At 39.3% G+C, this 129,028-nt stretch overlaps 2 protein-coding genes and 1 pseudogene across 5 annotated transcripts; 1 reads left to right on the forward strand and 2 right to left on the reverse strand.

Moving 5' to 3' along the window:
* Positions 1–7,726: 7,726 nt before the first annotated feature.
* MIXL1 (Mix paired-like homeobox) lies at positions 7,727–9,384 on the forward strand (the record flags this gene model as incomplete). The annotated part of the gene is made up of 2 exons (XM_081223977.1): positions 7,727–8,134; positions 9,079–9,384. The coding sequence occupies 2 exons, from the start codon at positions 7,727–7,729 to the stop codon at positions 9,382–9,384; spliced, it is 714 nt and encodes a 237-aa protein (XP_081080103.1).
* A 5,115-nt stretch (positions 9,385–14,499) lies between these two features.
* LIN9 (lin-9 DREAM MuvB core complex component) lies at positions 14,500–107,985 on the reverse strand. Of its 3 annotated transcripts, none has more exons than XM_081221382.1 (15): positions 107,776–107,985; positions 100,807–100,839; positions 99,299–99,393; positions 97,681–97,785; positions 87,215–87,348; positions 85,372–85,497; positions 73,463–73,620; positions 42,977–43,110; positions 41,258–41,377; positions 40,300–40,401; positions 36,158–36,238; positions 21,500–21,625; positions 16,733–16,912; positions 16,478–16,575; positions 14,500–15,535 (listed from the first exon to the last, which is right to left on the reverse strand). In XM_081221382.1, the coding sequence occupies exons 1-15, from the start codon at positions 107,852–107,854 to the stop codon at positions 15,511–15,513; spliced, it is 1,596 nt and encodes a 531-aa protein (XP_081077508.1). In that variant the 5' UTR covers positions 107,855–107,985; the 3' UTR covers positions 14,500–15,510. The 3 variants fall into 3 exon arrangements, with proteins under 3 accessions (XP_081077508.1, XP_081077507.1, XP_081077509.1); XM_081221381.1 differs by having other exon boundaries at positions 14,500–15,983; XM_081221383.1 differs by lacking the exon at positions 107,776–107,985 and adding an exon at positions 106,934–107,074 and having other exon boundaries at positions 14,500–15,983.
* Positions 107,986–117,349: 9,364 nt separating this feature from the next.
* On the reverse strand, positions 117,350–117,965 carry LOC308629439 (isopentenyl-diphosphate Delta-isomerase 1-like; annotated as a pseudogene). The gene has a single exon. The product of its transcript is annotated as an isopentenyl-diphosphate Delta-isomerase 1-like (transcript).
* Positions 117,966–129,028: the final 11,063 nt, after the last annotated feature.

The following is a 129,028-nucleotide window of genomic DNA, read 5'->3' on the forward strand; positions in this document are numbered from 1 at the left end:
CTTTGGTTTCTTTTGGTCTTCAGGTTTTCTCTCTCTCTGCACTTTATCTGATGAAGCAGCTGTTGGTTTGTCCTTAAGAGGTTTCCACACTCTGGGTTTTGTAGAGTGTATCCCTGTGGGTGATGTGGGACCTGCTCCTGTACTTCTTTTGAACTGGTAGGGAGCTCTAACGGCTGAACGAAATTCTGTTTCTAAATTTTGGCAAGAATGATTCATAGGTGGCGATGTGCATTTCTACAAGGATGCAGAGTTAGCAGCCATGACGATCACCGCTTAGGTCCACTGTTTCATTAGAAGTTGCAAACGGGGTTATTCTAACTCTATCATTCCTTCTTCATGTATCAGCAAAACACCTCTATAAGGAGAAATTTTTCTTTGTCAAGAGTGTGTTTTCCTTGAGTTTCAGTCATACAGAAAAGGAAGGATAAATACTTCTTTCTTTTTCTTTGTTTACTAGTCTTCAGAAAAAAGGGTTTTTCCAAAGGTGACCAATTTTTGGTTTTTGTGATCATTATGAAATAAAGTTTTTTTAACATACTTGATATGTTTCAACCTATTGCTTTTAGTATTCTTTTTTGACTTTTTGTTTTGTTTTGTTTTTGTTTTCAGGATTTTTTGATTTATTTATTTTTGGCTGTGTTGGGTCTTCGTTGCTGTGCTGGCGATTTTTCTAGTTGCAGTGAGCGGGGGCTACTCTTCATTGCGGTGGGCAGGCTTCTCTTGTTGTGGAGCATGGGCTCTAGGTGTGCAGGCTTCAGTAGCTGTGGCACGCGGGCTCAGTAGTTGTGGCTCACTGGCTTAGTTGCTCCGCGGCATGTGGGATCTTCCCAGACCAGGGCTCGAACCCATGTTCCCTGCATTGGCAGGCGGATTCTTAACCACTGTGCCACCAGGGAAGTCCACTTTCAAGATTCTTATTTATGCTCAAACTGTCCCAATGTTTGGTCAGTAGGAGCCTATTCAGATGGTTTCTTGGGAGGGCTCCCTCAGTAGTGCTTAATAGTTTGTCATTTTCAGATATGACTAAATATTTTAGACTCAAACATTTGCTGTCTCAGGCCTAGAATGAGCCATTTCCCAATGAAGCATTTTTCTCCTTTTAATAGGAAATGGTATGTAGAGACCAAAGTCTCAGTGCTAATGAGTTTAAATAATCCCAGAATAAGCAATCCAAATTAAAAGCCGGGCCCCCTTTGGCACTATGTACAAGTGATAAACCCAAGGCAAAAGCATATTTGGGGCAATAAAAGGGAGTGGGCTGAGTCTGGGTCAATGGCTGGGGTCTCGGAGTGGTGGGTCAGCTGCGTGGGGCGGGCTTCATTCATGCAGAATGGCCACTAGCCCAAGAAGCCAGGTTGCAAAGCCGAAGGCCCAGCAGTAAGGAGATTCTCTTCATGGTACTGCAGCTCGGTGCCTGGAGCACATGAGCACTGTCTGAAAGAAGAGGAGGTCAAGGTTACTTACTGTTCCGTCCAAGGGAGTCCGAGAGCCAGGGCTGTGAAAAGGTAAATGCCCAATTGCTGGAGAGAGTGGATCTGTTTATTTAAAACAACCCTTCCTGGGCTTCCCTGGTGGCGCAGTGGTTGAGAGTCCGCCTGCCAATGCAGGGGACACGGGTTTGTGCCCCGGTCCGGGAAGATCCCACATGCCGCAGAGCGGCTGGGCCCGTGAGCCATGGCCGCTGAGCCTGCGCGTCCAGAGCCTGTGCTCCGCAACGGGAGAGGCCACAACAGTGAGAGGCCCATGAACCGCAAAAAAAACACCAAAAACCCCCCCAAAGAAACCCTTCCTGGTGCACACTAAAATGGATTAGAATCCATTTGAAGGTGCCTTATTATATCCTATATCCACCAAGAATCTGTGCTTGATTGCACTAACTTTAGGCGGTATTTTACTTGCACAGATGTTCTCATCTATTATAGGCTTATAATATATCCAGTAAATGACAATACATTGGAAATACAGACCCAATACATGCTGGGTGGGACACAGAGTCCAGAATTGATCTTAGGTTACTTTGGGTATCTGCTAACATGTAATAAATTATTTGGGGGCAGAAAAGACAGGTATTGGCAGATTCTGTGTTCTCCTGACACCTCTCTCTTTACTTCTCCTGGTTCAGTTTAACTTTGTGCAAGACACATGATACGCGCTAGTTCAATACCATGCCACACCCCACAGAGAGTCAGGGAATTCTGAAGCTAAGTTTCATTACCCGCTTAGAAGAGAACAGAATGATCAAAATGAAATGGAGTTTAGTCAACTAACAATGTTGAAGAAACTCATGGTATCATAAGCAGTGTTCTCATCTCATCACTTTGGAGAAACACCATTCATGAATGCTACAGGAGTACCTCACACACTGCTCGGCCAAATCTATAGGAGACTGTCCAGTAGGAAAATGAGGTAATCATTTTGATGATCCAGAGTTCTGTTTAAACAATAAAAATGAGATTCTAGAATTCAAATCTAGTGTATGATTTTGTATCAACTGAATATCTCTTTGTATCTACATATAAAAAATTATCATGGGGGAGTCCTTGGTGGCCTAGTGGTTAGGATTCCGGGCTCTCACTGCCGTGGCCCAGGTTCAATCCCTGGTTGGGGAACTGAGATCCCGCAAGCTGTGCAGCGTGGCCAAAAAAAAAAAAAAAAAAAAATTATCATGGATCTAGAGATTATCATACTAAGTGAAGTAAGTCAGACAGAGAAAGACAAATATCATATGATGTTGCTTATATGTAGAATCTAAAAAAATGATATAAATGAACTTATTTACAAAACAGAAATAGACCCACAGACACAGAAAACAAACTTATGGTTACCAAAGGGGAAAGAGGGGGGAGGGATAAATTAGGAGTTTGAGATGAACATATATGCACTAATATATATAACATAGTTAACCAACAAGTTCCTTGTAACTATACTCAATATTTTGTAATAACGTATCAGGGAAAAGAATCTGAAAAAGAATATATATATTGATATATACATATATTTATATATATAAAACTGAATCACTTTGCTGTACACCTGAAACTAACACAATGTAAATCAACTATACTTCAATAAAAAATATCCAATCAACTATATATTCAATTAAAAATAAATAAAATCAAAACAAAGAGGAGTATAGACAGACTGGACAATGAAAATACGAAAAATTTCAAAACTTAAGCTACAAAATCTAGCACTTACCAAATAAAAAATATTCAGATGAAAAAAGAAATGATCAAAGAAGAGCGATTTGCTGGATGATGATATAGAGCTTAGCTGTTAAATATGATAGCTACTAGCCATATGTGGCTACTTAAATTTAAATCAATTAAACTGAAATAAAATTTAAAATTCAGTTCCTTGGGGACACCAGCCCCACTTAAAGTGCTCAGTAGGCACATTGCAGAAAGAAATGTCAGACAAATGCCAGGTGTGAGGACCAAATACTCTACTAGTTGTTTTAGTTTTTCTTTTCAAGTGTGTAGACATAAACTTGGAAAATTTATGGTTTCCTTTTTCTGAGGTTGAAATGTTCTTTTAACTTTGTTGCATAGCTATGTGAATCAGGGTCGTGAAAGACATACAGAAGAGTCTTTCCTGCTCAGAGGCTTTTGGGTAAAAATCACTGAAAGAAGAAAAGGAATCATCCTTTTAAAAAACTCAACACACTGGGTTCAAAATCTGTTTCGTGTTTGTTATTTGAATTTATATGACGCTGACTAAACAACAAAAAAAGCTTCTTAACATTTTATCACTTTCCTGGCACATTAATACCTTTTGGGGGTGTTGTCTCTCAATCTCTTGTAACCACTGGTTCTGAAATAAACTTCAGAAACTGAAGAGGCCTGGGCAGAAGAGGAGATGAAATCAAAGCGAGGCCAGGATCAAAGGGGCAAACAGCTCTCGGATCTCAAGGTGAAAGCAGAGCCATCGACTCCCCTCGGCTGCTTTTTCCTGGCTCTCTCTTTAATAAACACCCAGGGCTCCAGAGCCAGGCCTTAGGGCAGCCCAGAGGGGAAGAGAGTACTTAGCACTTGGAGAGGAAAGGCAGGCCTCTGTGATGTTTGGGGGAGTCAGTGACAGGAACCGTGGTGGGAAATGTGGAGGAAGCAGAACAGGATGGTGACCCCAGATGGCTCCATCCTCCCCAGCCTGGGCTGTTACAGAGCCAGTCTTGGCTCCAGAGAATAATGTTTTCTTTATGTGTCGTTTTTCTACTGCGTTTTTACTTGTATTTACCAGCTTTCCCCCCATTATACAGGAAGCATCTCTGAAAACTGTCTTCTATTTCACCTTGCCCTTCCTTTGTGTCTATTTCAATAGGCATTACTGACAGACCAAATATAAATAATGGCCAAAAGCGCTCAGCAAATCAAGTGGTGAGGAACAGAGCCCACGTGTTAGTGAGGGGGAATCTGACCCCTGACCTCAGTGATCCTTGTCTTCGGCTAACCCTGAACTTTGGTTTGCTATTCTGTAGCTGGTAAACTGACCTGCTTTGGTAGAAGAAAGTACTTTACAGAGCTTATGTAAAAGGTACTTAAATTTCACAGATTATCTATTTTGGGAAAGAACTTGCAATAGTTATTTTTTAAGATATTGCCAAGGATCGGGCTCTTTCCATGATGCATTTGGAGAAACGCGTATAGAAGAATGAACAAATATGCATTGTGCATTCGCAGCAGGGTAAATGAGTAAGGAATCTAGAACTTGGATTTAGTGAGAACCACTTTAGGTGTTTGTCAAGCAAAAGAGAAGCAGAAAATAACTTCAGAGTGAACGTACTCCCTAGAGACCCCGTAGAGGCTTACAGATTGCTCACCTTGGTCAAGAGAACTGGGAAAACTGTTGCTACTGTGCAGTAACACCTCTTTTCAGATATATTACATTGCATTCTTTGCTTCAGTTTTAAAAAATTAGTTTTTTTTTTAAATTCAGATTTTACCAGTTTTTCCGCTAATGTTCTTTTTCCTTTTCCAAGGATCCAACTCAGAATACCACATTGCATTTAGTCATCAAAAAACTAGGTTTGAAAAATGAACTTATAATGATAATACAGGCACACAATCAAAAAATAATAAAAATAATAAAGCACACCGAAGGGTATAAAATAAAGTCTCCAACTATAACACTTCACCCCCAATTCCAACCCTGGGTTTCTACTTTCTCCTCAGCGAGGTTATTTTTTTAGGTATATGCAAGCACACACCGTTAAAACTTCATTTTAGAGAAGGAGGAGAGAAGGGGAAAGGCTGAAATCTTATTTCAACATAGAGGATTATAATTCCACACAGACTCTCAGGAAAAGTCATAAGATAACGCTCATTTAGTCAGTTTGGAGGATTATCAAGTTGCAAATGGAGCACTGCAATTTCTTACCACCAGTTTAAAAGACAGAGAAGAGACTGTCTTACATGTTGAGATTCCTTCATCAAGTGGTCACCAGGCACTCCATTCGTGTCTGCAGGTCCATTTTCCTGGCAAAACTGCAAAACAGGCAGGTCTGGGGGCCCCTCACAAGTGAGCAGATTGCTGCAGAGGAACGAGGCTTGGATAAAGGACTTGGGGGGGCGTGACTTCCACACAGGCCGGAGAATGCTGATGACTCTTGACCCCTGGGCAGACTTTCTGGGTTGCTGGGCCATCTGGCTCTTAAACCTCAGCTGGCAACCAGCAGCCAGCAAACCTCTGCTTTCCTTGTGTGGTTGGCCTCCTGATCTCAGAGCGACAGCAGTGGAACTCGGGGTCTGCGTGGATCTGGCTCCATCGCTTCTACCTATGACCGGGAACCCAATGGGCCCAATGTGCCTGGAAGAGAACAACCTCGAGACTGGAGAGGGCCAGGGGGCTTCACCCTCCTCTGAGGCTGGCAGGGGAGCTCAGCAGGGGGCCCGGGGGGTCATGTCTGGAGACCAGCTCGGCACAGTGCCTTTGGAGTCATTTGGGCCTCGTCTAGATTGTGGAGTGTTTCTTGACCTGTAAAACTGGGATAGGAATACCTACTTCATAGGTACATAAGTAAAGCACAGCCCAGCACAGTGACACTACAAAAATGGTTTTTGAATTAATGAAAGAATGAAGGAACATAGTAAAATAAGAGGGTCTGACCTCCCATCCCATACATCCTCTGCCTAAAAACCCCAATGACCTGGCTAAGGAATAAGGGAGGAAGGGAGGAGAAGGGAGAGAGAGAAAGATGGGGTAAGGGGTGGGCGGATGGAGAAGCAGGCTGTGAGAATGGTCAGACTGCCTACAAGAGCCTCAGGGGCTGCGCAAGGGCTCTGGGACACAGTCCCTGACCCTATCCCCTATCCCCACAGGGAGAGAATCAAGCACAGGGCTCCTCTTTGCAGCTGCCCCAAGAATCCTTTTTGCTTTGACACCTGGAAAGTCCATCCAGGACGAAACTATCCAAGCTCTTCCTCAGGCTGTCTTGTAGCATTCTAGAAGGGATAGAGACAGGTGGGGACTGTAGCCTAAGAGACCCTCCCAACTCAGGGCCTTCTCTGAGTCAGTGACAATAAATGGTCCTGGTGAAATCAGGACTCAGGTTCTGGGAGCAAGAAGACCCAGGCCTTAGGGCTCCTCTCCTGAGGACGTGCACTCTGGTGGAGCAGTTCCATACTGGATCATGAGTTTCTATAAAGTGAATTCAGTGGCATCCAATTGAACAGATGTTAATTGGTGTCTTATGCATTGCGCCTTATGCATAGTAGATGTACAAACTAGTACAAACTAGTAGATGTACACTCAGACTTGAATGAGAGAAGTGGTTCCTGTTAAGACTTTACAACCTACGAGCGGAAGCAGATACGTAAACCGTAACCACAGTACAAATCAGGGTAAAACGGGAACCTTAAATGAGGACCAAAGGGCAGAGGCAAGAGAGAGTGGACACGTGGTGGTGCCCCTTTCATCTCCTCCCTTCCAGCTCAGACGCGTCTTGAGCATTGTTGGCTATCTCCAGAAAGGCCAGATCAGGAGTCAATAAATGAGTCTAGAAAGGCACATTCTCAACCCTGCTGTGCCTAGGGTACCCTTATTCCTAGGCCTACAGGGACATTCCAGACAAAAGGTCTCCTCCCCTCCAAGATGAGTTTACTGCTTCTCTTTGAGGTCTCTTTATCTGCACCCCCTTGTTCTGATTCAGGATTTGTTAGGGAGGCTTGCGGAGGACAGGGGCTGGGCTGTTTGACCAACCTGGTACAGGGTCTAGCACATAGCAGGGGGGGGTAAATAAATACCTTTGATGACGACAGACGGGGCAGCGGGCAAAGGCTCACTGACCTGGCCATGCGAGAGAGAGGCGACCCCCGGCCCTCGCCGCCCTGAGCGGGTGACCTGACCCCAGAGGAGGGCGGTTCCGCCCGCACTCCGCCCACCCACTCGAGGGGCCCCTCGCCGCCGCGCTCCCGGGTCAGACCTGCTCTGGGGGATGTGGATTGCGGTGGCGGTGGCGGGGCTGGCGGGGCGGATGAGTGGGGGAGGGGTCGGAGGGGGCCCCGGCCCAAGTTCACGCCTTCCTCCCTCCATCCCACGGGCAGCGGAAGCGATTATTCCCCACCGGCGTCTGGCGGGGCGGGAGGCGGGCTCGCACCCCGAAGAGACACGGGCCTCCCCGCGTCCACCCCTTTGATCGCGCCGCCACACCGGGACCCCTCCCTCGGCCCCGGGGCCGGTATAACTAGAGGCCGTGCCCCTCCCGGCGACGCACTGGGGTCCGACAGCGATGGCCGCAGCTGAGCCCAGCCAGCTCCAGTTCGGGGAGATCGCCGCGCCCCCCGCCTACCGGCCCGCCCACCCCGGCGGGGCGTTCCTGCCGCCCCCGAACCCCGCCGCTGCTCTGCTCCCCGCGCGTCCCTCGGGCCCCGGTCCGGAGCGCGGCGCCCCGGTGGCCTTCGCCGGCTGTCTCGGGAGGGGTCCCGGGCCCACGGCGCCGCCCTCCGCCGCCCTGGGCCCGCCTGCGCCCCCTAAAGGCGCGGCCGTCCCGTCGGCGTCGCAGCGCCGAAAGCGCACGTCGTTCAGACCCGAGCAGCTGCAGCTGCTGGAGCTCGTCTTCCGCCGGACCATGTACCCCGACATCCACCTGCGTGAGCGCCTGGCCGCGCTCACTTTGCTCCCGGAGTCCAGGATCCAGGTGAGCGGCCGCGGCGGGCCGGCACGTTCGCCGGTGCCACTTGCTTGACGTTGGGCAAGTTCCTTCCTTTGAGCTTCGGTGTCCTAGGCTGTAAAACCAGTACTTGTTGCCTACGGTGATTGTGAGGCTTAAATGAAAAAATTCAGCCGCACGCTCAATGACTTCTGCCTCTCATTGCTGAGGATAATAAGGGCCCCTCCGAGGAGGCTAGCTGGTCTCTTGAAATGGTCAGAAAGTAAATCCTCAGCAGGAAGATAATAGGAAGTATTTTCACACTTTTTCCTTATCCAGGAAGAAGGGATGAGGCACAGTTGGTGTTTCCTCCCGCTGGCTCACCAAGTTGCCCCCTGGGCCCCTAGGCCACTTTCTTGGCAGGTATCGGGTCTGCAATGTGGGTTGTAAAGGATGTAACGTCTTGGGGTAAAGCCTGAAGCATATGGAGCTTCTCGTCAGAGTTTGAAAAATCTAGCGCAAGGTGCGTTTGTTGCCTAAAATAATAAGGACAGGTTCCTCGGTATTTGTGGGGAAATAGTGAGCTGAAAAATTTATTCATATAAGTGAATGAAGTCCACTGAGCAAAATGCCTCCTTAAATAATTTGACAAGGGAGTACACGTTCAAAAACGAATTTTCCAAATTCTTTTAAGGGCTATCATCTTTAAGCATAGTAGCACTTTTTCCTAAAATTCTTAAGTGCTGCTATTTCTGTGGCCTCATTTTTCATTGCAGATGTCCCTATATAAAGTATAGCTAGAGCTAGGTATTATTCCAATTTTGCATCTGGGAATGGTGAGGCGCTCTGATTTGTGAAGTGTTCTGTGAAAACCATAAGATTTGGGAGCAGGGAGCCAGGGCATGTTAAACTGGAACTTATTATGAACTATGAAGGTGTAATCGTAGCATGAGGACTCCAACCAAAAGCAGTTTCTCTCTCCCCCCTTCCAGGTGTGGTTCCAGAACAGGCGCGCCAAGTCGCGTCGTCAGAGCGGGAAATCCTTTCAGCCTTCAGCCAGGCCAGAGCTTTTCCTCCATCACTCTGCTTGTGAAACTGAAGCAGAATATTTGAAGCCCCAGCTGCCTCTGGAGGTAGATGTGAACTGCCTGCCGGATCCCAACAAGGTTGGAGGAGACATCTCCGACCCTAGCTCCCAAGCTCAGAATTTTGAAACCTATTCTCCTCTCTCTGAAGACATTGGTTCAAAGCTGGACTCATGGGAGGAACACATCTTCTCTGCCTTTGGTAACTCTTGAGGCGTCTGGGGGAATTCAGGATAAGTTCAGAGGAGCCATGACTGACAGCCAGGGAGACACACATCAGAACACCATCCTTTCTGGCTTCCACGTTAACTCATCCATGTTAACCTTGGTAATGGTTTTGGGTCATCTCTCACCTGTGAAGCTTCTTCCCCTTTTGCCCATGAACTTTTGCCCATGGCCTGTTCTTTCTTTATAGTACACCCCCTTGGAGTTCTGGCATTTTTTACCAGTGCATCTCCAAACCTGCACTTTCATTCTGGTCTGCATACCTGCTCTTTCCTACCAGTCCTGTTGTTATTTTTTCGAACTAGTTTTTCAGAACTCACTATCTTCACAAGAACTCCTTGGTTCGACTCAGTTTCCCCTTGTGCGTAACAGGTGCTGTCTTCATATGGCTCCTCCAAGGCTTATACCCTTAGACTCATGTTAACCCAGCTCTTTCAATCCTCATCCTATCATCAAGATTTACTACTTTTTAAATTTGGCCTGACATCTTTATGCTCATTCGTAGCTCCAGTGATTCTGCATCCAGATTATTCAAGAGCCCCCTGCCTCAAGTTTCTCAGCTTTTAAAAAACTACTCTAGAAATCTGTAGTAGCCTCCAGTTGCTACCAAATTATAAAAACGTTTTGGTTACCCTTCCAGATAACTGACATTGATAGCCTACAGGACCATTATGCACATCTTCTTAGGGTCACCCATCCACAACATATATATGCCTCTGTCTCAAAGCCACTCCTTTCAGTTTTAGAACCAAATGAATAACCTCTGTCTTTCAAAACACTCTAGACCTCCCTCTTTCTGAAGGCTGTAACTTTTTCTAATCCTCATTTTGTACCTGTTACTTCAATCACTGCAGCATTACCCTTAGCACTTGTTATTGTACTTCTGTGCAACTTCAGTTTATTGTTATTAAATGCTTTCCACAAATGTTTCATTGTAATTCTATTTAAATGACTTCTGTCCTTTAGATAGCACTTAGTACAGCGCTTCACTCCATAACTGCTCAGTACATATTTTGTGGTCATGAGAAACATTTCTAAAAGAAAAGTTTCTGCAAATGTAGTTTATAAAGCCAGTAATCATGGTATCAGTAGGCCACTGTGCTGAGAAATTTAACTTGGTTAAAAGTCTATCCAGCTTGTTCAAAGTTTAGTAACATGAGTGTTCTGGTTTCAGGAGATTTCTGTTTCCCAATTTATATGATAATGTATGTAAATTACTAAGTTAGCCCAAGATAAATTATTGCTTCGAGGTTTTGAGGGTTTTCAGACTCCTAAGGACAAAAGGAAACTGTATGTGAGGTAATTATAGGTGAGGTTTCTCTGTAAACTGTGCTTTGGAGGCAGCTCATGAGAAGCCGTGGCTGGGGCCAGGACTCAGGTTTGTCTTTTTTTTTTTTTTTTTTTAAATGGAATTTTTTTTTCTTTTGGCTATGCCACGCGACTTGCAGGATCTTAGTTCCCCAACCAGGGATTGAACCTGGGCCCTTGGCAGTGAAAGTGCGGAGTCCTAACCACTGGACCACCAGGGAATTCCCCAGGACTCAGGTCTTGATGATTCCTAGAAGAGTCAGAGCTATGCTGAATGTCTTAGAGATTATACATGCCACTTACCCTGATTTTCATAGAGGTGTTAAATGGCTTGCACTTTTCAGAGTTGCAAATCCACTATTAAAAACAACCAGGACATAGTTCAGGCTTTAGTAGCAGACTTGCCTTCTGAACCTTAGAAGCTGTCTGAAACCAAAAATGAAATGATAAACATTAGCTCTTACCATTTTCAGTGCTTGTTATGTGCCAAACATCGTGCTCGGGGCCTGCCCCCGGGGTGGCCAGGAAGTCTCTCAATCACAGAGCGCTTCCTTTGCATTTAGACTTGTGACAAGGCCAAATGAGATGATACAAATATTCACAACTGAGAGACATACAATAATTAACTTACAGTCCAGTCCCCTGCTGGGGAGAGACGCCCGCTGGGGGAAGCACGGGGCAGGGACCCCGTCCTCCACAAAGCTTGGGTCTGCAGCCAAGTGGGTGCGCGTCGCCTCCTGTCCGCGTCTGTTTCCCCACTTGTACCAGAAAATACTACAGTACTGCACCATCTCTGGACGGTTGAATCTGAAGATGTGGAACCATAGACAAGGAGGAACTACTACATATAGGAGGGATGACTGTGAAGTTACATGGGGATTTCCCATGGCAGGGAGGGTTGGCCCCTAAACGCCCTCCCCACACCATGTTCAAGGGTCAACTGTGTATCAGTCTTTTCCTTTATTGTTAGCACGTTGTGCGTCCAGTTGAAGACATCTTTCCTGCTCCTGGATTATAAAGGTAATTTTCCTGGGTTGTCGTCCTACAGTGGACTTTCCCGTTTAGGCTTTCAGTCCACCGGGACTTGACTTTTGAATATGGTGTGAGGTGGGGGGCAAGTCTCATTTGTCTGTCTGTCAAACTGTCCCAGCACCAGATTAACTTTTCAGTTACATCAGCAACTGCTTTATTTTAAAAAGTAATAGAAAAAAAAAAAGTAATAGAAACACTCCTACTAAAGTTAGTGAAGTACAAACCACTTCTTTCTTATCTATAGGCAATCTGAAGATTTTTGTTGTTTTTTGTTGTTGTTGCTAGGGAAATAAACCATTATAAAAAACCATTTACACTACTTTATTTCACTTAAACATTCGTGTGTCAGGATATTTTTATTTTATCATAAATGATTACTTAAATCACTGGCATAAACATTCCTGAATTTTGAATCACTTTAATTATAAATACTAAATATAAATTTTAAAAAGCTAGAAAGACAATTTCAACACATTTTACATGAAAAACTTAAAACATTCGGTCTTTATTTTCTTTCCGTTCTTACTTTTCCTGGATGTTCTCAAATAAAAATAAGCAAATGACTTAGAAAAAAACACAAAACTTGCAGTCCACTAAGGATCACATTTAAAGGAGACTTGGTAATTAGCTTATTAACTTTATCATTGCATTTATATTGTGTTATGTTCTGCTTTCCCCAGTGAAGAGTTTAGAAAATCTACAAATATTTAAATATTGCCACAATTTTTAATGTGGGATCCTCTAAGAACAGTGATCTGTACCCCTCTCAAGCTCTTAGGAGACCCTAACTGCTAAATGTATCTATTATAGGCACTATATGTTTATTCCTCACAACTGCCATATAAGGTAGGGACTATTATTGTTTTAAAGATTACGAATTTTAAGTAGTGGCTGACAAACCACAGAGCTAATAAGTGACGGCCAGGACTCAAATCTAGGACTAACTCAGTCCACCATTTATTCACCACCATATAATGCCTGCTATATTGGCCCGGCCTTTTTAGTTAGGACTAGTGATAACGAGACAGGTTTAAAGGCAACTCCTTAAGCAGAATTTGTACACCCAAGTGAGTACTGTCTCATCTTTCAAAGCAATCATCATGGAGGACCATACTTTTACTCCAGTGACACTAATGTTGCTTAGAGCTCTTTTGAGACTCTTATTTGTTCATTTGTTCCACACATATTTGGTGTCTATAAAAGGTACTTTATCAGGGCCTGGAAATAAAATGGTAAGCAAAACCAGCAACGGTCCCTCCCCTCATGGACCAAAGAGGCCAGTATGGAGACAAAAGAAGAAATATAAAATCGCAAATGTGACAAAGTGCTGGAAGGAGGGGTACACGAAGACCTGGAGATGATGTGTTGTGGTCAGAGAAAGCTTCCCTGAGAAAGTGATGCTGAAGGTAAGATCTGTAGGATGATCAGGAGTTACCAAGGTATAAGAAGAGGGAACACAGAGATCACTGAGTGTGCAAAGGCCCTGTGGAGTAAGGAACAGGATGGAGAAATTGTAGGGGAGGCTAGATCATGCCTGGCTGTGTAGGTCTTGTAAGAGAGTTCTGAAATTGTCCCGAGAGCTGTAAGACTTCAGATGGGGATAACATGACCAGTCCTGTGTCTTAAGAGTATTGCTCTGGCTGCATCTGAGGAGAGCTGAGTGGATACTGGGAGATAAGTTAGGAAATGACTGCTGTGTTCCAGGCTAGTGATGATGGCAGCTGGGCTAAGAGTACTGGTGATAGTCTAGATGGAGAGAAGTGCATGAATTCAAGGGAAAAAAAATTTTAATTGGCAAGTTGTTTTGTAGATTCTCAACGGTAGCAAGTGAATCTGATTTTTGGAACAGTAATTCAGAACCAAATCTACGTTAACACCTGATATGCTTGCTTGCTCACTCCACGTGGCTTTGATAGTTTTCTTTAGAGCTCCAAAAACGTGTTAAGCACTGGCAGCATCATTTAAATGAATGTACAGCTGACCCCAAATGACTACTTTGAATTATACAGATTCCTTCCTCCTTACACAAAAGTAAAATTCAAATATATTCTTAGGCACAGTACTTGCCATCAACACATGATGGCACTGAAAGATACGGACAATGCTTAATTAACTATGTGCAAAACCAGGTATAATTTATTTTATTTTATTTTATTTTATTTTATTTTATTTTATTTTTTTGGCGATACGCGGGCTTCTCACTTTTGTGGCCTCTCCCGTTGCGGAGCCCAGGCTCCAGATGCGCAGGCTCAGCGGCCATGGCTCACGGGCCCAGCCGCTCCGCGGCATGTGGGATCTTCCCGGACCGGGGCACGAACCCGTGTCCCCTGCATCGGCAGGCGGACTCTCAACCACTGCGCCACCAGGGAAGCCCTATTTTATTATTTTTTTAACATCTTTATTGGAGTATAATTGCTTTACAATGACGAGGTATAATTTAAGTGTGACAAGTTAGCCTTAAGAAATGTAAAAGAAAAAATGTAAAAAATGCTTACCTAAGTCTAGGCAGAATATATTAAAAAATAAACCCTTCTCTAGGTCTATAGTAAGCCAAGTAACTTACTTGCTTAGTGTTTTCCACAGTGATTACTCAGTGATGGGAAAAATAAAACCCTAATGATATTTTAATTCAAAATGACTGGTAATTAATCTGTACCGTTTTTCCTAAAAATATAATTTAGCAGAAATGGTAATTTTAAAAAACTTTTTACATAGAAGGAATACTTATCAACGTCTATTAATTAAATGAAAATGTAGATCATATTAATTTTCATAGATCAATTTATTTAGAATTACAAATATTAAGAATAAAAGATTTATGCATTTAATTAACATAACAGTTTAGCTAAATATAAACTCTGCACTAAAGTTCTGCAGTGGCACAATACCAACAAAGAATATGGAAGCATTTTTAAACTATACAAAAATTTCAAATGGAAAATAATCTTGTTTCAGTTTTATTATACATTAACATATAAAAAGTCTCATTTTATGAGACATCTAAAAGAATCAAAGCCACTTCTACAGCTATATCTTAAACTCCAAATCTGAAAACAATTTATTTTATTTTGACTTTATAATATTCTATATTAAAACAGAGAAAATTCCAAATACACACTTTTTACAAGATTAACATCTTAGGCAGGGTTTTCCTTAAAAAACCAAAAACCAAAAAAGCCCACAACCAAATACAAACCTTTTTCTCCATTTCCTAGCACTGGCTATTATATTTGTTTTCCTTATAAAATCTTTTTACTTTAAAAATTGTGTAACTGTTGGATTTTAACCAGTAATCTGGTTCATGAGTTGTGCAAATAAACAAAAAATATGAAAATAGTGTGTTATCAGTCTTTTTTCTTTAAAAATAAGTCCCATAACAATAGCACATCTCCCCCTGAATTGATGGGAAGAGACATGCAAAATCCATTTGCTGAATTTAAGCATCTTGCAGTAATGTTTCTTTCCTGCTCCTTCATTTTCTTTCAACAGACAAACAACAAAGGTTTCTTTTATAAATTATGATAAATTAAAATATTTATTATTATAAAATGATCTATAGAACCATGTCACATTGCAAGTATATATCATATATACTTGTAAAGTCCATATTTCCCACCTATATTCCAGTGGCTTCCTAAAAATGAGGACTTCCCATATCTCATGATGTTATCTTTTGAAGACTGAGGCGGTGATCAACTAAATGAACTGGAGTTGTAATTTTCTAGATGGAATTTCCACATTGCCATGCATAATGCACAAAAAGGCCATGTTTCTTCACGTTCTCCACTGCAGTAGTTGTCTACATGGGTTGGGTTGAATTCATGCACGTTAAAAAGATGGTCAACATATTCTTCCATGAAATTATATTATGTTCAGACATTTTCAGTTTAAAAGTACTTGCTAATAAACATATGTAACATAAGCAGTGCTACTGCAGCTGAATAATAAAAGAAAAATAAATATAATGCTGGTCAGCAATGCTGGTTTAAGAAGCAGTACAGTATATTAAAATGCCTTATTTGGAGATTTAAATTTCTCTTCTTTTCCAGCAGTTAGGTTATTTGGTGTTGGAAGCCTATATAAAGGAAGAGAACTTCTCAAAAACAATGTCCTATGCAGTTGGAATAATTAAATCTTCTATTCAGTCTCTGTTGGTGTTATTTGCTGCAAAGGCATGTAAGTTTCCCATCTGGCTCAGGCCACTCTGAATATGTGCAACATGAATTTCTACATTATTCTGAAAGCAACTAAAGAAAGAAGAAACATGGTTAACTACATTATCTCACAAAATGAAGAAAAACAATTTTTAAAAAAGGCAGAGCTGAATTGCAGTTAGGAAATAGCTAAGATAATGACCCCAGGTAAGTAAGAAATCTTCCCTTTACATTAGCCATAATTCTACTTCAGTAGTAATTGAAAGAGTATATTTGAAAGAAGCAAAGAAGCCATGGGAGTACTGGAAAGAGAGGACGAATCTCTCTTTGGGGAAGACTTCTAAGTTGAAATCCATGCTAAACCCAAACCTAAATATTATATGTCTTCTGATTCCTTTGTATAAAAAAACCCATCTGAAAATTCTACTCTGTCAATAGACTGGATATAACCAAAAAACTCGTTTACAATTTATTTAAAGGACAAAAATCATATGAATACTTCATAAATATGTAAAAGTCTTAAAGCCTATACTGGAAATCACTAGGAATTTAATATAAAAATAATTAGAATACATCTAACGAATTACCTGATATTAGAAGCATCTATTGTACTCTTGATATCATTTAATGAATCTGTAAGTGATTTAAATTCAAAGGAATTCAGGTCTCCTCCTTCTGCCAGACACTAAAGGAAAAAATATTTCAAAATTTAATTGAATTATAGTTCAGATACAGACAAACACCCTGCTCTAATATAGTTTCATTTTTTAGCAACAAATTAGTATAGTTTGTTTAGGTGTCAAAATTAAGAAAATATTCTTAATATTTTCTCCGAAATTTACCTTAATTTGTAATAAAATAGCTGTAAGCCTGGAGATTAAGTCTGTCAGATTTTCATTTTCAACACAGGGCTGTCCTGTTGAGGAATTTGCATGCCGAACAATTTCCTGTGCTTCTTCCTCACACCTTCGTCTCATATCTGTCGGCTGATCTGCAGGCTGGAGCCCTTGGTCTGGAGCAAGCTGAATACAGATGATTAAAACATAAGATGTACATTCATAGGGCCATGATAATTTCTGTATGTTTTTGCCCTGTTTTCAGGTTAGGATTTTTATAAATCTAGCATTTATAACAAAAATGATGCTCACTCTTACCTTAGAAGTTTTTTCTCCTCTAACTGTATTTTTTTTCTGATTTGTTTATATTTTTGGTAACTTTTTATTTTGAGATACTTTAAAACTTCTAAAAAAGAATAGAACAAAAACCTCTTGATAACCTTTTACCCAGATTCACTAACTGCTTATGGTTTACTGTTTGACTTAACATTTGATCTTTCTCTGTCTGCATATAATTTTTTTTCTCTTAACTATTTGAGAATAAGTTGCAAACACTGTGCCTCCTTACCCCTAAATACTCCAGTTTGTACTTCCTAAGTCCAAGGATATTCCCTTACATAACCACAGTGCAGTGATCACAATCAGGAATTTAGCACTATTTATAATGCCATTTTCTAACCATCTGTATTCAGATTTCATCAACTGTCCCAACACATAGCTAGTTTTCCCCCTGAAAACATTTGGTTGTCCTGTCTCTCTAGACTTCTTTACTCTGGAACAGTTCCTTGGTCTTTCATGACCTTGATATTTTTGAACAGCACCAGCAAATTATTTTGCATAATATCCCTCAATGTGGGTCTGTCTGTTTCCTTTTGATTAGACTAAGGTTATACACCTTTGGCAGGAACACCACAAAAGTGATGTTGAGTTCTTGTCAGTGCATGGTGATCAGGAGGCGCATGATGTTTATCTGTCCCACTACTGCTGGTGTTATCTTTGGTCACCTTGGTTAAGGTAGCTATGTGCCTCCTAATCATCCCAGAGAGCTTCCTTGATCATTCTTAGAGCAGCACACTGCTCCACCATGGGATGTGCCATAAGTTTACCCAACTCCCTATGTACGGGCATTTAGGATTTTTCTAATATTTTGCGATTATCAGTAACACTGCAGTAAAGAACCTTGTCTTCTAATACTTAAAAGTTTTTTTTAAATTGAAGTATACATAAACATTATAAAAGGATACAAATCCTAAAGTGTATGGGTTAATGAATTTTCACAGATCAAACATGAGAAATCAGCATCGAGATTAAAATGGAACATTACCAGCCCCTCAGAGACCAATTGTCATCTTCCAGTATAATACTCCAAGGGTAACCACCATCCTGACTTCTAGTATCGTATGTTGGCTTTTACTGGCTTTTGACCTTTACATAAATGGAATCATGCATTATATATTCTTTTGTGTCTGACTTTATCTGTTCAATATTTACATATGAACAAATATGTTCACATATTTGTGAGTTCATCCATAGTATTGTGAGTAGTTGAGTTCATTCATTCATTTTTTTTTCTAAGATTGTTTTTTTGATGTGGACTATTTTTTTTAAAGAAGTCTTTATTGAATCTGTTACAGTATTGCTTTTGTTTTATGTTTTGTTTTTTTGGCTGCAAGGCACGTGGGATCTTAGCTCCCTGACCAGGGATCGAACCTGCACCCCCTGCACTGGAAGGTAAAGTCTTAACCACTGGACCGCCAGGGAAGTCCCAGAGTTCATTCATTCTTATTGCTGAGAATTCCATTGTATATTATATGTCAGTTTACTGATTCATTCTCGTATTGATGGGTATTTGGGTAATTTCTAATTTCTGGCTATAATGAACAGTGATGCTATGTATGTTCTAGTGTATATCTTTTGGTAAATACATGTTCACATATATTTGGTATATATTTAGAAGTAGACTTGCTTGTTCTTATTTTAAAATCAATATTGTACTTCCATAAGAACTTTGTGAAAATTAAATCATTTTACTCCATTAGGAAATGAGCCTATCACATATGGCCTTGCGTACATAATGAGATACAAAAAGACTGGTGAGCAATCCACTTCTGTGTGTTTTGTTATAAGTTATCTTGGACTGCTTGGTTTGCACCTCTTGTGGATGGTTGCTAGTCCATGGGGAGAACTCTATTTGCTAGGACACACATATTGCTATGGAGGTAAATGACAATTACCCGGAAAATAAAAATAAATGATAATGGATGGCTAAAGGAATGAGCAAAATATACTCAGAGTTTAGTTACAGGTAATCACAGTTCATTTCCCTCAGTTCTATTCAAGTGGATTGATAACATCACCAGTGGCAGATCTTTGGGACTAAACTATGAGGCTAGCGTCATAAAAAACTGTTTAAGAATCTCATATCACAAATAGAGATGGCTTTAAATAAACCCATGCACTTATGGTCAATTAATTTACAACAAAGAGGCAAGAATATACAATCGAGAAAAGGCAATCTCTTCAATAAATGGTGCTGGGAAAAATGGACAGCTACATGTAAAATAACGAAATTAGAACATTCTCTAATACCATATACAAAAATAAACTCAAAATGGATTAAAGACCTAAATGTAAGACCAGATACTATAAAACTCCTAGAGGAAAGCAGAGGCAGAACACTCTTTGACATAAATTGCAGCAATATTTTTTTGGATCCTCCTAGAGTAATGGAAACAAAAGCAAAATAAACAAATGGGACCTAATTAAACTTAAGAGCTTTTGCACAGCAAAAGAAACTAAATAAAACAAAAAGGCAACCTACTGAATGGGACAAAATATTTGCAAATGATGCAACCAACAAGGGATTAATTTCTGAAATATACAAACAGCTTATACAGCTTAATATCAAAAAGCAAACAACCCAATAAAAACATGGGCAGAAGATCTAAAGAGACATTTCCCCAAAGATGACATTCAGATGGCCAACAGGAACATGAAAAGATGCGCCACATCTCTAATTATTAGAGAAATGCAAATCAAAACTACAATGAGGTATCACCTCACACTGGTCAGAATGGCCATCATCAAAAATTCTATAAATAATAAATGCTGAAGAGGGTGTGGAGAAAGGGGTACCCTCAGACACTGTTGGTGGGAATATAAATTGGTACAGCCAGTACGGAGAATGGTATGGAGGTTCCTTAAAAAACTAAAAATAGAGTTACCATTATGATCCAGCAATCCCACTCCTGGGCATATATCCAGAAAAGATGAAAACTATAATTCAAAAAGATACATGCACCCCAATGTTCACAGCAGCACTATTTACAACAGCCAAGACATGGAAACAACCTAAATGTCCATCAGCAGATGAGTGGATAAAGAAGATGTGGTATAATATAAGAAAAAAACAAAACAGAACAAAACAAGAAGATGTGGTACATACATACAATGGAATATAACTCAGCCATAAAAAAGAATGCAATAATGCCATTTGCAGCAACATGGATGGACCTAGAGATAATCATAAGTGAAGTAAGTCAGACAGATAAAGACAAAGATCATATGATATCACTTAAACATGGAATCTAAAAAAATGATACCAAAAAAAGATTAAAAAATGATATAAATAAACTTATTTACAAAACAGAAATAGACTCACAGACACAGAAAAGGGGACATATAAAGGGTTACCAAAGGGCTTCCCAAGGGGTGGGGGAAGGATAAATTAGGAATTTGGGATTAATAGATATACACTACCATATATAAAACAGATAAACAGTAAGGACCTACTGTATAGCACAGGGAACTATATTCAATATCTTGTAATAACCTATAATGGAAAAGAATCTGAAAAAGAATATATATAATTATATATAATATATATATAAAATTCAGATACATATATATATATATGTATCTGAATTACTTTGCTGTACACCTGAAACACTGTAAATCAACTATACTTGAAAAAAAAATAAGAGTGGCTTTACTGGAAATATACAGCCTCTAAGAAAGCAAATGCAGGAGCACACTAAACTTATCACAATCATCTAATTCTTACCTTTTAGTAAGAAACTCAAATTTTAGGTGAACCTGTTGAACCACCTTCATATATATAATTATATGTGCATGATAACGATAACAATAATGATAATTCACAAATAACTCTATAATCTATGTGACTGAAGTTCAAGAATCTATAGTTCTAATGTAAAGTTTATTTTTTAAATTTTTATTTATTTTTTAAATTGTTTTGGCCATGCCGCATGGCTTGTGGGATCTTAGTTCCCTGACCAGGAATTGAACCTGGGCCCTCAGCAGTGAAAGCACGGAGTCTGAACCAGGAAATTCCCAAATATAAAGTTTAAAAAGGAACAAACAAAATTATATACACAGCATGATCATAACTTTGTGAGAAAAAGCATGTATGGTAAAAAAAAAAAAATTAGGAGGAAGTAAACCAAAATATAGTCTTTGGGATAGTGGAATTAAAAGAAATTATTTTTCTGGATGTTTCTAAATTTCAGGAGAGCTATAATATAATCATTTGTAATTCAAACAAACAGAAAACCAACAGAATTGATAGCTCACTGTGTATAAAGCACTCTTCAATACTGATGCTGTAAGGAATAGAAATACATATAAAATATGGTTCTGCTAAAGGATCTTGGCTTAATTTGGATTTTCTGAAATGTGATGGTAACAGTATTAAGCTTCAGGTAAGAGTGGAGGTCACAATCCCCTCAAGGGAAATTCATACAAATTACCTACCTCATAGCAGTACTGTTGAACTTTATGCAAAACTTTGTTTAGGTCCTTGTTCAGTTGTTCAAGCTCTAGAACAATCGTTGCATATCTCCGCTGAAATTCAATTCCAATGGGCATGGAATATGATTTCTGAGAAGAAAAAAAGTCAGTTTTGATAAATTTTTTTTAACAATGTGATTTCAATTTCTAACAGGACATTGGACTTACTCAAAATAGACTAAAGGTTATTAAAACAGTCTGTACTCAATGTTATACTTCTTAAATATGATAATGGTATTACTGCTATTTAGGAGATGGTTCTTAGGAGTGTCATGATGTCTGTCATTTACTTTTTTTAAAAAAATATATTTATTTATTTATTTTTGGCTGCGTTGGGTCTTCGTTGCTGTGCGTGGGCTTTCTCTAGTTGCGGCGAGCGGGGGCTACTTTTTGTTGTGGTGCGCGGGCTTCTCGTTGCGGCGGCTTCTCTTGTTGCGGAGCATGGGCTCTAGGCGCGCAGGCTTCAGTAGTTGTGGCATGTAGGCTCAGTAGTTGTGGCACATGGGCTTAGTTGCTCTGCGGCATGTGGGATCTTCCCAGACAAGGGATCAAACCTGTGTACCCTGCATTGGCAGGCGGATTCTTAACCACTGCGCCACCAGGGAAGTCCCTGTCATTTACTTTTTAAAAAACAGAGATCGTGTGTGTGTGTGTGTGTGTGTGTGTGTGTGTATACATATATATATATATATATATATATATATATATACATATACATATATATATATACACACACACATATATATATATAGAGAGAGAGAGAGTGTGTGCACGAGAGAGATTAAATGAAGCAAAATTGTTGAATCTATATATATGTTTGTTATATAAATCTTTCAACTTATAACTTTATCATTTTTAAAAATAAAAAGTTGGTAAAAAATTATATATATTCATTTGAAGTGTTCTAGTTACTAAAACTCAATTGATTCTCCACCTGGAATCAATTCAGTATAGCACAATGGATAAGAGCATGGGTGCTAGAATCATATTATATGTTCAAACCCCAACTCCATTATGTACTAGCTGTGTGACCTTAAGCAAGTTCCTTAATTTCTCTGTGCCTCTGTTTCCTCATCTGCAAAATGGGGATAAAAGAACATCTACCTAATGAGATTATGGTAAAGATTAAATGAAATAATATATGCCAGTATATTGCCTTCCATATAGAAAATGTTCAGTAAATATTAACTGTTATCATCACTGTCATCATTTCATATTTACTTCCTACCAGTAAGTGTAAATGGACTTTGATTCCATTTCCTTTCCTCTCTTCATAACACCTCCAATAAACTACACTATCCATTCTGCTCCAGCTACAAATGCTGCAATGAGACGTCTTCAGTCAAGCCAAGTTTAACCCACTTCTTTTTTCAGAGGATTTCTGAGAAAGCAGATCATCATGTACCAGGGAAACAAGTACAGTTAAGAAGGGAAAGGTATACCTAGACTGATACGGATAAACTACTTACACTAACACTAAATCACAGTATTATAATTGTTTAAGCTAACAGAAACCTTAGAGATCATCTTGTTCAGCCTTGTCATTTTACAGATGAGAAAACTGAAGCCCAGGAAAGTTAAATGCTTCGCTTAACAGCACACACTATTAATAACGTAACAGGCACTGTTCTAAGGGTTTAACAGAATCTCACTGAATCCTCACAACCATCCCATGAGAAGGGTACTATAATTATTCCCATTTTACATATGGAGGAATCTGAGGTCCATGTACCACAGCCAATAAGTGGTAAGCACACTGGATCTGAAGCTAGACTGCATCAGTCAGAATTCCTCCGCCACTTCTCTAGGAGATGGGTCAAAAAAGATCTTGCTGTGATTTATGTCAGAGAGAGTTCTTCCTATGTTTTCCTCTAAGAGTTTTATAGTGTCTAGTCTTACATTTAGGTCTCTAATCCATTTTTAGTTTATTTTTGAGTATGGTGTTAGGGAGTGTTCTAATTTCATTCTTTTACATGTAGCTGTCCACTTCTCCCAGCACCACTTATTGAAGAGACTGTCTTTTCTCCATTGTATATCCTTGCCTCCTTTGTCATAGATTAGGTGACCATAGGTGCGTGGGTTTATCTCTGGGCTTTGGATCTATGTTTCTGTTTTTGTGCCAGTACCATATTGTCTTGATTACTGTAGCTTTGTAGTATAGTCTGAAGTCAGGGAGTCTGATTCCTCCAGCTCCATTTTTTCCCCTGAAGACTGCTTTGGCTATTCGGGGTCTTCTGTGTCTCCATACAAATTTTAAGATATTTTTTTGAAGTTCCATAAAAAATGCCATCGGTAATTTGATAGGGATTGCATCGAAACTGTAGATTGCTTTGGGTAGTAGAGTCATTTTCACAATATTGATTCTTCCAATCCAAGAACATGGTATATCTCTCCATCTGTTGGTATCATTTTTAATTTCTTTCATCAGTGTCTTATAGCTTTCTGAATACAGGTCTTTTGTCTCCCTAGGTAGGTTTTTTCCTAGGTATTTTATTCTTTTTTTGAAATGGTAAATGGGAGTGTTTTCTTGATTTCTCTTACAGATTTTTCATCATTAGTGTATAGGAATGCAAGAGATTTCTGTGCATTAATTTTGTATCCTGCAGCTTTACCAAATTCATTGATTAGCTCTAGTAGCTTTCTGGTGGCATTTTTAGGATTCTCTATGTATAGTATCATGTCATCTGCAAACAGTGATAGTTTTACTTCTCCTTTTCCAATTTGTATTCCTTTTATTTATTTTTCTTCTCTGATTGCCGTGGCTGGGACTTCCAAAACTATGTCGAATAATAGTGGTGAGAGTGGATATCCTTGCCTTTTTCCTGATCTTAGAGGAAATGCTTTCAGTTTTTCACTACTGAGAATGATGTTTGCTGTGGGTTTGTTGTGTATGGCCTTTATTATGTTGAGGTAGGTTCCCTCTATGCCCACTTTCTGGGGTGTTTTTAGCATAAATGGGTGTTGAATTTTGTCAAAAGCCTTTTCTGCATCTATTGAGATGAACATATGGTTTTTCTTCTTCAATGTGTTAATATGGTGCACACTGATTGATTTGCATATATTGAAGAATCCTTGCATCCTTGGGATATATCCCACTTGACTGTGGTGTATCAACCTTTTAATGTGTTGTTTGATTCTGTTTGCTAGTATTTTGTTGAGGATTTTTGCATCTATATTCATCAGTGATATTGGTCTGTAATTTTCTTTTTTTGTAGTATATTTGTCTGGTTTTGGTGGCCTCACAGAAAGAGTGTGGGAGTGTTCCTTCCTCTGCAATTTTTTGGAAGAGTTTGAGAAGGATGGGTGTTAGCTCTTCTCTAAATGTTTGATAGAATTCACCTGTGAAGCCATCTGGTCCTGGACTTTTGTTTTTTGGAAGATTTTTAATTACAGTTTCAATTTCATTACTTGTGATTGGTCTGTTCATATTTTCTATTTCTTCCTGGTTCAGTCTTGGAAGGTTATACCTTTCTAAGAATTTGTCCATTTCTTCCAGGTTGTCCATTTTATTGGCACAGAGTTGCTTGCAGTAGTATCTTAGGATGCTTTGCATTTCTGCGGTGTCTGTTGCAACTTCTCCTTTTTCATTTCTAATTTTATTGATTTGAGTCCTCTCCCTCTTTTTCTTGATGAGTCTGGCTAATGGTTTATCAATTTTGTTTATCTTCTCAAAGAACCAGCTTTTAGTTTTATTGATCTTTGCTACTGTTTTCTTTGTTTCTGTTTCATTTATTTCTGCTGTGATCTTTATGGTTTCTTTCCTTCTGCTAACTTTGGGTTTTGTTTGGTCTTCTTTCTCTAGTTCCCTTAGGTGTAAGGTTAGATTATTTATTTGAGATTTTTCTTGTTTCTTGAGGTAGGCTTGTATAGCTGTAAACTTCCCTCTTAGAACTGCTTTTGCTGCATCCCATAGGTTTTGGATCGTCATGTTTTCATTGTCATTTGTGTCTAGGTATTCTTTGATTTCCTCTTTGATTTCTTCAGTGATCTCTTGGTTATTTAGTAACATATTGTTTAGCCTCCATGTGTTTGTGTTTTTAACGTTTTTTTCCCTGTAATTGATTTCTAATCTCATAGCATTGTGGTCAGAAAAGATGCTTGATATGATTTCAATTTTCTTAAATTTACCGAGGCTTGATTTGTGACCCAAGATGTGATCTGTTCTGGAGAATGCTCCGTGCGCACTTGAGAAGAAAGTGTAATCTGCTGTTTCTGGATGGAATGTCCTATAAATATCAATTAAATCTATCTGGTCTATTGTGTCATTTAAAGCTTCTGTTTCCTTATTTATTTTCATTTTGGATGATCTGTCCATTGGTGCAAGTGAGGTGTTAAAGTCCCCCACTATTATTGTGTTACTGTCAATTTCCTCTTTTATAGCTGTTAACAGTTGCCTTATGTATTGAGGTGCTCCTATGTTGGGTGCATATATATTTATAATTGTTATATCTTCTTCTTGGATTGATCCCTTGATCATTATGTACTGTCCTTCCTTGTCTCTTGTAACATTCTTTATCTTAAAGTCTATTTTATCCGATATGAGTATAGCTACTCCAGCTTTCTTTTGATTTCCATTTGCATGGAGTATCTTTTTCCATCCCCTCACTATCAGTCTGTTTGTGTGCCTAGGTCTGAAGTGGGTCTCTTGTAGACAGGATATAGATGGGTCTTGTTTCTGTATCCATTCAGCAAGCCTGTGTCTTTTGGTTGGAGCATGTAATCCATACACGTTTAACGTAATTATACATATGTATGTTCCTATGACTATTTTCTTAATTGTTTTGGGTTTGTTTTTGTAGGTCCTTTTCTTCTCTTGTGTTTCCCACTTAGAGAAGTTCCTTTAGCATTTGTCGTAGACCTGGTTTGGTGGTGCCGAATCCTCTTAGCTTTTGCTTGTCTGTAAAGCTTTTGATTTCTCCATCGAATCTGAATGAGATCCTTGCATGGTAGAGTAATCTTGGTTGTAGGTTCTTCCCTTTCATTACTTTAAGTATATCATGCCACTCCCTTCTGACTTGTAGAGTTTCTGCTGAGAAATCAGCTGTCAACCTTATGGGCGTTACCTTGTATGTTATTTGTCATTTTTCCCTTGCTGCTTTCCATAATTTTTCTTTGTCTTTAATTTTTGCCAATTTGATTACTATGTGTCTTGGTGTGTTTCTCCTCGGGTTTATCCTGTATGGGACTCTCTGCGCTTCCTGGACTTGGGTGGCTATTTCCTTTCCCATGTTAGGGAAGTTTTTGACTATAATCTCTTCAAATATTTTCTCTGGTCCTTTCTCTCTCTCTTCTCCTTCTGGGACCCCTATAATGCAAATGTTGGTGTGTTTAATGTTGTCCCAGAGGTCTCTTAGGCTGTCTTCATTTCTTTTCATTCTTTTTTCTTTATTCTGCTCTGCCGCAGTGAATTCCACCATTCTGTCTTCCACGTCACGTATCTGTTCTTCTGCCTCAGTTATTCTGCTATTGGTTCCTTCTAGTGTAGTTTTCATTTCAGTTATTGTATTGTTCATCTCTGTTTGTTTGTTCTTTAATTCTTCCAGGTCTTTGTTAAACATTTCTTGCATCTTCTCTATCTTTGCCTCCATTCTTTTTCCGAGGTCCTGGATCCTCTTTACTATCATTATTCTGAATTCTTTTTCTGGCAGGTTGCCTATCTCCAGTTCATTTAGTTGTTTTTCTGGGGTTTTATCTTGTTCCTTCATCTGGTACATAGCCCTCTGCCTTTTCATCTTGTCTATCTTTCTGTGAATGTGGTTTTTGTTCCACAGGCTGCAGGACTGTAGTTCTTCTTGCTTCTGCTCTGTGACCTCTGGTGGATAAGGCTATCTAAGAGGCTTGTGCAAGTTTCCTGATGGGAGGGACTGGCGGTGGGTAGATCTGACTCTATGAATTTATCTTACAAATAGACACAAACAAATGCACAAAACTATACAGACAAGGACATTTACTGTAGCAGTAGTTTAGTATAATCATGGAAATAACTCAAATATCAATTAATAGATTACTTAAATTATGGTATAATACAAAAATTTTAAGAGACTGAGATAAGTTAATATATAATGATATAATTTCATTTTTGTTAGGAAATCATTTTCAAAGCAACTCGGAAACAGACTCTGACCTGTCAGGGTGGCAATGGCCACTGAGCAGGGAGGAAGTTCTGCCTCGCACTCTGCGCAGGCTCTAGCTCCTCCAATAGCAGTCACACCTCCTATCAAGGTGACAGTGGCCAGCACACCCTCAGGAAAGATGTGGCTGTCATCCACATAAAATTCAGCCTTCACAGCAAAGACACTGGGCACATGCAGTCTACAAAGGGACACTCCCACATAAAAACACCCCTTCAAGACCACAATAGTTAACTGTTTTACCCAAATTCACAGAGACAGAGAAAGTAAAATGAAAAGGCAAAGGAACTACTCTCAATTGAAAAAGCAAGAGAAAACCCCTGCAAAAAAAAAAAAAAAAAAAGAAATGGAGATAATCAGTCTATCAGACAATGAACTAAAAAATTTGGTAATATGGGAATTCCCTGGCGGTCCAGTGGTTAGGACTTGGAGTTCTCACTGCCAGGGGCCCGGATTCGATCCCTGGTCCGGGAACTAAGATCCTGCAAGCGTGAGATCTTAGTTTGCGTGGTGTGGCCAAAAAAAAAAAAAAAAAAAAAATTGGTAATAAAAATGCTAACTGAATTAAGAAAGAGAAATGATCTATAAGCACAGATCATTTTAATAAGGAACTAGAAACTATAAATAAGACCCAATCAAAAACAGGTAATTCAATTCCTGAGATAAAAGCACTCTAGAAGCAATGAATAGCAGACCACATCACAGAAGAACACATAAGTGATCTGGAAGACAGAATAATGGAAATCACCCAATCAGAACAGCAGACAGAAAGACAAATGAAAATAAACAAACCAAAAATACCAAAACAAACAAACAACAAAAAAACCCCAAAAGCAACATGTGAGATCTTTGGGATAATATAAAACGTGCCAACATTCACATTATGGGGTTTTCAGAAGGAGAAGATAGAGAGAAACTGTATTTAAAGAAATTATGGCTGGAAATTTCCCAAATCTAAAAAAGTAAACAGATATCCAGGTACAGGAAGCACATAGGGCCCCAAACAAGGTGAACCCAAACAGACCCACACCAAAACATATCATAAGTAAAATGGCGAAAGTTAAAGATAAATAGAAAATTCTAAAGGCAGCAAGAGAAAAACAGAGTCATATATAAAGGAATGTCTAAAAGCCTATCAACTGATTTCTCTGCAGAAATTCTGCAGGCCAGAAGGGAGTGGCATGATATATTCAAAGTCCTAACAGGGAAAAACCTGCAACCTAGGATACTCTACCCAGAAAGATTATCATTTAGAATAGAAGGAGAGATAAAGAACTTCTCAGACAAGTAAAACCTAAAAGAGTTCACCAATACTAAACCTCGCCTAAAAGAAATGTTGGAGGGTCTTCTCTAAATGGAAAAGAAGTAACAATCTATAGGAAAGGGGAAATCCCAAAAGAAAAGGCAAATATATAGTAAGGATTGAAGATCACTTAAATAAGACAGTACCTAGATTTAAAAAAAAAAGAAATTATAAAAGCAACTATAACTACAATAAACAGTAAAGGGATAAGCATGAATGTAAAATATGACATCAAAGAACAACATATGAAGGGGAATTCCCTGGTGGTCCAGTGGTTAGGACTCGGTGCTCTCACTGCCAGGGCCCCAGGTTTGATCCCTGGTCAGGGTACTAAGATCCCACAACCCGTGCAGTGTGTGTGTGGGAAAAAAAAAATATATATATATATATTTATATATGATATATATGATATATATATATGAAGGAGGGGAGTGAAAACTGTAGAACTTTTCAGAATGTGTTTGAACTTAAATGATTATCAGTTTAAAGCAAGTAGACATAATTATAGGTCAACATATATGAACCCCATTGTAACTACAAATCAAAAACCTACAGTAGATACACAAAAACCAAAAAGAAACAATTCAAGCATACTAAAAAAGAAAATCATCAAACCACTATGGGAGAAACAAAAAGAAGAAATGAATGAAGACGAACTACAAAAACAACCGGAAGGGCTTCCCTGGTGGCGTAGTGGTTGGGAGTCCGCCTGCCGATGCAGGGGACACGGGTTCGTGCCTTGGTCCGGGAAGATCCCACATGCCGTGGAGCGGCTGGGCCCATGAGCCATGGCCGCTGAGCCTGTGCATCTGGAGCCTGTGCTCCACAACGGGAGAGGCCATGACAGTGAGAGGCCCGCGTACCGCAAAAAAAACAAAAAAACAGAAAAACAAAAAAACTGGAAAACAAGGATTAAAATGGCAATGAGTACATATCTATCAATAATTACTTTAAATGCTCCAAAAGACACTCCAAAAGACAGCGTGGCTGACTGGATAAAAAAAACAAAACCCTTCAATAAACTGCCTAATAAACTCACTTCAGGGTAAAAGACACATACAGACTGAAAGTGAGTGGATAAAAAAACACTTCATGCAAACGAGAATGACAAGAAAGCAGGGGTAGCAATACTCATATCAGACAAAATAGACTTTCAAAGGTTATAAGAAAAGATAGCGAAGGGCATTATATAATGATAGAGGGATCAAAACAAGACAGGATATAACACTTGTTAACATACATGCACCTAATATAGGCGCACCTAAATATATAAAGCAAATTTTAACAGACATAAAGGGAGAAATTGACAAAAATATAATAACAGTAGGGGACTTTAACATCCCATTTACATCGACGGACAGAAAATCCAGACAGAAAATCAACAGGGAAACAGTAGTCTTAACTGACACATTAGACCAGTTGGACTTAATTGATAGCTACAGGAAATAACATCCAAAAATAGCAGAATACATACACATTCTTTTCAAGGGCACATGGAACGTTCTCCAGGATAGATCACATACTACGTCACAAAACAAGTCTCAAGAAATGTAAGAGGATAGAAATTATATCAAGCATTTCTCCCAAGCACAACAGTATGAAACTATAAATGAACTACAGAAAGAAAACCAGGAAAGAACAAACACACTGAGACTAAACAATATGCTACTAAAAAAAAAAAAAAAAAAAAAAGGGGGGTCAATGATGAAATCAAAAAGGAAATTAGAAAATACCTCAGGACAAATGAAGATGAAAACACAGTTTTCCAAAATCTATGGGATGCAGCAAAAATAGTTCTAAGAGAGAAGTTCATAGTGATATAGGCCTTCCTCAAGAATAAGAAAAATCTCAAATAAACAACCTAACGTACCACCTAAAAGAATTAGAAAAAGAAAAACAAAGTTCAAAGTCAGCAGAAGGAAGGAAATAATAAAGATCGGAGAGAATAAATAAAATAGAGACCAAAAAAATCAACAGAGAATATCAATGAAACCAAGACCTGGTTATTTAAAAAGACAAATAAAATTGATAAACTTTAGCCAGGCTCTCATCAAGAAGAAAAGAGAGAGGACCCAAATAAACACAATACTACAGAGAAACAAACAAACAAAATGACAGAGAATACTACGAATAGTTATATGCCTACAAACTGGATAACCTAGAAGACATGGACAAATTTCTAGAAAGATACAGCTTGCCAAGACTGAGTCAAGAAGAAACAGATAATTTGAAGACCGATCACTAGGAGTGAAATTGAATCTACAATTAAAATACTCCCAGCAAACAAAAGTCCAGGACCAGACAACCAAACATGTAAAGAAGAACTTATACCTATCCTTCTCAAACTATTCCAAAAATCTGAAGAGGAGGGAACGCTCCCAAATTCATTTTATGAGGCCCCACCATTACCCTGATACCAAAATCACACATAGACTCTACAAAAAAGGAAAATTACAGGCCAATATCTTTGTTTAATAGAGATGCAAAAATCCTCAACAAAATATAAGCAAACCTAATCCAATGATGCATAAAACGGATCATACACTATGATCAAGTTGGATTTATCCCAGGGTCACAAGGATGGTTCAACATACACAAATTAGCCAATGTGACATACCACTTTAACAAACAAAAAAAGATGAAAATCACATGATTATCTCAACAGACGCAGAAAATGCATTTGACAAACTCAATATCCATTCATGATAAAAATGTTCATCGGGCTTCCCTGGTGGCGCAGTGGTCGAGAGTCCGCCTGCCGATGCAGGGGACACGGGTTCGTGCCTCGGTCTGGGAAGATCCCACATGCCGCGGAGCGGCTGGGCCCGTGAGCCATGGCCGCTGAGCCTGCGCGTCTGGAGCCTGTGCTCCGCAACGGGAGAGGCCACAACAGTGAGAAGCCCGCGTACAGCAAAAAAAAAAAAAAAAAAAAAAAAAAAATGTTCATCAAAGTGGGTATAGAGGGAACAAATCTCAACATATATGACAAACCCACAGCCAACATAATACTGAACAGTGAAATGCTGAAAGCCTTCCCGCTAAATTCAGCAAATAGTACTGGAAGTCCTAGACACAGCAATCAAAAACAAAAAGAAATAAAAGGTACACAAATTGCAAGTGAAGAGCTAAAACTGTCATTATCTGCAGATGACATGATACTCTATAGAGAACCCTAAAGTCTAGGCCCCAAAACTATTAGAACTAATAGATGAATTTGGAAAGGGTGCAGGATACAAGACTAATATATAGAAATATGCTGCGGTTCTATATACTAATAATGAAATATCAAAAAGAGAAAGTAAAAAACAATCCTGTTTAAAATTGCACCAAAAACAAACTCTAGGAATAAACTTCACCAAGGAGGTGAAAGACCTATACTCTGAAAATTATAAAACATTGAGGAAGATGATTCGAAGAAATGGAAAAATATTCCGTGCTAGTGGGTTGGAAGAATTAACATTATTAAAATGGGCATACTAGCCAAATCAATCTACAGATTTAATGCAATCCCTATCAAAATACCCAGGACATTTTTCACAGAACTAGAACAAATTATCCTAAAATTTATATGAAGTCACAAAAGACCCTTAATTGCCAGGGCAATCCTGAGAAAAAGGAACAAAGCTGGATGTATAACCCTCCCAGACGTCACACTATCCTAAACTGTAGTAAGCAGAACAGCATGGTATTGGCACAAAAATAGACACATAGATCAATGAAACAGAATACAGCCCAGAAATAAACCCAAGCACCTGCAATAAATTAATTTACGGGGCTTCCCTGGTGGCGCAGTGGTTGGGAGTCTGCCTGCAGATGAAGGGGACATGGGTTCGTGCCCCGGTCCGGGATGATCCCGCGTGCCGCGGAGTGGCTGGGCCCGTGAGCCATGGCTGCTGAGCCTGCGCGTCCGGAGCCTGTGCTCCACAATGGGAGAGGCCACAACAGTGAGAGGCCCGCGTACCAAAAAAAAAAAAAAAAAAATTAATTTACAACAAAAGAGGTAAGCCTATACAATGGAGAAAAGACAGTGTCTTCAACAAGTGGTGCTAGGAAAATGGACAGCCACATGTAAAACAGTAAGACTAGAACATTCTCTTTCACACCATATACACAAAAACAAAACAAAACAAAACAAAACAAACCCTCAAAACAGTTTAACTGTAAGCCCCGAAACCATAACACTCCTAGAAGAGAACAGAGGCGGAGCACTCTGTGACAGACAGTGCAGCAATATTTTCCTGGATCAGCCTCCTAAGGCAAAGGAAATAAGAGCAAAAATAAACAAATGGGGCCTAATTAAACTTAAAGATTTGCAGAGCAAAAGAAACCACTGACAAAAGAAAAAGACAAACTATGGAATGGAAGAAAATATTGGCAAATGATGCGGCTGACAAGGGGTTCATATCCAAAATGTATGAACAGCTCATACAACTCAGTATCAAAAAAAACAAGCAAACAATTCAATCCAAAAGTGGGCATAGGATCTGAATAGACATTTTCCCAAAGAAGACATGCAGATGGCTAACAGGCACATGAAAAGATGCTCAACATCACTAATTATTAGAGAAATGCAAATCAAAACCACAATGAGGTATCACATCACACTGGTCAGAATGGTTAGCATCAAAAAGTCTACAAAAGGGGCTTCCCTGGTGGCGCAGTGGTTGAGAGTCCGCCTGCCGATGCAGGGGACACGGGTTCGTGCCCCGGTCCGGGAAGATCCCACATGCCGTGGAGCAGCTGGGCCCGTGAGCCATGGCCGCTGAGCCTGCGCGTCCGGAGCCTGTGCTCCGCAGCGGGAGAGGCCACAACAGTGAGAGGTCTGCGTACCGCAAAAAAAAAAAAAAAAAAGTCTACAAAAGACAAATGTTAGAGAGGATGTGGAGAAAAGCGAACCCTCCTCATACACTGTTGGTGGGCATGTAAATTGGTGTAGTCACTATGGAGAACAGTATGGAGGGTCCTCAAAAAGCTAAAAATAGACTACCATATGATCCTGCAATTCCACTCCTGAGTATATATGCAGAAAAAATGAAAACACTGATTCAAAGAGATACGTGCACCACAATGTTCATAGCAGCACTATTTACAATAGCCAAGACATGGAAACAACCCAAGTGCCCAGCAACAGCTGACTGGTTTACAAAGATGTGTCATACACACATACACACATACACACACACACACACACAAATGGAGTATTAGTTGGTCATAAAAAACAATGAAAAAAAGCCATTTGCAGAAACATGGATGGACCTAGAGAATGTTATGCTTAGTGAAATAAGTCAGAGGAAGATAAATACTGTATAATATCACTTATATGTGGAATCTAAAATGCAATACAAATGAATGTGTATGCAAAACAGAAATAGACTCACAGATATAGAAAACAAACTAGTGGTTACCAAAGGGGAGAGGAAAGCAGGAAGGGATAAATTAGGGGTATGGGATTAACAGATACAAATTATCATATAAAAAGTAGATAAGCAACAAGAATACACTGTATAGCACTGGGAATTATGCCCAGTATCTTGTAATAACCTATAACGGAATACAATCTGACAAAAATACTAAATCAATATGCTGTATACCTGAAACTAAGACAAAACTGTAAATCAACTGTACTTCAAAAAACAAAACAACATATGAAAGTATATACACAGAAGAAGAAATCCATATGCTAAGCATAAAAACATATTTATACCATATACTAAACTAAATAGTTTTACAGTATTTCAATTTTTATAATGGTAATTTTTTCTAATCATAAATAAATTATACAGCCTATCAAGCCAGTTAGATTTCTACAGAGATCCCACATGCCAAGAAGCCAAACCAACAACAAAACAGGCCTTTTTTAAAAAGTAGGTAACACTAACTAGGCTAAGGCAAGTCTAGTACTTTAAGGTGTGAAACCTAGATACAGGGAAAAGTCCTAGCTAGTGATATGAAAGTTAAATAATTTGATTATGCATCAGGGTGGAAGAGATGATAAAATGATCAGAGGAAATGTAGTGGGGGAGCATTGAAAAGGCATAGAATAAAGGGTGGAAGTAGAACTGATGGAAACCAAGATAAGAATTAGAGTCCAGTAGGAAAGAAGCAAACACATAATATGTTTACATTTAGGATATATGATGGTAATATGTTACAGCTATTTTTTTTCAATCTTTGATAGCCTGTGTATCTGACAATACTAATTTTATATCATGCCTAAATGAGTTAAACTGGGACTAAGGAGCCTGTTCTGGTACCTGTACTACTAAATAGCAGCATAATCTTAGTCCAAAATCCCTTGACATCTTTGGTCTTCAGTTTTCAATTCCGTAAAAATGATGGGTTCAAATTAGATAATTCAAAGTCATGTTCAGATAAAAAAATTCCATAATCCTAAAAGGACTGTTCCTCATTCAGTTAGGTAACTACTTGTCCAGCTATTTACCCACACCTACCCCTCACACCATTCCATACAAGAGATGACTAATGTTATGACAACTCCCTATTCCTGCATTCATGACAGACATTGGTAATTAGCTACAGCCCTTTGCCCCCAAGCCCAGTCACTGAGCTCTCTCTTACTTTCATACATCCTTGCAACCATTTTCAATCAATTGGAGATGGTACTTGAGATAAAATCTATTCACCATCCTATAAATCCATAAGCAAGATATGACTTTCAATACAATTTTAAAACTTCCTTAGTATTTTCTACATTTTAAGAAACTCTGATAATTCTCTCCTATGAATAAAATTGACTCATATTTTTGTACTCATTAGATTAATAAAATAGGATATAAGCTCCATCAAGATAACCTGAAGATACCAGCCTATGTATTTCCTGATTTATTTATTCTGAATCTCTTTTAATAACCTCTGCTAATATGACCTCCTTAGTCAGAGGCACCAATGCTAGGAATTCTACACTCATGCAAACTGTCAAAGAACCTAATATATATCCATTAATCCTATTCAATGGCATAAGGAGGTCTGGGGTAATGAACTGTATTGCATTGCTAATTTACTTAGCGTATGTTCAGTATAACAAGAGATAGCGAGAGCAAATCAGGATTTAAAAATAACATTTATCTCAAGGTTTTCTTCCATAAAATATTTAAAAATCTTTAGATATAGAAGCTGCCCACCATTTTAAAATGAGACAAGCAAACAAAGAAAAAAAAATATCCTTACCAGTTTTTCTGCTTCTGTGTTCATTTCCCTTAATTTCTTGATATGTTCCTTTTTAATCATGAGAATTTTTGATAATCTGGTCTATAGACAATGAAGAAGAGATGTTTTGGAATAAACACAGGCACTTAAGTATATCATGTAGATGTCAAATTTCTAAGTTTTCACCAAGATATTTTAGCAGATTTTGGTGTTTCAATATAAATATAGCACAGACACTATTTTATAAGTCAGACTGGCTGAGAAGAAGATATTTTAAAATCCACTGTAACCAGGATATGTCAAAACGATTAAGGAGTCAACCTGAATAAGCTTTCACTGGTCCAATATGGAACAATGTGTGGACCAATCATAATAATAACTACAGTTAACTGAAGCACAAATACATTAAAATCCATGAGTTCAGACTGATACTTAAACAAAATTAACCATTGTTGGAGAATACTAGTGACCATACTCATAAACTGGAAAACAAAGACACTATACAAACTATGCCATTAGGTAACCAAATAATAGATTAGGGGAAGTTTTTCCTTATAGAACTATTTCAGCTACTAAACAAAGAACAAGAATAGCACCATTTTGCAATCCTAATGAATGAATTGACCTAGGCATTGATAATTAGTACCAGCCAACATTATATAAGAAAAGAGATAAAATAATATGGGTATCCTATTAGAACACAAAACCACACATAAAAGTAGTCACACAAAAACAAGTACACCAATCAAATAAAAAACCCAAATCAAATCAAACCTTTATATTCAATGAGCAATTTAAATGAACTATAAAAGACAAAAGAATATGTCAGATGTTATCACAAGGATTCAGTCAGCAAAATCCAGACTGTGGGAGACTCTATGGACAAATAATCCAGTTTTTTCAACAAATAAGTTAATGGGGAAAAAGTACAGTCAACATTTAAGAGACAACTGGAGAACTGGAATGCTGACTGGATATGTGACGATATTAAGACTTTTTTGTTAACTTTTTAGATATAATAATGATAATATAGTTATGTCTCTTAAAAAAAAAAGGGCCCTGGGGCTTCTCTGGTGGCGCAGTGGTTGAGAATCTGCCTGCCAATGCAGGGGATACAGGTTCGAGCCCTGGTCTGGGAAGATCCCACATGCCGCAGAGCAACTAGGCCCGTGAGCCACAACTACTGAGCCTGCGCGTCTGGAGCCTGTGCTCCGCAACAAGAAAGGCCGCGACAGTGAGAGGCCTGCGCACCGCGATGAAGAGTGGGCCCCACTCGCCGCAACTGGAGAAAGCCCTCGCACAGAAACGAAGACCCAACACAGCCAAAAATAAATAAATTAATAAATAAATTTAAAAAAAAAAAAAAAAAAAAAAGGGCCCTTACCACTTAAAGATATATAACGAAATATTTACAGATAAATGATATGACGTCTGATTTCTCAAAACAGAGAAAGTGGGTGGGAGTATAGCTGAAACTGAACTGGCCAGGAGTTGTTGATAACTGTTATAGCTAGATAATGGGTACCCAGAGGTGCATTATACAACTCTGTCTGCTTTTCCTTTTTTAATTAATTAATTAATTTATTTTATTTATTGTCTGTGCTGGGTCTTTGTTGTTACACGCGGGCTTTCTCTAGCTGTGGTGAGTGGGGGCTGCTCTTCGTTGCAGTGCACAGGCTTCTCATTGCGGTGGCTTCTCTAGTGTGGAGCACGGGCTCTAGGTGCGCAGGCTTCAGTAGTTGTGGCACGTGGGCTCAGTAGTTGTGGCTCGCGGGCTCTAGAGCCCAGGCTCAGTAGCTGTGGCGCACGGGCTTAGCTGCTCTGTGGCATGTGGGATCTTCCCGGACCAGGGCTTGAGCCCGTGAACCCTGCATTGGCAGGTAGATTCTTAACCACTGCGCCACCAGGGAAGTCCCCTGTCTGATTTTATATGCATTAAATTTTTGATAATTAAAAAAAATCTAAAAACTTGACCTAAGTTGATACAGGCAGAGGGAGGGCCTGGTGAGATATGTTACATACTTATTCACACAGTCCCTCATTAGTATCTCCAGAGCTCTGGACTGGTACCCTGTCTCTAGTTGTTGGGGTTTTATGGAAATTTGTGTGATTCTTCAGAGTTAGAAGCAGTAAAAGATGGGATGAAGGCAACAGTCTCTCTCCCATTTTCAGTTCTGTGTTTCTTGTTTTTTTTAATTAATTAATTAATTTTTGGCTGCCTTGGGTCTTCGTTGCTGTGCGCGGGCTTTCTCTAGTTGTGGCAAGCGGGGCTACTCATTGTTGTGGTGCACGGGCTTCTCATTGTGGTAGCTTCTCTGTTGTGGAGCACAGGCTCTAGATGCTCAGGCTTCAGTAGTTGTGGCTCACGGGCTCAGTAGTTGTGGCTCGCAGGCTCTAGAGCACAGGCTCAGTAGTTGTGGTGCACGGGCTTAGCTGCTCCGCGGCATGTGGGATCTTCCCGGATCACGGCTCAAACCCGTGTCCCCTGCATTGGCAGGCGGACTCTTAACCACTGCGCCACCAGGGAAGTCCCTTCTTGCTTGTTTTTGATAGAAAATCACGCTGTTTCCTTTTCATTCTTTTCAAAACTGAGTCCTCTCTAAGAAGTGGGTCAATCTTTTAGATTCCTCAAAATCCCTAACCCCAGGAAAGAAAAAGTTTCCTAACTAAGCAAATTCATTGTAAACTATGAGTTATAAAACTTGCAAAAAAATGATGTTTATTTTGTTATAAGAAAGAAAACAGTAACAGAAAAAGACAAAAACATATCTCACAGCTTAACAAGAGTAAATCTGAGTTTCATAAAACTTTACATATTACAAAAGACAAGTACATAAAAGGACTTTTATTTTTATCTGCTAGATAGCTTAAAAATGAAAGCAGTGTTTTAACTAGGCTTTTACATGTAGATTTTGAAGTTAAAATTAAGCACTGCAATCAAACATCTAAGCATCAATAAAAACATCAATACTTTAGAAGTAGCGTACTAGTATTTAGCCTCTGACTCCCTCTGCTGGTGTATCAATGGATCTCTCTCTCTCTCTCTCTCCCCAGCCCCTCTCTCCCTCTCCCTGACCCCCTGTTCTTCCCCCCATCTCCCCCTACACACACTTGCCCAAATATGACATATTAGCTCTGTTTTTACTTCCACTATTTAAAAGAAAGAATTTCTTTAAAACAGAAGTGTCCTATGTGTGAAAATGATAAGCCTTGGCTCTTTTCATATTTTTAACTTTTCATATAAAAATATCTTATCTACCTTTGGAAGTTAAAAGGTGTAATTTTGTATTCCAAGGATAATTAACAACATACAACTAAGGAATAAAAAATGCTATACACATACACACAAATGACAAGACTTTTCCTCAAAATAACATTAATTGTAAAAGATAACACTGTGAATATTTTAATGGATTACACTATAAACATTTTTATTTATAAAGACTCTATCCCAAGCCAAGTAGTTTTTCTTTTCAAATAAAAAGAAAAGGAACAAATCAAACATTATTAGACTATGATTCAAACTAAATAAAATAAAATAAAACATTAAATTACTGATAAAAAAACAAACTAAATAATTTATTTAATCTAATTTTCAAAACAAACAGCGCATTACATTCTTAAGAGTCAGGCTATTCAAGGAAATTGTTCTATATAATAATTCTATACTTGTTTCGATTTAGCCTTAGATTTCTTTGTGCCTAATCAATAAGTACTTAGCAAATGAATAGCTATTCCTAGTCTCAGAAAAGAAATAAAGTTCCTCCTAACCAGAGAGCTGGCCAACACATCACAATTGTTGAGGTGACTGATAATGGCAGGATTCACTGAGATTACTAAATAAAAACCTTTATAATTATACAATTTATGAACAGTTAACTATTCAGTTTCACAGAGCATATACTAGAAGGTTAGAGTCCTTAACACAGAAAAATAATAAGAACCAAACCCAAGAAAAGCCCAACAAAAATAGGTCTCTAAGTCTTTTTTTGCTGTTATAACTTATTTTCAAGCTTGTTGGAAAATAACAGAGTTCTTAAAACCAACACAATGATTTTCAAAAGTATAAAAATATTTGGCCCTAGAAAAATTTTCAACTTTAATAACACAAAAGTCATTGAATTTTTTAAACAAATAACCAAAATATTCAGAGCAATTCTTACCACTTGGATAAGGAACTCTACTGGAAAACCACCTAACGTTTCTGTGTCAGAGCCAGAAATTTTACTTCTCCAAGGTGACTGTCCTAATAAGGGGTCATTATCCTGTGGGAATAAAAGGGAATTATTTAACCATTGACTTTTCAAAAGGAAGTATCTATTTTTAAATTTTATTTATTTATTTATTTATTTTTGGCTGTGTTGGGTCTTCGTTGCTGCGTGCAGGCTTTCTCTAGTTGCGGCGAGCGGGGGTTGCTCTTCCTTGTGGTGCACAGGCTTCTCATTGTGGTGGCTTCTCTTGCTGTGGAGCACAGGCCCTAGGTGCGCGGGCTTCAGTAGTTGTGGCACGCGCGCTCAGTAGTTGTGGCTCGCCAGCTCTAGAGCACAGGCTCGGTAGATGTGGTGCACGGGCTTAGCTGCTCCGTGGCATGTGGGATCTTCCCGGACCAGGGAACGAACCTGCATCCCCTGCATTGGCAGGTGGATTCTTAACCACTGTACCACCAGGGAAGTCCCAGAAGTATCTTATTTTTTTAAAAATTTATTTTATTGAAGTATAGTTGATTTACAATGTTGTGCTAATTTCTGCTGTACAGCAAAGTGATTCAGTTATGCATATATATATACTTTTTTTTCATATTCTTTTCCATTACGGTTTATCACAGGATATTGAATATAGTTCTCTGGGCTATACAGTAGGAAGGAAGTATCTTATTCTTAAATAAAGAGCAAATTCTATTATAATTACTACTCTATTAAAAATCCTACAAAAAGGAAAATATTTCCAGAGTTGAAGCAACTATTTTATTTACTTTATTAACTTTTTATTTAATATCTGACAACTCAAAATAATGTGGGCACCTCCTGAAGTTACTGTAATAGACGTGTATTTCATAAGAACATAGTTTACATTCATAATAATCATTTAAACTACTGGTGGCATCTAAAAAATATTACTTACTGTAATTGGTGACTGGAGAGGAGGAGTATAATGTAACCGTGGTGGAGTCATAAAAAATCGAGAAGGTCGCTGTTTTTGTCCAAAGGCAGCAATAGGCATCGTCTCATGAGGCTCATTACTCTTTGGGAAAAGAAAATAGTCCCCAAAACTTGAAGACTTTACCAATCATTTTAGCTTTATAACAGTTCTATTTTATCATAAAGTATATTAACCTACAAAGATCAAAGGGCTAGAACTTAAGTCAGAGTATGGATACTACTCTGTTACTAAGAGGTTGAATTCATAAAAACAGAAGAAAGTGATCTATTGAAAGAAAGGAAAGTGATCTATGGTCACCCTTGGTTGTCTCTGTGTTAAAGACTATATGAATATTACCCACTGTAATTAAAGGCAATTCTTATCTGGCCAGGGAGAAATGTTTGGGTGATCTCATAAAGGAAATTACATTAATGAAACAGAAAAGTAGTTTTTCTTTTTTGAAATGGGAGGTTTAAAGATTTCCTCCTTTAATGAAAAAAACTAAGATTGGAATACCTTGCTCTATATTTAGTCCAAATTTCCCTTCTCTCCTACTCCTCTCTAAAAGTACATTTGATAAGGAAACCCTTACAGTAAGCAGAGAGTCACAGTTTTTTAAAAAGTATAGATCAGAAAAAAAAGACTCTCCTATTTTTGCACTAAGGAGATAAAGTAATTTTGATTTTTAATTGTAAGTTCACAACCCTTAAAAATCAAGTTTGGGCTTCTCTGGTGGCGCAGTGGTTTGGGAGTCTGCCTGCCGATGCAGGGGACAGGGGTTCGTGCCCCGGTCCGGGAAGATCCCACATGCCACGGAGCGGCTAGGCCCGTGAGCCATGGCCCCTGAGCCTGCGCGTCCTGAGCCTGTGCTCCACAACGGGAGAGGCCACAACAGTGAGAGGCCCGTGTACCACAAAAAAAAAAAAGAAAAAAGAAAAAAGAAAAAAAAAATCAAGTTTATAACAAAGAAATGGGAAAAGGGGAGGCTAAATGTGAACAATTTAATTTCTATAATGCTTAGAGGCAAACAGTTTTGTTACAAAAATTTCATTACTCATTAAAAAAACTATTAGAGTTCTATTTATCTTTTATATTTTAACTTATTAGAAAGGTATATAATTTCCATGACATTGCTAAATCAAGCATGATCATGAAATAATGGTCCAGTAGTTTAATGGACTATATCAGAAGTTCAAAGGATGTGGATTCCAGTCTCAATAGGGCAAGAATCCAGCTTGAAAGCCTTGAATAAATTACCTAAAGTACTTATGTCTCTATTTCATCATGCAAAAGGTGGGGGTAATTAACAACCACCCTGCATACTCTGAGGATAAAATAGGAACATATAAAAATATATATTTTGAAGTGCAAGATGTTAACATACTTTTAAAGTCATTTTGCAAGAGGACTATACCAACAGCTGAAATGAAAGTGTTGTGTAGCTTGTTCCCTAAGATTAGTTAGTCAAGAGTGATCAGTTGTGTCACACTAAATTAGGTAGATGGATGCTAGCTTCTGGAAAATGTGGAAGACTTAAGTATAGCTCTGCTCCAGGAGTCTAGTAAGCAGGGCTGGAAACCCCTAAAGATCTCTTCTTCTGTGATGTGAAATGTTGATTCTATCATAAATACAACCCCTAAGAAAACTCTACAAAACATATTTAATAGGCATAAAACACGTGTATTATGAAACAATACTTACAAGAACTTCATAGTCAGGGATAGTATGAGTTCCAAGCCCTGCCCTATCAAAAGTTACTCTATAAGTAGCATTAAGGGTATCCACAGCATCTATCTGTCCAGTGAACAGACCATCATGAACACCACGTAATCGTGCTGAAAAAAGAAACAAAAAGGCATTATGATATTTAGGAGATACAAAAAACTGTCACATACAAAACTGCTCCAAGCATGTAATTCAAAGTGGAGAAAGTATAGTACTGTTGTCTATTAAAGTTTCAAAAAAAGCATGTACTTTATTTTAGGCTTAAAGGAACAACAAAAAATTTTTTTGAAACAGAAAACAAAACTATAAATGGTGATCCCTAATTTGATATATGAATGAAATCATATATCTACCAAACTAAGGGGCAAATACTTTAACATCATATCATTGCTTTAAACCTCGAATTGCAAAAAAAAAAAAAAGTCAACAAATTTGGTCATTATACTCATGAATGAATCACTAGGAGTAGTTCAACTGAAAAAAAGAAAAGAAAAAAAAGATAAGGGTGCTATGCAGAAAAGATTTACTAGGTTTCAGACTGCTAACCTTAGAAAGGGTTGACTATAATGTTGACTTCTGGGTACTTGAATTTGGGGAGTGTTCTCATTGTTCCCATACTAAGAAAGGTGGTTTACTGTGCCTAGACTGTGCAAACATTGTGGTTACCTGCTTTCCAATTCTTGTATGTGTTGGGCAGAAGGTGCCTACGTAACCGGCCCCCTGTAAAAACCTTGGGCATTGAGTTTCTAATGAGCTTCCCTGGTAGACAACATTTCACAAGTGCTGCTGCAACTTGCTGCTGAAGGAATTATGCAAGTCTTGTGTGACACTACAGGGAGGGGACTCTTGGAAGCTTGCACCTGTTTTCCTCTGGACTTTGGCTCCATGTACCTTTCCCTTTGCTTATTTTGCTTTATATCCTTTTCTGTGATAAGCCATGGCCATGAGTACAACTATTTTCCAAGTACTCTGAGTCTTTCTAGTGAATCACCAAACCAAACCTGGGGGTGGTCTTGGGGATCCCTCACACAGATGAATTCTTGTGTCACTATTTAAATCCAGTCTGAAGTAACATAAGGAAAATCCAAGCAAACATCCAGCATGAGTGAAAAATATAAGAACAGTAGCATTTAAGGCATTAAACTAGGCAAAGTGACACATTTTATACACACAAAAATGTATAAAGATAGTATTTATTTTTTAATTTTTTTTGGCCACGGTGTGTGCCATGTGGGATCTTAGTTCCCCAACCAGGGATCGAACCTGTGCCCCCTGCATTGGAAATGCGGAGTCTTAACCACTGGACCGCCAGGAAAGTCCCAATGATATCATTTAAATAAAATACAAATATTCAATGCAAAACTGTTTAAAAGGATCAACTGATAAAAACTCAATTGTAGAAGACTAAAATATCATTCTCTTATGGTTACCGGGGGGAAGGGTGGCGGGAACGGATAGTTAGGGAGTTTGGGATTGACATGAACACACGGCTATATTTAAAATGGATAACCAACAAGGACCCACTGTATAGCACAGGGAACTCTGCTCAATGTTATGTGGCAGCCTGGATGGGAGGGGAGTCTGGGGGAGAATGGATACATGTATATGTATGGCTGAGTTGCTTTGCTGTGCACCTGAAACTGTCACAACATCGTTAATCAGCTATACTCCAATAAAAAATAAGAAGTTAAAAAAATATCATTCTCAGTCTTTGACAGACCAATTAAAGGAAAAGTAAACAGGTATACAGAAGATATGAGTAATAAAAGTTGAATAAACAAACATAAATACAGAAAAGGACCTCCAGTTATGGCAGCGTGAAGAGGTTGGTGATTCTCCTCTGCAAAAGACTTGTATAAACAAGATTGTCAAAGACAACCATTTCAGGGTACTAGAAATGGGCCAAATGCAGAAAACAATTAAGAAACGATTACTGTTGAAAAATTGCTAGAGCTTCAGTTAAGGACAAGTGAACTCAGTGGCCTTCTTGCAAGAGGCTATTGACACTCTACCATCACCAACAGCTTGGTTGGTAAAAAGAGTTTTTCTAGTGTATGTTTGGTCATGGAAACAGTGTTGTTTGTTGCCAGAGGGGCAGACAGGATGTGGACCAGTGGGTAAAAACCTGTGACTGTGCTAGTTAAGAGTGGCAAACTCGATCAGGAAAGAATAAGAAAACCCCACAACTTTGCAAGCCTAAGAGGTAGTCCTGTCTGAGGTGACTGGCAGAATAGCTAGGAATTTAACAGGGAGATCCTGGAAACTAGAGAGCCATAAAAAGACTGAAATAAACTCTCCATAAATTCTTGCCTAAGTGGAAAACTATGTGATTAGGTGGGAAAGACCTAAGAAAGTCTGGTAAAAAGTAAAAGCTAAGGATGACCTGAAAACGGACAGCAACTTTGTATGTGTTTCCCAAGTCCACACAGAGATCAGTCTGAGGCCTTTCTGGATTAAGATGTTTGAGTACAATCTCTGCCTAAGTCATTGGTTGGCCACTAAGTTATGCAGACACAGGAACATTCCCTAGGAAGCAAGCTTAAAAATAAATAAAACAGTAAAAAAAAAAACTGAGCAGAGACATCAGTGGTTGCATAGGCAAGTTACTAAAGTAAAAACAATTCTCAAAAAAATTACAGAGTTGCTACAATATATTATCTAAAATATCTAGTTTTCAACCAAAAATTACTAGATATGTAATGAAATAAAAAAGCATGATTCTTACTCAGGATAAAAGTACAGTAAGTAGAAATTGACACAGATGATACATTAGCAAAGTCTTCAAAAGTAGATTTTATAAATATGTTCAGAGAATTAAAGACAATGACTCAACAGGGAATTTCACAGAAACTATACGAAAGAACCAAATAGAAACTCTAGAGTTAAAGAGAAGATTTGAAGAAAAGAATCAGGGAATATTTTAGATAATATATTGTAGCAAGTCTGGATTCTGATCTATTAGAGATCAACAGAAATTATCCAATCCAAAGAACACAGAGAACAAGATTGAAGAAAAATGAAGGGAGCCTCAGAGAGCTGTAGGAAGATGTCAGGTGCACCAACATATTTGTAATGAGAGACCCAAAGGGAGGAGAGAGAGAAGGAGAAAAGGAAATTGTAAGAAATTATGGCCAAAATTCTCCCATATTTGATTTAAAAAATTAAGCTACTAACCCATGAAACTCAATAAACCCCAAATAGGATAAGTATAAAGAGTATCAAACCTAGACACATCATAGTGAAATTTCCAAAATCCAAGGATAAAGAGAGAATATTCAAGAGAAAAGCTTCAAGAGAAAAATGACTCATCACACGTAGGAGAAGAGCAACACAATCAACAGGTACATCTCATCAGAAACAATGAAGGTCAGAAGGCAACAGTGACATATTCAGTGTGCTAACAAGAAAGAACCATCAGGCAAGAATTCTATATCCTGTGAAACTATTTTTCACAAATGCAGGAGAAATGGAAACATTCTCAGATAAAAACAGAGAGAATCTGTTGCTACTAGACAAGTTAGGAAGAAATACTAAAACACATTCTTTGTGATAAAAGGAGATAATACCCAACAGTAACTAAAATCCACAGCAAGAAAAGAAAAACACCAGAAATGGTAAATATGTGGGTGCATATAAAAAACGGTGTGTACAAAATACACACACACACACACACACTTTTTTTTCTATTCTCTTCATTTTTAAAAAGTAAGATTATTTAAAGCAATAATTATAATACTATATTCTCAGGTTTATCACAGATATTAATGTAACACGTTTGATGACAGTAAAAAGGAAGTAGGAGAAAATGGAGCTATACTGGAGTAAATCTGCTATATTTTATCAGAATTAATTCAGTATTAATCTTAATTAGATTGTGATATGTTAAAACTGCATATTGTATTTCCCAGAGCAACTAACACGCACATACACACAAAACTCTCAAAAAATACCTAAAAATAACAACAGAGAAATTAAAATTGTATACTACATTTGTATACTAATATACAAATACTAACTATATAACTATACTAAGTAAAATTTGTATACTAATTGTATCCTAAACAGTATTTGTTTAACATAGAAGAATGCAGGAAAGGAGGTAAAGGAAAATAAAGGATATGAGACATTGTAAACCAATAGCACAACGACAGGCATAAATGCAAGCATATCAATTATTACATAAAATGTGAATAGACTAACCACTGATCAAAAGCAGAGGGTGAAAGGGGTCAAAAGGTACAAACTTCCAGTTATAAAATAAGTAAGTCTATATAAAATACATAACTAATAAGGACCTACTGTACAGCACAGAGAACTACACTCAATATCTTGTAATAACCTATAATGGAGAAGAATATATATATATATATATATATATACACACACACACACACATACACACACATGCACGCACACACACGTATACACATATAACTGAATCACTCTGCTGTACACCTGAAACTAACACATCGTAAATCAACTATATTTCAATAAAAAAATTTTTTTTAATTGTAAATGTACAAAAAACAAACAAAAAAAGTCATGGGGAGGTAATGTACAACATGGTGACTATAGTTAATAATACTGAATCCTATATCTGAAAGTTGCTAAAAAAAGTAGATCTTAAAAGTTGTAACTTTTTTGGTAACTATGTGTGGTGATGGATATTAACTAGACTTACTGTGGTGATCATTTCACAATATATACAAATACTGAATCATTATGTTGTACAGCTGAAACTAATATGTACAACTAATATGTTGTACAGCTGAAACTAATATTAGATGTCAATTATATCTCAATAAAAAATACAATTAGATAAAAATTTCTTAAATTTTTAAAAAGGCCGAGGTTTGCAGACTGACTTCAATAGAACAAGACTCATCTATAGACTGTTTATATATTTCTACATGTGTCTGAGACACACTTTAGATTCATAGATTCAAATAGGTTGAAAGTAAAGGATGGAAAAAGATTTACCACAGTAACAATAGAGTACTGGAATGGCTATATTAATGAAAATTTAAAATAAGGGATACTACTGGAAACAAAGAGGGACATTTCATAATGATAACAGGGTCAATGTATCAGGAAAATATGACAAATATAAATATATATGCACCTTAACAGAGCACCAAAATACCTGAAGCAAAATCTGATGAAATGGTAAAGAGTTCAACAATTATAGTTAGAGATTTTAATATTAATCTTTCAGTAATTGATACAACAATAAAACAGAAAATCAATAAGAATATGGAAGACATGTACAACACTATCAACCAATTTGACCTAGCTAACATATACACAATGCTCAACCCAACAGCAAAATACAGTCTTTTGAAACATACATGGGGCATTCTCTAAGACAGATCAAATGCTAGGTCATAAAACAAGTCTCAACAACTTTAAAAGAAGTAAAATCATACAAAGTACTTTCTCAAACCGTAACAAAATGAAACCAGAAATCAGTGAGTCTTCACCAAGCAGGCTTGGTTATGCAAAATAAACTGAGAGAATACTTATAATACGAAAAGTATAAGAACTCAAATATAATTTGGAGGGAGGACCATCTTATGTTCTGGCATATACTGTACACTTACATACATCAAACTTTAGAGGGAGATTTATAAAACTTTAGGGGAAACTCACTTTCTACACTTCTGTGTTTTTTTTTTCTTTTTTTTTGCGAATGCATTGCCTTTATAAATCGAGAAAAGATATTTCCATATTTTTATATGGATGTCATTTATGTCCCTCTACCACAGATCAATATGGGAAGTCAGGGTCCCCTATTATTACAGGAGTATCTGTCTGTTCAAGTGATGGCTAAATTCTATCCAGTTTTACTTAACTGGCTCAAAGACTTTTAAAAATACTTAAGCTTTTGTTTCTAAGGCAGCCCTCTCCTTAACAGCCATTTCCAGATTACTGGTGCTGACAATGCAAAGCTAAAAAAACAAAAACAAAAGCAGCAACCTAAGTTAGCATACATGGTCACTAAGGGATGAAAAGCAGATTCTCGGTCAGAATGCCAAGTTCAGGAAAGTAAGAAAAAAATGCTTTTGTGGTTATCAGCATTATCCTAAGGCTCTGAGAATATTTTATAATAAGAAAAAAATTTCAAAATATCCTTTAGGTAGGGTAAATCCTATTAATCCATAAATCCTATTAGCTGATTATCTCAGGACAATGTCCATTTACACCTGTTATCCTACTTCAGTTATTAACAGCACCTCCTATTCTACTTTCAGAAGATGCTTACTTGGGTGATAGCTTATATGGTCACTCTACTTCTTTGACCGTTTATAAGGTCAAATATGCAATGCAAAAAAAAGAGACAATTTTTCAAGCACAACAGAAGGTTTGCTGGGAATCTGGTGAACATACCTAATGGCATCCAAAAATCCAAGTTTAGAAAGTAATTTTATTATAAACAAACATCAAGGGACAACTTTAAATATTATTGGTCAGAGCCTCAGCTTTGGGCCAGGATTCAGAATTTGGGTTAAACCAGCAGCTGTCAAATCTTAACTCTACATTTACTTCTATAAATCACATCTTCCGTATCTTCCAAATCACACCTTCCATATTGTCCTTGATGACTTCCTTTCCCATAACCCTTTGACTTAGATAAACTACTTAGATAAACCACATTACTTTTAGGCCAGTTCTGAATTTTACAATTTCTTAACAAACCAATGATTTAAAAATCTCTTTTTATACCCTGGCTTCTCTGACTACACAGAGTTCTAGAACTATTCACAGCAACGGACACCTGATTAACGACTTCCTGTACAATGTGATTAAAGTATCATGTCCAGACGTTTTCCCAAGACTTTTCCACTATTCAAATTTTCCATCATTTTGGTGTTTGTCAAAACTCTTGCGTTCTTAACTCTGTAACTAAGAATCACTTGCCGTCACTTTTTACCTGTTTTCTTTGCGCCTAATGCAAAATCTTTAATATAGTTACTTTAAAAATTCCTTTGTTCTTGTTATTGAGGAAAAGTCTACTACTCCTTCTTTACTAAAAAATTTCTTCCCAGCAAGGAATGTGGAATTTTGTTTGTTTATATACTTTTCTTTTCTAGGTAAAATTTACATACAGTAAAATGAAAATGTAAGTGTATATAATCCTATAAGTTTTGACAAATGAAATCATCCATCTTTAAAGTCATGGAATATTCTTATTATCCCAGAAAGTTTCCCCTTCCTAGGCAATCCTTTCTTCAGGAGCAACCTCTTTTCTGATGGTATTTTTCTACCATAAATTTATTTTGCCTATTCTATAACTTCATATAAACGGAACCATACAATATGCATTCATTAGTTTTCAGTGTCTTTTGCTCGTCATACTGTCTGAAGTTAATCTATATGTCAGTAGTTAGCTCCTTTTTATTGTCAATTTGTATTCCACTGTAAGAAAATATCATGTTATGTTTACCCATTCGCCTGTTGTTGGGTTGATTCCAGGTTTTGACTATAAAATTAAAACAAAGATGCCATAAACATTCTTGTACATATCCTTCTGTGAACAGCAATTTTCATTTCTCTTACTTAAATACCTTGGAGCAGAACTGCTGGATCACAGGACAGACGTAAGTTTAATTTTATTAAAAATTGTCATGCTTTACTCCAAAGTGGTATACTATCCTATCAACAATGTATATGAATTATGGTAGCTCCACATCCTTGTCAACATTTGATGTTATCAGTAGTTTCAATTTTAGCCATTCTGGTGTGTGTAGTGGTATTTCATTATGATTTTAATTTGCACTTCCTTGATGACTACTGATGTTGAGTGCTTTTTCATGTGCTTATTGGCCATTCATACATCTTCCTCTGGGAAGTCTCTACTCAAGTGTTTTGTCTATTTTTTGAATTGGATTACTTATGTTTTTATTACTAAACAATAGAGTTCTTTATGTTTTCTAGATACAGTCCCTTTTCAGATATATGATTTGGAAATATTTTTTTCCCAGTATATGGCTTGCCTATTTATTTTCTTAATGTTGGCTTTTAGTGGGCAGAAGTTTTAAATTTAAGTTAAACCTAAAAATCACCTTTATTTTTCCTTTTTGATAATTACTTTTTTGTCAGATCCAAGAAATCTCTGCCTACTTACAGATCACAAGATATTTCCCTGTGTTTACTTATAGAAGCTTTATAGTTTTGGCTTTTATGTTTAGCCCTTTGGTCCATCTTAGATCAAGTTTTTGGTATAGCATGAGGAAAGGTCAAGGTTCATTTTATTTCCATATATATACCTAGTTGATCAATCATTATTTATTGAAATGCCCTTCCTTTCCATTGAAATGCTTTGGTACCTTCAGAAAGTCAACTGGACGTATGTGTGGATCTATTTCTGGATTAAACTATCCTTCCCATTTTCACAGACATTAGAATAAGCATGACAATTTCAAAAGAAAAAAAAAAAGGAAAAGAAAAGGCCTGCTGTGATTTAGACTGTTTACCTCTAAGATCAGTCTTGGCAGAGCTGACATTTTTAACAATACTGAGTTTTCCAATCCATGACATGTTTTATCTCTCTAATTATTTAGGTTTTTTATGCTATTGTCAATAGTGTCACTTTTTAAAATGTCATTTTCCAGTTGTTGCCTTATTATACAGAAATACAACTAATTTTCATTATTGATTTTATATCCAAAGACCTTGCAAAAAATTCATCTTATTAATTCTAGTCCTTGATTTGTGGATTCCTTAGGATTTTCATATGGGTAATCATGTCATCTGTGAAAAGAGACAGTTTTACTTCTTCCAAACTTTATGATTTCTATTTTTTTTCTTGTATTATTTCACTGTATCTAGCAGAATACTGTATACAGATCTTAAGTGTATCCTTGCACTGTTCCCCGTCTTAGTGGCAAAGCATTCAAAATTTCACCATTAAGTATGTAGTTGCACATAGATTTTTTCATATATTAACTTTGTCAGGTTGAGGAAGTTCCCTTTTATTTCTAGTTTGTTGAGAGTTTTATCATGAGTGGGCATTAATACTGTCAAATGATTTTTTGTTATCTATTGATAGGACCATGTAGTTTTTCTACTTTATGCTACTAAATATGGGGAATTACATTAGTTGATTTTTAAAAAGAGACTTTCTTTTTAGGAGCAGTTTTAAACACACAGCAAAATTTAGAGGAAAGTACAGAGTTCCCATACATGCCCTACCTTTACTCTCCCTAAGAGCTTCCCCTACTATCAACCCATATAGCTCCTGCCTGACACACCCAACAGGCTCTCGCACTATCAACATCCCACACCAGAGTGGTACATTTTGTTAGCTGATGAACCTACACTGAAACATTATTATCACCCAAAGTTTATAGTTTACATTAGGGTTCACTCTTGGCATTGCACATTCTATAAGTTTTGACAAACGTATAAGGGCATGTACCTGCCCATCATTACAGTATCATTCAGAGCAGTCTCACTGCCCTAAAAAACCTCTGTGCTCCACTTATTAATCCCTCTTCCCACTAGCCCCTGGTAATAACTCATCTTTCAACTGTCCCCACAGTTTTACCTTTTCTAAAATATCATACAGTTGGAATCATTCAGTACGTAACCGTTTCAGATTGGCTTCATTCGCCTAGTAATATGCACTTCAAGTTCCTCCATCTCTTTTCATGGAATTTTGTTATTATTATTATTATTTTTAGGCCATGCCACACAGTTTGTGGGATCTTAGTTACCCAACCAGGGATTGAACCCAGGCCCCCGGCAGTGGAAGCGCAGAGTATTTACTGGACCACCAGGGAATTCCCTCTCATTTCATTTTAGCTTCAAATAATATTCCATGTCTGGATGTATCAGTTTATTCATCTAATGAAGGACATAGTGGTTCCTTCCAACTTTTGGCAATTATGAATAAAGCTGCTATAAACATCCATGTGCAGGTTTTTGTGGAGAAATAAGTTTTGAACTCATTTGGGTAAACACCAAGGAGTGTGACTGCTGGACTGTGTGGTAAGAATATGTTTAATTTTGTAAAAAATTGCCAAACTGTTTTCAAAGTGGCCGTACCATCTTGCATTCCCACCAGTAATAAATAAGTTCCTGTGCTCCACATTCTCATTTGGTGTTGTCAAGTTCTTGATTTTGGCTATTCTAATAGGTGTATAATGGTATTTCATTGTTTTAATTTGCGTTTCCCTCATTACATATGATGTGGCATATCTTTTCATGTGCCTATTTGCCATTAGTATATCTTTTCTTTTTTTAAAAATTGAGGTGACATTAATTTATAAGATCATATAAGTTTCAGGTGTACAACATTATATTTTGACTTCTATATATATTACAGCATGCTCACCACCAAAAGTTTAGTTTCCATCCGTCACCATACAACAGACGCCCTTTACTCATTTTGCCTTTCTCCCAACTCCTTCCGCTCTGGTAACCATACTACTCTGTTCTCTGTATTTATGTTTGTTTTCATTTTGTTTATTAATATTCTACATACGAGTGAAATCATATGGTATTTGTCTTTCTGACTTATTTCACTTTGCATAATACCCTCAAGATCCATCCATATTCTCACAAATGGCAAGATTTCATTTTCATGGCTGAGTAGTATTCCACTGTATATTTTATACACACACACACACCACATCTTTATCCATTTATCCAACAATGGGCACTTAGGTTGTTTCCATATCTTGGCTATTATAAATAATGCTGTGATGAACATAGGGGTGTATGTAACTTTTTGATTTATTAGTGTTTTTGTATTCTTTGAATAAATACTCAAAAGTTAAATAGCTGGATCATATGATAGTTCTTTTTTGTGTGTGTTATAGTTCTATTCTTAATTTTTTCAGGAATCTCCATACTTTTTGCCATAGTGGCTGCACCAATTTATATTCCCACCAATAGTACGAGAGTATATCTTCTTTGGTGAGGTACCTGGTCAGATCTTTTCTCCATTTTTTAATCAGGTTGTTAGCTTTCCTATTTATTAAGTTTTAAGAGTCCTTTGCATATTCTGGATATCAGTCCTTTATCAGATACGTCCTTTGCATATATTTTGCCCCAGTCTGTGGCTTCTCTTCTCATTCTCTTGACATTGATTATTTTTTCAATTATTTCGTTGTAGTAAAATACACTAAAAAGTTATCATCTTAACCATTCTTAAGTGTAGAGTTCAGTGGTATTAAATATTAGTAACGTTGTTCAATCATCACTCATATCTATAACCCTTTTCATCTTGTAAAACTGAAACTCTACACCCATTACAGTAACTCCCCATTCATCCCTCCCCCCCAGCCCCTGGCAACCACCATTCTACTTTCTGTCTCTACGACTGTGACTATTGTAAGCAGCTCATATAAGTGGAATCACAGCGTACTTGTTTTTTTCTGACATTTCACTTATCAATGGCCTCAAGATTCATCCATGTTGTTGCAAATGGTAGGATTTTCTCCTTTTTTATGGCCAAATAATATTCCATCGTATACACAGTTGACCCTTAAACAGCACAAATTTGAACTTCAGGGGTCCACTTACACACAGATTTTTTCAGTTGTAAATACTACTGTACTGCATGATCCATGGTTGGCTGAACCTGCAGACACGTAACTGCAGATATGGAGGACTGAGTGTTTGTGAATTTTAGACTGCACGGGAGATCAGCACCCCTACTCCCCGCATTGTTCAAGGGTCAACTGTATACACCATATTTTCTTTCTCCATTCATCTGTCAGTGGACACTTAGGCTGTTTCCATGCCTTAGTTACTGCAAATAATGCTGCAATGAACATGGGGGTGCATGTATCTTATGGAGATAGTGAGTTTGTTTTCTTGGATAAACACCCAGAAGCGGAATTGCTGGATCACATGGTACTTCTATTTTTAATTTTTTGAGGAACTTCCTTACTGTTTTACATAGTGGCTGCGCTGATTTACATTTCCACTACCAATCCACAAGGGTTCTCTTTTCTCCACATGCTTTCCAACACTTGTTATTTCTTGCCTTTTTTTTTTTTTTTTTTGCTGTACGTGGGCCTCTCACTGTTGTGGCCTCTCCCGCCGCGGAGCACAGGCTCCGGACGCGCAGGCTCAACGGCCATGGCCCACGGGCCCAACCGCTCCGCGGCATGTGGGATCTTCCCAGACCGGGGCACGAACCCGTGTCCCCTGCATCGGCAGGCGGACTCTCAACCACTGCGCCACCAGGGAAGCCCCATTTCTTGCCTTTTTGATAACAGCCATTCTAACAGGTGTGAGGTGCCATCTCACTGTGGCATTTCCCTGATGATTAGTGATGTTGAGCATCTTTTCATGTACTTGTTCGCCATCTATGTGTTATGTTTGGAAAAATGTCTATTCAGCTCCTCTGCCCATTTTCTAATCAGGTCGTCTTTTTGTTGTTGAGTTGTATGAGTTCCTTACATATTCTGAATATTAACGTCTTATCAGATATATGATTTGCAAATCTTTTCTCCCATTCTGTAGGCTGCCTTTTTATTTTGTTGATTGTTTCCTTGGCTGTGTAGAAGCTTTTTATAGTTTGATGTAGTCCTACTTGCTGATTGTTGCTTTTATTCCTTTGCTTTTGGTGTCATCTCCAAAAAAAGAAAAATCATTGCAAAGACCAATGTCAAGGAGCTTTTCCTCTGTGTTTTCTTCTAGTAATTTAATAGTTTCAGGTCTTACATTTAAGACTTTAATCCACTTTGAGTTAATTTTTGTGAGAGGTGTAAGATAGGAGGCCAGTTTTATTCTTCTGCATGTGAATATCTAGTTTTCCCAAGACCATTTGTCGAAGAGACTGTCTTTTCCCCATTGAGTATTCTTGGTTGCCTTGTCAAATATCAGTTGACCATATATTCATGGGGTTTTTTTGGGGGGTTCAGTTCTGTTCCACTGGTTTATGTGTCTATTTTATGCCAGTCCCATACTATTTTGATTACTGTAGTTTTGTAATATAGCTTGAAATCAAAACATTTGAGTGTTCCAACTTTGTTCCTCTTTCTCAAGATTGCCTTGGTTAGTCAGGTCTTTTGTGGTACCACATAAATTTTAGGACTGATTGTTCTATATCTGTAAACAATGCCACTGGAATTTTCATAGGGATTTCACTGAATCTATAGATGGCTTTAGGAAGTATGAACTGTTTAAAACAATATTAAGTTTTCCAGTCCATGAACATGGGATATCTTTCCTTTTATTTTTGCCTTCTTCAATTTCTTTCATCAATGTCTTGTAATTTTCAGTGTACAGATGTTTTACATCCTTGGTTAAAATTATTCCTAAGTATTCCATTGCTTTTGGAGCCATCATGAATGAGACTGTTTCCTCATTTTCTTTTTCAGATATTTTGTCTTTAGTGTTTAGAAACACAACCGATTATTGTATGTTGGTTTCATATCCTGGCTTTACTGAATTCATTTACCAGTTCTTATAGTTTTTTGTAGAGTCTTTAGGGTCTTCTCTATATAAGAGCATGTCATCTGCAAACAGAGATAATTTTACTTCTTCCTTTTGGATTTGACACCTTCTTTTCCCTTGCCTGACTGCTCTGGTTTGTACTTCCAGCACTATATTGTCACACTTGTCTTGTTCTTGATCTTTAGAGAAAAAGCTTTCACTCTTTCCCTGTTGAGTATGACGTTAGCTGTGGGCTTGTTCTTTAGCTTCTTAAGGTAAAAATAGAAATTTAAACCTTTATAAAATGTATATAAGCATTTTCTTCTGATGTAAGTACCTAAAAATGTAAAAGTTTCCTCTATATACTTCTTTAGCTGCACCCCACAAATATTTATATTTGGTATATTTATTCTTTCAATTTAAAATATTTGCGATTTTCCCTTGAGATTGTCTCCTTTTACTTATGAATTATTTAAAGTATTATGTTTCATTCCCAAATACTTGGATGTTTTCAGAGATCTTACTGTTTCAATTTTTGATTAAATTCTGTTGTGCTCAGAGAAATTCTGTACACTGTATATGATTTCAATCTTTCAAAATTTATTGTTATGTGTTAATAGGCCAGCATATGATTTATCTTGACAAACAAAGCCTAAGCATGTGCCAAGATTATATATTCTGCAGTTTTGGGGTACACTGTTCTAAAAATGTCAATTAGATATGACTGGTAGTGCTATTCTTTTTTTTTAATTAATTTATTTTATTTTGGGCTGCATTGGGTCTTCATTGCTGCATGTGGGCTTTCTCTAGTTGCAGTGAGCAGGGGCTACTCTTCATTGCGGTGCGTGGGCTTCTCACTGCAGTGGCTTCTCTTGTTGCAGAGCACGGGGTCTAGGCATGCGGGCTTCAGTAGTTGCGGCTCGCAGGTTCTAGAGCACAAGCTCAGTAGTTGTGGCACACGGGCTTAGTTGCTCTGTGGCACGTAGGATCTTCGCAGACCAGGGCTCGAACCCGTGTCCCCTGCATTGGCAGGCAGATTCTTAACCACTGTGCTACCAGGGAAGCCCAGTAGTGCTATTCTAATTCTCTATAGCTGTACTGATTTTTTTTTTCCTGTTCTCAATTACTGGTAGAGAGTTGTTAAAATCTACAACTATAATTGTCGACCTGTATATTTCTTCCTTTAGTTGTCTTACTTTTTGCTTTAAGTATTTTGAACTTCTGTTATTAGGGGCCTACTAATAAATATATATTAGGATTTGTTGTGTTCTTCTAATGAAGTGCTCTTTCAATCATTATTAAGTATCTCCTCTCTCTGGTAATACTCTTTGTCTTGAATTCTATTTTGTCTGATGTTAACACAGCCACTTCAACTTCCTATTGTTAATATTTGATTGGCATATCTTTTTCATTCTTTTGCTTTAAACCTGTCTGTGATTTTTATATTTCAAGTACCACCCCTGAAGACAGCACATACAGTTGACCCTTTAACAACATGGGGATTAGGAGTGGTGATATCCCCTGAGCAGTTGAAAATCTGTGTATAACTTTTAACTCAAGAGTATAACCCAAAACTTAACTACTAATAGCCTACTGTTGACTGCAAGCCTTATAGATAACAAAAATGGCAGTTAACACATATTTTGCATGTTATATGTACTATACACTGTATTCTTACAATAAAGTAAGCTAGGGATAAAAAAAAGTTATTAAGAAAATCATAAAGAAGAGAAAATACATTTATAGTACTGTATATTTTTATCAATACCGTAAGTTTACATCGTCTGTTCACAAGATGAATCATGTCTCAGTACCTACATCAATATTGTCTTATATGATATTACAAAATGCTTTACATGTTGTGCATATTACTAAAACTAGACATCAAAAAAGAAAAGATAATGTGAAAAACAAATTCATCTTTATTTACAGGTACAATGATTCATGCATTGATAATGAAGAAAAAGCAATACAAATTGCTTTATAGTAGTCTAGAGTAATCAATATGATGGCTTCATGGTAGCCTGGCATATACATTAATGAATGAATCATTATAAAAATTTTATGGCATACAGTTTTACTGTCATATTCATAATACAGTACTAAAACACTTTCATTTTTAAAAATTTGAGGTATAGTTGACTTACAATATTATATTTGTTTCAGGTATACAACACAGTGACTCAAAATTTTATAGCTTATACTTCATTTAACTTTATCACAAAATATTGGCTATATTCACTGTGCTGTACAATACATCCACATAGCTTATTTATTTTATACTTAGTAGTTTGTACCTCTTAATCACTTACCCCTATCTTTCCCCTCCCCTACCCCGCTCCTCACTGGTAACCACTAGTTTGTTCTCTACATCTGTGAGTCTGTTTCTGTTTTATTAGCAACATAGGTTACTTCCATATCTTGGCTATTGTAAATAATGCTGCTGTGAACATTGGGTTGCATGTATCTTTTCAAATTAGAGTTTTCATCTTTTCTGGATATACACCCAGGAATGGAATTGATGGATCATACGGTAGTTCTGCTTTTATTTTATGAGGCACCTCCATACTGCTTTCCACAGTGGATACACCAACTTACATTCCTGCCAGCAGTGTACAAACACTCCCTTTTCTCCACATCCTTACCAACATTTGTTAATGGTGGTCTTTCTGATGACAGTCATTCTGACAGGTGTGAGGTGATATCTCATTGTGGTTTTGATTTGCATTTCTCTGATGATTAGTGATGTTGGGTATCTTTTCATGTGCCTGTTGGCCATCTGTATGTCTTCTTTGGAAGAATATCTGTTCAGGTCTTTTGCCCATTTTTTTAAATCAGGTAGTTTTTTCAATATTGAGTTGTATGAACTATTTATATATTTTGGATATTAACCCCTTATCAGTTGTATCATTTGAAAATATTTTCTCCCATTCAGTAGGTTGTCTTTTCATTTTGCCAATGGTTTCCTTTGTTGTGCAAAAGCTTTTAAGTTTAATTAGGTCCCATTTGTTTATTTTTGCTTGTTTCCTTTGCCTTAGGAGACAGATCCAAAGAAATATGGCTACGATTTATAACAAACTGTGTCCTGCCTCTGTTTTCTTTTTTTTAAAAGTAGTTTAATTTATTTAAAACTTCATTTTAAAAAATATTTATTTATTTATTTTTTGGATAGTTACAGAAGTCAAGGGATCTCGACTTTTTTTTGGCTGCACAGCATGTGTGATCCTAGTTCTGTGACCCGGGATCAAACCCACACCGTCTGCAACGGAAGCATGGAGTCCTAACCACTAGACCACCAGGGAAGTCCCTGCCTATGTTTTCTTCTAGGAGTTTTTTGGTTTCCAGTCTTACATTTAAGTCTTTAAACCATTTTGAGTTTATTTCTGTATGTGGTGTGAGAAAATGTTCTAATTTCATTCTTTTACATGTAGCTGTCCAGTTTTCCCAGTACCACTTATTGAAGAAACTCACTTATTGAAGAAACTGTCTTTTCTCCACTGTATTTTCTTGCCTCCTTTGTTGTAGATGAATCAACCATAAGTGTGTCGGTTTATTTCTGGGCTCTCTAGTCTGTTCCATTAATCTATGTGTCTGTTTTTTTGCCAGTACCACACTGCTGTGATTACTGTAGCTTTGTAGTATACTCTGAAATCAGGGAGTGTGATACCTCTGTTCTGTTCTTCTTTCTCAAGATTGTTTTGGCTATTCAGGGTCTTTTGTGTTTCCATACAAATTTTAAAATGATTTGTTCTAGTTCTGTGAAAAATGCCATTGGTATTTTGATAGGGATAGATTGAATCTGTGGATTATCTTGGGTAGTATGGTCATTTTAACAATATTAATTCTTCCAATCCAAGAACATGGTATATCTTTCCATCTGTTTGTCTCATCTTCGATTTCTTTCATCAGCGTCTTATAGTTTTTGTAGTACACGTCTTTTACATCCTAGGTTAGATTTATTCCTAGGTATCTTATTCTTTTTGATATAATTGTAAATGGGATTGTTTCATTAATTTCTCTTTCTGATAGTTCAGTGTCAATGTATAGAAATGCAAGAGATTTCTGTATGTTAATTTTGTATCCTGTAACTTTACTGAATTCATTGATGAGCTCTAGTAGTTTTTTGGTGGTGTCTTCAGGATTTTCTATGTATCGTATCATGTCATCTGTAGACAGTGACACAGCGACAGTTTTACTTCTTCCTTTCCAATTTGGGTTATATTATTTCTTTTTCTTGTCTGACTGCTGTGGCCAGGACTTCCAATATTATGTTGAATAAAAGTGGCAAGAGTGGGCATCTTTGTCTTGTCCCTGATCTTAGAGAAAATACTTTCTGCTTTCTATTGTTGAATATGATGTTAGTTGTGGGCTTATCATATATGGCATTTATTATGTTGAAGTATGTCCCCTCTATACGCACTTTGTGAAGAGTTATTATCATAAATGAATGTTGAATTTTGTCAAAAGCTTTTTCTGCACCTATGTAGATGACTGTATGATTTTTTATTCTTTAATTTATTAATGTGGTGTATCACACTGATTAATTTGTGGTTATTGAACCATCCTTGCATCAACTGGGATAAATCCCACTTGATTATGATGTATTATCCTTTTAATGTATTGTTAGATTTGATTGTTAATATTTTGTTGAGGATTTTTACATCTATGTTCATTAGTGATATTGGCCTGTAATTTTCTATTTTTGTGGTATCTTTGTCTGGTTTTGGTATCTGGGTGATGGTGGCCTTGTAGAATGAGTCTGGAAGTCTTCTTTTCTCTGCAATTTTTGGGAATAGTTTGAGAAGGATAGGTGTTAACTCTTCTCTAAATGTTTGGCAGAATTCACATATAAAGTCATCTAGTCCTGAACTTTTGTTTGTTGGGAGTTTTGGGGTTTTCTTGTTTTGTTTTGTTTTGCTTTAAATTACTGACTCAATTTTATCACTGGTAACTGGTCTGTTTATATATTTCCTATTTCTTTCTTTGGTCTTGGGAGATTGTACAATTCTAGGAATTTGTCCATTTTTTTCTAGGTTGTCCATTTTTGGGGCATATAGTTGTTTGTAGTATTCTTTTATGATCCTCCAGTGTCAGTTCTGACTTCTTCTTTCTGGCCCTCTTTTTTTCTGGGGGAGTTTGACTAAAGGTTTATCAATTTTGTTTATCTTTTCAAAGAACCAGCTCTTAGTTTCATTAATATTCTCTTTTTTAAGTCTCTATTCCATTTATTTCTGCTCTCGTCTTTATGATTTTGAATAATACATGATGAATAATACTTAGGTCATGATGACGATGACACAAATACATCTCATACAGTTCTTGCCGTGCAGTGATTAGATTTTCACAGGAAGACACTCACACACCTACACAATAGATAAGTTTATTAACTGTATGGAATGATGATTATTTACTATTCACTAAGTGGAAATGAATCATCATAAAGGTCTTCATCCTCACCATCTTCATGTTGAGTAGGCTGAGGAGAAGAAGGAAGAGAAGTTGCTCTTGCTGTCTCAGGGGTGGCAGAGGTGGAAGAGGTGGAGGAGGTGGAAGGGGAGGGAAGACAGTCAGGCACACTTACTGTGAATTTATGGAAATACATCATAATTTCTACTTGACTTTTTGCTTTTTCATTTCTCTAAAAATGTTTCTATATGGTACCAATCCTTCTGCCATTATTTGCTTTAGTTTCAGTGACCCTATCATAGAAGGGTCTATGCTATAAAAAAAAAGCAAAAGCAGTCTTGAAAATTGAAAGTCTTCTCCCCGACTGTCTGATGTCAATTTGTTTTCTGACACTGCATCTTCTATGTCTTCTTCTTTATTGGCTGGCACTGATTCAGAAGCACTCATCTCCATCAAGTTGTATTGTTAATTCCTCTGGTGTGGTGTCTATTAGCTCTTGAAAATATCCATGTCTTGAAGCCCTTCACCCCCAACCTCTTTTTTGTTCCTCCATCTCTACAATCTCTTTCCTTGACTGGCTCAGGCTTTTTCTATAACAGTGACATCTTCAGTGATATAATCCTTCCAGATTTTCATGATGTTTTCTCTATTAGAGTTCTCTTCCATAGCATTGACAATCCTTTCCATAGAGTACCGTGTGTAATGAGCCTTAAAGGTACTTAAGGCTACAGGCTGAATTACAGATGTTGTGTCTGGGGGTAAGTAGACCACTTCAATGCCTTTGGAGTCAAACTCATGGGGTTCTGTGTAGCCAGGGGCATTGTCCAATATCAAAAGAACTTTAGGGCTTCCCTGGTGGCGCAGTGGTTGAGAGTCCGCCTGCCGATGCAGGGGACACGGATTCGTGCCCCGGTCCGGGAAGATCCCACATGCCGCGGAGCGGCTGGGCCCGTAAGCCATGGCCGCTGAGCCTGCGCGTCCGGAGCCTGTGCTCTGCAACGGGGGAGGCCACAACAGTGAGAGGCCCGCGTATCAAAAAAAAAAAAAAAAAAAAAAAAAAAAAAGAACTTTAAAAGGCAGTTCCTACTGCCAAGGTACTTCCGGACTTCAGGGACAAACCATCAATGGAACCGATCCAGAAAAATAATTTTTGTTGCCCAGGCCTTCTTGCTATACAACCAAAAGATGGGCAGCTGGTGTTTATTTTTTCCCTTCAAGGGTCCAAGGTGAGCAGCTTTTTTTTTTAATTTAGTTAAATTTTTTATTGAAGTATAGTTGATTTACAATGTTGTGCCAATCTCTGCTGTACAGCAAAGTGACTCAGTTATACACACATAGACATTCTTTTTTTTTTTAATATATATTCTTTTCCATTATGGTTTATCACAGGATATTGAATACAGTTCCCTGTGCTATACAGTAGGACCTTGTTGTTTATGGCTGGCAGCTTTATACATAAGGGCAGTCCTGATCATAAACCCGACTGCATTTGCAAAACAGTAGTTAGTCTATCTCTTTCTGCTTTATTTTTTTACTTTTTAAATATTTGGCTGCGTTGGGTCTTTGTTGCTGCACGAGGGCTTTCTCTAGTTGCAGCAAGCGGGGGCTATTCATTGTGGTGTGTGGTCTTCTCACTGCAGTGGCTTCTCCTGTTGTGGAGCGCGGGCTCTAGGCGCACGGGCTTCACGAGTTGCAGCATGCGGGCTCCATGGTCGTGGCTCGTGGGCTCTAGAGCTCAGGCTCAGTAGCTGTAGCACACGGGCTTAGCTGCTCCGTGGCATGTGGGATCTTCCCAGACCAGGGATCAAACCTGTGTGCCCTGCATTGGCAGGCAGGTTCTTAACCACTGCTCCACCAGGGAAGTCCACCCTTTCTGCTTTAAGTCCTAGTGCTTGCTTTTCTTCCTTACTAACAAGGCTTTTTTGTTTTATTTTGTTTTGTTCTGTTTTTTGTTTTACCAGAATAGGGCACTTATGTCTGCATTAAAAACCTGTTCAGGTAGATATCCTTTCTCCTCCATGACTTTTATTTTATTTATTTTATTTTATTTTATTTTATTATTTTATTAGCTTCTGCTTTATAACAAAGTGAATCAGTCATACATATACATCTGTTCCCACATCCCTTCCCTCACGCATCTCCCTCCCTTCCACCCTCCCCATCCCACCCCTCCAGGCGGTCACAAAGCACCGAGCTGATCTCCCTGTGCTCTGCGGCTGCTTCCCACTATCTATCTACCTTACGTTTGGTAGTGTATATATGTCCATGCCTCTCCATGACTTTCTTAATGGCATCTGGGAAGCTGTCTGCTGCCTCTTGGTTGGCAGAAGCTGCTTCTCCTGTCATCCTGACATTTTTTAAGCCAAACCTCTTTTTAAAATTATCAAACCATCCTTTGCTGGCATTAAATTCTCCAGCTTTAGATATTTCACTCCCTTTTGCTTTGTCGTCATATAAATGACTTTGCTTTTTCTCAAATCATATTGGAGTCCATAGGTATGCCTTTCTTATATCAATCCTGCACCAACATAAAAGCTGTATTTTCATTATGAGATAAAAAGATATTTCAAAAAAATGCTAGGTATTCATGCCTGCTGGCATAGCTGCAGCTATAGCTTCACCAATTTCCTTTTCTTTTTTTTACAATGTCCTTACACTGTATTCATTTATTTATCTTGAAATAGTGGGCAATCACAGCTGAGGACCTCAATCTACAGTACATATCAAGCAATTCAATTTTTTCTTGTAATGTCATGACTTTTCTCTGCTTCTTAGGAGCAATTCTAGCATCACTATGGCACTTCATATGGGCTCCATGGTTTATGGTCTTCCACTAAACACAATGAAAAATACTTGAGAACTGCAAGAGATCACTTTTTACAATGATATGCAATTTACTGGAGATGAACTGATCACATGGAAATGATTACTGTCACACAGCATTTTTAGCAGATACTCACAACACTTGAGCTCCCTGCAACAGCAACGGGAGGTTGCTACAAAATTTTTACAGTAGTACAGTGTATACTACAGTTAATTTTATGAAGCTATGATTTAATATGGCATCTTTATGTTTGCTTACATTTCTCTCAATGGCAAATGTATGGAATGTGTTTGTGGAAGTAAGTTTTGATAAATTTTACTACCATAAAATATAGTAGTAAATGATAAAATAGACTATGTCTACATATATCTTATGCATTCATGACATATCTAACTATTTAAATTTTTAAAATATTTCAAGGCTAAGCAATTCATCTGCAAGTTCTTTCAAGTTGTCACAAATTTCCAAAAAAATTTCCAGTGTGTTTTTTGAAAAAGAAATCCACATATAAATGGACTTACACAATTCAAACCCGTCAAACCCATGTTGTTCAATGGTCAACTGTAGTTGAGTTTGACTTCCTTTTTTTTAAAAAAAACAATAAATCCAGTCTGATAAGCTCTACAGTGTAGTGTTTAGTTCACTGACATTTAATGTAATTTTTAAAGGACTAGATATAAGTCTACCATCTTGCTATTTATTTTCTACTCTGTTCTTTCTTTCTTGTCATCTTTTCACTAAATTGAGTATTTGTTACTTTGTCAAATTTAATTCCTCTATTGGCTTTTTAGGTATACCTCTTAACACTTTTTTTTTTTTGTGGTACATGGGCCTCTCACTGCTGTGGCCTCTCCTGTTGCGGAGCACAGGCTCCGGACGCGCAGGTTCAGCGGCCATGGCTCACAGGCCCAGCCGCTCCGCAGCATGTGGGATCTTCTTGGACCGGGGCACGAGCCCATGTCCCCTGCATCGGCAGGCGGACTCTCAACCACTGCGCCACCAGGGAAGCCCATCTCTTAACACTTTTTTAAAAGTAATTCCTTCAACTGGACAGCCAAATGCAAAAGAAGAAACTAGACCACTACCTCACATCGTATACAAAAATCAACTCAAAATGGACTAAAGACTTGAAAGCAAGACCTCAAACAATAAAACTCCTAGAAATAAACATATGCAGTATGCTCTGTAACATTGCTCTTAGCAATATCTTTCTGGATATGTCTCCTCAGGCAAGGGAAACAAAAGCAAAACTGAACAAATGGGATTATATAAAACTAAAAAGTTTCTGCACAGCAAAGGAAACCATCAGCAAAATGAAAAAACAAATGGGAGAAGATATTTGTAAATCATATATCCATTAATTGGCTAATATCCCAAATATATAAAGAACTCATACAACTCAACAACAAAAAGACACACAACCCAATTAAAAAATGCGCAGCAGAGCTGAATAGGTGATTTTCTAAAGAAGACGTATAGAAGGCCAACAGGCACATGAAAAGATATTCATCACTTATTGTTAGGAAAATGCAAATCAAAACCACAATGACTCACTATCAAAACAAAACAGAACAAACCCCAAAACAACCCAATCAAAAAATAGGCAGGGGACTTCCCTGCCACAGTGGTTAAGAGTCCGCCTGCCAATGCCGGGGACACGGGTTCGAGCCCTGGTCCAGGAGGATCCCACATGCCATGGAGCAGCTGGGCCCGTGGGCCACAACTACTAAGCCTGCATGCCACAACTACTGAAGGCCGCACACCTAGAACCCATGCTCTGCAACAAGAGAAGGCACCACAATGAGAAGCCCGTGCACTGCAACAAAGAGTAACCCCCGCTCGCTGCAACTAGAGAAAGTCCATGGGCAGCAGTAAAGACCCAACTCAGCCAAAAATAAATAAATAAATAAATAAATTAATAAAAAAAAAAAGGCAGGTGATCTAAATAGACATTTCTCCAAGGAAGACATCCAGATGGCCAACAGGCACATGAAAAGATGCTCAACGCTGCTAATTATTAGAGAAATGCAGATCAAAACTATAATGAGGTATCATCTCACACAGGTCAGAATGACCATCATCAAAAGTCTACAATAAAAAATGCTGGAGAGGGTGTGGAGAAAAGGGAACCCTCATACACTATTGGTGGGAATGTAAATTGGTGTAGCCACTATGGAAAACATTCTGGAGGTTCCTTTAAAAACAAAAAATAGAGTTATCATATGTTCCAGCAACCCCACTCCTGGGTATATATCCAGGAAAGATGAAAACTAATTCGAAAAGATACATGCACCCCAATGTTCATAACAGCGTTATTTACAATAGCCAGGACATGGAAACAACCCAAGTGACCAGCAACAGATGATTACTTTAAGAAGATGTGAGATTTTATATATATGTATAAAACACACACACACACACACATACACACACTCACACACACACACAGGAATATTACTCAACCATAAAAAAGAGTAAAATATTTACAACAACATGGATGGACCTAGAGAATATCATAGTAAGTGAAGTAAGTCAGAGAAAGATAAATATTATATGCTATTACTTATATGTAGAATCTAAAAAGTAATACAAATGAATCTATATACCATATAGAAACAGACTCATAGACATAGAAAACAAAGTTATAGTTACCAAAAGGGAAAGGGAGGTGTGGGGCGTATAAATTAGGAGTATGATTAACAAAACTACACATAAAATAGATAAGCAAAAAGGATTTACTGTACAGCACAGGGAATTATATTCAATATTTTATAATAACCTATAATGGAAAATAATCTGAAAAAAATATACGTATAATTAAATTACTTTCCTATACACCTGAAACTAACACAATATTGTAAATCAACTATACTTCAATTAAAAAAAAACCACAGTGAGATATCACCTCACATCCGTTAGACTGGCTATTATCAAACAGGCAAGAAATAACAAGGGCTGACAAGGACGGGAGAAAAGGAAACCCTCATACACTGTTGGTGGAAATGTAAATTGGTGCAGCTACTATGAGAAACAGTATGGAGATTTCCCCCCCAAATTAATACTAGAACTACCACATGATCTACCTATCCCACTTCTGTGTATTCATCCAAAGAATACAAAAACACTAATTCAAAAAGATATATGCATCCCTACGTTCATAGCAGCATTATTTAGAATAGCCAAGATATGAAAACAACCTAAGTGCCTATCAATGAATGAATGGATAAAGATATGCTACACACGGACTTCCCTGGTGGCGCAGTGGTTGAGAGTCTGCCTGCCGATGCAGGGGACACGGGTTCGTGCCCCGGTCCGGGAAGATCCCACATGCCACAGAGCAGCTAGGCCCGTGAGCCATGGCCACTGAGCCTGCGCTCCGCAACGGGAGAGGCTGCAACAGTGAGAGGCCCGCGTACCGCAAAAAAAAAAAAAAGATATGCTACACACACGCACTGGAATACTACTCCACGGTAAAAAAAAAGAGTAGTGATTACCATAAATGTAATACTACTCAGCCATAAAACAGAGTAATGATTACCAGAGGGGAAGGGGTGGGACAGGGGAGGGTGAAATGGGTAAAGGGCTTCAACTGTATGGTGAGAGACAGAAACTAAACTTTTGGTGGTAAGCATGCTGTAATGTAAAGAGAAGATGAAATATAATGTATACATGAAACTTATGTTATAAACCAATGTTACCTCAATAAAAGATTTTTAAAAAGTAATTCCTTTACTAGTTCTCAAAGTACGGCCCCACTCCAGCAGCATCAACACCACTTGGAAACTTCTTGAAAAGAAAATCCTCAGGCCCTACCCCTGACCTTCTGAATCAGAAACTCTGGAGTGGGGGCCAGTAATCTGTCTTTTTAAAGCCCTCCAGGTGATCTGATGCACACTAAGGTTTCTGAATCTCAATATTCTAGGGATTATAATATTCACTCTTTACTTATTACACTCTACTTCAGTTAATACTATATACTCTCACTACAAATTAAAAAAAATTAAACACAACAGTTCCATTTTACACATATATTTACTATTTCTGGTGCTGTTACTCTGTAGTCAAGGTTCCATCTAGTATCATATCCCTTCAATCTGAAAAGTTCATTTGACATAACATCTAGTGTTCTTTTCCCGTAAGAAGTCAGCTGCTGTTTGTATCACTGTTCCTCATATAATGTTGTTTTTCTAATGAATGCTTTCAAGAATTGCTCTGTATTTTTTCTGTATTGTGTCTAATTATGGGTTTTGTATACACGTGGGTTATATGGCTTGGGGTTTAGAGTACTGTGGATCTGTATTTTTTATTTATTTATTTATTTTTTTGTGGTACGCGGGCCTCTCACTGTTGTGGCCTCTCCCGTTGCGGAGCACAGGCTCCAGACGCGCAGGCTCAGCGGCCACGGATCACGGGCCCAGCCGCTCCGCGGCATGTAGGATCTTCCCGGACCGGGGCACGAACCCATGTTCCCTGCATCGGCAGGCAGACTCTCAACCACTGCGCCACCAGGGAAGCCCCCACTTTTTATTTTTTTTAAATCGAGTTTGGGGAAGGTGGCCAAAATGGCGGAGTAGGAAGTCCTTGAGCTCACCTCTTCCCATCGGCACACCAAAATTACAATATTTACAGAGCAACTATTGATGAGAAAGACCAGAAGACAAGCAAAAATGATCTTCTACAACCAAAGATGCCAAGGAACCACGACCGGACAGGTAGGAGGGGCAGAGACACAGTATAGTCAAGAACAATACCCCCACAAAGAGGAGGATAATAACAATTGCAGAGGTTCTCCCCAAGGAGCAAGGGGTCTGAACCCCACGTGGGTATCTCCAAACTGGAAGTCCTGCACTAGGACGACAAACACCAGAACACCTGCCTTTGAAGGCCAGCAGGGCTTACATTCGGGAGAGCCAGAGGGCTATGGGAAATAGACTCCATTCTTAAAGGGTGCACACAAAATCTTACAAGTTCTAGGATGCAGAGCAGAAGCAGTAATTCAAAAGGAGCCTCGGTTAGACCCACCTGCTGATCTTGGAGAGCCTCCCTGAGAGGCAGGAGCCAAGTGGAGCTTACCGGGGGGAAAGAGACACTTGTGGCAGCCATTTCTGGGAGCTTGTTCAACCACGAGGACACTGGTGCTGGCGAGCGCCATTTTTTAATCCTCCCTCTAGCTTATTAGGGCTGGGACCCGGCCCCGCCCAGCAGCCCGTCTGCACCAGTAATGGGACACCTCAGGCCAAGCAGCTGGCTGGGCGGGGACACAGCCCCATCCACCAGCTGGCCAGCTGGGAGCCCCTGAGCCCACAGCCGCTTCAGGACCTGGACTTATCCACCAGAGGGCCCAGGACCGGCCACTGACACCAACGAGCCTCACTAGTCCCAGGTCCCCAGGGCCCTGCACCAGAGACCCTGGGACCTGGCTTTGCTCACAAGTGAGCCAGCATTAGCCCCAGAATCAGCCTGACCCGCCACTGGGCAGGCACCAGCCACTGGGTCCTGGCCCCACACAACAGAGACCAATGCACTAACTCAGCGAGTTCCAGGGTCCTGCAGCCAGAGAATTTGGGACTGGCTCCACCCACCAGTGAGCCGGCACTAGCCCCAGGACCCGGGCTCACCCGCCAGTGGGTGGGTACCAGCCTGGGGACCCTCTGGGCCTCAGCCCTACCCACCAGTGGGCGGACACTAGGCCCTGCGGCTAGAGAACCCAGGACCCAGCTCTGCCTACAAGGGGGCCGGCACCAGCGCAGGGATCTGATCCCCTGCGCCCTGTCCCACCCACCACTGGGTGGACAGCAGCCCCAGGACCACCACAGACCTACAGCCTGCTGTGTGGATGCAGCCCACAGACCAGCTGGCCAGCACTAGCTCCAAGACCCACTGAGCCCTAGTCCCGCCCACCAGCAGGCTAATGCCAGCTCTGGGACACCTTGGGCCCCTCAGCTAGCCGCCCCAGGAACTGCCCCTGTCCACCAGTGATGGGACACTAGCCCAGGGAATACCGGGGGCTCTGGCCTGCCAACCAGCAGGCTGACAGCAGGCCACCAGACATATTGGGCCCCTCAGCCAGCAGCCTCAGGACCCAGCTCCCCTAACCAGCGGGCTGATAACCAGCTTTGGGATATCCCAGGCCCCTACAGACAGCCATGCCAGGAACTAGCCCACCCACCAGCACTAGATCTGGGACCCCAGCCTGCAACCACCCACCCCGAGCCCAGCTCCGCCCACCAGTGGGCCAGTACTAGTCCCAGGAACCCCCCACTCACTCCTGCAGCCAGCCACCTTGTGCCGCAGCCAGCCACCTTGTGCCCCAGCCCACAGACGGAAGCCTTCCACGAGGCAGGGCCTAGCAACCAACCTATAGGAGGGCCAGCCACACCTATCAGACTGCCCACAAGTAGTCAGGCCACCACAACAGAAGGACCCAGGCAGCCCACACGGGGGGCACCCCTAGAGCACATACCTCTGGTGACCAGAGGGGAGTGCGCTGCTGGGAAGCACAGGAGGTCTCCCACAAAAGGCCACTTCTCCAAGGTCGGCAAATGTAATGGATGCAAGTCAAATCATTATGACCTACACTTTACAGTGTGTATGTCAACTCTATCTCGAAAAAACTGAAAGAAAAAATCAAATCTTTTGTCTTTTTTTTCGCACATGCCATTGTGCCTTTCTTCTCCTTTTAAGAACAATAATTACATGTATGTTATTTGCATAATATTGTCCCACAGGTCTCTGAGGCTCTATTAATGTTTTTTCCATTTTTTCCTCCATGTTTTCACAATGGATCATTTATACTGATTTATTCTGAAGTTCACTTACCCTTGGTTTTGCTGTTTCCAATATGCTTTTAAGCCCATTCAGAATTTTTCTTTTCAGACACTATACTTTTCAATTTTTTTTTTTTTTTTTTTTTTTTTGCGGTACGCGGGCCTCTCACTGTTGTGGCCTCTCCCGTTGCGGAGCACAGGCTCCGGACGCGCAGGCTCAGCGGCCATGGCTCACGGGCCTAGCCGCTCGGCGGCATGTGGGATCTTCCCGGACCGGGGCACGAACCCGTGTCCCCTGCATCGGCAGGTGGACTCTCAACCACTGCGCCACCAGGGAAGCCCCCTTTAAAGGTAATTTTTTTTTTTTTTTTTTTTTTTTTTGCGGTATGCGGGCTTCTCACTGTTATGGCCTCTCCCGTTGCGGAGCACAGGCTCCGGATGCGCAGGCTCAGCGGCCATGGCTCACGGGCCTAGCCGCTCTGCGGCATGTGGGATCTTCCCAGACCGGGGCACGAACCCATGTCCCCTGCATCGGCAGGCGGATTCTCAACCACTGCACCACCAGGGAAGCCCTATACTTTTCAATTTTAAATGTGTTTTATCTAAGTAATTTCCATCTATCTACTGTGATATCCCCATTAATTATGACCATATTTACATTTAAGTTCTTGAACATGTTTTATAACAGATATTTTGAAACTAATTCCAGTATCTGAGTCATCCCAGCATCTGTTTTCTATTGATTGCTTTTGGTCTTTACTACAGAACCTGTTTTTATGTTTCTTCATAGGTTTAATAATTTTTTATTGTATGCTGACACCTCCTCTAAACCAAACAGAAACTTTCAAAAGCTCTAGTAGTTGATTCCTACAAACTTCTCTCATATCTTGACATATCCAGTCCCACCTATTCTGCATTGTGACATGAGTACCTACTTACTGACACTGTAAAATTTTCAGTCTTATCAAATAATACTGCCAATCCTTAAATGCTGGAGCACTTAACTTTTAAGGATTTCCTAATTGGGTCTACGTGTCACTCTATCCATGTCAGCATTTCTCTGATTAGTAGTTATATTGTAGACTTATTTATATGGGGTTTTTAGAACTAATATATTTTTTCAGGAATGCTCTCTCTCCCTCACTCTACCTCCACCCCCAGTCCCAGACTAATTTTGTAAAGAGAGAGACCATATATATCATCTGTAACTTCTATACATGGTAGTTTATGACTAAATGCATTCTTCTCTTTTCCAACTGCATTTTATATGCATGATACAGTCTCTTCCTTATTATCTACCTTTCCTTTCATTACCCATTTTTACAATATAATGGAAACATGTACCACTTTTATATCCAGAAAATAATAATATAAATATGTAATTCAAGGTTCCCTTTCCTCCAGAAAATATTCTGATTAATCCAACCATTTTCAAACTCTTCCAGTATTATTACTGCCCTACCTACCCACTTAACACCTTGTTATTTCTTGTATTACATAAATTGTAATTTTAGATCACCAAATTATTAAGGATTAACTTAAACTTGAGGTTTTGGTGGTAATTTCCCTCAGTGTTGTAACTGAAATGAACACACAGAATCACCACCTACAAACTGACAGAATTTACATCTTTACAAAATTTTGAGCAAACTACTTACTGAATAATTTAGTTTTATTCAGTCATTAGAAATGGAGTACTTCTAAACCCAAAGATCACAAGAACAATGGTGTTTGTGAACTGACCAGGTAAAAATGGTTAGAAAAGAAAATCAATGATGTGGAAGCAAAAATATAATTCAAAATGTTTAAAATTTAAACATTATACTTATTTTAAATTTCATCTTTGTGGCAGTTTGCTTTAGTTTATGTGTGGCAGACATTGCTTTGAAAAGGTACACTTTTATCCAATTTCTTTAAAAAACAGACTTCACAGATTAAGAAACAGTAACCTCTACAGAATATTGCTCTAGAATTATAGTTTAAGCTTTCTAAATATAAAAGCCATTTGTCCAATAAACGTTATCTCGGTGAAAAACTACAAGTCAAAACAGTAATAAGCTTATCTTCACCTACCTGTAACTTTGGTTCCAATAACCAGGGGCAAAGGAATTTCGTCTGGGAGATCCTTGAACTGTGAAACATCTGCAACTTTCCTTTGTTGTAAGAGCCTTATTTTCTGCCGTTTCTGTTTTAATGCTGATCTCTCTTCCTCAAAAAATGCAGAAGAACATCTAGAATAAATTATAAAAATCATATAAACTGATAACTGTCCTATATAAAAACTTCAAGTCAGACCATTCATCTCACTACTCCCTTTATTCTTCTCATTCTTTTAAGTACTATATTTAAAAATGGGTTCTTAGCAATAATCATTTTCTCTTCAAAGTAAATTACCTTTATATCTTTTTAAGAACAGGACCTTGCAAGACTGAAAGATACATAAGTAAGTCTAGATTATTCCTTCCTACAAAGCAGGAGGATTTGTTCACCATCCTTTGACAAAACTGCACCTGGATCCCAGGTCTCCTCTTAAGAACAACGTTCAGTTTCAATACTCTATTCAAAAGAACATGATATCTTCCCTGTGACCCAGTGAGCCTATCTGTACAGGAATTAAAGATGAGACTTGCCACCGTGTAAACTTTTAATCATATTTCCTGTCTTGAAGTATGAATACTGAATATACTCTTATCTTTAGGGCCTGTCTTATTTCTATTTTCAAATTCTAGGATGAACCAAAGGTATTTAAACAAAGCTTTCAGGCCACGAAATATATATCCATATCACTACAGTCAAGATAATGAACATACAAAGACATTAATCAGCACCCCAAAGTTTCCTTGTGCCACTTTACTATCCTTCCTTTGCTTCCTCTCATTTCTATACTCCTACTTCTCAAGCAATCACTAAGTTGCTTTCTGTATTATGTTTCTATCTTCTGAAGTTCTATATAAATGGAATCATCTAGTATATACTCTTTCTTCAGGCTTCTTTCATTCAGCATAATTATTCTAAGATTTGTCCATATTGGTGTATGTATCAGTGGTTCATTTCTTTTTATTGTGACACATCCTATTCTATGGATATATCACCATTTGTTTATCCATTCACCTGTTAGTGGACTTATGGGTTATTTCCAGGTTTTGGTTATTATGACAAAGTTGATATGATCATCTGTGTGTGGGCTTCTGTACAAACATATGCTTTCATTTCTCTTGATTAAAGTAGTGGAAGGGCTGGGTCATACGGTCAATGTGTGTTTAACGCTTTAAGAAATCAAAGAATCCAAATATCACCAAAAAAGATATACAATTAGCAAATAAGCGTATGAAAAGATGCTCCACACTATATACCACCAGAGAAATGCAAATTAAATGAGATATCACTACACACTTATTAATTTGCTAAAATCTGGAACACAGACAACTTCAAATGCTGGTGAGGATGTGGAACAACAGGAATTCATTCATTTCTAGTGGAATGCAAAATGGAAGACAGTTTAGTAGTTTCTTACAAAACTAAATATACTCTTACCATAAAATCCAACAATCATGCTCCTTGGTTTTTACTCAAATGAGTTGAAAACTTATGTCCACACAAAAATCTGCATAGATGTTTACAGAATCTTTATTCATAATTGCTAAAACTTGGAATCAACTAAGACGTTCTTCAGTAGGTAAAGGAATAAACAAACTGGTACATCCAGAGAATGGAGTATTATTCAGCACCAAAAAGAATGAGCTATCAAATCATGAAAAGACATGGAGGAACCTGAATGCATATTACCAAGTGAAAGAAGCCAATCTGAAAAGGCTACATTCTGTGTGATCCCAATACATGACATTCTGGAAAACACAAAGCTATGAAGACAATAAAAATATCAGTGGTTGCCAGCAGTTGTGGGGATGGGGAGAGGGGTGAATTGGTAGAACACAGAGGATTTTTAGGGCAGTGAAAATACTCTGTAAAATATAATAATGGTAGATATATGTCACTAAACATTTGTCAAAACCCACAGAAGGTATAATACCAAGAGTGAACTCTAATGGAAACCATGGACTTTGGGTTGTTATGACGTGTTGGTGCAGGCTCATCAGCTGTCACAAATGTACCACTCTGATGGAGGACACTGAGAGTGGAGGAGGCTATGTATGTGGGGGGGCAGTAAACCGGAAATCTCTGTATCTTCCTCTCAATTTTGTTGTAAACCTAAAACGACTCTTAAAAATTTAAGTCTTTTAAAACAGAAAGAAAGGAACTGCCAAACAGTTTTTTCAAAGTGGTTATACAATTTGTATTCCCATCAGCGGTGTATAAGAGTTCAAGTTTCCCCATAGCCTCAACAACACGTGGTAGGCTTAGTCTAGTAAATTTTCAACACTGTGGTTTTAATTTGCGTTTTTCCTATGACTAATTATGTTGAATATCCTCTCATTGGTTTATTTGATATTCTTATATCATTGGTGAATCATCTGTTCAAATCTTTTGCCAATTTGTTAAATGGGCTGTTTGATTCTTTTTTTTTTTCGGCTGTGCCGTGCAGCATGAGGATTCTAGTTCCCCAACCAGGGATCAAACCCATGCCCCCTGCAGTGGAAGCATGGAGCCCTAATCACTGGACCACCAGGGAATTCCCGTTTGATTCTTAATACTGAATTTTCAGAGTTCTCCATACATTCTGGATATAATATACACTTTCAGCAATCAAATTTTATTTAAATAGTATTTTTGCAATAGTTAATACATTCATAGCCTTCTAATTTAAAAGGTTCAAAAGGCACTGAAAACTCTAATACCTCTGTCCCTCGGTTTCCTGCCTTCCAGAGGATCATGACTGTAAGTTTTCTACATGTCCTTCGTTGATACTTTAGGAATACACAAGCAAGAACTGCTTATGTTCCCTGCTTATCTTCCCCAAATAGCTACAATATGCACTGTTGTGTATTTTGCTTTCTTAAAGTATCTTAGCAATCACTTCTACTACATCAGTACATTAGAAATTTCCTCTGTTTTTTGGTGGTTTTTTTTGGCCACACCACACAGCATGTGGGATGCTGGTTCCCCAACTAGGGATTGAACCCGCGACCGCTGCAGTGGAAGCACAGGGTCTTAACCCCTGGACCTCCAGGGAAGTCCAACTTCCTCTGATTTTAAGTTAAATGATTTCAGAGTTTTCTACTATTTTGAGGTACCATACTTTAATTAATCATTCCTCTATTTATGGACACTTAGGTTTTTGCCAATCTTTTGCTTCTACAAATACTACTGTACATGTCATTTTACCCATGTACAAGTATTTCTGTGATCTAAATTCGCAGAAGTACTAGGTTACAGGGTATGGAAATTTGCAAATTTGACAGATATTACCAAATTGCCCTTCACAGAGGTTATATAAAATTTAATCTCTCACCACCAATAGTGACTTTTTCACCACACCATTGCCAACCCAACATATTAAAACTTTATGAACTCCATTGATCTGACAGTTAAAAACAGCATTCTGATTTTATATTTGATTTTATATTTCTCACTATGAGTAAGATTGAACTGTTTTCATCTGTTCAGAAGAGCCATTTCTTTTCCCTTTCTTATGTACTGTCATATAAACAGACACTTTTATTATAGGTTATTTGACTTTTTTTTATCAATTCATACATAGTTCTTCATATATTTGGAAATTAGTCCTTTGTCTGTGATAAGAATTATAAATATTTCTGTTATTGTCTTTTGACTTTGTTCATGGATTTTTTGTAGGGGGCAATGCAAAATGTTTTTATTTTTATGAAGTCAAATTTATCGATATTTTCTTTTATGGTTCCTAGCTTTGGAGCCTGTTAGAAAGATCTTCTCCAATTCAAGATTAAGCAAAACTCTCCTACAGGTTCCTCTAGTGGTTTTACTGTTTCATTTTAAAAATGTGAATCTCTGATCCTTTTCAAATGTTTCCTGGTATAAGGTATGAGATATGAAACCAACTTGTATTTTCTTAGATTGCTTCAGAGTGGTCTCAGTATCCATTAAATAAGTAATTTAACCCCTCTCTCCCCTGTGTGCTTGAGATGCAACCACTGTTATCATGTATTAAATTCCTGTAGACATCTTTGATTCTATCTGGACTTTCTCTCTCTCTCTCTCTTTTTTTTAGTTTTTATTTTATTGGAGTATAGTTGATTTACAATGTTGTGTTAGTTTCATGGGCTTTCTCTCCCTTTAAATTCATCTTCTATGCATGTACCACTATAACACCATTTTGATTACGATCACATTATATCTATTTTAATAGGTGATAATACATACTTCATATGTATATATGATACTACATAGTCTCCCTTTATTACTTTGCTTCTTCATAATTTTCCTGGATCTTCCTGCTTGATTTCTCCTCTTATATGTGAATTTTAGAATTAGTTGATCTAGTTTAAAGTAAAAAAAAAGCAGGGGGGCCTACTGATATTTTTATTGGGACTGATTTTAGAATGCTGAGTATCCTAATCCAAGATCATCTATGTCTTCCCATTTCCTCATTTGTATCCTGCACATTTCCTGTTAAGCTCCTTCTTGGTATTTTATTTTACTTTTTTTTTTTAGGATATTTTGAAAGGTATATTGTATCAATAATTTGTAGTGTACCTCAACTTCCTCAGAGAAAATAAAAACTATAAACTTTTGTTGAAAATAAAGACTTAATTTCAACTATTAATCTACCTTGATGAAGTAAAGGACTATAAAATTCAACAATGTTATGGTAACATAAGAAAGGATATATTAATAAGAGAAATATTATGATGACAAACTGCAGAATTATAACTAAACAATAAAATAAGGAGTGACTAATATCTCATTCTGACAATAATTAGAAACACTATGGCTTAATTTACTCAAACATGTAAAGTCACAGCAAAAAGCCCCCAAATGACCTAAAGTAATTACCAAAGACCATAAATTACCTGTATGAAACACACTAACATAGCACATTTTGATTTGTTCTTATAAATGAGGGAAATATTTAAAACATCAGCAGCAATGTCAACTTTCAATACAAGGGATAAAATATTACCAGTTCAATGAAAAGTTCTCCTTGAATTTCATTACTATCTACAGAAATCATGAAAACTAAATTCCATACCTACTTGTCCAAGTCACTTTATAGTTCCAAGTCTTCTCTGAATTTCCCCACCATTTAAACTGAAAAAGTCTTACACATGCTTTTACTAGGCAGACAGACATAATATGAGACTAATGATGTATACTGCAAAATTTCACTCAAAAGTAATATAAAGGTTTTCTGATGTGTTAAGGAAGCAAGATAATGCTAGAAAAGGAAAAGCAGTTTAACACGAAAAGTAATTCTCAGGAAGTAACATATTGGATATATTCACTTGATTTGTTTTTACATAAAGTAAAACATGCATTTGTGGAAAGGCTCTTGAGGTGATAAAAAGAGTTTTACAAAAGGTAATAACAATGTATGCGGGACATCGGGGAAGATGGCGGAAGAGTAAGACACGGAGATCACCTTCCTCCCCATAGATACACCAGAAATACATCTACACGTGGAACAACTCCTACAGAACACCTACTGAACACTGGCAGAAGACCTCAGACCTCCCGAAAAGCAAGAAACTCCCCACGTACCTGGGTAGGGCAAAAGAAAAAAGAAAAACAGAGACAAAAGGATAGGGACGGGACCTGCACCAGTGGGAGGGAGCCGTGAAGGAGGAAAGGTTTCCACACACTAGGAAGGCCCTCCACGAGAGGAGACTGCGGGTGGCGGAGTGGGGGAGCTTCGGGGCCGCGGAGGAGAGCACAGCAACAGGGGTGCGGAGGGCAAAGCAGAGAGATTCCTGCATAGAGGATCGGTGCCAACCGGCACTCAACAGCCCGAGAGGCTTGTCTGCTCGCCCCGCTGGGGCGGGCTGGGCTGGGAGCTAAGGCTCGGGCTTTGGTAGGAGCGCAGGTAGAGGACTGGGGTTGGCGGCGTGAACATAGCCTGCAGGGGGTTAGTGTGCCACGGCGAGCCGGGAGGGAGTCCGGGAAAAAGTTTGGACCTGCCGAAGAGGCAAGCGACTTTTTCTTCCCTCTTTGTTTCCTGGTGCGCGAGGAGAGGGGATTAAGAGCGCTGCTTAAAGGAGCTCCACAGACGGGCGTGGGATGCTGGGGCTGCTGCTGCTGCCGCCAAGAGGCCTGTGTGCGAGCGCAGGTCACTGTCCATGCCCCTCTTCCGGGGAGCCTGTGCAGCCCGCCACTGCCGGGGTCCCAGGATCCAGGGACGGCTTCCCCGGGAGAGCGCATGGCGCGCCTCGGGCTGGTGCAACGTCACGCTGGCCTCTGCCGCCGCAGGCCCACCCCACACTCCATACCCCTCCCTCCCCGTGGCATGAGTGAGCCAGAGTCCCTTTAACCCCGTCCTGTCTGAGCGAAGAACAGATGCCCTCTGGTGACCTATACGCAGAGGCAGGGCCAAATCCAAAACTGAGACTGGGAGCTGTGAGAACAAAGAAGAGAAAGGGAAATCTCTCCCATTAGCCTTAGAAGCAGCGGATTAAAGCTCCACAATCAACTTGATGTACCCTGCATCTGTGGAATACATGAATAGACAACGAATCATCCCAAATTGAGGAAGGGGTCTTTGAGAGCAAGATTTATTCCCCTTTTCCTCTTTTTTGGGTGTGTATGTGTATGCTTCTGTGTGAGATTTTGTCTGTACAGCTTTGCTTCCACCATTTGTCCTAGGGTTCTATCCGTCCGTTTTTTTTGTTTGTTTGTTTTTTGTTTTAATTTTTTTCCTTAATAATTATTTTTATTTTAATAACTTTATTTTATTTTATCTTACTTTATTTTATTTTACTTCTTTCTTTCTTTCCTTCCTCCCCTCCTTTAGACAACAAATCATCCCAAATTGAGGAGGTGGACTTTGAGAGCAAGATTTATGATTTTTTCCCCTTTTCCTCTTTTTGTGAGTGTGTATGTGTATGCTTCTGTGTGAGATTTTGTCTGTTTAGCTTTGTTTCCACCATTTGTCCCAGGGTTCTATCTATCCGTTTTTTTAAAAAACTTTTTTCTTAATTATTTTTTATTTTAATAACTTTATTATACTTTATCCTATTTTATTTTACTTTATCTTCTTTCTTTCTTTTTTCCTTCCTTCCCTCCTTCCTTCCCTTTCTTTTTTCCTTTCTTTCTTTCTTTCCTTCCTTCCTTCCTTCTTCCTTCTTTCTTCCTTTCTTCTCCTTCTAATTCTTTCTTTCTACTTTTTCTCCTTTTTATTCTGAGCCGTGTGGATGAAAGGCTCACGGTGCTGCAGCCAGGAGTCAGTGCTGTGCCTCTGAGGTGGGAGAGCCAACTTCAGAACACTGGTCCAAAAGAGACCTCCCAGCTCCATATAATATCAAACGGCAAAAATCTCCCAGAGATCTCCATCTCAACACCAGCACCCAGCTTCACTCAACGACCAGCAAGCTACAGTGCTGGACAACCTATGCCAAACAACTAGCAAGACAGGAACACAACCTCACCCATTAGCAGAGAGGCTGCCTAAAATCATAATAAGTCCACAGACACCCCAAAACACACCACCAGACGTAGACCTGCCCAACAGAAAGACAAGATCCAGCCTCATCCACCAGAACACAGGCACTAGTCCCCTCCACAACCCACTGAACCAACCTTAGCCACTGCGGACAGACAACAAAAACAATGGGAACTACGAACCTGCAGCCTGCAAAAAGGAGACCCCAAACACAGTAAGATAAGCAAAATGAGAAGACAGAAAAACACACAGCAGGTGAAGGAGCAAGATAAAAACCCACCAGACCTAACAAATGAAGAGGAAATAGGCAGTCTACCTGAAAAAGAATTCAGAATAATGATAGTAAAGATGATTCAAAATCTTGGAAATAGAATAGACAAAATGCAAGAAACATTTAACAAGGAACTAGAAGAACTAAAGATGAAACAAGCAACGATGAACCACCCAAAATTGAAATTTAAAATACTCTAGATGGGATCAATAGCAGAATAACTGAGGCGGAAGAACGGATAAGTGACGTGGAAGATAAAATAGTGGAAAAAACTACTGCAGAGCAGAATAAAGAAAAAAGAATGAAAAGAACTGAGGACAGTCTCAGAGACCTCTGGGACAACATTAAACGCACCAACATTCGAATTATAGGGGTTCCAGAAGAAGAAGAGAAAAAGAAAGGGACTGAGAAAATATTTGAAGAGATTATAGTTGAAAACTTCCCTAATATGGGAAAGGAAATAGTTAATCAAGTCCAGGAGGCACAGAGAGTCCCATACAGAATAAATCCAAGGAGAAATACACCAAGATACATATTAATCAAACTGTCAAAAATTAAATACAAAGAAAACATGTTAAAAGCAGCAAGGGAAAAACAACAAATAACACACACGGGAATCCCCATAAGGTTAACAGCTGATCTTTCAACAGAAGCTCTGCAAGCCAGAAGGGACTGGCAGGACATATTTAAAGTGATGAAGGAGAAAAAACTGCAATCAAGATTACTCTACCCAGCAAGGATCTCATTAAGATTTGATGGAGAAATTAAAACCTTTACAGACAAGCAAAAGCTGAGAGAGTTCAGCACCACCAAACCAGCTTTACAACAAATGCTAAAGGAACTTCTCTAGACAAGAAACACAACAGAAGGAAAAGACCTACAATAACGAACCCAAAACAATTAAGAAAATGGGAATAGGAACATACATATCGATAATTACCTTAAATGTAAATGGACTAAATGCTCCCACCAAAAGACATAGATTGGCTGAATGTATACAAAAACAAGACCTACAAGAGACCCACTTCAGACCTAGAGACACATACAGACTGAAAGTAAGGGGATAGAAAAAGATATTCCATGCAAATGGAAATCAAAAGAAAGCTGGAGTAGCAATTCTCGTATCAGACAAAATAGACTTTAAAATAAAGACTAGGGCTTCCCTGGTGGCGCGGTGGTTGAGGGTCCGCCTGCTGGTGCAGGGGACATGGGTTCGTGCCCCGGTCCGGGAAGATCCCACATGCCGTGGAGCGGCTGGGCCCGTGAGCCATGGCCGCTGGGCCTGCGCGTCCGGAGCCTGTGCTCCGCAGGGTGAGAGGCCACAACAGTGAGAGGCCCACGTACTGCAAAAAAAAAAAAAAAAAACCTGCAGAAAGTAGGCATAGAGGGGACTTTCCTCAACACAATAAAGGCCATATATGACAAAACCACAGCCAACATCGTCCTCAATGGTGAAAAACTGAAACCATTTCCACTAAGATCACGAACAAGACAAGGTTGCCCACTCTCACCACTCTTATTCAACATAGTTTTGGAAGTTTTAGCCACAGCAATCAGAGAAGAAAAGGAAATAAAAGGAATCCAAATTGGAAAAGAAGAAGTAAAGCTGTCACTGTTTGCAGATGACATGATACTATACATAGGGAATCCTAAAGATGCTACCAGAAAACTACGAGAGCTAATCAATGAATTTGGTAAATTAGCAGGATACAAAATTAATGCACAGAAATCTCTGGCATTCCTATACACTAATGATGAAAATTCTGAAAGTGAAATCAAGAAAACACTTCCATTTACCACTGCAACAAAAAGAATAAAATATCTAGGAATAAATCTACCTAAGGAGACAAAAGACCTGTAGGCAGAAAATTATAAGACACTGATGAAAAAAATTAAAGATGATACAAATAGATGGAGAGATATACCATGTTCTTGGATTGGAAGAATCAACATTGTGAAAATGACTCTACTACCCAAAGCAATCTACAGATTCAATGCAATCCCTATCAAATTACCACTGGCATTTTTCACAGAACTAGAACAAAAAATTTCACAGTTTGTATGGAAACACCAAAGACCCTGAATAGCCAAAGCAATCTTGAGAATGCAAAACGGAGCTAGAGGAATCAGGCTCCCTTACTTCAGACTATACTACAAAGCTACAGTAATCAAGACAGTATGGTACTGGCACAAAAACAGAAAGATAGATCAATGGAACCGGATAGAAAGCCTAGAGATAAACCCACGCACATATGGTCACCTTATCTTTGATAAAGGAGGCAGGAATGTACAGTGGAGAAAGGACAGCCTCTACAATAAGTGGTGCTGGGAAAACTGGACAGGGACATGTAAAAGTATGAGATTAGATCACTCTTTAACACCATACACAAAAATAAGCTCAAAATGGATTAAAGACCTAAATGTAAGGCCAAAAACTATCAAAACTCTTAGAGGAAAACATAGGCAGAACACTCTATGACATAAATCACAGCAAGATCCTTTTGGACCCACCTCCTAGAGAAATGGAAATAAAAACAAAAATAAACAAATGGGACCTAATGGAACTGCAAAGCTTTTGCACAACAAAGGAAACCATAAAGAAGACCAAAAGACAACCCTCAGAATGGGAGAAAATATTTGCAAATGAAGCAACTGACAAAGGATTAATCTCCAAAATTTACAAGCGGCTCATGCAGCTCAATAACAAAAAAACAAACAACCCAATCCAAAAATGGGCAGAAGACCTAAACAGACATTTCTCCAAAGAAGATATACAGTCTGCCAACAAACACATGAAAGAATGCTTAACATCATTAATCATTAGAGAAATGCAAATCAAAACTACAACGAGATATCATCTCACACCGGTCAGAATGGCCATCATCAAAAAAATCTACAAACAATAAATGCTGGAGAGGGTGTGGAGAAAAGGGAACCCTCTTGCACTGCTGGTGGGAATGTGAATTGGTACAGCCACTATGGAGAACAGTATGGAGGTTCCTTAAAAAACTACAAATAGAACTACCATATGACCCAGCAATCCCACTACTGGGCATATACCCTGAGAAAACCATAATTCAAAGAGTCATGTACCAGATGTTCATTGCAGCTCTATTTACAATAGCCAGGAGATGGAAACAACCTAAGTGTCCATCATCGGATGAATGGATAAAGAAGATGTGGCACATATATACAATGGAATATTACTCAGCCATAAAAAGAAACGAAATTGAGCTATTTGTAATGAGGTGATGGACCTAGTGTCTGTCATACAGAGTGAAGTAAGTCAGAAAGACAAAGACAAATACCATATGCTAACACATATATATGGAATTTAAGGAAAAAAAATGTCATGAAGAACCTAGGGGTAAGACAGGAATAAAGACACAGACCTACTAGAGAATGGACTTGAGGATATGGGGAGGGGGAAGGGTAAGCTGTGACAAAGTAAGAGAGTGGCACGGACATATATACACTACCAAACATAAAATAGATAGCTAGTGGGAAGCAGCCGCATAGCACAGGGAGGTCAGCTCGGTGCTTTGTGACCACCTAGAGGGGTGGGATAGGGAGGGTGGGAGGGAGGGAGATGCAAGAGGGAAGAGATATGGGAACATATGTATATGTATAACTGATTCACTTTGTTATAAAGCAGAAACTAACACACCACTGTAAAGCAATTATACTCCAATAAAGATGTTAAAAAAAAGAAAAAAAGATTGTACTATGAAATAGCATGTTTCTAGAAATTATAAAACGTATTTATGTTTGTCACACCACAAAATGTTAATAAAGTTCACAATTGTTTAATTCTTTGTTTTCACTAAAAAATTAAAATTTCAAAGGATAAAAAAACAATGTATGCATAACCTTATAGCTTCATTAAATGATTTTTAGTGCATTCTTAAATATTTTTTGGAACATAGTGGAGCATAGATTTTATAACAAAATTATGTTCAAAGCCTGTGACCTGAATAAAAATGAAATTGTGCATTTAATTATAAGATGCATAAGTATAAAAAGCACCTATATTAATGTTTGTCAGTAGGATATATTTAACATATAACTATTCTGGGAAGTTTTTTTTTGGTACTAGTCCTTTTGAAGATGAAAAAGTCAGTATGGTAATGATACTACCAACTAATTTATTAATTTGATTTTAAATAAAAACATTATTTTTACCTCCGTGGTTTCCCCATAAGCCGCCTGATCTTTCCCCATTCTACTCTTGTTAACTTTCTTGTTTTCAAATTAGGAAAAGATTCCTTTAGACACACACAGAAGTCATTGTCGCCTTCAAAAAGTGGTCTGTAAAACAGAAATAGTATTTTAATAGTTAATATACAGTGTGTTACTTAAGAGCCATAAAATTCAAAATATGCATTCCAATTTTCAACAAATTAATCACAAGATGCCAAACGTTCACATCTACCCAAAACAGGCACAAATTCCAAGTGTTAAAATTAAACTAAATCCTTTGCATTTACAAAACAAATAATGTGTAAAAGTTACTCAAGAAATACTGTCTGCTTGAGACTCCAAGAGACACTGATTTTTGTTAAAAATCTCGTATAGGAGTCTATCCTTCCAGAGGTTATCTTGGCATTACCATATCTGGTGAGGATAAACAATGTTAGCTACAAAGTATCTTTGTCCCAAAAGTAGTACCATCACCATGGAGTTCTCTTTGAGAGTAAATCAGTTTTAGAAAACTGGGGGACTCCAGAGTGTTAGATTAGTTCTTGGGAACTCGAGAACTCGGATCATACTAGGACACCCTAAGAGCTCTCTTAAGCCTATGAAAAAAATTGTGGACAAAAATAAAACAATTTTATTCATGAGTTTGGGAAACCAGGAACCAGTCTCAGCAATGACACATGAATGTCTTGGGCTTAAATATGAATGTTCATGAGATTCACAAGGTTCAGAGTAGGCAACTGGTGAAAGCAGAGAAAGGAAATAAAGATAAGCAGTCAGCAAAGCAAGCACCACTGACTGGTATGGATTAGATAAGATTAGATTGTGGTGGATGAGAAATCAGAATTTTTCCTCAATAAATTGTTGTTGAATAATTGGATTTCACCCAAACCTCTTACTATGTTCTTTTTTTTTTTTTTTGTGGTACGCGGGCCTCTCACTGTTGTGGCCTCTCCCATTGCGGAGCACAGGCTCCGGACGCGCAGGCTCAGCAGCCATGGCTCATGGGCCCAGCCGCTCCGCGGCATGTGGGATCTTCCCAGACCGGGGCACGAACCCATGTCCCCTGCATCAGCAGGCCGACTCTCAACCACTGCGCCACCAGGGAAGCCCCTACTATGTTCTACTTAAACATTTACGTATAACTAAAGTGCATGAATATCATCCCCCAAATAGAAAGACTCATAAAAATCTTCCTGAACCACTTTTACCATTAATAACTGTTTCTCTACTATTATACTAGCATTTAAAATCTCGAGATTTATAAAACAAGTCCCATTCACTGCAAATAATGGTGCTTTGTTTTTAGGGTATCTCCACTCCATAGTCTTTCTAAATTATAATATGGAGATTATACTTTCATTTGATTTTTCAGAAAAACATATAACAACTTCTTCCCCAAAAGGGAGAGGAGGGAAGAAAACTATGAAAAACGGAAATGGATCAAACTAGAATGAGGAATAGAAAAAGAAATTCAGGAAAAAAAATAGAATCAAACTAGACCTCTAGAAAAGCTCAGTTGAGGCTTTGAAAGATTTTTTTTTTTTTTTTTTTTTTTTGCGGTACACGGGCCTCTCACTGCTGCAGCCTCTCCCATTGCGGAGCATAGGCTCCGGACGCGCAGGCTCAGTGGCCATGGCTCACGGGCCCAGCCGCTCCACAGCGTGTGGGATCCTCCCAGACTGGGGCACGAACCCGTGTCCCCTGCATCAGCAGGTGGACTCTCAACCACTGCGCCACCAGGGAAGCCCAGGTTGAGGCTTTTAACATTTGAAAATCTTAAACTTCTGGTTCAAATGATACTTGTGATATGAGCCATGATACATACTTATCTATATTTGAGTAGAACCACTCATATATGCACCACTTATGTGCTTTGGGAAGCTTGAGTAAGTTACGTAATCGAAAACCAATCTTCTGTGAGGCCTTCTTATCTGGTGTTGACATTGTTGCTGTAAATTTCTGTACAATAAAAAAAGAGAGAAATTACAGTTCCATTAAGTAAAAACAAACATCTATAACAATGAATACATTTGTAAAAAGGCAGATTATGGTAGGTACTCAAAAAGATAAAACAATATCCAAAATGAAAATTTTTGTTATTATTTAACAAATATACATTCTGATTATTTCTTACAAAGTTAAAGCCTCCAATTTCATAACATATTTTGACGAGGGTGAAATACTTGCCCCCGCCATGTTTTCACTACAGTGTAATTTCAATTTAGGTATGCAGGAAGAAGATACTTGTGAAAAATATTTCTAGAGTTCTAGGGCCAGAAAAGACAAGTAAGGACTCTGACACTATTGTGAGAGACAGAGTGAGAGTGAGAGAAAGAACCTGCAGAAAATATTACTCATTTGTATGAACTTTAAAAATGTTTGGAAAGATGTTTTGTACTCATGGATTGGAAGAATATTGTTAACATGTCCATAATACCCAAAGCAATCTACAGATTCAATGCAATCCCTATTAAAATTTCAATGGCATTTTTCACAGAAATAGAACAAGTAATACTAAAACTGTTATGAAACTGCAAAAAAACCTGAATAGCCAAAGTAATCCTGAGAAAAAAGAACAAAGCTGGAGGCATCATGCTCCCTGATTATAAACTATATTACAAAGCTACAGTAATCAAAACACGATGGGACTAGCATGAAAACAGACACATTAGGGCTTCCCTGGTGGCGCAGTGGTTGAGAGTCCTCCTGCTGATGCAGGGGACACAGGTTCGTGCCCCGGTCTGGGAAGATCCCACATGCCGCGGAGCGGCTGGGCCCGTGAGCCATGGCCGCTGAGCCTGCGCATCTGGAGCCTGTGCTCCACAATGGGAGAGGCCGCAGCAGTGAGAGGCCCACATACCACACACAAAAAAACAAAAAACAAAAAAAACAGACACATTAGAGCAATGGAACAGAAGTGAGCCCAGAAATAAATGCACGCATATATGGTTAACTGATATTTGACAAGGTAACCAAGAATACTCAATGAGGAAAAGACAGTCTCTTTGATAAATGGTGTTGGGAAATGGTTTTCACGTGCAAAAGAATGAAACTGGCTTCCTGTTTTACACCACTCATAAAACTTAACTCAAAATGGATTAAAGCCATAAATTAAAGCCATAAAATTCCTAGAAGAAAACATAGGGAAAAATCTCCTTGACACTGGTCTTGGCAATGATTTTTTGGGGATGATACCAAAAGCAAAGGTAACAGAAGCAACAATCAACAAGTGGGATTACATCAAACTAAAAAGCTTCTGCATTGCAAAAGAAACAATCAACAAAATGAAAAGGCAGCCTACAGAACAAGAGAAAATGTTTGCAAATCATATATCTGATAAGAAATTAATACCCAAAGTATGTAAGAAACTCATAGAACTCAAAAACAAAAAGACAACCTGGTTAAAAAATGGGCAGAGATGCTGAATAGACATTTTTCCAAAGAAGACACAAATGGCTAACAGGTACATGAAAAGGTGCTCAACATCACTAATCATCAGACAAATGCCACAGCGAGATATAACCTCACACCTGTTAGAATGGCTATTATCAAAAAGGCAAGAAATAACAAGTGTTGGAGAGCATGTGGAGAAAAGAGAACCCTGTGAACTGTTGCTGGAAATGTAAATCGGTGCAGCCAGTACGGAAAACAGTATGGAGGTTCCTCAAAAAATTAAAAACAGAAGTACCACATAATCCAGCAATTCTAACTCTGGGTGTTTATCCAAAGGAAATGAACTATCTCCAAAAGATACATGCAGCCCCATGTTTGTTGCAGTATTATTTACAATAGCCAAGACATGGAAACAACCTATGCATTCACTGACAAATGAATGAAGAAAATGTGGTGTGTGTGTGTGTGTATATATATGTATATATATATATATATATATAATATTATTCAGTCATAAAAAAGAAGGAAATCTTGCCATTTGTGACAACATGGATAGGCCTTGAGGACATTATGCTAAGTGAAATAAGTCAGACAGAGAAAGACAAACACCATATAATTTTACTTATATGTGTGACCTAAAAAAAAAATTACTTCCCTCCCCACAAAAAACCCAACTCAATAGATACAGAGAATAGACTGGTGGTTGCCAAAGACAGGGGTAGGGGGGCAAATGAAATGGATAAAAAAGGTCAAAAGATACAAACCTCCAGTTATAAAATAACTAAGTCATGAGGATGTAATGTACAGAATGGTGAATATACCATATTGTATACCTGAAAGTTGCTAAGAGAATAAATTTTTAAAGTTCTCATTACAAGAAAAATATTTTTGTAACTATGGTAATGGATGTTAATGATAGTAGACTTACTGTGATGATCATTTCACAATATATACAAATACTGAAATCATCATGTATACCTTAATATAATGTTGTCAATTACATTTCATTTTTTAAAAAGCTTAAAAAACACCATCAGAACATCAAAAGAATACAACACAACCAAGTGGAATTCATTCATGTCAAGAATACAAGGATGGGTCAGTATTAGAAAACTATTAATGTAATCTGTCATTATTAATAAATCAAACAATAAAAGTCATATGATCACCTGCACTGATGCTAAAAACACTTGATAAAATTCAATGTCCATTAAAAAAAGAAACTCTTAATGGAATATAAAAGTAGACAAAATGACTAAAAAAACATGATATACCAGAAGTTAAATGATACAACTAAAGTAGTACTTGAAGGGAAATTTAATTCATTGGGTAAATGCTTATATTAGAAAAAAGGAAAAATTTCAAATAAATAACTTATCCTTCCACCTTAAGAAACTAGAGAAAGAAGAAAACTCAAAGCAAGCAGAGGAAGAAAATAATAAAAATTAGAGCATAAATAATAGAAAGAAAAAATCGAAAACCAACAGAGAAAAATCAATAAAACCAAAAGTTCTTTGGAAAAAATCAACAAAATTGACAAACCTTTAGCAATAATGACCAAGAAAATAAAAATAGATGAACACTTTCTTAACCTTCAAAACACGTTTCTCCCTATTCCAATCAAAAGGTCAGTATTGGACTTCCCTGGTGGCACAGTGGTTAAGAATCCGCCTGCCAATGCAGGGGACAAGGGTTCGAGCCCTGGTCCGGGAAGATCCCACATGCCACGGAGCAACTAAGCCCGTGTGCCACAACTACTGAGCCTGCACTCTAGAGCCCGCGAGCCACAACTACTTAGCCCTCATGCCGCAACTTCTGAAGCCCGTGCGCCTAGAGCCCGTGCTCCGCAACAAGCCACCGCAATGAGAAGCCCGCACACTGCAAAGAAGAGTAGCCCCGGCTCGCCACAACTAGAGAAAGCCCACGTGCAGCAACGAAGACCCAATTCAGCCAAAAATAAAATAAAATAATTAATCAATTAAAAGAAAAAGAAAGGTCATTATCATATTCAATGTTAAAATTCTAAAAACATTCTCATTAAAGTGAGGAATATGACAAAGATGTTGATTATACCCCTATTTTTGACACTGTTTTGATGGAATTAGCCAATTAAACAAAAGGAAGAAAACTGTAAAGGAGAAGACAAAATTACCATTATTTTCAGGTGATATGACTCCCCCAGAAAACTCAAGAAAATCAACTATAACCATTAAAAGGAATAAATTAATAAAGTGGGAGAAAACAAAGTTGTTACACAGAAATCTCTATTTAAAAAAAATCATTATCGACTGAACTGCCCCAGAGCCCGAGGGGAGGGCAGACTCACTGAGGCTGCCGGCTCTGGAGGGGCTCCACCAGCCGAAGCTGCGACAGTCCTTGGGACCCCGGGCCAGCTGTTTCAACAAGTAACTTAAAGACACAATGGAAAAACAAAGAGGTTTGTGCCTGAGGTCATGCTGATGTGAAACCAGGGATGGCGACCTTGTGTCAGATCATTCATCCTGGGGTAAGCCAGCTGCCATGTTATGAGGACATTCAAGCAGCCCTCAGGAGAGATCCATGTGGCAAGGAACTGAGGCCTCCAACCTACAGCCACGAAATCAAATTATCAATGCCTGAAGGAGACTGACCAGAGGCCCAAGGACACAGGAAATATCAAGGTCATTACACAAACATCAGCCCCACAGAACCCCTAAAGCCCAGATCCTGAAGAAGCAAAAGAGGAGATAAACTGCCTCAAAAGGGATATTGGTCATGTATACTCCCTGCAAGAGTACATCAAAGGGCTTGTTTCCACTGATGACAAGAGATGACACAATGGTACTTTAAGTTTGCAATATAATGGAAAATAAACCAAAAAAAAACCATTATCAGGACTTCCCTGGTGGTGCAGTGGTTAAGAATCCACCTGCCAATGTAGGCGACACAGGTTCGAACCCTGCTCCAGGAAGAGCCCACATGCCGCAGAGCAACTATGCCAGTGCACCACAACTACTAAGCCTGCCCTCTAGAGCCTGTGAGCCACAACTACTGAGCCCGAGTGCCACAACTACTGAAACCCACGCACCTAGAGTCCATGCTCCACAACAAGAGAAGCCACTACAATGAGAAGCCCACACACCGCAACGAGAAGCCCACACACCATAATGAAGAGGAGCCCCTGCTCGCTGCCACTAGAGAAAGCCCATGCACAGCAACAAAGACCCAACGTAGCCAAAAATAAATAAATAAATAGAGAAATAAATAGATAAATAAATAATTATCTTTTCTATATATCAATGAGAACAAATCAAACGAAGAAATATCCTGTTTATGACAGCAAAAACAGCAAGAACAAAAAGTATTAAACACCTAAGAATATACTTAAGAAATGTGCAAGATTGACATGGAAAAAAATTTTAAAGTCTACCAAGGGGTACTAAGGCTTGAATAAGTAGAACTACAACCAGTTCTTGGATGGGTAGTATCAATGTTACATGTCATAACCCCAAAATTAATTTATAATATTAGTTCAACATCAATGAAAATCCCAACAGAATTTTTTTCCTAGTCAAGTTGATTCTGAAGTTCATATGGAAAAATAAATGTGCAAGTATACTTAGGAAAATCTTAAAAAAGGATAAGTAATAATGTTATATCAGAGATTAAAACACAATATAAAGTCACATTAAAACAAATTGAGGGACTTCCCTGGTGGCGCAGTGGTTAAGAGTCCTCCTGCCAATGCAGGGGACATGGGTTCAATCCCTGGTCCGGGAAGATCCCACATGCCGCGGATCAACTAAGCCCATGCACCACAACTACTGAGCCTGCGCTCTAGAGCCCACGAGCCAAAACTACTGGGTCTATGTGTCACAACTACTGAAGCCCGTGTGCCCTAGAGCCTGTGCTCCACAACAAGAGAAGCTACCACAATGAGAAGCCCACATGCCACAATGAAGAGTAGCCCCCGCTCACCACAACTAGGGAAAGCCCACACGCAGCAACGAAGGTCCCATGTGGCCAAAAAATAAATTAAAAAAAAAAGTTGACACAAGCACATACAGAGACATGCTAGATATAAAGAGATAGAAAGTCTAGAAATAGGCATTTCCCTGGTGGCACAGTGGTTAAGAATCCACCTGCCAATGCAGGGAACATGGGTTCGATCCCTGGTCCAGGAAGAGCCCACATGCCACAGAGCAACTAAGCCCATGCTACAACTACTGGAGCACCACAACTACTGAAGCCCTCATGCTCTAGGGCCCATGTACCACAACCACCGAAGCCCGTGCTCTGCAACAAGCCACCGCAAGGAGAAGCTCACACACCAAAACGAAGAGTAGCCCCCACTTGCTGCAACTAGAAAAAGCCTGCGTGCAGCAACGAAGACCCAATGCAACCATAAACAAACAAACAAACAAAAACTTAAAGAAAAAAAAGAAAGTAACTTGGTCTTCCCCATTTGAATTCTTTAAAAAAAAAAAGTCTAGATATAATCCCAAATATATACAGGAATATAGCTGGTCATGCAGCAGCATTATAAACCAATGTATAAAAGATGGATTGTTCAGTAAATGTTACCCAGGACAAATAAGTAGTCCTCTAGGAAAAAAATTCGGTTGCAGTCTTACCTCATTCTTTATTCCAAAATAAATTCCAGATGGACTGAAGATTTAAACATTTTTTTAAAAAAAAATGAAATAAGAAATATAGAAAGAATTCTAAAACTATAAATGTTAGACGAGGGAAGGTCTTTCTAATCATAAAATCAAAAAGTCATTAAAAGGAAACACAGCTATATTTGACCCTTAGAATTTTTTTCAGTCCTCTATGGTGAAAAACATAGAAACAAATCACAAGACAAACTACAAACTGTGAAAAAAATTATATCCAGTATGAACAGCCAAAGGGCTAATATTCTTAATATACATAAATTCTTACAAACTAATAAGAAAATGACCAACAATCTAATAAAAAACCGGAGAAAGACAAACAGTTTAGAGCTAAGGAAAGAAAGTTTGTCAACATATATGAAAAGTATCTCACCGTCACTCATAGATGACATGCCAACTAAAACAAGTGAGATTAGCAAAAATCTAGATGTTTAGTTATATACTGAGTTAACAAGCATTAGGTAAAATAGGCACTGTGATATATTACTGGTTGAAAGTATAAGGCAGTACAGTTTCTTTGGAGAATAATTTGGCACTACTTTAAAAACTTTAAATGTGCATATCCTGTGATCCAGCAATTCCACATTTTAGCCAGCTGCCCTAGAAAAACACTTGCAAATTTATACAAATACGTTTGGGATGTTCACTACAGCATTGTTTGTAATAATGAAAACTTAGAAACCACTTGAATGCCCATAAAATAGGAGAATTTATAAATAAATTATGGTATAAGATTGACTACTACAAAACAGTAAAAAGAAATGAAATACTGAAGCGTGTCTAACTAAATCAGTCAGCATGGCCAGATCTCAAAAACAGACTTTTGATTTCACTGCAGGGGGCCCAGGTTTGATCCCTGGTCAGGAAACTAAGACCCCTGCAAGCCGCGAGGCAAAAAACCCAAAAGAACAAACAAACCAAAACAAAACAAACAAACAAAAAAACACTTTTGAGTGAAAAAATAAATTACAGAATGATGCCTGATAAAATATCATGAAAATACTATAAATGTAATTTTAAAACTACATACACAAAACAATACCATATATTTTCTATGAATACATATATAAAGGTTTAGAAGTATTAAAAAAATCTAAAAGGATAATCAAACTACAGTGGTTGGTTACCAGTGGAAGAGGGAAGCAGATCTGGAGGGTAGGTGAAGGTCAAAATTAACTTTTTATTTTTTAATATAAAACTTTACTTAGGAAAAATTGTAGATTTATAGAAAAGTTGCAAAGATAATACAGAGGTTCCATATGCCCTTCATCCAGCTTTCCCTAATGTTAACATCTTATATAACCATGGTTTGTCAAAACTAAGAAATTAACATTCGTATAATACTATTAACTAAACCACAGACTTTATTCGGATTTCTCCAGTTTTTCCATTAATGTCCTTTTTCTGTCCCAGAATCCAATTCAGGATACCACATTGTACTTAGAAAATTAACTTTTTAATGTAAAAAAAAATTACATGTCATGAGTCATTTAGCATAAATAATAACCAAATTATTATAAAGTATTATTATCAGAAAGAGTGCTATTTTTATTTCTACTGAGTTATTGACCCAAATTCTAAAATAGGGTATTGGTGGCTCATTGCATATAAAACTGTATTAAAGATTCCTCTGGTGAGTATGAGGAAATATATTCAATCTGTTAGTGGAAATATAAATTATTACAACTTTTATAAATAGATTATTAGGTAGTATCTTTCAAAGTTTAAGTGTAAATACCCTTGTAGCAATTACACTTCTAAGGGTTTATTCAACAAATGGAAAATGGACAGTGACTGCTACTTTGAGATGATGAAAATGTCTTAAAATTGGTTGTGGTGATAGTTGCACACCTCTGTGCAAATATTAAAACGACTGAATTGTACGCTTTAAATAGGTAAATTGTATGCTATGTTAATTGTATCTCAATAAAGCTACAACAAAAAAAGTAGACCTGTGAAGACAGGTTGCCTGCCATTTAGTATCAGCTTTCACGTATTAGCTTTGTGATCTTGAACAAGAAACTTCTCTGTGGACTTCCCTGGTGGCGCAGTGGTTAAGAATCCACCTGCCAATGCAGGTGACATGGGTTCGAGCCCTGGCCCGGGAATATCCCACATGCTGCAGAGCAACTAAGCCTGTGTGCCACAACTACTGAGCCTGCGCTCTAGAGCCCGAGAGCCACAACTACTGAGCCCACGTGCTACAACTACTGAAGCCTGCGGGCCTACAGCCCATGCTGTGCCACAACAGAAGCCACCACAGTGAGAAGCCTGCGCACCGCAACATAGAGTAGCCCCCACTCGCTGCAACTAGAGAAAGAAAGCCCACGCGTAGCAGAGAAGACCCAGTGCAGCCAAAAATAAATACGTTAAAAAAAAAAAACAAAAAAACCTTCTCTGTGTCTGTTTTCTCACCTGAAAAATGGGAAATAAGAAAATAGTAACCTAACTCATGGGGGGTTTGAAGATTAAATCAAAGTAATACATATGAAGTGCTTAGAACAGGACCTGGCACATACTAAGTACTGAATAAACATTGGTTTTTAGTAATTTTCCAGCTCTGAATAGTACTCTTTAAACAAACACACAGATAGAATACACCACGTTTGAGGCTGTGACTAGGAGAGTAAGGGAACAACGCATATCATGTAAATGAAGATTGAAAGAACTAGGCATGTTAAGACTAGAAAAGAGAAAACTCAGAGGGTATAAAATTTTTTCACATAGTTAAAGAAGTCTCATATCATGTCTGTCCTATGTTATATTTGTTCTGTATTGCTCACAAGTAGAAAGGCCTTTGTGAAATAGTCCCAGAAGGAATGATATGTGCCTGGGGAGGAGAGCTTTGGACAGACTTAGGACAGGATGGTTTCACAGTCACAAAGACCAGAGTTTTCCGTATGTTTGAAAATTTTCCTAGTAAATAGTTGGAGGGAAAAAAAAGAACTTAAAAAAAAATCCACGGGCTTCCCTGGTGGCACAGTGGTTGAGAGTCCGCCTGCCGATGCAGGGGACACGGGTTCGTGCCCTGGCCCGGGAGGATCCCACATGCCGCGGATAGGCTGGGCCCGTGAGCCATGGCCGCTGAGCCTGCGCGTCCAGAGCCTGTGCTCCACAACGGGAGAGGCCACAACAGTGAGAGGCCCGCGTACCGCAAAAAAAAAAAAAAAAAAAATCCACACCTCTGGAAATTTAAAAAATCTAAACAGCATTAAAGCATCCAAGTTATCCTAATAACACAGCTCTTCTAAAATCAATACAAGAAATAGTTGTTGACTATTCTTGTATTCATTCAACCTTGTATCCGACATCTACTGAGCCAGTCAATGCACACTGTGTATTAGTTTCAACTGGGTCAAATTTTTAAATTGAATTTTAGATGCTTATGCACACTTGTCCTTGATGTTAAAAAGTTCATATATTTTTGTTCATTTTACAGAGAACGAACATATTTTACTATCTGAAATGATCATAAAGGTATGTAAAAGTTCTTTGGGTTTTTTTTTTTTTTTTTGGTAAGGGCATATTTCTGGTAATACCTTTAATTAATTTGATGCCAAATCCTTGGTTGAGAAAATTACCTCTACTGTGATACATCCTACTGAAAAATGTTATGACACTTTTGAAAAAAAAATGAATGGGAAGTAGGGAATAACTGTATCAAAAATTATACATTTCATAGGAGAAAATTATTGTATTCTTAAAGTTAATATTTCCTTATCTAATTTTCATTCATTGCTTTGATTCTTACATGTCCACTATAATTTTTCTTTAAAAGATGTCAAAAATGAAAAAGGAGATATGATTCCATGCTCTATATTTTCCTCTTTTGGATAAAGGAAGTCTTCAACATACTTCACTCAAAGACAAAGTAAAATGAGTTTTCCCCTCTGATTTCCGTGCAAACACCAAGCTGATTCCAATTTGCCAAATCCATTTGCTGAATGTCCACTATCTCCACGCTTAAAAAAAGTGTGCATAGGAATTCCCTGGCGATCCAGTGGTTAGGACTCCATGCTTCCACTGCAGGGGCACAAAATCCTGGTTCAATCCCTGGTCGGGGAACTAAAATCCCACATGCCTTGTCATGTGGCCAAAAAAAAAAAAGAAGAAGAAGAGTGTGCATCTGTAAGACTGAGGACTGGCTTTCTACACTGGCTTAAAGTCCAATAAATATAAACTTTATTATACTGAGCGATTGCTCACTTTCTTTCAATGAAGCAAAATTTTAGCACACACATACCTGTGGAACCATTGCCACCCTCTGATTTCTTTTAGGTGACCTTGTATTTATTTGTCTGTCATCTTCATCAGAAAAGAGCCGACTTCGTTTTGAATTTCTGAAAGGCTATGATAGAAATTTTTTGATTTAATGAAAAGGCCAAACACCTGCCATTTTTGTTCCAAAACACAATTCTATACTTGGAAAATACAGCTAATTCCGAATTATCATTGAAGGATGAAGAATGGGTAATAAAAAAGCACACAAATAATTTCAGATTTTAGAAAGTAGAAAGATACATATGTACGTAATTTGTTCAGAAATGAAACACCTAGCTGTTAATTAAAACTAGAACCCAAGTCTCCTTCGTATAGTACACTGGCAGTCTTGCATGTTGAAGATAGGAAAATTAAGCTCTGGAAATTCTAGTTCTCATTATGTTGGCACTTGGATTAATACCAACCCGTTGGGTGTTTCACCTGATAGGTCTATTGGATAGGGCTGGGTTGAGACAAAGTTACTAGATCACTTTTAGAGAGTAAATCTAAATGTATATAATATTATACTAGATCCGCTGTCAAAAACTGTTGACAAATTTCCATTTCCAAATAAAAATACAAGATACCTATAACAGATACTTAATAAGTGCATGCAGAACTAAAAGAATTTAAGCATCCAAAGAACATCACACACTTAAGGATTTATAATATGAAAAATTTTACAGTCCATCCTAGGTTCAGAGGCGTAATAGGGAAGAACAACAGAAATAATATCCCAATAGCGCCCACATCATTTTTCAAATCCTTCTCCCACCCTTCAAGACAGTTCCATGCCTACTTAGAAGTGAAGCCGGTGCAGCGGGCTAGCAACATACGGGAAGCATCCAACTAGGTCAAGACTAGAGGTATGGACTGGTGAAATTAAACCCACTGAGAGTCTCAACACTGCAGAGCCCTGACAGGAAGTCCCTTCTACCCTGCTCCCCTCCTCTGACCATGGGCAGAGAGGAGGAAGAGAATGATGGTGACAGAAATGATAACAGCGTGGAGAGTCCTGTACACTCACTGTGGCCAGCTGCCCGGGCTACTGACAGCTACTGTCTAACCTAGCTCCAGGCTTGTTTCATGATTGACCCCTAAAATTTCCTGGCTACCTGGCTGGGCAGGGGAGGAAGAGAGGCCCCGAAAATTGTTAGTCACGCCAATTATACGCTCATCTCTACTTCCCAGCCCTAAATGCATTCATCCTTGACTTACACAAGATTTCAGTATCTTACCACTTATTTATATATCTTTTTGTAGGGACCAGAGCCAGGTACAATCTTTTTATTTTAAAAAAATCTATTAAATTATTAAAAATCTATTAAAAGTAAGATTTCGGGTTGTTGGGAGTTTTTTGGGTATGCCTATTTAAAGAAACTACCGTTACTTAACAAATGCTTAATGATGAACAGATTATCACAGGCTATAGATTATCTAGATATGATCAAATACTGTTCAATGACACTTAATGACACAAATGCTTGGAGTTGGGGAAAACCCTTGGAAAATTTTTATAGTGCTGTAAGAATGTGCACGTGACAGTAATACAGACAATTTAGCTATCATATTCTAAAGAGTAAGAAAAACTAATTCCTTACCATTTCCACAGCAGAGCCTGTATTCCTGCCTTTCCAAACAGGTGTTTTTTGTAAAGAGCTGTACTTTTCATTCCATGTGTTAGATAAGCTTCCCTCTGTAATAAATAATTATTAAGTTCAAAGGATTTCATACTATAAACATGGCCTTTTTAACAACAGCAATATATCTGAAATATTTACAAATACAGAAAAAATATACTGACCATAATAATTTTAGTTTATTACAAATAAAAAAATCTTTTCTGTATTTTTTTGTCAAACTCGCTAAATAATTTGACAAGGCAATGCTACTTGAAAGTATTACGTTTTCATATTAAAACATGTGTGGCTTATTTCATTTTGTTTTTCAATAACTCCTCTATTCTTATTTGCCAAGAACTACCTCAGTACAATCTGACTGAAAGCAGGCAAGGAAAAATGGGAAAAGCTCCTTTAACCTTGAATTTAGAGCATATTTCTGCTTCAATGTGTAAAACACTTGATATCCAAAAATGAAATATGTGGGGTTTTTTCCTTAATTCAAAGAAACGTCTTCAGAGTTGTATGCAACCAGAAAAAATCCGATCAAGTTACCGATTAAGTGTGTTATGAAAATAAAGAAGGCGAGTTTAATGTTTACAAAAAGGATATGTTTATTTAGAGAGAGATATACAAAACTGGGATAAATATACACAAGATAGTTAGTTTTATTTCCTTCTAATTACCTGAAAGCATTTTCTAATTTTTGTATAAAAAATTTATATCACTTCTATATACTTTCTTAAAAAGAGAAATGGCTTTAATATTGGGAGAAAAAAATTAGTGGAATACTTTTTCAGACATATATTTTAATAAGTACAAAAGAAAAGAGATGGGATGTGGTTGATCCTGCTGGGCAAATAAATTAGGGTAATCCTGGAAGATAAGTGTTCTCAAGCCAGAAGGACTTAATTTGGTAGATCACCAATTCAGAGTATAATAAAGTAGCTTTAAAAACTGAAAGCACTAATGAACCTTTGAGAAGATCTACATTGGTTCCAAATTTACTTATCCAGTAGAATCTTGCTCAAGAGGTAAAATCTCAAAATAAATTAACTTAAGAGGATAGGTCTAACGTACTTACACAAAGAAACAGCAAGACCAAGGAGCACGTCTAACTTTTTCTCAGAAAAAAATATTATCATTCTTTTATTTCAAGAGACTTGCATTACTACTTAGAAGACAAGATTCTTAAAAAACAAACAATTATGTAAACATACAGCTTAGCCCAGTTGTTTAATAAATGATTTAACTCTAGTAAGAAATGTCTGGAACGTTTAGTTAGAAAGTTCTTTAATCAATAATTCTAGGGGGAGAAAACCAAGGGCCGATTCCCCATATGAACTTATTATCACCAGTGAAAACCAGTATTTAAAAGCTATAATGAATCATAACTTAGAAAGAAAAGAGAAATACTATATCCAAATAAATTTAGTGAAATAAATTCCTAGTTTGTGTCATACCTAAAAGAATCATGCTATGATTCTTACCTTTTAAACTGACAAGGGCTTTCGCTGAAGAGCCTGCAATGAAAACAAATCAGTATTACTATGTCATAATCAAAGTGAGAGAAAAAGAACTTGGTTTAGGGTTAAAAGTGATCCATTTAGTTTTAGCAATGTTGAAGTGACAGTGGAATGTGCAATTAGAAATAACTAGTAGGGCTTCCCTGGTGGCACAGTGGTTGAGAATCCACCTGTCAATGCAGGGGACATGGGTTCGAGCCCTGGTCCGGGAAGATCCCATATGCCACGGAGCAACTAAGCCCGTGCATCACAACTACTGAGCCTGTGCTCTAGAGCGCGCAAGCCACAACTACTGAGCCCACGTGCTGCAACTACTGAAGCCCACGTGCCTAGAGCCCGTGCTCCGCAACAAGAGAAGCCACCACGATGAGAAGCCTGCACACTGCAACGAAGAGTAGCCCCCGCTCGCCGCAATTAGAGAAAGCCCGTGCACAGCAACAGAGACCCAACACAGCCAAAGATAAATAAATTAAAATAAATAATTTATTTTTTTTAAAAAAAGAAATAACTAGTAGACAATTCAAGCTATTGACCAAAACTCAGACAATGTAAGGAAGAACTGGAGATATTTGGGAGTCTTGTTTGAAGCTGTGAGAACTGGAGACCTTCCCAAGAGAGAAAAATGTAGAGAGAGAGGTAAGAGGAAGACTAGGGACAGAAGTGATTTTGGATCCTCATCCAGAAGTGTGCTGGAGAAGGAAAAGAGAAAGGGAATTGACATTTATTGAGGCAAAGATCAGAAGTGGTAACAGAGTGGAGAAAACAGAAGATGGAAATGATCCAGGGACTGTCATAGCAGACAATAAGTCCCTTGGAAGTCTAGAATGCACGTATGTGCATCACTTAAAGATCCAAGCTGGATTGGGAGCTGGAGGGGTTCACTGACTAAAACATTAGTGCATATTAGAATAACCAGGAAGCTCCTCATACATGCAGAAACTGTGTGATTAATAAAGGCCCTCAGGGGATTCTGTTGCAGGTACCCCTCAGGTCCATTTCGAGAAACACTGGGCTGCAGGTTCTGCTGTAAATAAAGGATAGGATCTATAGGTGAGGGGAAGTAGGAGAACTGATAGGGAAAGAAGTTTTTATGAGAGAGGGGGAGTACTAAATTGAAAATCTCAGAATTGGATAGGTATACTGCAAAGAAGCTCAAGTCATCTGAAAAATAATAAAGTATGATCTCTCTCACTTACATGTGATGTCTTAAAAAAAGCAATAAAAGGGAATTCCCTGGCAGTCCAGTGGTTAGAACTCCACACTTTCACTGCCGAGGGCCTGGGTTCAATCCCTGGTCGGGAACTAAGATCCCACAAGCTGCGTGGCATGGCCAAAAAATAATAGTAATAATACATTTTTTTTAAATTAAAAAAACAAAAAAACCCCACCAAACTCACAGATACAGAAAACAAATTGGTGGTTGTCAGAGGCAGGGGGTGGGGGATAGGCAAAATAGGTGAAGGGGGTCAAAAGGTACAAACTTCCAGTTATAAGATAAATAAGTTCTGGGGATGTAATGCAAAGCATGATCGCTATAGTTAACAATACTGTATTATATATTTGAAAGCTGCTGAAAGAATAGATCTTAAAAGTTTTCATCACAAGAAAAAAAATTGTAACTGTGTGGCGATTAGTAGTTAGTAACTAAACTTATTGTGGCAATTGTTTTGCAACATATACAAATATCAAATCATTATGCTGTACTCCTAAAACTAATACAATGTTATATGTTCATTATATCTCAATAAAAGAAAATAAATTAGCAGGGGAAAAAAACCTTTCTATGCTCCAAAATAGAAATTATTCACATAATTATTAATGAGCAAAATCTCCCTCTTTAAATTTAAAAAACTGTTTAGAACACCTTTTTTTCTTTTACTATAGTCAAATTATTATTTCTTATCATTCCTCATTTTTAAATTTGTTTTATTTTACAACCAGCTATTTCTCATCTCAGTTACTCTGACATCCGTTTATGTTTAAAAAAATATAATCTAAGACCAGGCAGTAGTGATGTTATTTGAAAGGTTAGCCTTTTACTTACATTGAGATAAGACAGATTTGTAAGTGGCTTGTTAAAAATGTCTGTCAACATCTGTAAGGAGCCAGTCCAGTATGACATTACACAAAACACAAAGATAAATAAATAAAAGATGATCTCAGGGAATAAAGTAAGATAGAAGAACATGAACTAAGTACAAAAATCAGAGAAGACAGATTAATTCTCCTTGGTTTTTAACAAAAGCAGCAATGATTTACAACTCACATAAATGGACAACAGGCGTTAAATGAGAAGTAACAGATAAAGTATCATGGTTCTGGCTATGAAGCATTTTTATGTATCTCAGATCTCTAAACCTCAACTGATTTCTCTGCAAGGCAGTATGAGAGGCTTGTCGGACAACCCACCAACATCAAAGCCACTCTTGCTTTCCCCCTACACTCCTGCCTGGATGTGGAGAATGGTTAACAGGACACGTTAACAGCTTCTATATGGCAAAGTGAAGTTTAATGACCAAAGGCAGTAAAGTTGTAGGGGGAAAAGTGGGGGAGAGAGCCCATAAAGCCTTGCTAAGAAGCCTCAAAAAATACAACACAACTGGGAAAGCAGCAGTAGTAGACAGGGCACGTGTCAGTGTAGCTACCAAGAAAAACATGGTCCATTTGAGAAAAAGTGGTAACCATTCATTCATTCAGTGAATATGTGTAGAGTGCTGCCTGCATCCTGGCCCCTGCTCTAGTCACTGGGGATACAGACAGCACGCAAAACAGACAAAGTCCATGCTCCTGATGCTCTCCTGGAATTTACATTCTAGCGAGGGGGAAACAAACACACACACACACACACACACACACACACACATCAAGGGATGATAAGCACTACTGGAAAAAAAAATAAAGCAGGATAATAAGGATAGGGAATGTGGGGTGGGAGTTGGTGGAGGGAAGACTATTTCTCTATAAGGTGCTCATGATTAGCTTCTCTGAAACGTGATATTTGAGCAGAGATCTGAAGGAAGAGGTGTAAGTTGTAAGGATATTCATTCCTGCTCCAAGAAGGCAGGGACTGTATCTTGCAGACTCTGACCTACCACCTTTAACCTTCTTCCCTTCTTGAGAGACAGTATAGCATAGTAGTTAAGAACACAGATGGAGACTAGCTGTGTTTGAATCTTGGCTCTGCCACTGTCTTACTGTGTTATCTTAAGCAAGTTACTTAACCTCTCTGTGCTACTTATTCTTCTTTTGTAAAATGGGGATTAAATGAGTTAGTATATGTAAAAGTGCTTAGAGAAACATGCACATAGTACAGGACTAATTTTCAGACCATGCTTATTGTTTGTCTTACTTTGATCAATCAAAAAAAAGATTAGGTTAAGAACATGTATTTTACAGGCAGGTGAATTCATTTAAGTTAGACTCCTGCTTTAACTGGGTATGTTCATTCATTCAACATATATTCCCTGAATACCTGCCACAGCACTATTCTAGGGACTGGGGTTAACTGAAGGAAAAGCTAGACAAAGCCTCTGTTCTCAGGGAAGTTTACACTGTAGTGGGAGGAGACATACAATAAACAAGTCTATAAAATGACAGCTACACTGGTGGCAGCTGCTGTAAAGGAAATAACCAAGGGATCGCAGCGTGGGGAGTAACTAACTTTACACAGGGTGGGTAGGGAAGGCTTCTCTGAGGAGGTAACATGTGAAAAGGACTAGCCATGAGAGGACAGGGGGGCAAAGCAACGAGTCAGGCTGGTAGAAACAGCAGGTAAAAAAGCCCTGAGGTAGAACATTTAGAATATTCTAGGAAGGGTCGGGGCATTATGTTTGGGAAGTCACTGGCAAGAGAAGGGTGGTTATGAAAAAAGAACAGAGAAGTAAGCCAGCTGTCATGCATGGAACTGGAACGCAAGCATGAAGAAAAACAGAAATGGCACCTTCTCTGGTGGGGCTTCTAACCAAAGCTAACCAAACAATCACAGTAACAAACGTAAAGCTGCAACTGTGAGAGCTGCCACTAAGAAATTACACAGTGGTATGAAAAGATTTAATAAGAAGATGTATTATTTGTCAGGGAGGACAGAAGCTTAAAATGGGATCTAAAGGATAAGTAGCACTTAACTGGAAGTGAGAGGAAGGAAGAGCATTCCAGGTAGAGAGAACAGCATGTGCAAAAAAGAAAGCCTAGTGAGTACAGGGAATGAAAAAGGTCCAATTTAGTTCAAAGGGATAGAATGAGAGGAAGAGTGGTACAAAATGTAGCTGGAGAGGTGGGGAATGGCCAGACCACAAAGGGTCTTGTAGTTAGTAAAGTGTTTTCAGCAATAGGATGACATAACATACATTCTGAAAGGATCACTCTGGCTGTGTGTAGGTTGGGGGGGAGGGTTTGGGTGGTGGATTGATGGGAGGCTGAAGCGATTAATGCAGAAGAGATGGTGACAGCTTGGACCAGGATGAAGGTGAGAAGTAGGTAAAACCGAGAGACATTTAGAAGGTAAAAGTTACAAGATTCAGTAAAGGCTTAATTATGGGAAGTGTGGAAGACGACCTCTATCTAGGTTTTAGCTGACTGCACAGCGGAGCCATTCATTATGACCGGAACCACTGGAAGTATCTCTGTACTGCAGTAGGATTATGAGGTAGATCTTGAACCCATAAAGTCTGAGGGGCCTCTGAGGCATCTGAGAGAAGATGTGAAATGGGCAAGAGAAATTAAGCACAGAAGCCCAGAGGAAAGATCTGGGCTGAAGATAGCCTCAGCTACGTCATTAGTAAGAGTACTTACCTCAACTGGAATGAGGATTAAATGAGCAAATGTATACAATATGCTTTGCACAGCACCTGGTTCATAGTTAGTACTAAATAGATAGTAGCTTTTATTATTGATAATGTTATACTGACTATTGGATAACTTACAAACTAGCCCCCTTGACTAAAACTGGCAAAGAAACATATCGCTACTTCTAGTATCAAACTGAAATCACTTCTGTTGCCGTTTCATTAACCATGCCTCTTACCCTACATTCAATTCCATATAAATTAAGCATTCATATATATCTGATTTATGGCATTGTGTGACAAACCAGGTAAAGCAATCCCAGCTTTCAACCAGCTGTGGTGGTCAAGCTAAACAAGACATATATCGCACAAGCTAAGGTGCACGCCCACACACACCCTACTGTACCAGAGATGTCACAAAGCAATATAAATGATTATCTTATTTATATAGCTTGAGAGTGTAGTTGTAATTTGAACCCTAGTATGAGTCCCAAGTGTCTGCAAAGAACCAGAGTAAATCCCCAATAAATGTTTAATGATAATGAGCAAATATTCTAAATGACAGTTATCTAGTGGGTGGGACTTCCAAGAGGTGATAAAACATCTTTACGCCAAAGAGAGCAAGGACTTCCAGATGACGAGCACATTGTGTTTAGCAGGCCCCCCTTTATTTAGAAGCATCCTAAATCACAATCGACTGTATTCTCCAAATAAGAAACAATAAAATTCATTGGCGGTCTACGGCTGTGCCTTATCCAATACAGTAGCCGCTAGACACACATGACTATTTAAACTTAAATTAACAAAAAGCAAACGAAATTTAAAAGTCACTCTAGCCACATCTTAAAAGTTCCAGAGCCACATATGGCTAAGTGGCTACCCTACTGGACATCGCAAAACAGAACATTTCCATCACTGAGAAGGTTCTACTGGAATTCCGCGCTGGTCTAGAGCAAATTTAAAACACAAACTCTCTTAATACAACTTTTCACCAGTTTGGCAACTTGAACTTTCAACTTTATAGCACATTAAGAATATACGACCCCACAAGGAAAACAGAATTGGCTGTGTTCAGTTCTCACTTTAAAAGTGTCTTGCACAGATAAATTTAACAGTTGTTTCTATTACACTAAAAACTCTCACAAATGATACATATACATAAACGGAATAGCGAGTTGCATCAGGACCCATCTGTAATTAACTGAAAGATGTGCCTTTATCTTGTATACTTTATATCAATACAATATTGTAAATTACAAAATTAAGTTCTATTGTGCTTAAACTACAGAATTAGTGCTTTTACTTACTAAACACAAGTGAGCATCCACGTCTGAGATGGCAGGATGAGCAAACGTAGTTAAAGGAGGCAATGCACAGGGTGGGTGTCAGGAAGAGTACTGAATATGCCTGTGGTGATGGTCACATCCATGCGTAAAGATACCCCCGTGATTCCTAAGACACATACGCAGAGAAGAAAGTCTGCGGGATGGGGGCTGCCTGAACATTTGTGTACCCAGTCTGGATTATCTCTGGAAAGGTCCACAGCCACCTGTGGTCCCAGGGGAAGGGGTCAGCCCTTTGACACGGAAATGCTTCCAGGGGTGGACACACCGGAGCAGGGAGGGGAGGGCAGTGATGATCACAAGTGCCTGCAGCGGCAGGAACTGTGACAGGACAGGATCAGAGGCCGGGACAAGAAGGACAGCTGTGACCACCCCCTCCCCAGCCCGAGCCCTTCCCGGCCCCCGAAAGCGAGTTACATAACCCCGCCAGGCGTCTCTCCGCGCCGGGCGAGCGGTGCAGGCGGGGAGGACAGCCCCCGCGGCCGGCGGTCGCTCTTCCCCCACCGCGGCCGGGGGCCCAAGCCGGGCCAGGAGAGCAGCCACCGCCTTCGCCCCGCCCGGGCTGGGCCCCCGGGCTTTCGGTTTCCGGCCCTGGCTCTCACACAACCCCACAAACCAATACACAGACACCATAACAAAGGCGGCGACGCGGCGGCAATACCGGGGTGAAAGGACTAGGGGACCACAGCGGGGCTGGCAGTCAGCCCACTTGCCCGGCAGAGGGCACGGCCGCCCGTCCCGGCCGGATGCAACCCGGGGGCAGGCGGACGGCGGGAAGAGTGGGGGTGCTTTGAGGTGCTACTCACTCTCGTCAGGCAACTGGTCGAGCTCCGCCATCTTGAACGAGCCGCGCCGCTTTTTCAAAGGCTGCCCGCCGCGGTGCATTGTGGGGCGGAGACAGTCTTTGCGAGGGAGGTTCGAATGCGGAGCTCGCTGCCCGCGGTGCGGCGCACCGCGGCGCTACTCCCGCCGCTGCCGGCTGAGGCGGGCCCGGCTCCGCCCGCGCCTGCCCGGGGAGGGGGTGCCGCCGAGTGGGGCTGCGCCTCGCCCCTCCGCTCCCGCCCCCGGCCGGGCCGGAGGGAGGGGGAGGGAGGCCGCGCCGCCAGGCCCGTCTCGCGCCGCCCCTACCTGGGCCCGGCGCCGGAGCGCGGGGAGAGCGGGGGGAGCGGCGCGAGCTGCCGAGTCCCGCCCGGCCCGGCTCCCGGTCCGCGCCGCCCGCCCCCTCCGGGGCTCGCTCCCGGCGCGCGTTTCGAGTCTCGCGCTGCAGCTGCGGGAACTGCAGGCTGTTTATTCCGAGTGGGGAAAAGGAGGGAAGGTGGGAAGGAGGCCCCGGCCGGCTGAGGAGAGGGCAGGGGGGCAGGGAGGCGGCACCCGTAGGCCCGGCGCGGGGAGAAGCCCCAGGTTCTCGGCCGCATTCCCCTAGGGGGTTCTACCCGAAGTAAAATTTTCGCGGCTCTCCAAGCCCACGTTTCTCCGGCGTCTCCATCCCCTCCTTTCTCCGGAGAGCTGGGGGAGGGCCGGGGAGGAGGGCTCAGGCCGCGGCAACCCCACAGCTTGCCCGCCCAGGACTCGCGGTGCCCGCAGCCCCTGGGAGCCTGGGCCACCCCTCCCGAATGCCGGAACCGGAGTTGCGTGGAGCTCGGAGGAGAGACCTTGAGAGGTCATGAAGTTAGTCATTTAGGTCGGCAGCTGAAGAACTGTTTTGCTCAGCTCTTTCACCCATTCGCACTAGACCATGTAGTGAGCTGGGAGAGAATTACAGAAACAAAAACCGACAGTGACACTTAAAGATGATGAAGTACCCTGATCGAAATGTTATGAGAACACAATGAGAATTCATCCAGTTTTGAAAGAAGCCCAGGAAAGATTTCACAATTCCTGTCTATAACAGCGTCCAGTAATAAACCACTCTTGCTTTTCAGCAATTCATCTAACAAATGTTACTGAGCTCCAGTCCTTTTTTTCCAGGGATGTAAGGCGGGGGGGCGGGCGGGGGATAGTTAAGCATTGAGAGTACAACACGGGTGAATCCCAGGAACTAAAAAGTTAAAAGGTGGTAGACAGATGAGGACAGCAGAACACACAGGCCGGCCCAGGCTAAGGAGCTGAACTTGCTAAGAGCACTGGAGCAATGGATGGTGGGGTTTTAAAGTATAGGGCTGGCATGTTTCCATGTGTGTTGTAGAACACAAATGTGGGAAACGAATTGGAGTGTGACAAAATGAGAGTTCTGGAAACCAGTCAGGAGGAAGCTTGTTGGGGCAGGCAGGCAAAGGAGAGGAGATATCTGTACCAGCCACCCTAGAGTTTCACAGGATGGACTCTGGAGCCCCAAGGCTTGGCTGGGATTCTGGCTGCTAGTTGTATAATCTCAGGCAAGTTTGTTTATTAATTCTCTGTGCCTCAGTTTCTCATGTGTAAAATGCAGATAATAACAGGGTTGTTTTGAGCATAAATGCCTTGTTAAACATAAAGACCTTGTAATAGTTCCTAGAACACATTTTGGCTCAAATATTAGCTATTGCCACCACCACTTTGGAATGGGAAGTATCACTGGATGCTAACTTCGTGCCTTGGGTAACTGGGTACCGCCACTTACTGAGGTTGGAGGTGAAGCAGGGTGTGAAGGGGAGGGGGATGAAAAATTAAATTTTACAAAGTAATCCTTCATAGGTAACTTAACCCCTCCTGTACCTTCTAATCACATTCTGATCTATCTTATGTGAAGATGAAAAACAACTGATGGCAAACCAGGTTTTATCTTAAGGCAGTTTTCACACACACACAACAGCAGGTCTGCTGTTTAAACAAATATTTTTAGGCTATTTCTCTGATAATCTGCATTTTAAAGAAGGACCCTAAATGAGTCTTCTCACACTCTGAAGCCTGAAGCTGTATCCCAGCCTCAGATCTACCACTTATTAGCTGTGTGACTGCAAACAAGGCACTTTATTATTTTCAGTGAGGGTCTTTATTGGATATTTATGAGGGAGATTTTTATAATCTTTGACTTACTTGATCCTCCCAACAATCTGGTAACTTGTTCAAGGACAACATTGACCGGGTGATAGAATCAGGAATCCGGCCCACTCTCAGAGCCTCAGTTTCTCCCTCTGTGATGTTAGGGTAACACATCCATCACAAGGTTGTTAAATTTCCTCGAATTGTGTATTCCAATTTAAAATGACATGATTGTATGTGTCATTGTTTGCTTAAAGAAAAAAAAAACTAAAATTTTGACAAGGTCACTAAAGTCATGAAAATAAATCATAAGAGAAATAAAGATGGCCACATTTTAGGGATTTGTTTGGTCATTTCCAGTCCCATGGCCCATTTATCAAATATTGAGTTATTTCTGTGTTAACTTGTGTGCTTCAAAGGACACTATTAAGAAAGCAAAAAGACAGCCTTCAGAATGGGAGAAAATATTTCCACATCGTATACCTAATAAGGGACTTGTAGCCACAATATATAAAGAAATCTTACAACTTGATAATAAAAAGACAGCCCAATTCAAAAATGGGCAAAGGATCCAAAGAAGATATAAAAGCCAATAAGCACATGAAAATATGCTCAACATCTTTAGTCATTAGGGAAATACAAATCAAAACCACAATGAGATACCATTTCACACCCACTGGGGTGGCTATAATCAACAAGACAGATAAGAACAAGTGTTGACAAGGTAGTGGAGAAATTGGAATCTTTGTGTATAGCTGGTAGGAATGTAAAATGGTACAGCCACTATGGAAATAGTATGGCAGTTCTTCAAAGAAATTAAACAGCATAACCGTATGATCTAGCAATTCCACTTCTGAGTGAGTATATAGCCGAAAGAATTGAAAGCAGGGTCTTAAAGAAATACTTGTACAACCATATTCATAGACGCATTATTCACAATAGTCAAGAGGTGGAAGCAACCGACGTGTCCATCAATGGTGAATGGATAAACAAAATGTGGTATATACATACAATGGGATATTATTCCTCAGCCTTAAAAAGGAAGGAAATTCTAACATATGCACAATATGGATTAACTTTGAAGACATCATGCTAAGTAAAATAAGACAGTCACAAAAAGACAAATATTGTATGATTCTACTTACATAAGGTACCTAGAATAGTCACATTCATAGAGACAGAAAGGAGAACGGTGGTTGCCAGGGAATGGGAGAGGGGGAAACGGGGAGTTACTGTTTAGTGGGTATAAAGTTTCTTTTGGAAAGATAAAGTTCTGAGATTGATGTGGTAATGTTTGCATAGCAGTGTGAATGTACATAATGCTACTGAACTGTACACTTAAAAATAGCTTAAGTAGCTAATTTTACATTATGTATACTTTACCACCATAAAAAAAATACAGTCCTGGCAGTCCAGTGGTTAGGACTCTGGGCTTTCACTGCCAAGGGCCGGGGTTTGATCCCTGGTGGGGGAACTAAGGTCATGCAAGCCTCGCCTTCAGTGCAGCCAAAAAAAAAGTACATGTTGCACAAACAGGCCACACAATGTGATCTCATTTACAAATATATATGCATAGACTAAAATCCAGAATGAAAGATATACAGTGGTGGCTGTCTCTAGGTGGTAGGATTATGGGTGACTTTTTTTCTTTATAGTTATTATTTTTCTACAGTAAGATTTTTGTTACTTTCATAATAAAAGTGGTTGTTGAAAAAATTGGTATATAATATAATAATAATAATGGAATATTATTCAGCCGTAAAAAGAAATGAAGTACTAATACATTGCTACGACTAGATGAACCTTTGAAACTTTGAACTAGATGAAACTTTATGCTAAGTGAAAGAAGCCAGACACAAAAGACAACATATTGTATGATTCCATTTATATAAAATGTCCAGAACAGGCAAATCCATAGAGACAGAAAGTACAGTAGGTTAATGGCTGCCTAGGGCTGGAGTTGGGAGGTGGGGGGAGAATTGGGAGTAACTGTTAAAGGATACAGTGTTTCTTTTTGGAGTGAGGAAAGTGTTCTAAAATTGATTGATTGCAGTGATGGCTGCACACCTCTGTGCATGTACTACAACCCACTGAATTTTAAGACGGATGAATTTTATGCTATGTGAATTATATCTCAATAAAACTGTTACGTGAAAAATCTTACTTTTAGACTTTTTGGGTTTTGTCTCAATCTAAAATCTTTGGTAGTCACTTTTTGTAGAATCCTTTTCTTAGTCACTTAATGAAGATGCAAAATCAACCACACTCTGCTGGGCAATTTTATTTATTTATTTGTTTGTTTGTTTGTTTGTTTATTAAAATGAATTTATCTTTTTTTTCTTTTTTAAATGAATTTATCTTTTTAAAAACATCTTTATTGGAGTATAATTGCTCTACAATGGTGTGTTAGTTTCTGCTTTATAACAAAGTGAATCCGCTATACATATACATATATCCCCATATCTCTTCCCTCTTGCATCTCCCTCCCTCCCTCCCTATTCCACCCCTCTAGGTGGTCACAAAGCACTGAGCTGATCTCCCTGTGCTATGCAGCTGCTTCCCACTAGCTATCTATTTTACATTTGGTAGTATATATATGTCCATGGTGCTCTCTCACTTTGTCCCAGCTTACCCTTCCCCCTGCCCGTGTCCTCAAGTCCATTCTCTAGTATGTCTGCGTCTTTATTCCCGTCTTGTGCTGGGCAATTTTAAATGATAGCTGCAAACAAAAGACCGATATCAAACTGCTTTCCTTTCCACTTTGTCTTTTCTGCCAAATATTCTACTTACTATTCTGCAAACTATGCTGGAAAGAAACTGCTTTTCCTGTTGGACCCAAGTGGCTACAGGAAGGTGCAGATTGAATTCGTGACAGATCCTGTTTTTTAGAATGAACCTTAGGAGGGTCATCAAACACCAGTTTCTCCTCAGACCCAGATGAAAGTATCATTTGGTTAAAAAACAACAACAGCAACAACAGAGGAGGGGATTATTAAGCCTGTTTCCGGGGCTGTAGTGCGAATTAAATGAGATCGCTTATGTAAAACACCTGGCCCACATCCCAGCACATAAACACCAGCTCCCTGCCACTCTTTCCTACATCCTGCTTCCCTAAATTGTACCAAGAAGGAACTAAGTGTTGTTAGTTGTATTTCTGAGAAACTACTTCTAAAGACATTATGCTCAGCAAAGTTTAGTGGTGTATCCCAGGTTATTTAGGGAGACCTCGGTTTTTCAGTCTGCAAAATGGAGCCAAGCCTAAGGAAAGCCATCAATTCCTTGAAGGAATAAGAGCAACCTCTTTCAACCGGTATCTTTAGTAACAAACTATGAAAAAGTTGTAATAGATCATCCCATGGGAGGGAAAGTAGAAAGACATATTCCCCACACAAAGGAACACACTGGATCATTGTCCAGAATTTTCTAAATGAATTGGGGGACATCAGCTAAGGAGCACATGAGACCAGACTACCCAAGAAGGAGTGCCTTGTCATCAGAGCTCCCCAGCCAGAAAGATGCAGTGGATTTATGGATTCCAACTTGGAAAGACTGCCCCTTCAGGACATGTATGTGTCCATGGGATGTAAGAAAACATTGAATTGGATAATCACTGATTTTGCTTTCTCTTCTTAACCCCCAGATTCTAAGCGATTCAACAGGGTGAAATTATCCATCAGTTGATCAGCAAATATTTATTAAGCACCTACTGTGTGGCATACATTAGGCAACATTCAATGTGACATAGTGCCTACCCTTACAGATTGTACAGTCTAATGGAAGACAGATTCTTTAGGAGATTACAGTAGCATGATGAGTGCCACCTTGACGTTGGGAACAGGATGCTATAAGAGCATAGAGTAGGGAGGGGCGGGGAGCAGGAAAATTGTCTCAGGGAAATGGTCTCTGAACTGAGACCTGAAGAATGAGTAGAAATTAGGGAAAGGAAGTGGAAGAAGAAAGTAGTATTATTATTTGCAGAGGGTCATGTACAAAGGCCCAGAGGTGAGAATGTAAATGACTTTTATTCCAGGAACTTTAAGTAGTTCAGGATGGCTGGAGAGTAAGATACGGCAAGAGGAAAAACCTGAGAAATAAACGGGGGTCACACAAGAGTCAGGGGGAGCTTTGAGAAACTTTTCCTGAAGTGGGTTTTGCTAGCTATGGAGGTAGATGCCTCACAGATGTCCAGGCTGTTGGTTGACGGCCCCAGCCTCTGCACCCTAAGATGTGCTCAGCATTTGTGCTGATGCCATGCTCTCCTCAGGCTGCTGCTCCTAGCCAATAACTGAGCATGGCAGAGCTGCTAGAGCCAGGCCATTTGTCCTCAACATGGGCCTTCCATAATGTACAATCTTGGCTTTGGGGCTCCTGCATGGCATGGTCTGGATTGGCTGTATGCTTACGTACAGAGCGGCCTGCAGCATGTGACCCTCGGCAACACTGTTGAACACAATAAAGGATGTTCTGTGACCATTGGCCTGTGTTTGGGGTACAAGATATACCAGCTTGTCAGCATTAATTAATAGTTGTTTCTTTGGTGGAGCCTCAGGGATTTCAATGATTAGGGCTGGTAGTGGAGCTAGAATAGGCCCCACAGATAGATTCCCACAATGAGTCAATTTTGGACTCCTTGGTACACAAGCCAATGGTGGTTTGAGACCTGGAGACAAAGCACATCCTGTGCGATCCAGCAGTGGGAGGACAAAGAAGCCTGTGCCTGAGATCTCCAGCCCCCTTCCTTGCATAACTTCTCCTGCTGTTACTGTACTGTATCCTTTGCCTGTAAAAAAAACAAACAAACAAAGAGAAACACTGTTCTGTGCTAAGAGTGGAGCCTAATGTAAACTGTGGACTTCAGGTGATAACAGATGTGTCCATTTGTGTTCATCAGCTGTAACAAATGTATCACTCTGGTGGGGGACGCTGAAAAGGGGAAGCCGTGCTGTGGGACGCGGGTATATAAGAAACCTCCTTCCCTTCCATTCAATTTTGCTACTAAAATTGTTCTAAAAAGAAAGTCTAAAAACCCCCAAACAAAAAACGCAGGTAGGGCTTCCCTGGTGGCACATTGGTTGAGAGTCCCCCTGCCGATGCAGGGGACATGGGTTCGTGCCCCCGTCCGGGAAGATCCCACATGCCACGGAGCGGCTGGGCCCGTGAGCCATGGCCGCTGAGCCTGCGCGTTGGGAGCCTATGCTCCGCAACGGGAGAGGCCACAGCAGTGAGAGGCCCACGTACCGCAAAGAAAAAACAAACAAAAAACGTGGGTATATAAGAAACCTCCTTCCCTTCCACTCAATTTTGCTACTAAAATTGTTCTAAAAATAAAAGGTCTAAAAACACACAAACAAAAAACTATGAGTATAAACCGTTGGAGTCCTGTGAGTCCTTTCAGCAATCAAACATGTAAGGTGTTTAAAGCATAATTAGCACAACCTCCCCACTGGCCTGGCCAAGATATCCTCAGAGCTGCCCTGCAGTTGGAAGCTCCTCCTATGAGATGCTCCTTCCCTTGCCTTGCCTTGCCTTGCCTTCCCTTCCTTTCCCTTCTCTTTTATAAGTGTCAGACCTGCAATCTGGTCTGAGGCTCTCCGCACATCCTCATGATCCCTCTCTGCTATATCTTTCAAAAGTGTTTCCCCAAATAAATCTTCTGCATATCTGATTCTATCCTGACATCTGCTTCTCAGAGAACCTGAACTGGAACAGTAGGTATTAGGAAATGATCTGGAAAAGCAGGTGGCACAATGGATTTTGAACTGGATAACTCATCACCTGGCTGGCAGGGACTATCCCAACCCAAGTGGAATGTGGAGCATAATGCCTGACACATGGTGACTGAAGATTCCACCTGTGGTGTCCTGGGAAATATCCCAGGGCAGGGGAACACACCTTTGCTGGTGCCATGATTCAGGCATTGAAAGAAAAGGGGAAAACAGTGCTTATGAGGACAGTGGAGTTGGCTGGTTTTTACTAAATTGCACTGATGTCCTGTATAGGAATAATGAGAAAAAAAAAAGAGTTATCAAACACCTAAACACTAAGTGGAGAGCCAGAGGGCCTCTTTGGTAGCTTATAAGGAGACCTTTATCACCTCCTTGAAGCGTGAACACAGCTAAGGGGTAAGAGCAGGACTTAATAGCTTGAGCCCCAGAGACATTTAATCTCTCCGCCAAGGCAGGTTTGTTATGCTAAGGTTAGAGTCCTAGTTGAGAAAACCTGAGGTCCTTTGACAGTGACACATGGAAAGGAGACTTTTAGGGGGATGCCCCTGAGGATCTGGCTCTGCAGACTCTCTGGAACCCTCAGAGTTGCAGAGGTGCCCAGCCCTCCTTTAAGAGCTAGCACTCCTCCCATGCAGGAAGACCCTGCAGAATCTTCTCTCTGACAAAACAATAAGTTTCTGACTCAGGAGTGATGGGAATGATGCACGGCCTATTGAAAATAACAGAGGCCAGATGGCAGTGCTTAATCATGGGAAAGCAGGGGGCTGCCTTTACCATAAAAATTGGCAAGGTTGAAGGGACAGCCAAGGGGAGTTGACCCACAGGGACATGTGGAAATGGAAATAGTTAATAGGACATGGTGTCTCTAGGGGCAAAATAGATGGGTAGCCAACAAAGCAGGTACTTAATATCTACAATCAAGACAAGACTGGAGGAGTAGGACTGGGAGGGCAGTCACCCTAATGAAAAGCCTTGATGCCTTGCTCATTTCCCAGACCTGAGCCAAATTTCAGATCTGGAACTCATTGATTGAAGAGCTGGCCAGGTCCCTAGGAGGGAGCGCCCTGGAGCAGTTGTGGCAAGTGTACACTATAATGATTCCTAGTCGTTCCTCAAAGGAACCTATATATTCAGGTGACTGTACACTGAGGAAAGGGGGATACCCAGATGTTTCAAGGACTATCGAACACATATCTGAGTTTGATAGTCATAGGTCTGAAGTCATCATCAACCTCCTTTAAAGTTGAGGTATATGGGGTAGAGGCAGGAAGTCATAAACGGAGTCCTGGCTTCCAATAAGTCCAGTGGGTCTGTGGACTCACTTGGTGATCATTTCCTCAGTCCCTGAGAGTAGAAGTTGGCAGTTAGAGGATCCCCCTAATTGGGTCCTTGGCCTGTGGGATAAGAAGAGCTACTGTAGTGGGGAAGGTTAAAAGGGTAAGTGGAGCCTCTGAAACTACCCTCTGTTTCTCCCCACAGGATATGAAATCAAAACCAAAATCAAATCCTGGGGGAGAGGATGGTGAAGATTGTGCCACCATCAAAGATCTGAAAGATCTAAAGGATGTCAAGTCTCAGATTTGATTCTTTTTAATCTAAGTTTAATAGAGACCAGTTTTTCAGTACTTGTAAAATCATTCAGCCACACTTTCATGTCCATGTCAGTTCAACAAACTGATTCAAAAAAATTACCTCAACATGTACGGAGAAAAGTCTGTGCGATCATTTTAAACCACGAAGTTATCTTAGTTACACCATCGGCTCCTTTTCTCAAGAGTCCTCTAGTTCTTCCTTGGACACCTAACAATAGCTCTTAACCCACAGGGATAGGAATCCAAAGCTACATTCTTCCTCACAAACAAAATGTACCCAATTTCACCCCAAATATCATCAGATTGAGCCTTGTAGTGAATTTGCGTTAAAAAATTAACATCTTCTGGGGAAATCTGTGCCATGGGAATTGCTAATTCAGCTTTTAAAGGCCTCTGTGCTGCCTTTCTTAGTCCAATTGCATCATTTTCTTCAAGTTCTCCTTTATGACTTAATGGATAACTACAAGTGTTGGTAAAACAACCTGGAAAGGAAATTTTAGCATCTGACCTCTGCTGCAGCAGTAACTTATTTTCTGTGTTGAATATCATGACACTTAAGGCTCAGTGCAATAGTCTTTTCTCAATGTTTTCATTCAAGTCACAATTCATTTGGGTTCTAGGTCCAATTTTGTTGTAATTTTCATGGATAAGAAGATACATCGCTGCCAGAAATGAAAACTATTGCTCATCAAAATTGTCAATATTTATTTCAGACATTGTTAGCACATGTCTGTTCTGTCCTGAATATCCTTGCTCCTCCAGGACCTGCAGGTCACCGTTGATTGGCTCAAAGGTAACTCCTACCCAAGATTTTCTTTCTCACGCTTTGCCACAAGTGATTGGTTCAAGGATGGGAAACTGAATCAGTGATTCTCTCCTGTAGGGATTGCTGAATGGGATCCATTAGTGTGGACTTAGTCACTTTCCAAATGGTTACACAGTAGAGCACAAATTTGTCCTTTTCTCTGTCTCTGTTTTCTGTCTTATGGCTAGAAAAAGCCCATCCACAGAGAAAAGAAAGTGGTGGACTCACAGGAGGCTCAGAGAGAAGAGAGGGATTGAACACCAGCAGTGTTCCCAGGCCTCTTTCCATTTCTTTGCTTCTGAGGCCTGGCTGCACTCCCGCCCTGGGGTTTTTCGCAACCCAATGCCTCACTATCCTGTATTTCTTTGCTATAGTTAAACTAAACTGCATATGAGCGAAGGATGAGAGGCAAAGAAGGAAAATGAGAACAGTTTAATTTATTTGATGGGTGAATGTTGGCCTTTATTTTTATGTCTGTGAATAATTTGCATCACAACCAATTTTTAGATTTTTTTTAAAAAATTGAAGCATAACATACACTTACTAAAATGCACATCTTAAATATATAACATCTTGACAATTTTTTAATTTTTAAATCAACTTTATTGAAGTAAAGTTTATATATAATAAAATGGACCCATTTTAAGTGTATAGTTTGAATTTTGACACCTGTGTATACATCATCAAAGTTAAGATACACGGGCTTCCCTGGTGGCGCAGTGGTTGAGAGTCTGCCTGCCAATGCAGGGGACGCAGGTTTGTACCCCGGTCCGGGAAGATCCCACATGCCGCGGAGCGGCTGGGCCCGTGAGCCATGGCCACTGAGCCTGTGCGTCTGGAGCCTGTGCTTTGCAACGGGAGAGGCCACAACAGTGAGAGGCCCGCGTACCGCAAAAAAAAAAGAAAGTTAAGATACACAACTTTTTTTTTTTTTCCAGCTGTGCTGCTCACATGCAGGATCTTAGTTCCCCGACCAGGGATTGAACCCATGACCCCTGCAGTAGAAGCGCAGAGCCCTAACCGCTGGACCGCCAGGGAATTCCCAAGATACACAACATTTTCATCATTAAAAATTTCCCTCTGGGCTTCCCTGGTGGTGCGGTGGTTAAGAGTCCGCCTGCCGATGCAGGGGACACAGGTTCATGCCCTGGTCTAGGAGGATCCCACATGCCACGGAGCGACTGGGCCCGTGAGCCATGGCCACTGAGTCAGCTTGTCCAGAGCCTGTGCTCTGCAACGGGAGAGGCCACAACAGTAAGAGGCCTGCGTACTGCAAAAAAAAAAAAAAAAAGTTCCCTCATACTCCTTTGCAGTCAGTCCCACCCCCTTCCAATGCTAGGCAACCACTGATCTGCTTTCTGTCACTATATAGTTGTTTTACCTGTTCTAGAATTTTATATAAAAAGATATGTAGATATATAATAGATCTATAAATATAAATATATGAATACTTTTGGGAGCCCAGATTATTTAGCTCAGCAATAATGTTTCTGAAATTCATCCATGTTGTTGCATGTATTGGTAATTTGCTCCTTTTTATTGCTGAGTAGTATTCCATTGTATGGATATACCACTGTTTGCTTATCTATTTGCATATAGATGCACATTTGGATTGTTTCCAGTTTTGGAGTATTATGAATAAAGCTGCCATAAATATGTGTGTTCAAGTCTTTTTTGTGGTCATGTGTTTTCATTTCTCTTGGGTAAATACCTAGGAGTAAAGTGTCTGATAGGTGTGTACTTAACTTTATAAGAACCTGCCAAATAATTTTCCAAAGTGATTATGCCATTTGGTGTTCCTACCAACAAGGTATGAGGGTTCCAATTGCTCTGTATCCTTGTCAGCACTTGGTATTGTTGTTTTTTTCTAGCTAATTTTGGTTTTTTTCTTTTTTTTACAGAGGTATAGTTGACTTACAGTATTGTGTTAGTTTTAGGAGTACAGCACAGTGACTCAGTATTTTTGCAGATTATATTCCATTATAGTTTACCGTATTTTATTTTTTTAATTTATTTATTTTTATTTATTCTATTTTTGGCTGCGTGCGGGCTTTCTCTAGTTGTGGCGAGCAAGGGATACTCTTCATTGCAGTGCATGGGTTTCTCATTGCAGTGGCTTCTCCTGTTGTGGAGCATGGACTCTAGGCATGTGGGCTTCAGTAGTTGTGGCTCGTAGGCTAAGTAGTTGTGGCTCATGGACTCTAGAGCGCAGCCTCAGTAGTTGCAGCGCATGGGCTTAGCTGCTCTGTGACCAGAGCAACTTCCCAGACCAGGGCTTGAACCCGTGTCCCCTGCATTGGTAGGCGGATTCTTAACCATTGCACCACCAGGGAAGCTCTACGGTATTTTCTTAATTTCATTTTAGAGTCAGTGCTTTATCAGAAATAAAAGGATTAGATGAGGTTGACTACGGAATGAGGATTCCATATGTGTTTCTGTACATAAAATATCAACATTATATTTATTGCATGGTACATATTCATACTTATATACAAACATTCACGCCAAATACAGTGCAGGCAAAAGAGATAGAGTGGTTAGTTCTACCTGGTGACCTAAACTATGGAAATGCTTCACACTAGTGAGGTTGCCTGAACTGAGTTGAGATAGAAAAGGCCACATGAGCATCTAATTGGATGAGATTTACCCTGGAAGGTGAGGGTATTGTCATTTTTTTGATTTGTTGTTGTTGCCGTTCTGCTTCTTTTGGGGTCAAAGAACATACTTTATATTGTTTCACGTGAGACTTGTTTTATGCCCAGGATATGGACTATCTTGGTGAATGCTACATTTGCACTTGAGCAGAATGTATATTTTGCAATTGTTAGGTGGAGTGTTCTATAAATAACAGTGAGGTCAAGTTGACTGATACTGTTCAAATCTGCGCCTGTTGATTTTCTCTCTACTTAATCTGTCAGTTGCTGAGAAAGAATTGTTGAAATATGCAACTGTAACTGTGGATTTGTTTATTTCTCATTTCAGTTGTGTAATATTTGGTTTCCTGCATTTTGAACCTCATTTACTAAGTATACACATACTTAGGATTCTTATCTTCTTGATGAATTGTCCTTTTTGTCATTATGAAAATTAAAAAAAAATCTCTAGTAGTACTCCTTTTTCTGGAGTTTACTCTATCTGATATTAATTTAGATTGCTTATGATTAGTGTTTGTATTTTTTCATTCATTTATTCTTAATCTGTGTCAAAGTACATTTCTTTAGACAGTGTACAGTTTGGTCTTGCTCTTTTGTTTTATTATTTTTTAATTAATTTATTTACTTATTTATTTTAAAATTCATTTTTGGCTGCTTTGGGTCTTCGCTGCTGCATGCGGGCTTCCTCTAGTTGCATCAAGCCGGGGCTACTCCTTGTTGCAGTGGGCGGGCTTCTCACTGTGGTGGCTTCTCTTGTTGTGGAGCACGGGCTCTAGGCACATGGGCTTCAGTAGTTGTGGCTCGCGGGCTCTAGAGTGCAGGCTCAGTAGTTGTGGTGCATGGGCTTAGTTGCTCCGTGGCATTTGGGATATTCCCAGACCAGGGATTGAACCTATGTCCCCTGCATTGGCAGGTGGATTCTTAGCCACTGTGCCACCAGGGAAGTCCTTGGTCTTGCTCTTTTAATCAGTCTGCCTTTAGTTGAAATGTTTAGATTATTTGTATTAATGTAATTATCAGTACGGTTGAATTTTAATCTGCTACTTGCTAGTTGTTTTTCACTTGTATCATTTATTCTTTGTTTTTGTTTTCTTTTTCTGTTGCCTTCTTTTGATTATTTTTAGGGTTCCATTTTTTTCTTCTCTATTGACTTATTAGTTATACCTCTTTTTTATTTCTTTTTCTTCTTTTTTAAAAAACTTCACACTAAGATTTATAATCTGAAACTTTAATTTACCTCATATCTTTAAATATTGTTAGCCAACTTTACATATAGTAACTTTTAATAGTATACCTCCACTTTCCCCTACAACCTTTATTCTACTGTTGTAATACATTTTATTTCTGTATATCTTTTAAAGCCCAAAATATATGTTTATTTTTCTTTAAATAATCAATTGTCTTTTAAAGATTTTAAGAAGTATTTTGTATTTATCCATGTATTTACAATTTCAGCCACTCTTTTTAAAAAAATTTATTTATTTTATTTTTGGCTGCGTTGGGTCTTCATTGACACGCAGGCTTTTCTCTGGTTGCAGTGAGTGGGGAGCTACTCTTCCTTGTGATGCACGGGCTTCTCATTGTGGTGCCTTCTCTTGTTGCAGAGCGCGGGCTCTAGGCGTGCGGGCTTCACTAGTTGCAGCACGCGGGCCCTAGTGTGTGCAGGCTTCAGTAGCTGTGGCCTGTGGGCTCAGTAGTTGCAGCATGCAGGCTCTAGCGTGCGTGGGCTTCAGTAGTTATGGCGTTTGGGCTCAGTAGTTGTGGCTTGCAGGTTCTAGAGCTCAGGCTCAGTAATTGTGGCACATGGGCTTAGTTGCTCCACAGCATGTGGGATCCTCCTAGACTAGGGATCGAACCCATGTCCCCTGCATTGGCAGGCAGATTCTTAACCACTGCACCACCAGGGAAGTCCTAGCTCTCCTCCTAGGGTGTGACCTTTTGGAGATCTCTATTAAATATCTTAGGTGTTTAATCAATACTTTTCACTCTGGTTGGTTGGAAGTTGCCATAAACTGAATGTTTGCTTCTCCCCCAAATGCAAATGTTGAAACTGAATCCCTAGTGTGATAGTATTTGGAGGTGGGGCTTTTGGGGTGTGATATGCTCATGAGGGTGGAGCTCTCATGAATGGGATTGGTGCCCTTGTCAAAGAGACCCTAGAGAGCTCTCCTGCCCCTTCTACCATGTGAGGATACAGAGAGAATTCAGCTATCTGTGAACCAGGAAGCAGGCTCTCACCAGATTCTGAATCTGCTGGCGCACTGACCTTGGACTTTCCATCTTCTAACTCTGTGAAAAACAAATTTCTGTTGTTTATAAGCCACCAAATCTATGACATTTTGTTATAGCAGCATGAACAGACTAAGACAGAACTCAAGCATCTCTCAGCTCAGCGTGAGCTCTGGTAATTGTCCAACTTACATTTCCTCATGGTTATTTTTTGCCCGACTTTGTAGAATTTCATGTTAGATATACACGGCTTAGTCTCCCACACGAGACTCAAAGGGATCCTGTGCAGATTTATTGCACAGGCTCTTTCTCTGGGGTCCTTTCTCTCTGTTACTCTGCCTTGCAAATTCCAGCCATCATAGTCTCCTGAAACCAATCCCTCCTTCAGCTCAGTGAAACTCTCTTCTTCCACGACAGCAGTCTGGGAAATATCCCCAGGCAGAAAGCCTTGTGATCCTTGTGCTCATTTCATTCCTTTCTCTTCTCAAGCATCACAGTTTTGTGTTGCGCAATGTCTAAGAACATTTGTTTAGTTTGTTTTTCCTAGCTTCCTTACAGCAGGAGAGCATGTATGGTATCTGTTACTCTGTCATGGCTGGAAACAGAAATCTTCCTCAATAATTACAATTTTAAACATTTCATCTACTTAACATGCCTTGCAGATGTTAACCTTTCTTCCTTTGGCTCTTTAGTACTTATGTTTTCTAAACAATTAGTGAATCATACAAAGTGGACAACTCAAGGAAACATACTTTGTTTTCTTCGAGATCACCTTTTACAAGATGTGTTAGATCTCTATTTTGCTTTTGGGTAATCATAGTCATCCTTGAATAAATACTGACCATATCCATTATTCACAGTGCCCAAGGTAGATACACCTGCTTCCAAATCAGCAGGTAAGCTGGACAGTCTCAGTTTATTAATAGAGTAAAATGATGATCTTCCATCTGGGTTCCTTAACTGAAGCTTTTAAGTGGACATTCGTAGTAGAATTAAGTAAATTATGTATTACTTTGTAATACATTTGATTATCAAATTATGAGAACCCTTCTCTCATTCTCCATGCGGGCTTAGGGCCTCTCCTCCTTCAGGTAGCCTTCTCAGCCAGCCTCTCCAGCAGGCTAGCCAGGTTTCTTACATGGTGCCTCAGGGCTTCCAAGAACACAGAAGCAGAAGCTACCGATCTCTTCAGGCTCAGGTCCAGAACTGGTCCAGCATCACTTTTGCAGTATTCTATTTGTTAAAGCAAGCCACGGGTCAAGTCAGATGCAAGATAAAGGGTGTACATACTGGGAGGCATGTTTCACTGGGAGCCATCAATATAACAGCCTACTACGACCACCTTGGACAAGTGACTTTACCTCCATGCACCTCATTTCCTCATGCTAAATGATGGTTAGATTTTAACCCACCTTACTGGATTTTAATGAAAGTGGAAAAGTAAGAAACTTAAGGCCTCTCACACAGCACTGGGCTTAAACCTGCTATAAATGGTGGCTGATTGTGTTATTCAGTGTATAGGACTCCTCTATGGTCTCATATGTTTTAGATAATCACCTGACGCTCTTGCCCACTGAATAAATACTACTGAGGGAAAGATAGTAATTTTGGATCTAGATGATGCTGGTACAATGTCACAGAAGCTCTTGATTTTTCTATTTTACATTAAGCCAATTTACATTTTACATTAAATACACTTACATCCATCATCTTATTATTATCACCACTTTATAGATAAAAGTGAAAGTTTGGGCTTCCCTGGTGGCATAGTAGTTGAGAGTCCGCCTGCTGATGCAGCGGACACAGGTTCATGCCCCGGTCCAGGAGGATCCCACATGCCGTGGAGCGGCTAAGCCCGTGAGCCATGGCCGCTGAGCCTGCGCGTCTGGAGCCTGTGCTCCGCAACGGGAGAGGCCACAACAGTGAGAGGCCCGCGTACCGCAAAAAAAAAAAAAAAAAAAGTGAAACGTTTAGTAACTTGCCCAAAATCACATCCATTTTCATTCACGGAGCATTTACTGAGCATCTGCTAATTACAAGGCACTGAGAATAGCTCAGTCCCTGCCTGCTAGAGGTTTTCAATCTAGTGAGGGAGTTAGGCAGAACGTGATAAACGTAGGAGACAATGGGTGTAGCGCAGGGTTGGGGGTGTATTTGGGGTCAGGAAAGGCTCCCAGAGAGGATGATGCTTTGGCTGAGTTTTAAAGGATAATTTATCTAGTCAATGCAGGCGGGAAGTTCACTCCAGGCCAAGGAAAGAGGTGTGAAACGGCATGGCTCATAAGTGCTGGCCTAGGATGTCAGGTCAGGCCTTCTGATCTCTAGCGTGTATCTGTGTGCCGCACCAAATGTCAATTTTTGGGAAAAGAGCCAAGGTCGTGTAAAAATGAGTGTCATAATCTAGAAATGATTCTGTTTTGCCACATGTGCATAAGCATCTGGAGAGTGAGAAAGTGAGAAAGAGAGAGAGAGAGAGAGAGAGAGAGAAGGAGGGAGCACAAGAGAAAGAGGGAGAGAGAATATCCAATTCAGAATAAAGCTGGTTGAACTTAAAATGGTCTCCTTAGTCTTAAATAAGCTTCAAGCAACCAAATCCTTGTTAATTCATTTACTCATTCATTCATGCAGCCAGAGTGTCCTCAGTCCTGCCTTCATGTCGGGCACTTATTTGCCTAGAGCTGAGAGTGCAAAGTTGAATCAGGCGGTGCCCACTACTCTCAAGAATCATAGAACAGGATGAAGAGCATCATTGCCTGAGGCAGGTTGACACTTCGGAGTCCCCAACAATGTGGGCATTTCTACCAATCCAAAAGTGTTATTAAAAACAAAAAAGAGCTCAGAAGACTGTATGTGAACAGACTTCAAAATATATTGTAGGTTGATTTGAAGGTGGTGGATTTTAAGAAATTCCTCCCAGAAAAGTAAGATGCAACATTGTACATACAGTAGGGTTACAACTCAAACATTGTATATGGGGACTTCCCTGGTGGTCCCAGTGATTAAGGCTCTGTGCTTCCTCTGCAGCGGGCACGGGTTCGATCCCTGGTTGGGGAAATAAGATCCCACGTGCTGCTTGGCATGGCCAAAAATAAATTAATTAAATAAATAAATAAATAAATAAAGTAAAGCTAACTTTGTATGGATGATGTCTCAAATGTATTAAATAATATTATTAAAAATTTTTATAGAGAAAATTTTTATATAAAAAAAGACAGGAAAGAAATACATGAAAATGTCAATAGTAGGTAACTTTGGTTATTTGGTTATTATTTCATAATTATTGGTTATTACTTTTTTCTTTTTTCTGGCCTACCTGATTTTAGGCCTTAAACATTTTGCATGCTTGTGATAATTGTTATTTTGCATTTATATAATAACTAGTAGTTAAGAATTTAAGAATTTACTGATGTACCAAGAGTTTAAAAAACTTTCCAGGATCACATTGCTAGCAAGTGGCAGTTAGGCAGCTTATGGTCCTCACCACTGAGTGACTATGACAGCTTCAATTCTCAGCGACATGAGCACCTAGCTTCAAAAAGGCTCTCTTTCGGGGTTTCCCTGGTGGCGCAGTGGTTGACAATCTGCCTGCCAGTGCAGGGGACACGGGCTCGAGCCCTGGTCTGGGAGTATCCCACATGCCGCGGAGCAACTAGGCCTGTGAGCCACAACTACTGAGCCTGCGCATCTGGAGCCTGTGCACTGTGATGAAGAGTGGCCCCCACTTGCCACAACTAGAGAAAGCCCTCACACAGAAACGAAGACGCAACACAGCAAAAATAAATAAATTAATTAATAAACTCCTACCCCCCATCTTCTTTAAAAAAAAAAAAAGGCCCTCTTTCAGTTAAGCTTCTGCATGGTGCCTGTTACTAATTAAAAAATATAAAAACTGCTAACTTTGAAAAGAGTGGCACAAAGATTATATTAGTCACTCTCAAGCTTTTTCATACATTTTTTTTCTGTTTGAATGAAATACTTCTTATTTTTCAAATGAAAAACAATTAGTCACACATCAAATGCTACTGCGTCGATAACGTGCTTGTCTCTGGATCATAATAATAGGAATTATTTAGCCTGCAGAAACCGCCAGGCATCTATGACTGAGAATTTAATGACCCACCACAATATCATTAAGTCCCTCTGCATTTTCTATGCCCAAATAAATTCAAGATCCAGCTCCTATATTTCCACGGTCCCTTCCAGAATCATTCCAGCCACTCTGCTAATTTTCCTTTCTCTGTGCTTCAAAGACACAATAGCCCTTACCCAACAATTTGCTTCTTGATCATATATAGTCCCTAATTTATTCAGCCAGTAGTCACTGTGTGCATCTTATGAGCACACAATAGAGTGCTCTCAATTGTTTTTTTTGAGAGCAAATCTTGTACTTTGGTTGCAAGTGTTCTTGGATTTATTGTGTCAGCTCCATGAGCAAACATGGAATGGGTATTTAATAACTCTTTTTGCATTCACTGCCTCCAGCTCCGGTCCTAGAACTGGTTCTTTCTCCTACTACCTTAGCTCTTTAATTCTAGCCCTTCCCCTGGGCCTCTGTGTTCAGCAAACCATATTACCTCTCTGTAAATCATCAGCAGTTTTAAGTTCCCAAAGTTATTCGGCACCTCCTCTTAATTTCTTCCTGTATCATTCTAATTCCTCTTCCAAAGCATAATCTCCTCCCAAACGATGTATATGGGTTTTGTCTACATTTAGCTCTTGGCTTTTATTCCTCTTTCTTCCTCTGCCTTCCTGTTCTGTTTCGTTGGTTCCTTAGAAGTTGCTGTTCCTTTAGGGGGACACACACACACACACACACACACACAAACACACACACACACACACACACTGAGCTTTCCTCCAATAAGGAAAATCTTTTTAGACACACACACACACACACACACTGAGCTTTCCCTTCAATGAGGAAAATCTTTTTAAAGTCCTTTATGTATTGAGTCCTTTATATATTGAGAATTCTTAACTGTATCAGTTATGATCTTTGTAACAGCCTCGCTCGAATGGCTTTAAACAATAAAGAAATGGTATTGTCTCAGGCGGTGAGACTCCTGGAGGAGGGGCAGCCTCGGGCTGCTGGGTGTCCAGTCTGGGGAGGTTAGCAGGGCCTGGGGCCCTTCTCTCTCCTTGTTCTGCCTTTCTCAGCATATCACCTTGTACTCGAGAGGGCTCTTCTCGTGGGGACTGATGATGACATCACGTCTAGGCATCCAGACATCAGAGTGCCCAGGGGGAGGAGCCCCCTCTTCTACTTCTTTTGGAAAAGAGGACCTCTTTTCCAAAAGCTCTTGGCAGACTTCTTCTTATGCCTCATTGGCCCGAACTGGGTCACATGCTCCTTCCTTGATGTGCCAGCAAGGGGAATGGGACCCCCATAGTTGGCTTAGACCAGTGGTGTCAGTTATCAGCCAGGTGCTGTGTGTATGTGGAATACCCTGGGGAGCTTTAAAAATCACTGATCCCTGATGCCCAGCCCCTCACCGTCCACTTTAATTGGTCTGGGCTGTATCCTTGGCATAGGGATTTTTAAACATCTTCCGAGGTTGTACAAATGTGTAGCCAAGATTGAGGACCACTGTCTTAGACTCCTCAGGATTTACCCTGAGCTAAGTGGGGGAGAGTTGGGGAGAAGTAGATATCAGAAAAAAAAAAAAAAGGGCCAGGCAGGAGGGGAATGATTGTTGGGCTGGCAAAGAAATAGTGTCTGCCTTGCCCATTCACCTCCTTTGAAAGCAAAGTATGTCCATTCATTCTTTCGTTGATTTATTTCTTCTTTCAACAAACATTTATTGGGCTCCCACAATGATCAGGAGATGAGAAATCAAAGGGCACTGTTGAGGAATGAGAAAAAGTTATATATCAAATAAAACAGGAAAAGTATACCTCCTCTGGGTAGATACAACCCCACAAGGCATGGAGCTTGATTCAGGAAGAGCAGGCTGGATTTCAGCCCTCCATTACCCGCTTGGCTGGGCATCCTTGTGCAGTGTACAAACTCATTAACTGCACAAGGAGGACTGAAGAAGACAAAGATAAACCAGACTTAGGTCCTACCTGCCAGGACCTCAGACTAGAAGAGC

The sequence above is a fragment of the Mesoplodon bidens genome (assembly GCF_964165515.1).
Source record: "Mesoplodon bidens genome assembly, chromosome: 2".
NCBI classification, from domain to species: Eukaryota; Metazoa; Chordata; class Mammalia; order Artiodactyla; family Ziphiidae; genus Mesoplodon; species Mesoplodon bidens.

Bases quoted from the DNA above. Each gene is read 5' to 3' on its own strand.
- LIN9 (XM_081221381.1), bottom strand. From the start codon at position 107,854: ATGCACCGCGGCGGGCAGCCTTTGAAAAAGCGGCGCGGCTCGTTCAAG. The intron at 43,111-73,462 runs GTAGGTGAAGAT...TTCTTTTTTCAG, and splicing joins TATTGGAACCAAAGTTACAG to CACGATTACGTGGTGTTCAT. The intron at 21,626-36,157 runs GTAAGGATATTT...TTTTCTTCTCAG, and splicing joins ACACAGAAGCAGAAAAACTG to AAATCATATTCCATGCCCAT.